Source organism: Oryctolagus cuniculus, chromosome 13, assembly GCF_964237555.1.
Source record: "Oryctolagus cuniculus chromosome 13, mOryCun1.1, whole genome shotgun sequence".
Classification (NCBI taxonomy): domain Eukaryota; kingdom Metazoa; phylum Chordata; class Mammalia; order Lagomorpha; family Leporidae; genus Oryctolagus; species Oryctolagus cuniculus.
This window is the reverse complement of record NC_091444.1, coordinates 99,562,145-99,705,293: the sequence shown is the minus strand read 5'-3', so window position 1 is coordinate 99,705,293 and position 143,149 is coordinate 99,562,145. Positions and strand designations below refer to the sequence as shown.

Here is a 143,149-nt window from a genome sequence, read left to right as displayed (position 1 = left end):
TTCTGAGGTGGCCTTTTCAGCCTCCTAAAACATTCCACCCTCTCTCATGATGTCACACCACCAAGATGTGTGGCTGTCTCAGTTCCACGAGAAGGGACAAACTGGGAAGAATAATGTTTTATCAACTGATGCAAATCAAAGCAAATTTGTAAAAACATCCTTTTTAACAACAGCAACAACAACAAAAACAAAAACCAAAAAAAAGGCGATGTCTTGCTTATAACAAATTGTGGCTCAAAGTCTGACAATGGGAACTCGCAGCCAGCTGTGTGCTGAATCTGAACTCCGGCAAGACCATTCTTCACTCATTTCCTACACTGTGAAGTCCCCTGGCTGTTCCTTGGGGCATCCGTGTCTGCCTCTGTTCCTATCTCGTTAGCCTCAATTAAAGCCACACGTGGGCTACTCTGCGAGATTCTTTGCTTCTAAGTCTTTGAGTCTAGGCTCCTCTTCAGGATGATCCAGACTGTTTACACAAAGCACGATTTTTTTTTTTTTTTGACAGGCAGAGTGGACAGTGAGAGAGAGAGACAGAGAGAAAGGTCTTCCTTTGCCGTTGGTTCACCCTCCAATGGCCGCTGGCGCACCGCGCTGATCTGAAGCCAGGAGCCAGGTGCTTCTCCTGGTCTCCCATGGGGTGCAGGGCCCAAGCACTTGGGCCATCCTCCACTGCACTCCCGGGCCACAGCAGAGAGCTGGCCTGGAAGAGGGGCAACCAGGACAGAATCCGGCGCCCCGACTGGGACTAGAACCCGGGGTGCTGGCGCCGCAGGCGGAGGATTAGCCTAGTGAGCCGCAGCACTGGCCATGATGTTTGTTTTTAATCTCCTCACTCACATGCACTGAGCACAGTGATCTGAGGGTCGCGGGGGGCCTGGGGTGACGGGAGGGTGTTGAACGCAGCACTGGAGTCACAGCTCAGTACTTTTCAGCTTCCTCCTCTTCCCTTTCCATTTTATAGATTAGCGGTGCGCAGTCCGCTGTGAGCGTTAATTTGTTCTGTTCTGCCTTCAGGTGGAACATCTGTCTAAATCCAGCTTTGCGAGTATTTTTAAACTGAGAGATTTTCCATCTGTTTCGGAGTTACAGCAGCCCACACTATCCTCACTTGAGCTCTTAATGATATATGTGTGATGGAAACAAGACGTTTTAATATGGAAGTGTGCAAAGTCTCCCTCCTTCCAGTCTGCTCCGGGCCGCCCCTCCTCCACTGGCTCAGGGATTCTTTTCCTGCCAGTCTAGTTCTTGGTATTTTCCTAACGCACCACGAGGAGACCCAAGATGAGCCACCAGGCTAGGGATGCATGAAGAAAAACGAGAGAGTTTTTTCATTTTCTGGGTCAGCCCTGGGTTCTGTCTTGTGGAGAATCCAGGTGATGAGCAAAGCAGAACTGGAACTATAAAAGGAAGTCCAATTCTAAATTGATATAAAGGAGAAAGAGCTTAAGGTGGGGGCAGGAGGCAGAAGTGAGAAAAGCCAGGCTAGGTGGATGTCGGGAGAATTTGGAGGCATTTGGAGAGGCTCTGGAACAAGTATGGAACTTGAGAAAAGTGTAGAAGACAGGTATTTTTAAGAGCATGGTTGTGGTTGTAGCTGTAACATGTCTTGAAAAATGCTCATGAAATATCAAAAGTCCTTTTAAGATGCTTCTGGCTGCTGAAGTATGCATTTCTTTAAATGAGACTCTATGCTAAAACAGGTTCAAAAGAACAGAGGTGCACACACACACACATCCCAAATACAAATATTTAGATCATACACAAAGTAGCAAGATTGCAAGTTGATTATCTTTTAAGGTTTAAACAAAAGCACTTGCTGGATTATCAGCTATGTCTTTAGAATAAGATTTTCATTTTCATTTGAATAAACTTTTCAAGAATACAGAGTTATTCCTACTGAGATCCCCTGTGGTTTGCATTTTGTCAGATTTCAAAATGTTAGAGTCATACTGTGCTCAAGAGAGCTAACTGATGCCCAGTCCATCTTCCCTTACCCAGCCACACAGCTCAAGACTAACTTTCCAGCCTCCCTTGGAGCTAGCTGGCCACTGGACTATGTGCCATTAGAAAGTGAACAGAGGTGATTGTGCACATTCCCTATCGGAAGACCAGGCTGAATTGTGCACATGGACCCGAGTGACTTTCCACCATTTGTGTGAGAAGAACATCACAAGGCAACAACGCAGGAGGAGCCCTGGTCCCCAGGAGATTTTTGGCCCACTCAGCTGGAGCAAGGACTTCCCCTCCAGACTGTTGGCACACGAGAGAAGTTCAGTTCTGTTCTGTTTGAACCAATGACGCTTGGAAGTTTTTGTTAATGTGATTTAGCCTGCACCATAGCCAGTGCACTTAGAAAATGTTGCTTTCTGTTTGGGGAGTTATTGATCAATGGGTAATATGAGGTTAACTCAAAAACTGAATTAAAATGAGGCCAGCATTGTGGCACTGTGGGTTAAGCTGCCGCTTGCAAAGCTGGCATCCCATATCAGAGTGCCAGTTCAAGTCCCATCTGCTCTGCTTCTGATCCAGCTCCCTGCTAATGCACCTGGGAAAGCAGCAGCTGATGGCCCTTACCTCCCATATGGGAGACCCGAATGGAGTTCTAGGCTCCTGGCTTCAGCCTGGCCAGCTCTGCCTATTGTGGGCCTTTGGGGAGTGAAGCAATGGATGGAAGACCCCCACTCCCGCTCTCTCCCTCCCTCTCTCTTTTTCTCTGAAACACAGCCTTTCAAATAAATAAATCTTTCTTAAAATATTAAATTAAATAATGAGTTTATTTTGATGCTCAAAATTTTTTAAATCCATGCATAGGTTTTTCATAATATGCGTTTTCTATGAACTTGCTGAAGAACCCCCATAATCATGGATTTCAAAATTTTTGTGCACTGAAATAAACGGATTCTTTGAGTTCATTTCCCACAAGGTTTCTGAAGTCCCTGCATATAACTAACCTCTAGTACCCTGTATTGTGCAGGTGTTGCAGCAAAAAACTTCCATCACCGAGGCCCTGCCACCCATGTGGGAGACCTGGATTGAGATCCTAGCTCTTGGCATAAACCTGGCCCAGCCCCATCAGTGTAGGCATTTGGGAATGAGTGTTTGGAAGATATATTTCTGTCTCCTTCTCTATCTGTCCCCCATCCTGTCTTTCAAATCAAATGAAAATAAGTTAAAAAATGCAAGGAATCCAGTGAGCCAGCTGATAATGAGTGGTGAATGTGCTGATGGCTACACATTCTTACTGCATTTATTGCCTTCTTCATAAAAATAGTGGAAGAGTTTTGGTTTCCAAACAGCATATACAGAGTTTGGATGTCATCTCTCCTTTCCTCATAAAAAAGGGGAAAAAAAAAACCTGGAAAACAACAACTCTTCCTAGATCCATCAGAGAGCTGAGTCGTCCCAGGGCAAACCACTGCCTCCCAAATGGGAGAGACAGGCAGGTGGATATGGAACCACACACCAGCGAATACACCCACGAACTGAAGGCTTCCGTGCCACCAATCACAGGGCAGGAAACCTGTATTTGGCAAATTGGCTCAGTGTGAGGTTTGAAAATCAGAAACAGCAAGAAGGGTAGGCAGGCATTTGACCCTGCCTGCGACACCTGCATCCCGTGTCAGAGTGCCTCGGTTCAACTCCCAGCTTTGGATTCCAGTTTCCTGCTAACGTGCACCCAGGGAGGTAGCAGGTGCCCCTGCCATCCACTTGGGAGTCCAGGGTTGAGTTTCAAGCATCTTGCTTCAAATGTGGGCATTTGGGGGAGCAGGCTTGAATAACAGATACGAGATCTCTGTCTCTCTCGCCTCTCAAACAAATAAAATAACCAAACTTGAGTCTGGTGTTGTGGTGCAGCAGGTAAAGCCACATTCTACTCCACTTCTCAGCTGCTCCACTTCCAATCCAGCTCTGTGCTAATGCACCCCAGGAAAGCAGCCAATGACAGTTCAAGTACTGGGGCCCCTGCCCCCCATGCAGGGGACCTGGATGGAGTTCCAGGCTGTTGGTTTTGGCCTGGCCCAGCCACAGCTGTTGCAGCCATTTGGGGAGTAAACCCAAATAAATAAATAAATCTTAAAAAAAACAAACAAACAAACAAACACCAAACTCTAGGAAGGTTTGGTCTTAGGAGGTGGGGAGCCCTGTCAGGAGCTTTACCTCTGGGAGTTCTCCCAAGTTCTCACATAAAAATCAGAGACAAATCTCTTACTCTTTCAGCCGGAGAGAGGAAAGCAAGCCTGCTGAGCCCCCGACCAGAGGAAAGTAGGCCTGCTGAGCCCCGACCAGACGTTGCAGCCATTTGGGGAGTGAACCAATGGATGGAAGACTTTTCTCTCTTTGCCTCTGCCTCTCTGTAACTCTGCCTTTCAAATGAATAATAAATCTTTTTAAAAAAGTTTATTTTGCTGCAAAAATTTTTTTGAAATTGTATATAGGGGCTATATAACTCCCCGACAAGGTCAGCCCTCCGGGGAGAGACACAAGTCTCCCTCCACTGTGGCTCTGCTCCCCATGATGTCAGTTAACCCATGGTCAACCACAGTCTGGAAATATTCTAAAAGGAATGTTCCAGAAATGAACAGTTCACAAGTTCTAAATAAATGGACATTAGAGTATAGGTTTAATAATTTTATGATTACTTATGGCCCTAACGTCCTGTTGTGCCTAATTCATATACTTTATCATAAGTACATACAGAGAGGAAAAAAAGGTAACACGTATAAATCAGTACACCTGTGGCTTCTGGCATCCACTGGGGTTCTTGAAACAGATTCCCCGGAGGTCAAGGAGTACTACATCCTCTGAAAGAGGCTAATCCGGGGGCTAGAGCTGTGGCATAGTGGGTAAAGCTGCAGTCTGCAGTGCCGGCATCCTATACGGGTGCCAGTTCTAGTCCCAGCTGCTCCACTTCCCATCCAGCTCTCTGCTGTGGCCTGGGGAAGCAGTAGAAGATGGCTGAAGTTCTTGGGTCCCTGCACCCATGTGGGAAGACCTGGAGGAAGCTCCTGGCTCCTGGCTTCAGATCAGCACAGCTCTGGTCGTTGCGGCCATCTTGGGAGTGAACCAGCAGATGGAAGACCTCTCTCTGCCTCTCCTCTCTCTTAAAAAAAAATGAAAGAAAGAAAGAAAAAGAAGAGGCTAACCTGGCATCTCAGCAGAACCTCAAGGACCCAAGGCCCGCTCCATTCAGCCTCCATCTCTCACCAGCAGGGGGTGGTGTTGGGGGGAATCTGAGAAGTATTTCTGAAGGTCACAGGTGAAGGTCACAGGTGCAGCAAACTGAGATTGACTGCAAACACTGGCAAGAGCTTCCCCTGCCCACTCCTTATGCCCTCCCCAGGGACTCCAGCGCAACACTGGGAGATGTAACTCAAGGAAGTGAACATCTCACACAACAGTTCAAGAAGCAGTCCCCAGGGAAACCTACCACGTGGCAGGCAGTGTCCCACTCGTTGGAGTTACGCTGGGTAAGGGACACTACACAAAGTAGCAAGAAGGAAATGACGAGGCAAGGTCTGGAAAGCAATGAGGAAGGGGGCTCAGCTGTCGGAGATGAGGCTGTTGGTGGGGGTGGGGGTGGGGGGGCACCGTCTACACTGAGACCTGGATGGATCCCAGGCTCCCACGGCAGAAGCAGAAACCATTTTCAGTCCATCACCATCCATCTCCTGATCTGGGAGATGTGCATAGGCAGGTTGAGCTCCGAGAATCAGTTGGAGCCATCGTCCAGCTCCTTTGTGGATGGGCGGGCCATGGGTTAGCTGTGCCCATGATCATTGGCTGAGGTTTCGCCTTGGAACCTTGTCAATCTTCTTCCCGAGCAGTCCACACCTCAGTTCAGAAGGCGGGTGACTGAGTACTGATGAAATAAAATCTGCTGTGGCTTGTTAACACATCTTCCTATTTGTTTGAACAATATGGCTTTACTCTATGATATAATGTGATATTCTATTTCTGGCTGATTAAATATGGCATCTATAGTAATTTTTCATTTCAGAAAAGTTGGGTTTTTGGTCAACACGCTTCGTCTGTATTTTAACATTGTTTCTATGGAAAAATCAGATTCAAATTATATCACTTTGACCAACAGTGATCACAAAAAGAGAAACTGGATTCTATGGATGAAGGTACTTCCAAAACTGCATAGAAAATTTGAATAAAATATAAGTTTATGGGACCGGTGCTGTGGCATAGCGGGTAAAGCCGCCACCTGCAGTGCCAGCATCCCATATAGGCACCAGTTCAAGTGCCAGGTGCTCCACTTCCAGTCTAGGTCTCTGCTGTGGCCTGGGAAAGCAGTGGAAGATGGCCCAAGTCCTGGGTCCCTGAACCACTGTGAGAGACCTGGAGGAAGCTTCTGGATCCTGGCTTCAGATGGGCCCAGCTCGGGATGTTGCAGCCATTTGGGGAGTGAACCAACAGATGGAAGACTTTTCTCTCTTTGCCTCTGCCTCTCTGTAACTCTGCCTTTCAAATGAATAAATAAATCTTTTTTTAAAAAGTTTATTTTGCTGCAAAAATTTTTTTGAAATTGTATATAGGATGAAGTTTAAAAATTTCATGGAAAACTAATGGATTTCAATTTTTTTTGGGTACCAAAAAATAAAAGGATTAGTTTGTTTCACTTTTTCCATGAGCTTTTGGAAGTAGGCTTGCATAATAATTTAAAGTCTGAAAATAGTTGTTTTCATGCTCTTTTCTGAGCAGCGAGTGTTCTATTTGTAAAACAGAAATCCAGAACAATCCAGTGAGGTGCGATGGGAGATCAGTCCCTGCCCCCCCATCCCCCACCCCCCCCACCCCCCCACCCCGGCGACAGAATGAATTTCCGTCATTCCTGAATTTATGTGGAATCCTATATTCGTTTTTTTTTTTTTTTTTTTTCCACACTGTTTCCAGCATTCCCAAACCGGAAAGGGAGGGTCCGTTAAAGGCTATTGCAATGACTTCCAAGCTGTGCTCCTTCGACACTGGTGTCCGGGGACTGCCTTAGGAGGCAGGCAGAGAGCAGAGAGACCCAGAGAAGCGGAGTCCAGCTCTCTGCTGTGGCCTGGGAAAGCAGTGGAAGATGGCCCAGGACCTTGGGCCCCTGCACCCACGTGGGAGACCCGGAAGAAGCTCCTGGCTCCTGGCTTCGAATTGGTGCAGCTCTGCCCATTGCAGCTGATAGAGGAGTGAACCAGAGGATAGAAAACCTCTCTCTCTCTCTCTCTCTCTCTCTCTCTCTCTCTCTGCAACTCTTTCAAATAAATAAATAAATCTTTAAAAAAAAAAGATAAAAGGTGTGAGGGCACTGATCCCATGATAAAAACTGATCATTTCAGATCCAAGAGTGCTGGATTTGGGCATATTTCTGAGCATATAAAATGCTTGTGCTCTCATGGTTTGACCAAGTTGAGGGAGAATATTGATAACAGAGTGATATGCTGGCTTGTCAGAATCCAGAAAAAAAGACTTTGGGACGGGCGCTGTGGGGCACCAGGTTAAGATGCTACTTGGAAGGCTGGCATCCCATACCTGGGCGCTGGTTCAAGTCCCACCCATCTCCTCCAGTTCGTTCCAGGCTTCCTCTAATGCTGCTGGGAAGGCAGGAGATGATGACCCAAGTGCTGGTCCCTGCCACCTCTGTGAGAGACTGGGATGGAGGTCCTGGCTCCTGGCTTTGACTTGGCCCAGCCCTGGCTGTTGGGGGGCAGGGGAGCATTTAAAAATTGAATGAGTAGATGGGAGCTCTGTCTCTCTGTCTTTCTCGCTTTCTCTATGTCACGCTGACATTAAAATAAATTAGTAAGCCTTAAGAAAGAAGAAAATGAAAGGGACAGCATCGGTACATAGATGTTGAGTCCAGACATGATGTCCTTGTGCCCATCATGGGATGAAGTGTGGGTATCCCAGAGACCAGGTGTGGGTGTCCCTGTGTCAGAGGGCACTGGCTCCCTTCATCCATTCCCTCCTTTCCTGGTCCGCCTTCTTGGAACACAGGGGCTGGCAACCTCAGATGGACATTTCCCAAATTCCCTTGCCACTTGGATTCTGAACGCGATTTAGACTCGACAAATCAGCTGCTCTCCGTGTGAAATCTGGCATTTGAAGTAAGGTAGCGGCCTCATCTTCACAATCCTGCCGTTTGTTTTTTTCTGGCACAGCTCCTCATGGAGACATTTACAGTTTTGTCTTTTTTTCTTTTTTTTTTGGTGCCAACATTAGCAGGTGTTCCAGTGGCCACCCACAAGTTCCGTGGGTGCTGGCCGCTGTCACTGCTCACGTGAGTTCTGGAGCCTGCCTCAGTTGTGGCTACTTAATGGCCGCACGTGCTGGCTGTGGCACAGTGTGGGAGGGGCATTCCGGGGCTGGTTCAGGGAAGAGATGAGAGCTCTCGTGATGGCTGTGCTCTGCAGTCTGCTTTGGAAGTCGCTTCCTAAAAGTTGCATAAAATTCACTTAGGCAGCACTTCCTTTGCACCTACGCTTAAGCTCTTAGCAGTTTTGTCCATCATCTCACATCCTATGAACAATCCCTTCCTGAGTCAACTAGCCAGACAGGATTCTGTTTGCATCCGTTAGGCCCTGACTGATACAAGGCTCAGATGGTGGACAATTAATGAATTTCATCTCGGTAAGATTAAGAAGATAGTAGGGGAACAATTTGGTGATATAAATGATCTCCCTTACGGTCTGTCCCAGGTAAATGTGAAATCTTGCACAGACTTATCTTGCACGTCTTAGCATTTTGTAGAAGTGCTGAGTGTAATAAAGCAAGCTCAATGTGGCTGAAGCTGAGAGAGAAAGAGGAAGAAAATAGCCCCCAAATCAGCAGAGGCTGCAGGCTGGCCCTTTTCTCTCTCTCTCTCTCTCTCTCTCTCTCTGTCTCTGTCTCTCTCTCTCTTTTCCCCACAGCAGGGGTCAGCAAGAACTTGTTATAAAGGCCCAGATGGAAAATATTTTAGACTTTGAGGGCCGTGTGATCTCTTTTGCAATTACTTAGCCTTTCACTTGTAGTATGAAAGCAGCCATAGACACTACATAAATGAAGGTGGTGGCTACGTCCTAATAAAACTTTATTTATGAAAAGAGACAGTGGGTCATGTTGGGCTGGCAGATCGTAGTTTGCTCATCTCCCTTCCATGCTACCACTATGATAGTACCTGTAGTTCAGTAGATGGGCACGTGAGCACCTGGGGAAAAAAATACTACATCTCCCAGCCTTCCTTGCAGCTAGGCCTGGTCATGTGATTCATTGTGACCTATGGAAAGAATGGGAGGAAGCATACTTGTCTAAGTCCTGTTGTCCCTTTCTGTTGGTGGGAATGTGTGGGTAATAGATGAAACTCCAGCCAGCGTATCAGAGGGAAACAGCACCACCAGCCTGCTCCACAGCTAAGAACGTAAGTACACTTCTAGAATATGGCAAAGAAGTCAACCCTTGTTTACACCATTTTAATTTGGAGTTTCCTGTTATAACCACACAATCCCAAAAAATCAATTATAAGTTCAAGAAGCCTAGAAAACGAAAGGACTGCTCAATAAATAATGTTTTCCCAGCCAGTAAAAGAACAGGAATTGACACCTGTGCAGCATGACATCAGGCCACTGGAACTTAGCTCAAAAGACCTAAATGTCAACTTTAGGTACACAATATTGAAGTCTATTTGGTTTACAGTATTTCTCATACCAAATTTCAGAGTTGTTTTTTTTTGTAGAAAGTTATTTGGTAGTTTCATGATATGAAATAGAGAAAAATAAATTGCATGAAAGAGGAGTGAAAATGTCTAAATGTAGTTATAAAAGTTAGATTAAAATTCATCTTTAAAACATTCAACAATTATACACTAAACTGCCACTGTAGGTAGTGTTTGTATTTATAACCATACTGCAGTGATTATGTGACAGAAAATAGATTTCTTTTTTCTTTTTCTTTTTTTTTAATTTACTTTATTTGTTTGAAAGGCAGAGTTACAGAGAGGTAGTGGTGGGGTGGGGGTATCGTCCACCTGCTGGTTCCCTCCCCAGATAGCCGCAACAGCCAGAATTGGGTCAGACCAAAGCCAGGAGCTTCTTGAAGGTCTCCCACATGGGTGGCAAGGGCTCAAACACTTGGGCCACCTTCCACAGCTTTCCCAGGCCATAGCATGGAGCTGGATGGGAAGTGGAGCAGCCGGGACTGAAACCGGCATCCATATGGGATGCCAGCCCTGCAGGCGACGGCTTCACCCGCTATGCCACAGTGCCAGCCCCAGAAAATAGATTTCTTAATGAATTTAGGGTAGTTCTTTCCATTCTTACCCATGTCCCCGACACTCTGTATAATAAGAGTATCTTGTTTGGTGCTCTTTGTTTTTCTAGAATAAGATAAGAAAGGCTGAATTAAGCTTCCGCTGGATTCTTTTCAATCTTGCATTTTCAGGTATGGTGGTTGGACCATCCCCTAGGAGCTTGTGAGAAATGCAGGACCCTGTGCCCACAGCATCTGAGTCTGATGTTAAGAAGGTCCCCAGGTGAGCCCTTGCTCACTGCAGTCAGGGAATATTGCTTTTCAACACTGCACTGACAGCAAGTGGCAAATGTCCTTTAAGTGTTCGTACTTCTTTCCATCTCAAAAAACACGAACCATCTAAATAAAACGCTTCTGTAATCCTAAACCATCCACCCAACCCCAAACCAGCAGAAGGACTAAAATTGAAATATGTGTCTCATAGCATCAACTTCTTTCCCTTTTATGGGTTCAAAACACTGCTTTTTAATAGAAAGCATCTGGGATTTAGGATCATCTCTGGACCCGACGATGTAGAATGAAATTTTCAGTGATAAATCCGAAAAAATAAGTTGTCATCCATGTAGAATTTGTAGATCTCACAGCGTCTGTTTCCTTGAGACAGTTTCACTAAGGATCTGCAAAACAGCTTGTTATTTAATATTATCTTCACTACATATATGTCAATTTCACGACTGCTGTAATTCAAATAATATAAAAAACTTACGTTACAAAGTACAAATTATTTTCTTCCAAAGAAAAACCTCTGCTCACGACCTCACTCAGTCCATATACTCAGTATTGGGAGCAGAGCCACAATGTTACTCCAAGTGTGACCATCTAAACTTTGAAGAAAAGTTGAAAGTACCCAGCATTTTTTTTTTTTTTTACAGAGGATCAGTTTAGTATACATTAAGTAAGGATTTCAACAGTTTGCACCCCCATAGAAACACAAAGTGAAATATATTGTTTGAGTACTCGTTATAGCATTAAATCTCAATGCACAGCACATTAAGGACAGAGATCCTACATGAGGAGTAAGTGCACAGTGACTCCTGTTGTTGACTTTACCAATTGACACTCCTGTCTATGGCATCAGTAGTCTCCCCATGCTCCAGTCATGAGTTTCCAAGGCTATGGAAGCCCTCTGAGTTCTCCGACTCTTATCTTGTTTAGACAAGGTCATAGTCAAAGTGGAGGTTCTCTCCTCCCTTCAGAGAAAGGTACCTCCTTCTTTGATGACCTGTTCTTTCCACTGGGATCTCACTCACAGAGATCTTTTGCCAGAGTGTCTTGGCTTTCCATGCCTGAAATACTCTCATGGGCTTTTCAGCCAGATCCAAATGCCTTTAGGGCTGATTCTGAGGCCAGAGTGCTATTTAGGACATCTGCCATTCTATGAGTCTGCTGAGTATCTCACTTCCCATGTTGGATCACTCTCCCCTTTATTTACTCCATTGGTTAGCGTTAGCAGGTACTAGACTTGTCTATGTGCTCCCTTTGACTCCCAGTCCCTCCACCATGACCAACTGTGAACTGAAATTGATCACCTGGAACAGTGAGATGGCATTGGTACATGCCACCTCGATGGGATTGAATTGGAATCCCCTGGTATGCTTCCAACTCCACCACTTGGGGCAAGTCAGCCTGAGCATGTCCCAAATTATACATCTCTTCCCTCTCCCATTCCCACTCCCATGTTCAACAGGGATCACATTTCAGTTAATTTTCAACACTTAAGAATAACTATCAATTCCCAACTTGACTCTCACTTGGATTAAACATGACAATAGGTCTGTTCTGATTTCATCATCATTAAAAAAAAATCATCTATTATTTTTCACTTTATGTTTCTGTGTGGGAGCAAACTGTTGAAATCCATACTTAATGTATACTAAGCTGATCTTCTGTATATTGAGATAATCGAAAATGAATCTTGATGTGAATGGAAGGGGAGAGGGAGTGGGAAAGGGGAGGGTTGTGGGTGGGAGGGACGGTATCAGGGGGAAGCCGTTGTAATCCATAAGTCGTACTTTGGAAATTTATATTCATTAAATAAAAGTTAAAAAAAAAAAAGAAAGTACTCAGCATTAAAGTCCTAACAGGAAATGGAAAAACAATCTCTAATACTTGCTAAAGAATGATTCCAAGCTATTCACAATTTCTAGCATCAAATAGAAATTAAAAAAGAGTCCTACATAAATTATGAGAATTTTAGGTGACACGTATTAATCGTGAAGTATATCCTTCAAGGGTATTAAAAATATGTGGGGGTGAGCATTTGGCACCCCTTGGGACCCCTGCACCCCATATCTGAACGCCTGGTTCCAGTCTCAGCTCCTCTTTTTTTCTGACCCAGTTTCCTGTTAATGCAGTTCCTAAGAGACAGTGGATGATGGCTTAGGTTCTTGGGTCCCTGCCACCCACACGGGAGACCCAGATATATTTCCAGGCTCCTGGCTTTGTGGGCATTTGAGGAACGAACTAATAGATGGAAGATCTCTCTGGTTCTCCTCTCTCTGCCTTTCGGGTGAAATTTTTTTTGTTGCTTTTTTTTAAGATTTTATTTTTTTATTTGAAAGTCAGAGTTACACAGAGAGAGAAGAGGCAGAGAGAGAGAGAGAGAGAGGTCTTCGTCCGATGGTTCACTCCCCAATTGGCCGCAATGGCTGGAGCTGCGCCGATCTGAAGCCAGGAGCCAGGAGCTTCTTCCGGGTCTTCCACACGGATTCAGGGGCCCAAGGATCTGTGCCATCTTCTACTGCTTTCTCAGGCCATAGCAGAGAGCTGGATTGGAAGTGGAGCAGCCAAAACTTGAACTGACACCCATATGGGATGCTGGAACTTCAGGCCAGGGCGTTAACCCACTGCACTACAGCGCCGGCTCTTTGGGTAAAATTTTTTAAAAAATGTTAAAATATATTGGGTAGAATCCCATCCTGGTAAACAGTGGTCTTGGCTAGATGTGGAAAGATAGATTCTATAACTTCTCAATATCCTTTCAACTTGACATTCAATAAATAGTCTCTGTATAAACAGTACCCATTCTAAACCAAATTTCATAGTGAAAATCAACTCAAGCACATTAAACTTTATTCTGTTCCATTTTGTAAGCTTTGGTTGAAATACAAATATTGGCAACTATATTATTTATCTGGAAATAAAGAAGGTGGTGAGATTCTTGGTCCATTTTATACTGGCAGTTTTAGAGAATTCTGTGCATTCTTGCTGACTTCTTAGAATTCGTACCTCTGTGTGTTTTCAAAGTCATTTCCCTGCCAGCTCGACCTATCAACTCGTATCTGAATTAAAGATCAAATTAAGGGGCTGGATCAAGAACAGGAGATTCATCAGGGATCTGTGCGTGCTGCTTCCTACCTGGCAGTTTCCAGGTGACCCACCGCTCCATCTGGCTGGGACTAAAGGGCATAATGGAACATGTGACTGCCACTGCTGAAATCCAGACAGCTGGTCACTCTACGTTTCCGTGATATGTATTTCTGTGTGTGTGTGTGTGTGTGAGCACAGCTGTGTTCAGACACAACTGTCATTCTGGGCTTAAATTCCTTTTAGGGAACAGAGGAATGATCACACAAATAGGATTTTCCAGTGTATGGGCTATGTAATAAACTATACAAGTAAGCCAGCATTGACCTCTTTATCAACTTACTTTAAATAAAGGAGAAAAATGTGGACATTTAGGGCAGTGGTTAGGCGACTGGTTGGGACAACCCCATCCCATACAGGAGCACCAGGGCTCTAATCCTGATTAGTTCCTAATTCCGGCTTCTTGCAGTTGCACACCCTGGGAGGTAGCAGGTGGTGGCTCAGATACGTGGGCCCCTGTCACTCACATGGGAGACCTGGATCAAGTTCCTGGCTTCTGGTCTCAGCCCATGCCTGCCTTTGCAGGGAAATGAGCCAGTGGGTAGTAGTGCTTTCACACAGTCTCTCTCTCTCTCTCTCTCTCTCTCTCAAGTAAGAATAAAACAAAGTTTTAAAGTTCAGTATCTGAATTTTTAAAGAGAAATTCTGGATGCCCATTGTGGCACAGTGGGTTAAGCTGTTGCTTGTGATGTCAAGTGCTATAGTTGAGTGCCAGGTCAAACACAGCCATCCCACTTCTGATCCTGCTCACTGATGATACGGTTGGGAAGCAGCAGATGATAGCTTAAGTACCTGAGTCCCTGCCACCATGTGGGAAACCTGGGTGGTGGTCCAGGTTCCTGGCCTCACCCTGGCCCAGCCCTGGCCATTGCAGCCATTGGAGAGTAAACCACCAGTGGATGGAAGATCTCTCTCTCTCTCTCTCTCTCTCTCTCTCTCTCTCCTCACTCTGCCTTTTAAATAAATAAATAAATCTTTTTAAAACAATGTTCCCCAAATACAGACAACCTTGTCTTAACGATGGTATAAGTCAACAGTTCTTAAGAAATGACCCTTCTCTTTCATGTGTAGTGAGCCCACTTTTCAGGAGTGAATTCACCTTTAATCACTTGAGGCCGACAGACAGACAGACCCTGCGCACGACGGCTGGAAGGTGTGCTCTGGGCTGTGGTGCACTGAAAGGGATTTTCACCCTTGTGTCAACTCATTTTCATAAACGCTCATAGAGTGGAGCACAGCTTGTTTTCTAAGCAATCCTTCGGTGTAAAGCCACTGATGATGACGTGTTCAACTTCCTCCACCAAAAGTGTCCTGGAGAAGCAGGGGCAGTTGTTACAAAGCCATCACCTCTGTGATTTCTTAGATCGAAGCAATGAGAATCCATGATTAGATAAAGATATCAAAAGGGAGAGCGAGCTGCCCTACACACACACACACACACACACACACACACATATGGCATCATTTTAGGCACTTATTACGTCCAATGGGAAAAATAAACATTCATTCTACCTAACCAGTACAGTTATATCTGTAATATAATTGACTATATAATGCTATGTTATAATATATAATCATATATAATATTATGTCATTATATCTATAATATAACCAAATATATTAGGGTATATAATATATTTATTGTGCATAAATATGCAGTCTTTACGGTATGTAAAATAATTATGTTATACAGTAATATAATATCTTTAATATAGTCAAAAATTCCTACATGATGAGAGAATGCTTTATCTCATAGAAAAATGTCACCTTTGAGGAAAGACTTGACTTGGATTATAGTCATTAGTGATTCCTAATGTGACTGCTGGTCCAGGTGAGAGTTATTAACCGTGTTAAGAGCACCAAGTGTGTGAATAATGGGGAGATAGACATTCATAGGACACCAGCCTCATACCGAAGATTTCTTTCTTTTTTTAAAGATTTATTTGAAAGGGAGAGCTACAGAAAGGCATAGAGAGAAAGAGGGAGAGAGAGATCTTTCATCCATTGGTTCACTCCCCAAATAGCCACAAAGACCAAGGCTGGGCTTTGTTTCATCCAGGACTCCCACATGGGTTCAGGGGCCCAAGCACTTGGGCCATTCTCTGCTGCTTTCCCAGGCACATTAGCAGGGAGCTGGATTGGAAGTGGAGCAGCCGGGACTTGAATTGGCACTCATCTGGGATGCTGGCACCACAGGCATTGGCTTTCCCAGCTATGCCTGAAGTGCTGACCCCCAAAGATTTCTTTCTAGTCACAGGAGGAAAATGTCCGTATGCAATGCAGAGACCAGAGCTTCATTATCCTCATTATGGAAGCAGCAGCTCCGGTATCTCCGTTTGTGACATCCAATAAAGTGCCAATCATCCATCACCTGTGACATACTCCACTAAAATGTCCAATGTGGATGCAGCAAGGGTGTACCTCTAACTCTCGGTATGGAGAAGATGGAGCACACAGAGAAAGACCAGCAGCAGCACCAGAAAGCACGCAGAAAAATTAGAAAGGTGAATTTCCCCCCTTTTAAAAATTTGCTTTTTATTTATTTACTTTTATCTGAAAGGCAGAGATACAGAGAGGCTGTTGGGAAGAGGTCTTTCATCTGCTGATTCCCACCCAGCTGCCCACACAGCTGGGGCAGCACCAAGCCAGAGTCAGGAACCCAGAATTCCATCTGAGTCACTCACTGGCGTGGCTGGATTCCAAGTACTTGAGCTGCTGTTTCCCAGGGTGCACACAGGCAGGAAGCTGGATCAGAAGTGGAGCAGCTGGACTCCTAGTCCACTAAGGGATGCAGCCGTCCCAAGCACTGACTCAGCCACTGGGCCAGGAGGGTGGACCTTGTGTGGAGGCCGCTGCTCCTGTCTCCCCCTCAACTTAGTGAGTAACGGCAAAAAGTGGAGACACATAACAACTCAGTATGTGGGCCTGTGTGTGGCTCTAGTTTGGACAAATTAGCTCTGAAGGGTGTTTTGGGAGAAAATTCAGGATTTTGTATATGGATTGACCCATAAGGTAATACAAAATGTACTGACCGATAAAGATCATTAACTTAGAAAAGCAAGTAACAAAACAACTTGCAAGGTATCATCTAGTTTATATAGATAAAATTTTGATATATCTACATATGCGTATGAGTCATGGTTCCATGATAAATCATTAAAGGAAATCTCCCCATGATGTGTCTTTTTTTTTTTTGACAGGCAGAGTGGACAGTGAGAGAGAGAGACAGAGAGAAAGGTCTTCCTTTGGTTCACCCTCCAATGGCTGCCGCGGCTGGTGCGCGGCGGCTGGCGCACCGCGCTGATCCGATGGCAGGAGCCAGGTACTTATCCTGGTCTCCCATGGGGTGCAGGGCCCAAGGACTTGGGCCATCCTCCACTGCACTCCCAGGCCACAGCAGAGAGCTGGCCTGGAAGAGGGGCAACCGGGACAGAATCCGGCGCTCTGACCAGGACTAGAACCCGGTGTGCTGGCACCGCAAGGTAGAGGATTAGCCTAGTGAGCCGCAGCGCCGGCCCCCATGATATGTCTTCGTGCCACATCACTGCCCCTAGCTAGCTCCAAAGCATCCCTTCTCTGTCCACCTCCATCGATTACACAGGTGAGTTCATCAGCTGCCCAGGGTCTCTCTGTCCACTTTCTGTGTCTCTCCAGACTGTAGCTTTTTTCTTGGGAAACATAGACAGGTCTTTGAAACCGTTGACTCTCAAGAACCTAGCCCATGCCTGGAACACGTCCATATTGAGCCTCCCAGGAGAGCGCAAACTAATATTTATGACCGTCCAAGGAAACATTCCAGCCACTACTACCACATCTCCACGTGACACAGGAAGCAAAGAAACAAACGCTGAAGGAAAAGACACAGAAACACAGACACAGGACGCCTGCAGACTTCGGGGAACCAGCGCCCTGCAGGGTCAGCCGATGGCTTCAGCGAGTTCCATTTCAGGTCTGTCCGCAGGTTGCAGACGACAGAGGGGTGCAGCTTCCACGGGAGGGAGCATTCAACAGTCCAAGCAGAGGCAATTCAGATCAGATTACTGATACAGTACTCCAGAGCCAGACCAGCGCTTCCACTCCTCACCCCCGCCATGGAAGCCACTCTCATGGCTCAAACCCCCTGGGCTCCCGGCTCCTTTGCTTCCTGGCTACAGGAACTCAGGCTGAGCTCCTCTGTGTAGAAGGCTGACCATCCATGCGGGGCATCTGGACACTCCCTGCCCGTCAGCTCTTGTCACAGGAAAGAATCCATTGTCCACCCACCAGCTGAGAGCCCAAAGTCTTCCCAGCCACAGGATGCTCACGAATGACATCTATGATCGTCCCATTCTTACACCAAGGCAGCGGGTGTAGGACACACACCTCCCATCCTCCAAGCTTTGCCCCTTGCTAGACAGTCTCAGAGTCCACACATTTCCTTAATACCCCCTAAGCTTCGCGCTGAAGTCACAAAACCTGGTTCATCTTCCAGAGAATCTGACTCCTTTGGAAATGCATCCTTGGAGCTGGCGCTGTGGCGTAGCAGGTAAAGCCGCCACCTGCAGTGCCGGTTATCCCATATGGGCACCGGTTCGAGTCCCGGCTGCTCCACTTCCAATTCAGCTTTTCTACTATGGCCTGGGAAGCAGTAGAAGATGGCTCAAGTCTTCAGGCCCTTAAACCCAGGGGGATACCCAGAAGGGGCTCCTGGCTCCTGGCTTAGGATCGGCACAGCTCCGGCAGTTGCAGCCAACTGGGGAGTGAACCAGCAGATGGAAGGCCTCTCTCTCTCTCTCTCTCTCTCTCTCTCTCTGCCTCTCCTCTTTCTGTGTAACTCTGCCTTTCAAATATATATATAAATCTTTAAAAAAAAAAAAAAAAGGAAATGCATCCTACAGATCCTACAGTTATGTAATCACACACACAGCATATAAAACATTCATCGTCTGCCCCCTTCAGGGAAACAAGTAACAACACTTGAGGAAGCAGCTGATTCAATGTACTCTTCCCTCTATGACTTTTGTTTCTGAAAGCAACGTGAATCCCCCATTGAGGCTCTTATCGCACCTTAAAAATGTGGAAATGGAATTTTCAGGTCTGTTTTAAAATCTCTCAGAGTCACGGCGAATTATGAAAGTCGGGCCATCAGAGAAGGAGGTACCTTTCTCTGAAGGGAGGAGAGAACTTCCACTTTGACTATGATCCTGTCTAAATAAGATCGAAGTCAGCAAACTCAAAAGGCTTCCATAGCCTTGGCAACTCATGACAAGAGCCTAGGGTGATTACTGACTCATATACAAGAGTGTCAATTTGTTAAGTCAACAACAGGAGTCACTGTGCACTTATTCGCCATGTAGGATCTCTGTCCTTAATGTGTTGTACAATGTGAATCAATGGTATAACTAGTACTCAAGCAGTACTTTACACTGTGTTTCTGTGCTGGTGCAAACTGTTGAAATCTTTACTTAATATATACTAAATTGATTTTCTGTATATAAAGAGAATTGAAAATGAATCTTGATGTGAATGGAATGGGAGAGAGAGCGGGAGATGGGAGGGTTGCAGGTGGGAGGGAAGTTATGGGGGGGGGAAGCCACTGTAATCCATAAACTGTACTTTGGAAATTTATATTTATTAAATAATAGTTTAAAAAATAAACAGTTTTACTTAAAAAAAAGTAAAAAAGAAAACAAAGTGATAACTTCTAAGTTATAAAAATGGATTGCTATCCAGGAAGAATTAAACGCATCATTTCAAGAAACCTGGAGCATAATTTGTGGCTGGGGCTGAAATAAGTAAGTAGTAAGTGCACGAATCTGTGGCTTGTCCTGAAAGATCTCTTTCAAAGATGAAAACATTATGAAGAGATCTTAATTAGTAACAGACGCGAAAATACAAAATTCATTGACAAAAGTACATTCAGAAAAATGATACTAACGATGACCATGTGGAAATAGTTTATATCTTTAGTCTAAAGATAAAACTATTAAAATAACGAGCACAGTACTTTGAAAAGACGTGCACAATAGAAAAAGATGTAAATTGGGGCCAGCGTTGTGGCGCAGCAGGTTAAGCTGCTGCCCGTCATGCCGGCAAACCCAACCAGGGTGCCAGTTCGCGTCCTGGCTGCTCCACTTCCCATCCAGAGCCCAGCTAGTGAGCCTGGGAAAGCAGCAGAAAATGCTCTGAGTGCTTAGGCCCCTGCCACTCACGTGGGAGACCCCGAGGGATTTCCAGACTCCTGACTTCAGCCCTGGTTGTTGTAGCCATTTGGGGAGTGAACTAGAGAATGGAAGACATCTCTGTCTTTCTCTGTAACTCTGCCTTTCAATTAAACAAAATAAATCTTTGAAAAAAAAAAAAAAACATAAAATATGGGAGGGGGAGTTAGAGTTGTTTTTTTTTTTTTAACTATCAGCTTAACTCTTAGTGTGTTACAACTATCAGCCATTTTTACGGTTCTTATGTAAACCTCACAATGAACAAAAAGCAAAACAGTAGAGTGAATATACAAAACAGATGACAGCATTGAAAACAAGCCTCTATATGCTAAGCATGCTCTCAATATTTGTCTCTATTTTTTAATACTAAAAAGTTTTGAATTTCAGAGGCGCAGAGAGAGAGAGAGAGAAAGAAAATGCCTATATTCACTCCCTAAGTGATAACAACAGTCAGAGCTGGGCCAGGCTAAGAACCAGGAACTCAACACAGATCTCCCATATGGGTAGCAGGGACTCAACCACTTGGGCGGTTTCTACTGCCTCCCAGGGTGTGTATTAACAGGAAGTTGGAACAGACAACAGAAGCGGGACTTGAACCTAGGCACTGCATTATGGGGTGTAGGCATCCCAAGCGGTGCCTTAACTACTACCCCAAACGCCTGACCCTGATTATGCATATTTAAGTCATTGCGAGTTTTAAAATATTTTAATTTACCCATTGTTAAATCAAGATTTTTTAAAAATAAGGTGATTCAAGTTTCATTGATCTCACTGAAGATGGCCTTGATAATACAATTAATAATTATTCATTGAAAATATTTTGGTAGGGGCCGGCACCGCGGCTCAATAGGCTAATCCTCTGCCTTGCGGAGTCCCGGTCGGGGCACCGGGACTGGTGCCCCACTTCCAGGCCAGCTCTCTGCTGTGGCCCAGGAGTGCAGTGGAGGATGGCCCAAGTGCTTGGGCCCTGCACCCCTTGGGAGACCAGGAGAAGCACCTGGCTCCTGGCTTCGGATCAGCGCGGTGCACCAGCCGCGGTGCACCAGCCGCAGTGCGCCAGCCGCAGCGGCCAATGGAGGGTGAATCAATGGTAAAGGAAGACCTTTCTCTCTCTGTCTCTCTCTCTCTCACTGTCCACTCTGCCTGTCAAAAAAAATTAATAAAAAATAAATAAATAGAAAAAAAGAAAATATTTTGATAGGAGCAAAAAGAACCATGAATAGGTAAAAAGCTATTTTAGGGGTTGGCGCTGTGGCACAGTGGGTTAAAACCCTGGCCTGAAATGCCAGCATCCCATATGGGTGCCAGTTCGAGTTTCAGTTGCTCCTCTTCCGCTCCAGCTCTCTGCTGTGGCCTGGGAAAGCAGCGGAAGATGGCCCAAGTCCTTGGGCCTCTGCACCTGCATGGGAGACCCAGAAGAAGCTCCTGACTCCTGGCTCCGGATCGGCACAGCTCGGGCCGTTGCAGCCATCTGGGGAGTGAACCAACACATGGAAGACCTCTCTCTGATCACCTCTCTCTGTAATTCTGTCTTTCAAATAAATAAAATAAATCTTTTTTTTTTAAAAAGCTATTTTAAAATATTGTTTATTTCATCTCTGTCTTTTAAAGACTTTCTATTTTAAAAATATTTATTCATTCATTTGACAGGCAGAATGGCAGAGACAGAGAGAGAGAGACGGAGAGAGAGAGAGTGAATCTTCCATTCCTGGATCACTCCCCAAATGCCTACAACAGCCAGGGACAGACCGCGCCACAGCCAAGAGCCCAGAACTCCATCTGGGTCTCCCACTTGAGTGGCAGAAACCCAAAGACTTGGGCCATCATCCGCTGCCTTCCCAGGCACATTAGCCAGGAGCTGGATGGGGAGCAGAGGAGTTGGGTCTTAAGCTGCACACCAATATGGTACGCATGCATCCCACGCAGTGGCTTAAGCAACTGAACCACAAAATCCATCCCAACAACTTTCTACTTGGATTTTTTTAAATAAATTTGTTAAAGATGTGTTTATTTATTTGAAAGAGTTACACAGAGAAAGGAGAGGCAGAGAGAGCGAGGGGTGGCGGTGGGGTCTTGCATTTGCTGATTCATTTCTCAATTAGCCTCAATGGCCGGAGCTGCACCAATCTGAAGCCAGGAACAAGGAGCTTCTTCCAGGTCTCCCAAGTGGGTACAGGGGCCCAAGGACCTGGGCCATCTTCTACTGCTTTCCCAGGCCATAGCAGAGAGCTGGGTCGGAAGTGGAGCATCTGGGTCTTGAACCGGCGCCCATGTGGGATGCCAGCACTTCAAGCCAGGGCATTAACCGGTTGCACCACAGCACCAGTGAAGAGTCTGTATTTCTACCAAGTACCCCTTGCTTGAGGAGGGCATAGCTGGATATCAGAAAGCATGGTGTTGCAGGAAACTGAAGCATTCTGAGGAGGTCAGACAGGCGTGCAAGCAGCGGCCACTCACACACGGCACACACAGTGCCCATAGGCAGCCGTCCCCTTCCTCGTCTTATTGAGCCAAAGAAGTAGCAGCACCAGCCTTCCTGGAGGGGATGACCTCTGACCCTCAGGGAAGACATCCTCATGGCCAGTTTACTAGATTTGTAAAAATGGAAATAAATAAAGAGGGACTGGTGTGTTGTGGTGCAGTGGATTAAGATTCTGCTTGAGATGCCAGCATCCCATATGGGAGTGCAGGTTGGAGTCCCAGCTGCTCCACTTATAACCCAGCTCCCTGCTAATGCACCTGGGAAAGCAGAGGAAGGTGGGCCAAGTGTCTGAGCTGCTGCCACCCACATGGGAGACCCAGATGAAGCTCCTGGCTTCAGAGTGGCTCAGCCCTGGCTGTTGCAGGCACTCGGGGAATGAACCAACAGATGGAAGACCTCTCTCTCTCTCTCTTCCCACCTCCTCTATACCTTTGACTTTTAAATAAATGAGCGAATCTTTAAAAAGGAAAACAGGAAAGAAACCAGCTGTGTACTGATCACCAGCAAATAATCACATTTGCATAAAATATTTTAAATAAATTTTCCATGAGATTTTATTTAGACTTTTTTTTACCTTTTTTATTATTTATTTATTTATTTTTAACTTTTATTTAATGAATATAAATTTCCAAAGTACGGCTTATGGATTACAATGGCTTCCCCCCCATAACGTCCCTCCCACCGCAACCCTCCCCTTTCCCACTCCATCTCCCTTTCCATTCACATGAGGCTTCATTTTCGATTTTCTTTATATACAGAAGATCAGTTTAGCATACATTAAGTAAAGATTTCAACAGTTTGCTCCCACACAGAAACATAAAGTGAAAAATAATAGATGATTTTTTAAATGATGATGAAATCAGATCAGACCTATTGTCATGTTTAATCCCAGTGAGAGTCAAGTTGGGAATTGATAATTTCTTCTTTTTTTTTTATACAGAAGATCAGTTTAGTATACATTAAGTAAAGATTTCAACAGTTTGCACCCCCATAGAAACACAAAGTGAAATATACTGTTTGAGTACTCGTTATAGCATTAAGTCTCAATGTACAGCACATTAAGGACAGAGATCCTACATGAGGAGTAAGTGCACAGTGACTCCTGTTGTTGACTTTACCAATTGACACTCCTGTTTATGGCATCAGTAATCTCCCTATGCTCCAGTCATGAGTTTCCAAGGCTATGGAAGCCCCTTGAGTTCTCCGACTCTTATCTTGTTTAGACAAGGTCATTGTAATTTTTCTTGTCCTAACATCACATATGATTTAAGCATTTTAAAATGAAAATAGTATTTTATCAATAACATATAAAATAAATTTAATTATAATTTCTCTATATTATTCTAAAGTGCCTTCCTGATGAAAACGTATTCAAATTTTGGACACTTTTAATAGAATACCATTTCATTTGTAAGCCTTTAGGAAATGAATTATAAGAGAATATTGACAGAAATAATGCAATCTGATTGCTGCTGAAATGAAGACAAGAAAAATAACTAAATAGAATATGTAACAGACTGTGACTTCTACCCATTTCGTTTTCTTATTCATCTACACACCGGAAGTCCAACAACACAATCCACACTGCCCTGTGCAGTAACAATTAAAATCTGTCTTTGCTGTCTTCCCAACAGAAATCCTACCTGCCCGTGTTGTCTTTGACTTATCAGCCTGATGGTTTATGTGTCTTGGTAGAGGCACAGGAAATACTTTAGCTGGCAGTGCTTTCTTGATTGATAATTTTTAACTATTCAGACATACGATGTGTGGACATTTAGTTGGACTCTCCCCTCGGGCTCCAGAAATGTCCAGTGCAGGTTTGACACCTATGACAAAGGTGAACGAGACCAAACGAAACCAAGCAAGCATCAGGAAGGGCACCGTGAGGCCACGGGCGCTGCCATCATCCACCCCCTGGATCTCTTCATCAAAGCCTCCGGTGCTTCCTCCCTGGAGATAAGCCCTTTCCAGCCAGGCTCGGGGCTGCCCACAGAACGACTCATCAAGGTCGCCAAGGCTGTTCCAAAGCAATTGGTCCTCGCTGCAGGGTAGACAGCACGTTCTCTAGATTGGCAGAACCCACAGGATTGGAGTGTGAGCTCACCTGTGAGATGAACGTGAAACTCAGCCTTTTTACCAAGGTTACCGCCGTGCAAGGTCACCCTGGACCAGGTGGCCCTGCGAGTTCACCAGTGAAGGTGCCAGCTGGGACGCCTACATAACATATTGCAGTGCCTGCCTGGGTTTCATGTCCGGCTCTGGCTCCTTTTATTTTTTAAATTTTATTTATGCATTTGTTGTTTTAGAGACTCTACAGAGATAGAGGGAGAGACAGAGATAGAGGTCCTGTATCTGCTGGCTCACTCCCCCAGATGGTGCAATGGCCAGGGCTGGGCCAGGCTGAAGCCAGGAGCCAGGAGCTTCTTCTGGGTCTCCTAAGTGGGTGGCAGGGGCCTAAGCACTTGGGCCATCCTCGGCTGCCTCCCCAGGCCATTAGCAGGGAGTTGGATTGGAAGTGGGGCAGCTGGCACATGAACTGGTACCCATATGGGATGCCAGTGTCACAGGCGGCAGCTTTACCCACTGCATCACAATGCCAGTCCCTTTATTTTTGTACAATTTATTTTATTTGAAAGGCAGAGTTACAGAGAGAGAGAGAGAGAGAGAGAGAGAATCTTTCATCTTCTGCTTCATTTCCCAAATGGCTCCAATGATCAGGGCTGGGCTGGACCAAAGCCAAAAGCTGGGAACACCATCAGAGTCTCCTCTGGAGTGCAGGGTGCAGTCTACATGGGTGCAGGGGACCGAGCACTTGGGCCATTTGCTGCCGCTTTCCCTGGCACATTAGCAGGGAGCTGGATCAGAAGGAGAACAGCCAAGACTCCAGCCATGGCTCATATGGGATGCCGGCTGCGCCATGACAACAGCCCCTGGCTCTGGCTCCTGACTCCAGCTTCCTGCGAATGCCAACCCCAAGAGGCAGCAGTGATTGGGTTCCTGGCACCCATGTGGAAGACCTGGATTGAGTTCCTGCCTCCCAGCATTAGCCGGCCGGGCAATTGTGGGCATCCGGGGAGAGAACGAACAGATGGAAGATACTGCCAATCCCCACCCTACCTTGCAAATAAATAAATCAATGTTTTTAAAAAGAAAAACAGACTCGGTGATATTGAATTTCCTGCTGTTTAAGAAGAAGTCAACTACGTGCTTAGCTGTGCCTGCAATTATGGAAGTCAAAGATTTTCAGGTCTTTCTAGCCTTCCTATTAAGTCTTCTTTTTAAAAAATGTATAATTTGGGACATGCTCAGGCTGACTTGCCCCAAGTGGTGGAGTTGGAAGCATACCAGGGGATTCCAATTCAATCCCATCGAGGTGGTATGTACCAATGCCATCTCACTGTTCCAGGTGATCAGTTTCAGTTCACAGTTGGTCATGGTGAAGGGACTGGGAGTCAAAGGGAGCACATAGACAAGTCTAGTACCTGCTAACGCTAACTGATGGAGTAAATAAAGGGGAGAGTGATCCAACATGGGAAGTGAGAATCTCAGCAGACTCATAGAATGGCAGATGTCCTAAATAGCACTCTGGCCTCAGAATCAGCCCTAAAGGCATTCGGAGCTGGCTGAAAAGCTCATGAGAGTATTTCAGGCATGGAAAGCCAAGACACTCTGGCAAAACATCTCTGCGAGTGAGATCCCAGTGGAAAGAACAGGCCATCAAAGAAGGAGGTACCTTTCTCTGAAGGGAGGAGAGAACCTCCACTTTGACTATGACCTTGTCTAAACAAGATAAGAATCAGAGAACTCAGAGGGCTTCCATAGCCTTGGAAACTCATGACTGGAGCATAGGGAGATTACTGATGCCATAGACAGGAGTGTCAATTGGTAAAGTCAACAACAGGAGTCACTGTGCACTTACTCCTCATGTAGGATCTCTATCCTTAATGTGCTGTACATTGAGATTTAATGCTATAACGAGTACTCAAACAATATATTTCACTTTGTGTTTCTATGGGGGTGCAAACTGTTGAAATCCTTACTTAATGCATACTAAACTGATCCTCTGTTAAAAAAAAAAAAAAAAAGAAATTATCAATTCCCAACTTGACTCTCACTGGGATTAAACATGACAATAGGTCTGCTCTGATTTCATCATCATTTTAAAAAATCATCTATTATTTTTCACTTTATGTTTCTGTGTGGGAGCAAACTGTTGAAATCCATACTTAATGTATACTAAGCTGATCTTCTGTATATTAAGATAATCGAAAATGAATCTTGATGTGAATGGAAGGGGAGAGGGAGTGGGAAAGGGGAGGGTTGTGGGTGGGAGGGACGGTATGGGGGGAAAGCCATTGTAATCCATAAGTCGTACTTTGGAAATTTATATGCATTAAATAAAAGTTTAAAAAAAAAAAAATTTAAAAAAAAAAAAAAAGAAAAGAAACCCACATTCCATAAAAAAGTGTCTGGGTTTGAGTTTCCAAATTATCTCCCAATCCCAGCTACCTGGTAATACGCACCCTGGGAGGCAGGAGGTGATGGCTCAAGTGGTTGGGTTCCTACCACCCATATGGGACACTTAAATTGAGTTCTCACCTCTTGACTTCTACCTAACCCAGTTTTGATCAGTTTACATTGTATTCATGTGTTGAATATTGCACTGTAGCCTCAAAAATGTTCATATGGATGTTATCTGTTAATCACTAAAAGTATTCATGGAAAATAAAAAAGAGACTCAAGTAATTTGTTCACCACAAAAAAAAAAAAAAAAAAAAAAAAAAAAAAAAAAGTGACAGAGTAAAATAATTCAGCATGCAAGCTCTCCGCCCGCTGTGCCTGGGATGGAATCCCAGCCCATTCTGTGCCCACGTATTCTCTTCTACAAAATGAGCAGTAGAGAGTACTTACTCCAAAATGTGCCGGCAGGAATTACAGCAGTTACACGCTTGGGAGCGTACACAGGTGCAGAGAAAGTTCTTTGTACGTTAAAGAACGTGTTCATTTTAAAAACATCCTTAACTATGTCCCCTTCTAGAAAAACAGTATGTCTTGAGCTGCTACTGTAAGTCCAAGAAGAAACTGTGCTATTTGGGTGTTGCAAATGCTCCCGATTCTAGCCTTCAGGCTATTTCAACCACACACTTAACTGGAGCAACACTTTGTTTTCTGTTTCCTCTCCTCCTAGCCCAATTGCAACAACTAAGCACACTGAGGAAGGTTAAGGACAGTCCAGACAAAAGTGTAGCCAATTACTTAGGCTCACTGTACACCCCCACAGCACCCAGTGCACCTGCTGCCTGGCTTGTGGTTCTGTGATCCAAGTAGCTGGGAAACAACCAGTCTTTCGGCGGGTGTGTGAGCCCCTCTGCTTCCTTGCCACACACAACAAATTCACCCACAACACGGCTCTCCTCCAACCTCGCTCTCCCAGCTGCATTTTCTCAAAGAGAAGCGTAGATGTGGAGGGTGAGGGTGCAAAGCAGGCGCGGACAAGGAAGGTAGGAAAGAAAGACCACAAGCTAACCTCAGTGTGTTTACTGTTACCAGGTTTCTCTCTCTCTCCGTCTCTCTCTCTCTCTTTCAATGGAAGCCCTAAAAGCTCTCTTGAAACCCAGAGGTTTCTGGCAAAAAACTTGAAAAAAAACCTGATGTAAGAGGTAAAAAATACTGTTTTTCAATCAGGCTCAAATTTCTGAAAATGATGCTTTCTTTTTGCATGTTTTCAGGCAGGATGTTGGTAAGATGGTTACAAAATTTTTAGCAGACACATAAAATGGTCATTCTACCTTCTTCGGCTTCCCTCCTGCATTTCCACAGATGATTTATAGATTCACTGGAATCAAGCAATCTTTCTATCAGACACCCTAAAAAGTCTTAGGTGGAGGTTATTTGTTTTCCTGTGCTTTCTTAACAAATCGAGGGTCATGTCTTTTACATCAAATTCGTTGCTGTTCTTGGCACCAGCTTTTGCCTGCAGGTGCCCCATAACTATTTATTGTTTTTATTAAAAAGAAAACAATGAAAAAAAAAAGTTCCAATCTTGTGGGAGTTTTTTTTTTTTTTTGAGGGGGAGGGAAGGAAAGGGAGGGGGTCAGCCAGAATGTAGCTATCCTTGAAAATTAATCACCATTTTCCATGACTACAAAAAAACATAAGCATCAGAACCCAAGTGGGAATACTGTGCCTAAAGGCGAATCAATAAGGAGGGAGGGAGGGAGGGAGGGAGGAGGAAGAGAGCTTACTTAAGACGAAAAGCAAAGAACACAGCACCCAAAGACATGTGGATGTCACTAGACTGAGGTTCTACGTACACGCAGCCCCGCCGCAGGAGGGGAGGGGAGAAAGCCATTCCTTCCCATCTCCTTCCTGTGGTGGAGGGCTCAGGTCATCCAGAAACCACTGTGTTTCAGCTCACCTGTACGAGTGTGCACACCGCTGTTTCGGCTCGCCTGCACAGGTGTGTATTATCTAGGGTGCAGGCCAAGTTCTTTAGATAGAGTGACTTCACTAGGGATGCTTGTGTACCCCTGAGGGGTCAAAATCAGGGGCGGCAAACACAACCCTCCCTCAGGCAAGATCTAGCTCCCTGCTGGGTGTTTCTGGTTTTGAGATGAGCACCCTTTTTACATCTTTCAATGACTAGGGGAAAAAAAATCAAAGGAAGAGTAATGGCTTGTGGCACTGGAAAATTACATAAAACTCAATCTTCAGGGTCCGGTATGGTTTTATTGGCAGCCATCAAGACTCCTGCTTCGGCTCATCCAGTTGGTATCACGCATGCTCGCTTGTGCCCTGCGGCAGCAGAGTGGGATCAACCACCCACAAAGCCGCAAACATTTGCGGTCTGGCCCTTTGACCCTTGCTGTCCCGGTTCCCTCCCTCTGTGGTTCTTACGTCAACTTGGGGTCTCTGGCTGTGAAAGAGAAAACTGCGTTCCCCTCCTAATTCCTACGTTGAAGCCTTAACCCTCCCCCACCCTCCTCCAGCAATGCGACTGACTTCAGAGATAGAGCCTTCACAGAGGTGATTAGAATGAAGTGATTCGTTAGCGTGTATCTCTCGCTGGCCATCACCCAGCCGGAGCATGGAGGGCAAAGGCCCTGAGCTCACAGAGAGGAGGCAGGCGCTGTGCAAGCTGGGAGTCCAGCACGCATCAGAGACCAACTCTGCCAGCCTGTACCCTGATCCTTTCAGGGAGAAAATGCACGTCTGATGTTTATTTAAGCCAGCCAGTCTGTGTCGTTCTGCTGCAAAAGGTGGTGTAGGTGAGTAGACTGCCACCACTATGCTCCGATCCTTGCAAAGAATTAAAAAGGGAAGAAAAACAGACACTACATTCCACACATGGAGCTCCTGGCTTGAGCCCTGGTTCCGCTCCGATCCCAGCTTCCTGCCAATGGAGACCCTGGAGGGCAACAGGTAAAGGTTCAAGTACTCGGATCCCTGCCGTCTGTGTGGGAGACCTACCTGCATTGACTATCTGGCTCTGCAGTCCAGTCTGGACCAGCCCCAGCTGTTGCAGGCACCGAGGGTCGGAGCCAGCTGATGGGATCTCTGTCTCTCTTTCTCTGTCTCACAAAGAAATAAATAATTTAAAAGGATAGTAGAAGCCAATGTCCTTCTTTTTTTGTTTTTTAAGATTATTTATTTGAAAGGCAGAGTTACAGACAGAGAGAGGGAGAAACAGATCTTCCATCTGCAGGCTCACTCCCCAAATGGCTGCAATGGCCACTGAGCTGGGTCGATCTGAAGCCAGGAGTCAGGAGCTTCTTCTGGGTCTCCCACGTGGGTGCAAGGGTCCAGGTTGTAAGCAAAGAGCCAGAAGGGGAGAGGAGTAGCCAGGACACGAACCAGCACCCATATGTGATGTTGGCGCCTCAGGCGGAGGCCTAACCTCTGATGCTACAGCACCAGCCCTACAGTATCCTTCTAAGTGACAGTTGTGTCTGTCACTTCTGTTCCCATTCATTCCTGCAGTGAACTTACTCAGATGTCCCACACCCAGATTAAAAACTAAAGCAGGCTTTGGGGAGAGTCAATAAAATCTTTAAAAGATGGCCTGACATCCACTAGGCTCCACGTATCAAGGCTTCCTTGGGGATAGTCCACAGTTTTCAGTGGACAGCTCTGACATAAAGGCAAACTGACTCGCAAGCCAGGTCAGTCTTTAAATGCACGTTTTAAGGACAGGATGTTCTGCAGGTGCCCCTGGGTGCCCCATTGTGGAGCGTGTCTTCCTGTAAGGCTGGGTCATTGTCGGAGGTTACTAAACATACTTTGGGATCAAGAGGGAAGATGGGGTGTTGGAGTTCCAGGGTACTTCAGATCCCATCTCAAAGCCTATGGAGTACAATGAGATGCTAATCCACCTTGATTCAAGTCTTCTTGCTTATTATTTATACTGGTACTTACAATTTGACAACTTTTTTAAAAAAAGATTTATTGATTATTTATTTGAAAGGCAGAGTTACAAAGACACAGAGGCAGAGAGAGAGAGACAGACAGAGAGAGAGGTCTTCCATCTGCTGGTTCACTGCTCAAATGGCTGCAACAGCCAGAGCTGGGCCAATCCGAAGCCAGGAGCCAGGAGCTTCTTCCAGGTCTCCCACGTGGGTGCAGGGGCCCAAGGACTTGGGTCATCTTCTACTGCTTTCCCAGGCCATAGCAGAGAGCTGAATCAGAAGTGGAGCAGCTAGAACTCGAACTGGCACCCATATGGGATGCTGGCACTGCAGGCAGCAGCTTTACCTGCTATGCCACAGTGCCAGCCCCCACATAGATAACTTAAAAAAAATCTGGTGACAAAAAACTTGCATTTTTTGTCTCCAGTGAATTTGACTCCTGTATAATCCTTGCTAGAGGTTTGTCAGTAGCTGCTTTGTGAGAAAAAAAAAAAAAAACACATTCAATTCCCCTGAAAAAATGGATAAAGACATGTTTAATTCTTTTTTTTTTTTTTTTTTTTTTGACAGGCAGAATGGACAGTGAGAGAGAGAGACAGAGAGAAAGGTCTTCCTTTGCCGTTGGTTCACCCTCCAATGGCCGCTGCAGCCGACACACCACGCTGATCTGATGGCAGGAGCCAGGTGCTTCTCCTGGTCTCCCATGGGGTGCAGGGCCCAAGCACCTGGGCCATCCTCCACTGCACTCCCTGGCCACAGCAGAGAGCTGGCCTGGAAGAGGGGCAACCGGGACAGAATCCGGCGCCCCGACCGGGACTAGAACCTGGGGTGCCGGCGCCGCAGGCGGAGGATTAGCCTATGGAGCTGCGGCACTGGCCGACATGTTTAATTCTTACAAGCCGTGTGCAGGGATTCATCACTTTTCCAATAACCCTATGCTTGTCGCTTCTTTGTTGCACGATGTGTTCCAAAAGCCAGGCGCAGTCACATGGAACCCGCCAGAAGACAGCTGTGGAAAGCTGCTCACCTGCTGTTGGGCTGATAAAGGACAGTGTTAACCCAGACGCTGCTGAATCAGCTGTGTGTGATGGAGCCATCCCCAGGCAACACCACCCGGAGACATGCTGGTATTACAGATAGGAAAACCCTGGAACTCTTTGGAGCACAAGATGGTTTCCAAAAACTGAAGATGAAATGTGCTGGAGGATATTGGCCATTCTGCAACAACTCCCAAAGCCTTGTTAGACCGAGCTCCACATGGACAAGAAGGCACCATATATGTATGATTCAAATCAGTGGGGGAGGCACTCTAACAATTCTAGCAGGAATGATTAGCTTTCATACTGGAAAACAAAAAATTAGCAAATGAGACTCCTACCTCCAAACTTACAAAAATGAATTCCTGATGGATTAGAAAGCCCAGGGGAAATGATTTTTTAAAAGTATTATTAGAAAATGTAGAAAAAGTCTTCCAGACCAAGACACAAAATCCAGCATCCACAAAGGAAATGACCATATGTGTGTCTCTCTTCACAATTAAACCTTCCATGAGACCAACACAAAATCAACAAAAGACAGGTCACCGACCAGACCAGGTAACACAGCTGCATTATTTAAGCACACATATCAGGAGAAAATGGTTTACATATGAGCTTTAGAAATCAGTAAATCTTCTAATGAGAATCTAATCAACAGCGAATCGATTAAGAAATACAAATAGCTTATGAAGAGACAGGTTCTGGAACAATGAGGTATTATTTTACTCATCATCCAGGAAAACCCTATGAAGACTGAACATATGGAATTCTGTGTAGCGTGTGAGGACTGTACATGTCAGTGTGGGTTGCAGGGAAATTTAAAAGTATGCACCAAAACTTAAAAACTCAGTAATTCTACTTCTGTGTAGCTACTTCTAGAGAAACACTTAGCACGCACAGGAAGAACTATATAATAATTTTACAACAATTAAAGCTGAAAAGACAGAACTGTTCATGGGGGAATGATGAAATAGATTGTGGAGTATTATTTAACATAAAGCAGCAGCTAGAGTTCTGTGTGTTAATATGAAATTTCTCTGTGCAATCACAGATCAAAAGGTAAGTCTTAGCTGAAAACGGTGTGTGTATTTACACACACTGCATACAGTGTGGTTTCATTTATTTTAAAAACCCAGAAAATAAAGCCATCATTATCTGTTTGTATTCATGTAAGCGAATGCGTAGGAAAAGGTCCGAGGAGGGACCCCAGGGACAGGGTGGTCATCTCAGTGGCTCCTCTTGGCGGGTGGAGATGTTTAAGAGGGATTCCCACTCATGCCTAGTCATTGACTGGTCAAGAGTGAACTTAGGGAAAAGACTTTCTCTAAGAGAGGGTGCTCTTTATGCACTTTAAATTATAAGCAAAGCAAAAAATGCCTTGCCACCCCCTCTACCAGTTCACCCCCAATGTGTCTGCACCTAGTCACTTGTTACATTATTCCACTTATGGGCTCCTGTGGGGGTGGATGGCTGTGGATACCCAGGAGGGGCTTCCAAGTGTTCCCAGAAAAAAATGGATTCCATAAGTTTATTTTGGTATGCCCCACTCCTACAAGGTGCAATCCATGCATTGTAGGTTTTTTTCTTAATCCTTATTTTTCCTGGCCTTTTTTGAAGACGCCTTGTATATACATATACAAGGCAAACTGGCCACGGGTGAGGCAAACCTTTGTTCATAAACTTACTATTTCACACCAGTCGAGCCAGCAGTCATTGGAAAAGAGAGTTTCAAAACACTCTTTATTTCTCAAACGCTTTGGCCAGTATTTATTCTGCAATGTCAGGGTACCAGGGTGAAAACACCAAAATTCTATAACTGAAGGCGTCTTTGTCTTGTCTTTACTAAGAAGAAAACATCACCTGTATTTGTAACTTTAAGGCCAACACAATGGGTTAATACATCAGCCAGTGCTCTTACCATCTTTTTAGCTTTAGCAACAGCAGTGCATTGCTTTCACATTTAAAAAAAAATACTGTAACAATCATGTAAGACAAGTTTATGGAAAACTGATCTTCAATTGACACTTGAGGAAATTCTTGTCTAAACCAACATCAAATTACCCAGAACTAAGATCAGGGCTGATCTGCCGACTGCTCTGAGTTTTTCTTTTCCTCCTACGTGTGGCCGTCTTCCGCAAACTACTTACACTTTCTTAAATATTCTAACAGTGCCTTCTGCAACTGCATGTTTTATTTCTGGGGGTTGCAATACAGCATTTCGTATACTGAGGATGGAAAATATCCTAAGAAGTTGGGTGAAATCCATTTTTCATAAGGTGAAATCTAACAAAATGATCGATGCATTGGAACTGTGCATTCCAATTCTTTCATGGAGGATGAAACTTACAAAAATAAAGTTTTAGCCGATCACAAAACAATGCTCACTTGTCTATTATAGATGAATTCACATCATTTCATTTTTACCATGGTTCTTTCATTTTAAAATGAATTCTCAAGATTAGACTATAGTCTAAAGAAACTCATATATTAATGTTTTCAGTGACTAAACCAGTGACTTATGAAGGCGACTATTATTCCAATATTGAATTTAAAAATACTGTCACAGAAAGATTTTTGGCTGTCTATTCCATTTCAGACAAAACGGACACATGTAAATCTCACATACCTTCAATCAGTCTTCTCCATGCACGCTTTAAATTGTGTAAATGCAGTTAGACACTGAAATCACAAAATCCATTTGACCTATGTGGCATCTCCTAGAGCAGAGAGTTCAATAAATCAGTAGAAAATTGTGAAATTGCAAGCAACTGCCTGTCGCTTTAGCTGCCCAGCTGAGCAGCAAAGACGTCAGACTGGCTGTGCTACTGCTGAATTCTTTACAATATTTGCTGACCCCCATCACTCACAGAGACCCCAAAAGAGAACGCGACTCTCTTCCCGCCATGGATTACCCGTCAGACCTGCTGCTACTGCTGCGGCTATTAAATTCGGCATTTGCTGAACATCGGAATTGGAAACCGCCCGAGGAGTCCCTGTCTTTTGGGCCCGAAGCTTGTCCTGAAGTCCCCACGCACCTTCCCGGGACAAGAAGAGCGCTCCACACTGGCAAGTTAACCCGACGCAAAAACCCGGCGACAGCGGGCGACGGGATCAGAGGACAGCACCCTGAGGTCCCCCGGTGCGCAGAAATGCACGCCCGCATCCCTTTGGGCTTCGGACGCTGTCCCTGCGGGACTTGCCGTCCGGTACTGGGGTAGCCGGCACACCGGCACGTCGCTCTGCTCTGTGTTTTAACCTCTTCCAGCCCGCATACAAAGGAAGATGCTTCGCTTAGGTGGGCCGCTGCCCCAGCACTGGCCAGTCCACCTTTAGAGAAGAAAAAGACACGTGATGCTCTACTTTTGAAGTTTTGGGAAAATCGACTTTCGCTCTCAAGAAGGAAAAAAAAAAACAAAACAGTAAGGGCTCTTGGGGTAGCAGGGCCAGGGACCGGCGAGCGCGCAGCCGGCTTTGGCGCCATTGAGGGTCTTTCCATGCTGAACCGCCGCCTTCCCTCCTCTGGTGCGTCTGGGACGGTAGTGAAAAACACAGCCTCATGGCCATCCCCTCTCCTTGCTCTCTGTCCCACCTAGGATTTTCCCCGGCTCCAGCCCCTTGGCTGCGCGCAGATCCCTGGCTCCGGGTGTGCCATCTCTTCCATACCTGGGTCACCGCGGGTGGGTCACCTGGGCTCACCTCGCTGCATCCTTGCCTTTCCCCCAACCTCACAAGCCGCCAGCGAGTGCAGCCTCTGCAGCGCTGGCCCCGGGAGGTGGACCTGTGCCTGGCCTTGCCCGAGAGCGAGAGAGGCAGGCTCTCAGTCGCAGCCCGGGGACAGCAGGAGAGGCTCTCGGAGCGCCCCTGCGCTGCGCAAACCCGAGCTCTCCCGAACTTCCCTCCGGCTAAGGACAACTCAGGGCGCGCCCCAGCGGCCTCGCCCGCCTAGGGCGCTCGGGCCAGCTCAAGGCATCGGATCTGCCTCCGCAAGCGCCCAGCTTCCGCAGCTGGAGCCCAGACCTCCTGGCGGCTTCTCCACTGTCTTCCCCAAAGTGCGAAGGGAAAGAAGTTCCCCTTCGGCCGGCGGGTCTGGAGCCACGCCCTGGCCTGGAGAGGTCTCGGCGGGCCGCGGGGCAGCTCCGCTGCGAGGGGTTAACAGTAGCAGCAGCCCCCGCAGCCGGGCGGCGGGCGCGGGCGCTTCCTCTCCCGCGGCCCGGGAACGTGGATACCGCGCCCGCAGGATGTTCGCCGGCTGGGCCGGGCAGTCAGGAAACATGAGAAGGCCTCGGTATTCCTGTTCCCGGGCCGTGCGCGCCCGTCTGGGTAAATAAAGCCGAGACGACGGCGGTGGCGGCGGTGAGCGCGCTGGAGCCGGCGCGGGGAACATGCGGCGGGGATGGGAGTGCGCCTAGCCTCGGGGCGGGAGAGCCAGCCGCCCCGCCGCCGGTTGCCGGCCCCGCAGCCCCAGGTAAGGTGCGGCCCCCGCGTCGCGTGGGCGCCCGGGCGCGCCTCGCCCTCCCCCCCCCCCAACTGTCTCCGAGGTCCGGGGTGGGGACGCGCCCCGGTGGCGGCCGAGGCTGGCCCCGAGGATCTGCCAGGAGCCCTCCTTTGCTTTAATATTGCCTTGGCGGGCTCCGGGCGGGGCAGTGCGCGGGGAGTGAGCTCCCCGGCCACAGTTCGGGAGAGGATCGGGGGTAAGTGGGGAGCGCGCGAGCCGAGAGGCGGCGCTGGGGACCGGGAGCGTGCGTTCACACGCCCCGGGGACCCCAGGCAACAAGACCGTGCTCTCTGGCCTGGGCCTCGGCGCGCGGTGTCTGTGGCTGTGACTTTGCCATGGGTTTTGGACAGCCGACCTCGCTGGGAGGAGTCGCCGTGGCGCGTGGTGGGGACAGGGCTGCGGTGAAAGCGGACGGAGGGGCTGGTGCGACAGGCTGTCCTGTCCGAAGGAAGAGGCGTGCACGCACATCCCTGAGCGCACTGCTTTAAATCCGGGACACAAGGCTCCGAGACACAAGGGGCTGCGAGCGTGGAAATCGGCTCGGATGCGGGTCTCCGGGGCTGTGCGCGCTGCCCGGGCACGTACCTGTGTGCGCGCAGCTCGCGCGGGGTTGGACTTCACCTCCCCCACGCACACTGGCGGGAGCCGTCGAGGGAAAGCCATGCCCCCACCTCTGCGGCCGGAGGGCGGGGCGGGGGGGGGCGTTGGCGAGGCACAGGGGGGCGTGTGTGCGCCCTTGTGCGTACGCATTTGGGGCGGAAGGGGCACGGACAGCGAGGCGGAGGCCGATCAGAGCAAGCGGGTGCTCCCCCGAAGCGCCAAGCGGGCAGATGGGGGTGTGGACGCGGGCTGCTGAGCGCCCCGGGGGAGAGGCTCCGGGTGGCCGCCGCAGCACAGGTGAGCTGAGGGCTCTCTCCGCGTGCGGGGACGGCGCTGTAAGCCCCTCGCCTCTTCTGACCCCTAGACGGCCACCGAGACTCCACGGTAGGGGCGGATGAGGAGGGGCTCCGAGCTGCGGGAGAAGTGAGCCCCCGCCCAAGGCTCTGGGGCCCGGAACCTAAGATCTGCCTGGACCCCTGGAGCGACCTGGCTAGGCTGGGGCGGGGGGATGCTAGGAAAAGTTGGGGGTGGGGGGAGAGAGAGATGAGAATGTCGCGTCTGTCCCTGATGCCACTTGGCTTTCCAGCTCCGGGAGCCTGCTCCTAACTTCCCTGTCCTCTCCTCCCTGCCCCCCCGCCATCCCCATCCCTAGAGACTTTAGCAAAAAGAGGCTGTTATACAGAGACCCCGGGTTATGGCCTGGGCTTCATTAATTGCGACTTGGGGATGCGGTTATTCCTTTTACTCCAAAGCTCCCGTTCCTTTCCCAATGCGCGCCGCCCTGCGCCTGCTCCAGGTGCGGGGAGGCGGGGGAGGGGGGGCTCGCCGGCGCAGACACGGCGGAGTTCGGGGTCCGGGGGGCTGCGCGCGGGCCCTGAGCGCGGTCGGCGAGTAACGAGATGCACCTTCGTGTCCTAGAACCCGAGCCCTGTAGCCGAGCTCCGGGCAGCCCGGCCCCGAGGCGCTGCGGCCGCACCGCGCGCCCCCGCCAGCCCGCACCATGAACACCATCGTCTTCAATAAACTCGGCGGCGCCGTGCTGTTTGAGGAGCGAGGCGCTCCGGAGCGGGAGCGGGGCGGCCGGCCCTACGGAGGCGGCGGCGGAGGCGTCCTGGACAGTCCCCACGACCGCCCCGAGGTGGGCCTCCCCGACGGCCCGCCCCTCAAGGACAACCTTGGCCTGCGACACCGGAGGACCGGGTATGAGCACCATACCGGGGGTCCTGCCGGCCCTGGGCTTGAGGCTGGCGGGCGCGGCGAGCGGCGGCGTGGGTGGGGTCGAGTGGGAGCGCGGGCCAGGGATCCCGGGTTCCCTCGGAAGCCAGGCTCTGCGCCTTTTGCGCTCGCATTTCCCATTGCACGGGGGGTTAGTGTCTCGAATTAGGAGGATCCGGTTCGCCAGGACATTTCGGCAGAGGCGCGATGGAAACTCCACTCCAGGAGCTACCCCCAAGGTGGTCCTCCATTCCCTGGACACCAGGGTGGGTGGGTGGGCTCCCTGCCCCTCTAAGGACCACGGGCGCATTAGGCGCTGCGCCAGCTGCGCAGGAACAGGGCAGGGCCCGAGAGGCCCCGCCGCGGGCCTCGGACGAGGTATTTGGAAGGTCTGCTTCCTGCGGGGCGTGCGGGTGGGGGGGGGGGCACGCAGCTCGGCGGGGCCCTCAGCGAGCCCGGAGGGGGACTCCGGCAGCTTTCGGTTTAGCAGGGAGAGGGACGGGACGGGGTGGGCCAGCTGCCCTGCGGCTGCAGGGGCGTGGAACGCAGCGCCTGCCCTGCCAGGTCCTGGAGACTCCAGGCGCGCCCCCTACGCGCGCACAGGGGCCGCCGTTCAGGTTGCCCGCACCTCAAAGATTGCATCAGCTGCTTGTCCCGCGGCGTTGCCGGTCAGTGAAGGAGGCTCTAGGGTTCGTTCAACGTGACCAATGGTCGGTTGGGACGGAGCCGCTTTTCCAAGCGTGGAGTGAGGGAAGTGGCCCAGGAGGCTGCGGCGCAGGCGCGCGTTGCTCCCCGGGCGGCGGGCGGCGACACCTCCCGGAGCGCCCGGGGAGCGCACGCCGCATCCAGCGCCCGGCTCCTGGTGTCTCCCTGCCCACTTCTCCTTGGAACGTGCTTTCCTTGAGACCTTTGCTACCTTGACGTGGGGGGACACGGCGGCCCGGACGGATAACCATGCGCCCCGACTTGGGAAACGGCCTCGCTCTACATCCAGACTCCCTGGGAAAAGGGTCCCCGTTTTTTGTGCTAATCCAGAGGAGTAGGTGAGAGGCTGGCAGAGAGCTGGGGGGAGGAGGGGGCGGCCTGCCTCCTGTATGCGCCCGCCTTCAGGCTTGGGGCCGTACAAAGCCAGCAGGCTTGGGGGCAGGACCCTACTGCCCCCTGTGCTATTTGAATGACCCGTGGGCTGCCGCACGCGGGACATCACCCTCCTCTTTGAGAGCTAAACCTAGCGAGCGCCCTGCGCTGCCCACTTGGCACCTCCGCGACAAGCAGGCCGCAGAAACCGAGGCCGTGATGTCCCCGCGCAGAAGCGTGGCCTGCATCCCGTGCCTCGTCCCCACCTCGGGGCGCGCGGTGGCGCAGCCCGCCTAGGGAAGCCCGGAGGCTTGGAGGGGCTGGACCCGCCGTCCCCTGCCGGCGCCGCTCACCTGGACCCCCTCTTTCCCTCCCCCACTCCCACCCCCACCCCCCCAGGTCCCGGCAGAATGGCGGGAAGGTGAGACACAAGCGGCAAGCCCTGCAAGACATGGCGCGGCCCCTGAAGCAGTGGCTTTACAAGCACCGCGACAACCCGTACCCCACCAAGACCGAGAAGATTCTCCTGGCCCTCGGTTCTCAGATGACACTGGTGCAGGTAAGGAATGGAGCACCCCCCCGCCACCCCCTCCGAGCCGTCGCCGGGCCCCGGGGGCCGGACAAGCCTGCGCGCGGGGTGCGGTTCGCGCGGGTCCCCACATGGCAGCTCCTCCCTGGGACTAGAATGGGGCGTTCCCGCGCGCGCTCCTGCGGCCGAGACGTCCCCGGCGCAGCGCAGGTGCTTCGGCGGAGTGCTTCCCGCACGGAGTTTTCTGGGTGTCGCGCGTCTGAGGGTGCGGTGCTGGTGTGCGTAGTCCGACGGGATATGCCTTTGAGCCGGGGAAGGGAGCAGTCACTTGCCAAGTTGCGCAGGGGTTTGTAAGACTAGAGCGTTCCCCAAGGCTAAGACACGAATTCCTGGGTCGCACCTCGGAGTTTGTGATGCGGTAAGTCCGGGATGCTGGGGCTGCGGGCCCTGGATCCCGCTTTTAAGAGCCACGCGGCTGCCCTGGCGGCCGGTGTCAGGGCCTGGTAGCGAAGCTTTTAAGCGCAGGATTACTTTGAAAACGACATCGCAGACAGAGGCAGGGACGTGGATGCAAAGGCAAGAAGTGGCTTGTGGGTCCCTCACGCCTCTTTTTTTTTTTTTAATAGACAGGAAGCATCGTGACATTAGCTGGAACCCACAGCACTTTTTCGATGGTCCTTTTTAAAATTGGCATGACTTAGGGAGAGGAGGCAGCTTCAGATGGGCGGGCGTAGGGAACTAGCCCTGCCCTGTGTTTATTCTCTGATGAGCAAGGCTGCTTGCTGCACGTGGGGTTCGCTTTCCCACACATCTTATTGGCTGTTCACCCAAACACGGTGATGTGCAGCACTGGGTACCAACATGGCGGGGAGGAAGTAGCCAAGGCCGGGAGAAGCAGAGGTAGGCCCGGGAAGCTGCGCACTCCAGAGTCGGCGCTGTGTCTGCTGCAAAAATAAGGTGGTGTGAGCTTGGGTATCTACACACACAGCGCGTTGATTCCGAAAGGGAGTCGGGGGAGAATCTGGGTGAGTTGAGATGCTTAATGCGTTGCGGTAACACTACCTGGCTGCTTTTGTGAATGATTTGCTACCATCGTGGTAAATCTACAGCAAGGGGAAACACACACACACACATGCACACACACACACACCCCGAATCTTGATTGAAATTTTCCAAAGTATTTTACATAGCCCTTTAGGAACTGCTCAGAAGTTGGACAAAGAATGAAGACTAACTTGTAGTCAGACTTATCAGAACTCTGAGACGTATTTGTCCCCTGATTCTCAGAATACGGTTGTAGAGAAAAACATGTTTCCGGGGGTTGTATTATTAGTAATTTGCCCCAGCACTGGAGGGGACTATTTAGTGTTCTTGGCATGATATCTGTCTGACATAAAACTGTGAATTTTGCGGTGATTTATAGAAGTAGTTTCTAAATGGATTATTCGAGTCAGGAAAACTTGACTTAGGAAAATACATGTGTATGCTCAGATTTCAGTTTAAACAGGTAGGCTATTTCTTTTGAAATCCATGAATCTTTGTAGCTATTGGAGTATTTCACAGTGGTGTCAGCAATAAAGCAGATTGTTTGAGCTGATTGTATAGCTCCATACTGAATGCGTGCCACTGCAAAAAATATTTATTACATATTTTAGAACATTTTTAGTTAGGAAAAGTCATTAGGAGAGACCTTTAAGTTTTCTTATGCAGCTGTTTTGTTGAGCTGAAGTACAAGTAGTTGCAATTTTAATATAAAACCAAAGTGTCTGTAATGATATTTCAAATGCAAATCATAAATCTTTTTGCATTTAGATCTTGGAAAGACAGTGTTTCTAATTTATATGAAATTTTCATTCAAAACCTCTTTCTTTTTCTTACATTACTCACCAGAAAATAAAAATGCACAAACTATGTGATTTTTAGATTGACTAAACTGTTTATAATAAGTTACAGCTGTCCAAGACACTTGGTAAATTTGTGGAAAATGTAAAAGATAAGTAAATTTTGGTTAAAAAAAAAGGCTTTTGACAAAGTTTTTTCCGAATGTGCATTTTCCATGAAATTTTTGAAGATCTCTCATCTGATGATTTTCAATTTTACCATAAATGAAGTGGAATTATGGAACTTTAAAAAGCTAAGTGAAAAAAATCTAAATAATAAAATTTACAGTGACCCTATACATAACCCAGTTCTTTTAGTTTTTATTTATTTTCATTTATCTGAAAGGCAGAGAGATAGAGACAGATTTTCCACCCACTGATTTACTTCCCAGGTGCCCACAATAGCCAGGCTGGGCCAGGCCAAAGCCAGGAGCCAGGAACTCCATTTGGGTCTCCCACATGGTGGTCAGGAACCCAACTTCTTGAGCCAGCACCTGCTGTCTCCCAGGTTGTGCAGTAACAGGAAACTGGATCAGAAGCAGTGCTGGGACTCGAACCCAGGCACTCTGAAGTGGGATGCGGGAGTCTTAAACACCGTGCCAAAAGTTCACCGCAGGTCCAGTTGTTTTCAGTTAGGCACAGTGAGATGTCTATGTAATAAGAAGACACACACACACACACATAATGTATGTAAATATATGCACAAATTTGTAAACACTACATACAAATATATAAATACAAATAAGTACATACATGGGGATGTGTATAAGTCAGACATAAATTACACATTCAGATTAAATTCTGACTCTGTGGAGTTCTACATAGATTACATAAATACTTTATGCTTTTAGGGAAAAAACATAAAGCTATGATCTGAATACAGCTTTTGATCCCTGCAAATTAGACCCTTATGTAATGAGTCATATTCTCCCGGTGAGTAAATGTTCCCTGTGGAGTCCGGCTCCTTCCTTGGGAAGAGTGACCATGACTCTCTCTCCTTTGTATGCTGTACCACCCAAGCATGGTGCTTTTCATAAGACTGCAATCACCTTAGGACGTTCTGAGGCACCTTTGTGACAACTAAAGACAGTCTTGAAAGTTGAGTTAAGGTAGTCTAGTTTTAAACTCTGTCCCACTGAAGGGAGCTTGCAGAGGGCAGCCCACCATCTTGAATCCATAAGATGTTCTGCAGACAAGCATAGGTGCATTTATGTCTATAGACAAAGATGGAGCGTCTCCCTTGTTTCTATTCAAATGGGTATTTCTTGTTTACTGCAGCATCTCCAGTCTCCTTTTCTTACCTAATTAACAAGCTGTCAGCATAACTTGTGTTCCTTAAGCTCCCAAAACCTTATGCTTTGAGAATTTCTATTGCAGTTGCACTTAAAAACTTAAAAAGTTGCACTTTTTGTTTGGTTTGTGTGCCAGACTTTTCATTCAGAATAATTTCACTTTATTTTTCCACTCTCAATAAGGAAAGGTATAAGGATTGGTCAGCAATCTCTGTTGCAGCCTAGAAATAAAAAGCTGAAATCTTAGTGGAGAAATATTCTGGAAGACCAAATATTCCAATAAATAGATCTGAGGCCATTCATGGCACATACATTTCTTCATCCTTGAAAAATGAAGCGGGAAGAACTATTTATGCAACTTTCATGTATTTCTACTCACTGGGCTTGTTAGCTTCTCATAATTTACTATAGCTGTGTTTGATGCCATTCGCACTATTAATCTGGCATCTTATTTCTTAAGCATTTTTATGACATTAACAGGGAGATGATTGCTTGTCTGTGTGTGTGTGTGTGTGTGTGTGTTCTTTGACTTTGACCCATCAAAATATTCCACTGTCCTTGGTCCCTGTGACTGAGCAGTGTTCAAACATTATAAAAATTTACTGTGTACTCTCAAAATATATACACTTCACTGTGGAACAATGAGTAAATAAGTGATAAGTGACTAGGGTTTTGTATTTTGTAGGAAGTGGAACTTACCGAGTAGTAATAATTGTATCTTAGTACTTCCTCCTCTTAAAACAAAAGTTTCAATTTCCTGTGATGGATCCACTTACCATTTGGTTAAAATTGCTGTGTTGCAAGATGGCACCCCCTCTATTGACATAGCTGTGTTTTTGCTTGGTGTTTAACTTTTCTGCAGACATGTATTGTCGTTGTCTACTACAAGGCTCATACCAACTATGCAGGAGCCAACAAGACCTCAGACTGGTTCTTACACATTATCCCTAGTGTTAACACTACACAGTGTGGAACTGAGGGACCCAGTATCGCCATTTAATAACTCAGAATAAATTTGTTAATTCAGTACATTCGGTGATGGACAGAGGCCAATTAAATTCCTTTGGCTTCCCTGTAATGATTGCTCTGTCAATACACTAAACGTAAACACCTCTGTTAGAGTAGGATGGAAATTGCTATGTTTTCTCTTCCAACTCCTAGCTATTTTGGCTCTCTCAACTTTCACTATAAAATACAGGGTTTTTAAAAGCACCGAGTTTGACATTCAGATATTGTTCCAGAACCTACCCTTGGCCTAGTTCATGTAGAACACAATTTAAAGAGAATACAACGGACAACTTGAAGGAATCTGTAGTATGTAAAATGTAGGAAATTTGAACTGGTATTTTTACTTTCAGTGGAACAGGGAATTTGCCTTAAGTCGTCAGGAAAAATTTGCAAAACAGAATTTATGCCAATTTGTTTGCTTGCTGTTTGCTGCTTGTGGGCCTTACTGCAAATAGGTATTAAACAAGTCAGACTGCATCCAGTGGCCAGCCTGGACTGTGAAGTTCTGGGGGAGTAAATGTATTAGCAGAATGGGCACCAATCAAACTTATGCAATCAGTTGAGAAACAGTTATGTTAGTGGCAAGGCCTTCTGGAAAGTCTCATGTGTAATGATTGTAATATGGTTAGCACTGTGCATGAGTGTATCAAAAAGGAAAAAAAGGGTAAGACCCCCATATGTGAAGAACTAGCCAATCCCCATGACATTTACAAACTCCATGTTGTATGTTGTAATTACAGCATGTTAATTTTTGTAGATTAGAAGTCTGCCAGGGGGCTGGCATTGTGGTGTAGCAAGTAAAGCTCATGCTTGCAAAGCCAGCATCCCATGTGGGAGCCGGTTTGAGTCCTGGCTGCTCCACCTCCAATCCAGCTCCCTGCTAATGGCCTGGGAAAAGCACTGGAAGATGGCCCAAGTGCTTGGGCTGCCGCCACCTAAGTGGGAGACCCAAATGAAGCTCTTGGCTTTGGCCTGGCCCAGCCCTCTCTGTTGTGGCCATCTGGGGAGTGAGCCAATGGATGGAAGATCTCTCTGTAACTCTGACTTTCAAGTAAATAAGTAAATCTAGAAAAGAAAGCAAGCAAGCAAAGCAAAGAATACACATCACAGACGATGGGTGCTTGTTTAAAAAAAAAAAATCTGTGGGGCTAAGACTCAAGAAATGCATTTCAGTCAATGTCCAAAAAAAGCAGCAGCAGCAGCAGCAGCCCCTTGCGTTTTCCTTGTAGAACGAATTTCATCTTAAGACTTGCATTTTACAGTACGTGAGTACTCTGCCAGGTTGTGCTAAGATTTAAGGTTAGTCTGACTTCTGTGCTGCTGATATAACAAACGATTTGGCGTTGGAGTCTAATCAGTGTGAGTGAGGGGGACGTTGAGGCGGCTGTCCTGTGGGTGGGAGAGGAGACAGGAAGGGACAGAAACTAGAGAGAGCAGTGGTGGAGGGCAGAGGGGAGATCCAGAGCCACTACAGGGGAAATTGACTCTGTCCCAGGAGAGCTTGGGCTGCATTCACAGAACTTTGTCTTTAGAGCTGGCAAGGATCATTGAATGCATTTTATAGTAGATGAAGGGATTGAGATAGGGGAAGGCTGCATGGCTTACTGAGTTCGCACAGCATGTCTTTGGCGAATTCAGAACAGGAAACTAGATTCAATCAGAAGGGCGCATCAACATTGGAATTTGATGATGGCTGGTTAAGATCCATTGAAGAGGAAAAAAGAGAATGGGAGACAGGAAATTTAGAAAGAAGAATGTTCTAGAATTCCCAGCTCGGAGTAGTGAAGAGTTGGATGAAAATTTTGGCAGTGAATTGGAGAATGGGAAGGAGGGAGGTTTGAGAAATGGGAGAAAGAAAAGAGGTGCTTCCATGGCAAACGCTCACTGTGGTGTTAACCCACGCATCCCAGTGAATTGTGTCTAATTCTTCACGGCTGGTTCTTCCAGAGCGTACGAGACCAGCGTTACCCCAACGTTACCTGTTCCTAGCACTTAGCGCCATGGCCAGAGTGTATTAGTGTGTTAGTGTATTAGGTGTTAGTGAATAGTGCCAGAAGTTGTCTGTGTATAGAGGATGGGACAGACTGAAGCTGTGAAGTGAGACCTGCCCAGGCAAGATGTTGCACCATTGGACCTGAACTTGGAAAGATGGTTACCAGTGGTTAAGGCACCAAGGAGGTAGTACTGAGTATATTGAATAGATGTGGGAAAATCACCATGTCTTACTCATGGGAACAAGAAGGGGGAAATGTAATTTTGTATTTAGAGTAGAATTCACCACAGTTCCATCCAATAATTAGGGCTTGAGCAATGTGTGAAAATTGCATATTTATAGTAGACTCTTAAAACAAAGAAAGAAGGGAAACGTCCAGGGCAAACATTGCCGCACAAACCATTATAGTAATACAAGGTCATGTTCTGGAAGCAATTGGCAGAAAGACTTCATTCTCCTCCCCTGTTTCATTTTTATGAAAGCAAATATTGCTGTTTCAGGTTGTGTTTTTTTACAAAAAGAAAAACCCACGTAGTGATGAGAGCTTGGTATTTTAGAGGAAACCTCAGGTATCATTTTAGCCTCTGGAAAACAGTGGCACCTTAAAAACGAGATCGGAAATTGCATTTCTTTGTTTTGGAGTGTTCTTTCTTGTCCTTCACCCGTGTGCTTGGGAGACGCTTTACTTTCAGCTTAAAGCAGGGTGTTCGTCTGCATTTTCCCCCTCTGCCTACCTCTCAGAGTCCTCTTCCTTGGGCTCCACTTCCTGCCCATTCTGCCTGCCTGACATAGCCTGGCCTTTCTCCAAGACAGGCTTAGGTTCCTCAAGAAGCGTCCAGTCACGTGTCAGAGTCACCTCTGTTCCCTTTGCATTGCCTGTCATCGTATTCTTTGTTGTGTTGGCTATTGTCTTGCTTAAAAAAATGCATTATTTGAAAGGCAGAATGACACAAAGAGAGAGAGCGAGACAGAAAGAAAGAGAGCCCTTCATGCTGCTGGTTCATTCCCCAAAGACCAGGAACTCCATGGAGTCTCCCATTTGGGTGGCAGGGGCCCAAGCACCTGGACCATCTTCTGCTGCCTTCCCAGGTGCATTAGGAGGGAGCCGGATCAGAAGTGGAGCAGGCGGGACTTTCCCTGGTGCTTATATGGGATGCTGGTGTCAGAAGTGGTGACACCACTTTGGATGGCAAGACCTCCTCCTTTTCCTTATTCCCTGAATCCAGAGAGCGCCAGCCTCTGTGGCGTCCCCTAGGCGTGTTTGCTGAGTGAATGGATGAACAGGAGGGAGTGTGCAGTCCTCTTATTCATCGGGATGCTGGCAGAGCCTTAGTTCCTTCCCCAGTCCCCACTAGATGATCGGGCACGTTCTTCTGTGTTGGTCATCGAAACGCAATACCGTTGTAGGTGTCAAATTGGTTTGCAAACGCAAGACGTCGGCTTAAGAACACTGTTCGGCAGCCGGATCTGAGCTGGGCCTTAAGAATAAAGCTGTACAACAAGTACGTGCAAGGGAACGCCGAGCGGCTCAGCGTGAGCAGCGATGACTCGTGTTCCGAAGGTTGGTTCCTCTTTTCATTGCACTTTCTTTGCTTTGCCTCTGCAATTCCTTCTCTATCTTAGTCGCTATTTTTAAAGGTGAACCCCACAAAGCCGGCGCCGCAGCTCACTAGGCTAATCCTCCGCCTGGCGGCGCCGGCACACCGGGTTCTAGTCCCGGTCGGGGCGCTGGATTCTGTCCCGGTTGCCCCTCTTCCAGGCCAGCTCTCTGCTGTGGCCTGGGAGTGCAGTGGAGGATGGCCCAAGTGCTTGGGCCCTGCACCCCATGGGAGACCAGGAGAAGCACCTGGCTCCTGCCATCGGATCAGCGCAGTGCACCGGCCGCAGCGCGCTGGCTGCGGCGGCCATTGGAGGGTGAACCAACGGCGGGGGAGGACCTTTCTCTCTGTCTCTCTCTCTCACTGTCCACTCTGCCTGTCAAAAAAAATAAAAAATAAAAATAAAAATGGGCCGGCGCCGCAGCTCACTAGGCTAATCCTCCGCCTAGCGGCGCTGGCACACCGGTTTCTAGTCCCGGTCGGGGCGCCGGATTCTGTCCCGGTTGCCCCTCTTCCAGGCCAGCCCTCTGCTGTGGCCAGGGAGTGCAGTGGAGGATGGCCCAGGTGCTTGGGCCCTGCACCCCATGGGAGACCAGGAAAAGCACCTGGCTCCTGGCTCCTGCCATCGGATCAGCGCAGCGCGCCGGCCGCGGCGGCCATTGGAGGGTGAACCAACGGCAAAGGAAGACCTTTCTCTCTGTCTCTCTCTCTCACTGTCCACTCTGCCTGTCAAAAAAAATAAAAATAAAAAATAAATAAAAAAAATAAAAAAGGTGAACCCCACAAGATAAAACAGCGCTGTAACAGCCCCTGTTTTCCTGCTTGAGCTGATGCCATTTTAACAGTACAGGATATTGACTGGTCCCTCTTGTTTATTGATTTATTCTGTATGGGAATAAGGTTTTCTGTGAAATTCATTAACATTAAATGCATTCCTGCTTTGGTTTTTTTTTAAAGATTTATTAATTTATTTGAAAGTCATGGTTATAGAGAAAGAGAGAGAGATTTTCCATCCACTGGTTCACTCCCCAGATGACTGCAGTGGTCAGGGTTGGGCCAGCCCAAAGCCAGGAGCCTAGAGCTCCATTTGAGTCTCCCACATGGGTGGCAGGGGCCCAAGACTCAGGCCATCTTCCACTGTTTTCCCAGGCGCATTAGCAGGAAGCTGGATCGGAAGTGGAGCAGCTGGGACTGGAACCAGTGCCCATATGGGGTGCAGGCGATGGCTTACCTTGCTGCACCCCATGGGAGACCTGAAACTCTTTGGCCTAAAAGTTATTCTTGAATATCAAAGATAATGTTATACACTTTATATGTGGTTCCCGTGTATTTTTACTGGTTAAATAGACCAGTAAGGCAGTTGAGGGGAAAGTGAGTAGGAAGAGGACTACCTGATGATCTTTTTCTCCTTAGATGGGGAAAATCCTCCCAGAGACCACATGAACGAAGGGGTGTATCCCGCTCCAGTTCATCACACTGCGACCAAAAGCGAGAGCTCAGCCGTAAAAGCTGGGGTGAGGCCAGAGTCGGGGGCCAGCGAGGACTACGTGTCACCCCCGAAATACAAGAGCAGCTTGTTGAACCGCTACCTTAACGACTCTTTGAGACACGTTATGGCCACGAACACCACCAGGGTGGGGAAAACAAGGCAGAGGAACCACTCAGGATCTTTTAGCTCCAACGAATTTGAGGAAGAGCTGGTGTCTCCATCGTCATCGTCAGAAGCAGAGGGCAACTTTGTCTACCGTACAGGTGAGTGGGCGCGTCCGGCTGTCCTTACGCGAGACCTCGTTTAAGCCTGAACTAAACCCTCAGCAGAGGGCTAGATGGCGACGCGGTACAAAGACATGAGATGGTGCGTGTCTTGCTCATAAGTCAGCCTCAAGCTTTCGTTCTGGTAGCCGTCATTTGAGGGATTTGGGAGGAGATGTTGGTCGTGCAGGTGCTAAGAAATTTTCAGTTTTAATAATAAGGGTAAGAATTTTCATTGCCAGTGATGCTTTTTACATGAATCATGACGAAGTTTCCTGTCTTGGCCTTTCTGAATAACTTGTGAGGAAGGAACCTGCTGTGTGGTAGCCAGTCGGGCAAATACTTCGAATTCCGTCTTTCCTCTGAACTGCTCTGATTGCTAATAGCGATGGGAAATGAACACAAATTAACCCGAGGGCCAAGCTGTTGTGAAGGGAAAGGGCAGGTCTGGCTTCAGTTCCTTTGGAAATGTCACTCTCATTCCTGGAAAGCACAAGCAAGCTGATCAATAGCTTGGAAATGTTTGCTTGCATTCCCAAAATACTGACTCCATTGTACCTGTCCCCCGCTTTCAGGTGTAGTCAGTCACAGGACGTGTAGTAGAACTTGTCTGTCCTGGAGTTCAGCTTCCAGAGAGAACTGCTCTGAAGGTGTTGCCACAGATTGCCCTGTAAGAAAGGGGGTGCACGTGACCCCCATCTGGTGTAGACAGAATCTGGGCCCGAGAATGCCAACAAGTGAGATTTGGAACGAAGAGCTGGAAGCAATTTCAGAAAAATGTCACAGATAAGGAAACCCAGCCCAGGAACAGGGAGTAGGCACGGTTCTCCTAACCCACTGTGCACCTGAGCCTGCACATGACACACAAGAGTGTCGCTACTGGAGACCGCTGTCCCTGCTGTGGCTCCACCCACCATCACCGTTTACTGCAGTCTGATACCGTAGGTCCTCTGATACACACCACACAAATGTTACAGTGTGCAGTCATTGTAATCCAGAGGACCTTGACCCTGTTAGCAATAGGCTTTATAAAGGCATCTAAACTTGGTCTGTTTAATACACCCCTTGAGACTATCCAGCCAGAAATCTGCTATTCAGGTGTTTACAGATTTGTACGAGGCATATTATCTGTAAGGATTCAGATTAAAACATTTTCTGTTTGCATCTCCAACAAAACAATTCCAAGCACTGGGAACTACAGAAGTAATCTAAGTGATAATTTGGTCTAGGACAAAGCCCAAGTTTATTTAACCAATGATGAAAATGAGGGACCTACATGTTGCCAGCTACCTAATGTGACCAGAGAAGTTGGAGATAATTTGGAGCTTTAAGAATACTTATTTTTCAAGAAAGGAAAATATATCAAGTTGTTCAAAAGTAGATAATTGAAAAATTTAAAAATGACACATAGGAAGGTAAAATGGGAAGCCAGAAATCAATCAAAAGTTGACTCGTTGAAAGCAATAAAATGAACAAGCAAAAATCAGCACAGATTAAAGTTGGAAGTGACAAACGAAACATAGCACCTAGTACAGTTGTTAAATAAAAGGGATTTTCAAAAAATTATGAAAAAGTACTATGCACAATTGTTTGAACATATGCTATACATAAAGAGTTGCTAGGTCATGATGCATTTCAGTATATGGGTTGAATTGGTCTTATCCACAGAAATTAAATTATAAATTCATAAACAAGAACATTTTAAAAGGTCAGTTCTTCAGGAACAATTCCAGTTTTTAGTAAATCCGCTACCCAAAACATGTGGCTTTGTAGTTCCACTGTGAGTTTTTCCCCCAAACTTTGAACAAATAATTAATTCCCATGTTTCATACATTTTTCCTTGAGCATAAGAAAATATGGAGAGTGTCTCAGGTTTTCAAAGTGTAAATGTTGTCCTAATCCCAGACCAAAGGGAGACAGCATGAAAGTCAGAAATATTGTGTAAAATATGGACGCTGGGAATATGGGACGACATGAGAAGTGTTCAGAATGTAGTATTAAGAGAAAAGCAGTTCAGAATTGTGAGACACTGAATATTATATATATATATAATGTTATATATTATAGCAATGCAAGTATGCATCGGGAAAATCAGGAGTCTTGGTAAAAAGGAAATTAATTTTAATTGGTGGGGTAACTGGGGATTGGTAATCTGTTGTTCAGAAATCACTTTTTCTCACATACTGATGGTGCCCGGGAAACAAGGCCCTCTGAAAACGTATGCTGGCCTAGCCGAAGGTGGCAGACTATGAGGTCCGAAGGAATGGCGTGCCTGGACAGTGCTCGCTTTCCAAAGTGAAATATTTTGGCCGTTTCTTCTTATTAAAGTGTTCCAAATGCACTTGGTCCGTATTATGGACTCTTCATTTGCCAAGTTCTATTTTTAACTATAAGCCCATTTTTTTTTTTTTTTAGTTATGCAAGCAGTGAGAAAACAACCTATACATGTATAAACTTCTGGGTTTCATGCATGTGTGTATACTTAAAAAGAATAGACTACATGTTTTGTGCTTTATGGGTGGAGAATTAAGGACTACTGGCCCAAGCCTGATCCTGCAGAGTCTGAGATGAAAATGATCCATGGCTGTCTTCCATAGGACCCAAGTGACAGCGGCTCTGCGCTTGTAGCTGGGTTGCTATGCGTGGATAAACAGTGGAATAGGAGACCGCAAGAAACACTTTCTGAGCGACTGCTGTGGGTTTTTTTTGGCAAAAAGGCATATTCTGAATTCCTTCGATTCCATCTGGTTACATCTTTCTTTCTTCACCTAAATAGAAATTTTCTAAGTCAACTATCAACACCACCCCCCTTCCAACCCAGCCCAATGCTACACCAGCACAAAGATTTTTAATGTTCAGATTCTATTTTTCTTTCTCCAAGAATGTACTTCTTTGTCTTTGCTAAGAAATCGTATCCATTTATCCACCCCATGAAGATATGGAATCAAAAAGCCAAGTGCAAGTTGGTATATGGAGCCTGGGGTGTAATAGATTTTCAATAAGGATTGGTTGAAACATTTTCTGACAGCAATAGTTAGGGTATTATAATTCATCTTATTTATTAAGGTCATTGGTTGTAGTGACAGTTAAGTCACACTCAAGGAAATGCAGTCACTCAGTGTCGCCTCTGTTGAATGACAGGTGAATGACGGTGATTTTGAGTTGCTTGAACTTGAACTCACGTGACAGGTGTGTCTTCCCTCCCGGTGTCAGAATAAGGGCTCTGGCCACAGTGTCTACTTCCGTTCTTTGGGATCAGTTTTAATAATAAAATAATAATAAATAAATAATAAAAACATCATCCACTGCTTTCCCAGGCACATAAGCAGGGAGTTGGATCTGAAGCTGTGCAGCTGGGCCTCAAACCAGCACTCGACAGGATGTTGGTGTCTTAGTCAGCGACTTAACCCACAACGCTACAACACCATTTCCACGGCATTTCTACTTTTCACAGTTCACAAATGCTGGATTGTTCGGGTAGTTGTTACTCTCCGAGGCCCACCGCTCTGTTGGGCTATAATTTATCAGTTGAATCTGCTCCCAAGGGCTTGAGTTGTGCCTGAAATCACGCATCTGGCATAGCCAAACCATCTCAGTAGACAGGACTGTCTTTGGTGTCGCTGTGAATTACCCTGGTGAGCGTCCCCTCTGATGCAGCTGCGTACCCCCAAGGAAAAGGGAGTTTGGGGGGATGACCGCGCCAGCTGCCACTTTAAAGCTTTCTCCTGGGCACAGGATGACCATCCTGGGTACCGGCTCTTGTTTCTCTGTCTTCCTGCCCAACGGTGTGCTTTTCTGGTTTAAGCTGCTATCGGTAATAAAATGCAGGTATGCTCAGGTGTTCAGTAGACCAGCCGTTCAGCTGGGACTTAAAGGCACGCTTAGAGGAAATGTGTGAGCCTGGGAAGAGCGAACTCCAGGCGCTCATCCACTGGGAGTCCCCTGCACCCTGCCAGGCTGCTCATTGTTCCAAAAAGCCTTGAGGCAGATGGGAGAGGCGGCTGTGTGCACATGAGCTGTGGACACGCTGAGTTTCTCTTTAGGCTGTGGTTGATCAGTACGTCTGCTCTGAGCACTTTTCGCGCGTTTTAGTTCTCTCTCTGCACTGTCCCATTCTTTTCCAGGCATGCGGGTGACTGGTGATAGACTCCAGGAGAGAACAGTAAAACCCTGGGTGGCCAGGCCAGCAAGTACCATTCACTGTAAGGATGCTTTCACAGGGTCTCCAGTTTCTTGTCTGTCCCTCACCTTTCAGACTCCATTTGGGAGTGAGAATATTTCACATCAAAGAAATTTCCGGATAGCAGAATTTTTTTTTTTTTTTTTTTGACAGGCAGAGTGGATAATGAGAGAGAGAGACAGAGAGAAAGGTTTTCCTTTGCCGTTGGTTCACCCTCCAATGGCCGCCGCGGCCGGTGTGCTGCGGCCGGCGCACCGCGCTGATCTGAAGCCAGGAGCCAGGTGCTTCTCCTGGTCTCCCATGCGGGTGCAGGGCCCAAGCACTTGGGCCATCCTCCACTGCCTTCCCGGGCCACAGCAGAGAGCTGGCCTGGAAGAGGGGCAATCGAGAAAGAATCCGGCGCCCTGACCGGGACTAGAACCCAGTGTGCTGGCGCCGCTAGGTGGAGGATTAGCCTATTGAGCCGCGGCACCGGCCCGGATAGCAGAAATTTAAGTAGTCATTTGAAAAATGGAAAAGCGTCCTCCTGTCCCTTAATTTATGAGCTGAAGCATAGCTTTTGGGATGTGCCCTGACAACCTTTTTCCTCTGCCCTTGTGCACCTAAAACCTTGTAGGCAACCCCCCCAATCCCAAACATACCCCTAACTCTTCTGAGTAAAGGAGGATGCCTTTCTTAAAGGAAACCCTTCCTCATTCCTTAGTTCAAAACGACAGTCCTTTAAATGCTATTAGTTGAAATTCTGATATTTGGATGTATGTGGGACGCTACGGGAGTGTACAGACTTCGACACTCTTCCGAATGTCATGGATTCTTACTAAACATTTATCCCTGATGGTGACAGCACAGTCCATTTGCCTGGGCGATCCCTGAAATTCGGGCGAATCTGATTTTTGCAAATTACATGTTCCCTGTAGACTCACTTGGCTGGGTTGCGTGAAGTCTCCCCATTGGGAATACCCATCAACAGCTCGCACAGGTTGCTGTTCCTTGGCGCTGTTGGGTCCGCGAGGTGCTGGGGTTTGCAGCCTTTCTGGCAGTGTGGCTGGCAAACCAGTCGGAAGTGGGAGGCAGCTTCGCCTAGCACAGGTTTGTGGGGACCGTGACCAATCCTGAAAGCTTTGGGCTTTTTCGAGGTGTCCCAAGGATAGGTAACAACACTGGTTTCTCGTCTGCCTGGCTGGGGACGAGGTGTCCTCTGAGGTGTAGCTACAGTCTGCCTCTTTTTCGCAGTCTCGTGGTTTTGTGCAAATTTAAACCTACTGGAGGTCCTGAGGCAGTGTGACCTTAATTTTTATAGTCCAGCTAGCTCTCAATACAGTGTCTTTCCCATGTTAGCTCCCTTGGTGTTTCTTAAATGAATGACTTAGTGTTTTGCCGATTCAGTCTGTCTGGTCCTTAAATCATAAGAGACATTTTAATGCACACATGTATGTGTTGATTTCTGTCTGTGAACACAAGAAGAGAAAGAAAAGGGTGCTGAATTAAAAAAAAATTATAAAAGGAAGAGAAAGATAAAATTCACAAAAACAGGAAAAAATCAAACAAAATGAAGCTTGAAACAGTGAGAGCTTTAAGAAATTCAAAATAAACAGTATAAAATGAAACTAAACTGATTTTCAAGTGGAAGAGTAGCTTTCAGGGAGATGCAAGGATAATAAATGGAAAAGCTTGGTAGGAGGGCAGAAGGGTATAGCATTAGGTTCTTAGACTCGTATCTGCAAATTACATGGAATCTTAAAATCTAATTAAAAATTAAAATTAAAACAATAATATCACAATTACATAAGTGATTATATAATAAAAATAATAAATCAAAAAAGAAAAAGAAAGTCCACCAGAGGACAAGAACTATAGTAGATTAAACTAAACATAAAAGCACCCCACAAGAAGCTCTTACAAATTTGGCTTTACTAAGTGATGATGTTTGTTGTTGATGGCTACCTGGTCCATAGCCTTGTAGGTGAAACTTGAGAAACAAACCACATGTGGATCCACCCATGCCACATGCCCAGTCAGGGTTGACCAGAACCCTGAGTCAAAGCTTTGGCCTTTTAAGAATGATTTTTGGATCACATACCCCAGGAGGGGAAGGTCCACACAGACAGCCCTTTTCACTGTCCTCCACGTGTGCGGGGAGAGACCCCGTACCCTCCGTGTATTTTCCTGTTAGCAGCAGGCTCACCAGCGTGAAATCTGGGCTTGGCAGAAGCCTTCTGCTTTGGCAACAGCAATCCATCAGCATTTATCAGCACACTCATCCTGATTGATTTTCTGATGCTCAGTGCCTTTCCCACTTCCTACAGCTGTCAGCCTTGTCCTGGGACGGTGTCACGGAAGGGCTCGCCCATGTCACTGTATTTAAATACTGGATCAGTATTTCCACTAAGACGTTTTATGAGGACCTTGTAAATACCTTGCAGACATGCAAGCTCAAAGCTGGTGTGAAAGGGCCTTTTTAAGATTCTGCTACGTATGAGGAATAGAAGTGCGTAATCTCCGCTGGTGCTAAATTTGGTGAGATTGGTAAACTTCTTACACACGCCCTGACCACATAGGATCCGCCGATGCTGGAGAATGTCAGAAAGTTTGTGAAAATAACAAGATACTCTGTTGAATGCACGTAGAAATTGCTTCTCTTTCTGTTTGTTCAGTGCAGCTCTTTGCCGGTTGTGTCTCCTCACTTTGTTTCTAAAGTGAAACATGTCTTTTTTTTTTTTCTGTGTCAAAATGTGTCTTCCCGTTGGAACGGTATTTGTTCTCAGGATAAGTATGTGTTTCTTTCCAGTCGGGAGTTTGGGTCCTTTGACATTTTAGAGGCTCGTGTTCTTATTTTCTAATACAAGTGACATAATTTATAATTGTGAGCTTTGAGGAAGCAAAATCTGTCTCTAGTGCACTTGTCCGTTTTGCCCCATTGCTTCTACGGAATCTGAATTTTTTTCCTGGGTTTTGTGCTTAAAGGAAGGGTAGCATGTTTAAGTGACAGCTGTATAAGGAAATGTCCCTCCCCTTCCTCTCAGCTTTCTTGCCTAATTTCTGTCAGTTTCATGGTAATAAACAGGTGAATACCCAGGGGTTTAAAAAAATATCCAGCAATCCACTTTTTTTTTTAAATATTTATTTGAAAGACAGAGTTACAGAGAGAGGTAAACAGAGAAAGAAGTCTTTCATCCATCCACTACTTCACTCCCCAGATGGCCACAATGGCCAGACCTGAGCCAATCCCAAGACAGGAGCCAGGAGCTTCTTCTGGGTCTCCCACGTGGGTGCAGGGCCCCAAGGCCTTGGGCCATCTTCTACTGCTTTCCCAGGCCATTAGCAGGGAGCTGAGTCAGAAGTGGAGCAGCCGGGGCTTGAGCCGGCGCCCATATGGGATGCCAGCGCTGCAGGCCGGGGCTTTAGCCTGCTGCACCCCAGTGCTGCTTGTGTATCACTGGGGACCTGGGAGCTGTTCCTACCAAGTGGTCAGAAACAATAGCAAGAGCCGAGTGGACCGTGGTTGGGAGAGAGCGCCGCTTCTCAGCTTTGAGCAACAGCAGCACGCCTCTGCTTCCAGCACTGTCTCCTGCACCGGGAGCTTTCCCCCAGCCTAGCAGGACGCCGCCGTGCGGGATACCTGGTGTGGAGGGAGTGGAATTCGCTGGAGCATTTCCTCAGGCACTGGAGAAGTCAAGCTTGACCTTGAGACTTCACTGTCTCGAGGACAGGTCGGCAGCACTGCGGTGACAACACTCTGGCCGTGGTGCACGCAAGTGCACCTCGCATTCTGCAGAATCGGCAGATGCAGACAGGGCTGACCACACTTGGGAGCGCCTGTAATACAGCGATCTGGACTTCAATTCTGACAGAATGACTGTGTTTCCATTTGGTTCCGTAACACACACCTGCACACGCACACATACACACGATTACTTGAAACAGTTTGCGTGAAAATAGGGGCAGGCATCTGGCAAAGCAGTTAGGACAGCACTTGGGACACCCATTGCCCGCCTCCAAGTGCCTGGGTTTGAGTCCCGGCTCCCCTTCTGATCCCAGCTCCCTGGTCGCGAGCTCTCCGGGAGGCAGCAGATAACAGCTCAAGAAGCTGATCCTTGCTGCCCACGTTTGAGTTCCCAGCTCCTGGCTTTGCTTTGGCCTGGGCTAGCCGTGGCTGTTGTGGGCATCTGGATAGGAGAATTCTGTCTCTCTTGACTTTAAAATAGGTTAAATAAATAAAAAAATGTTAAAGTTCAGGGAAAAATGGAATTCAATGAAAAACTTATTTTGGTGCACATATTTTGAAATACGGGCATAGTTGTTTCATAATGGGCATTTTTAAAGAATATCTTGAAGATCCCTTGTGTGCATAGATTTCAACTTATTTTGTGCCCAAATAAACTTACTTCTTGATCCCCTATTCCATGAACTTTTTGAAGTACGGTGTGTGTGGTATACAGTATATATGCATAAGACAAACATCACCGTTGATCAATTTTCATTTAAATAAAGAGGACAACTTTTTTTGGAGAGGCATCTCTTGGTGATATAAAATTAAAATGGAAAAAGAAAGAGCTCAAATGAAAATGAAACCCTTTAAAACGCTAATAGGCGGGCAGAGGCAGCCATTCGTGGAGTGAGATTTCCAAGAAACGGTTTGCCCTTTGAGCTTTCGCTTCGTTGCCCGTGTCTGAAGAACTGGTTGTCCCTTCAAGGCAGCCAGACTCAGGCCATGGCGCATGGAGCGCTCCGTGCGGCAGAGACGCTTCGAGGAGGAATGCCTTGTTCTGCCAAGACTGTCATTATGACACTCAAACGTACCCTTTCTCTCGGGGCCAGAATTCGGAGGCTGTCGTCCCAGTTTCGACGCTGATTTAGACAGCAGATGCGTTAAAAAGGCAGAGCGGTTTTCGGGATCGTTTGTCACATGGTTTCGGGGCAGGAGGATGGCTAGCTGGCACCAGCGAGAATTCCTTAAATGTCACTGGGTCTTCCATTTCTAAGCGTGAAAGTCCTGGCCAGAAGTTGTGGGATGCCAAGTGCCTGGGCTGTGATGTCGTAGGCTCGCGCGAGGCCGGGTGGTTGCGATACTCAAGCTGCTTGCGGATTCTCGCAGCTTGAGCAACGCACGGTCAAGGTTGCGTGGCAGGCTTGTTTGCTGCCAACTCCTCATGCTGCTCCGGTCGCGTCTCTTCTTGCTGCTACTTCCCTTTTTTCCCTTGCACGGTTTTCCTCTGGGCTGCTAAAACTATCCGGCTCCATCAAGGCGGTTTTTTTTTTTCACAACCTTGTTGGTAGTGCAATTGGTCTTGTTTTAGCTTTTATTGTGTCTCCTGGGTTCCTGGATTGTAGACTTTTCCAGAAATACGGCTCCGATTCAGATTTACTCACTAGCCCAGGAGGCCTCCCGTTTATCTAACCTGTGTGCTTTTCTCTTTTAGAACATTTTTTAAATGTATATATGTATTTTTTTCCTTAAGCTGTGTTTGGAAAAGTATAAACGTAAATCATCTGGAATAGCAGTTCCCGACCATCTTAAAAGATGCTAAAGGACCATTTTCACGGTTACTATGATTGAAGCAGTAAAATTTAGTTTACAGTTACAATAACTTTCCTCTCATTAGGAAAATATAAAAAAAAGCTCAACTTTATGATTGCATGACATATTACCAGTCCCCGAATACCATTCCTCACCCCCAGACCCTAACACACACACAGGCTCTGCAAAACATGAAGCCGAGAGCCAGAGGCGCGGACGACCCTGCTGCGTCTGCATTCTTTGAGCTCACCTTGCCTCTCGGCTTGCATTCCTGCTGGCGAGACCCTGGGGCCGAGGCTTGGGTGAAGCAATGCAGGTTTCATCTGCGTGTTGACTGTAATTACATTCCTGCCGCTTCAGCCCCGCTTGGAAAAATGACTTGGCTGCTCCCCACCCCCTTTTCTCAGCAGTCAGCCCCTCCGTCCGTACCTGGCATAAAATGACTGCTTTGAAGATTAGGAAGTTGTGATGGCGAAAGAGCGGAGAGCAGTGCCTAGAAACCGGGAGCTCCCTCCGCAGCCGCCTAACCCCGCAGTTGGGCAAGGGCCCCTGTGAACCGGGGCCTCGGCTCTGGCGGCTGTAACCCTGGAGGTGTGTCACGGGGATAACCTGTGAGTTTGCTTAACACCGTGGATGCTTGGTGATTACACCAAGGTGCTTAGGAAGCAAAGGAAACCCGCAGTTTCCAGAAAGTCATAGACTCGCATGTATCCCGTTATCTGTGTTAGAAACAGAACAGGGATTCTGAGCCAGCCCCACTGGTGGCAGATAGCGGAGCCTGCCCAGGGAGCCAGTTGACTCGGGAGCCAAGTGAGATTGCGTGTGGTTCAACCTGTCCGTGACACCTTTGTCATTTGTGTTTTTGAGGAGGATCCATACCAAGATTGCAGAAGTATGCCTCTAGATTTTCCCTACGATTTCTTTCAGTTGTATGTTATTATGTTATATACCTCTTTTTGTAAAAAGTCTGATTTTAGGTTTCTTTTTTTTTTTAAGATTTATTTATTTATTTGAAAGGCAGAAAGAAGGAGAGACAGAGATCTTCCATCCACTGGTTCATTCCCCAAATGGCCGCAGTAGCCAAGGCTGGGCCAAGCCAAAGCCAGGAGCCAGGAGCTTCTTCAAGTCTCCCACATGGGTGCAGGGGCCCAGGAACTTGGGCCATCTTCAACTTTCCCAGGTGCATTAGCAGGGAGCTGCACTGGAAGTGGAGTTACCGAGACTAGAACCCATATGGGATGCTGGCACTGTAGGCCTCGGCTTAACCCACCACACAGAGCTGGCCCCTGTACTTCTAATCTTACAATTTATTTTTGTAAGTCGTATGGAGTAAGGGTCTGTGACTTTGGCTTTTACCCAAATAGATAGTCACTTGTGCTAACACAATTTATTGAATATTTTTCTTATTGACTTGAAATGCTACCTTTATTCTATAGTAATTCCTTTTGCATGTACATCTGTTTCTGGACTTCAATGTTTTCCAACAAAAAGGTTTTTTTTTAAAGGTTTATTTATTTATTTTGAAAGAGTTACAGAGAAAGAGGGACAGATTGGGGGAGAGGGATCTTCTATCCACTGGTTCACTCCCCAGATGGTCATAATGGCCAGTACTGAGCCAGGCCAAAGCCAGGAGTCAGGAGCTTCTTCTGGGTCTCCCATGTGGGTGCAGGGGCCAAAGGACTTGGGCCATCTTCTACTTCTACTGCTTTCCCAGGCCACAGCAGAGAGCTGGATCGGAAGATGAGCCAGGACCCGAACCAGTGCCCATATGGGAAGCTGGCACTGTAGGCAGTGGCATTACCCGCTACGCCATAGCGCTGGTCCCCAAGTTTTATTTTTTTAAAAATCCTGTTGGAGGGGCTGGTGTTGGGCATAGTAAGTTAAGCCTCTACCTGTAGTGCCAGATCTCACATGAGCACTGGTTCATGTCCCAGCTGCACCATTTCTGATCCAGCTCCCTGCTAATGGCCTTGGAAAAGCGACAGAAGATGACCCAAGAGTTCTGCCTGCCACCTGCGTGGGAGACCCTGAAGAAGCTCCTGGCTGCTAGTGCAACCCTGGCCTTTGCAGCCATCTGTGGGAGTTCAACCAGTGGAGCATCGATCTCTCTTTGTCTCTCCCTTTTTCTCTGAAACTCTTGGGTTCCAAAATAAACAATCTTTTTAAAAATCCTGTTGGAAATGAATTTGGGATTGCATTGAATTAATATGATAGTTTGGGAATATTTTTGTCTGTGTATCAAGTCTTCTGCCTCAGGAACATAGTACACTTCTCCATATATTCTGGTCATCTTTCATGATATCCACACATTTTATAGCTTGCATAACACTTGCATATTTCTCATTAGGTCATTTTTTGTTGTTATTATTTCTACTGTGGGTGAGTTCTTGTCCAGTCCATACTCTTAACAGTTGGGAGTGATAACATCCGACAGCGGTTGCATTTTGTATAGCTGTCTTCTATCTGGTTAGATTGTCCAAGTGCCCACGTTCATCATCTTCAAAGAGTTTTGGTTTTTGCTCACTGTTTCCGGTCCTTGTCTCCCATGGATGACATCCGCTTGGCCAAGTTCTACAAAACAATGTTGAATCACGGCAGGGAAAGGGGATGTTAGAGGGGATTTTTGTTGTATTTTACCAGAAGGTTTCCTGAAGAATCTTACTTTATCAAGTTCAGGGATTCACTTTCCATTCCTACATTGTTTAGAGTGGGATCTTCCCCAGACACACAGTTAACTGAACAGGTTACCGCGTTTGTAAGATGCTACTTCCACAGGTTTTGAGCTCATCATCTGTTTGTGTAGTTACTTACATAAGTAAATGTCCTAGTGCTTCCCTGTCCTTGGAACTCTTGGGGAAATTTTGTTCCCTCTGTATTTCTGGATTCCACTCACTAACATTTTACTTAGTAATTTTAAGTCCAAACTCTCAGGTGAGGTTTACCTCTCATTTTCTAATACTGCTCCTTGCATAATTTCCGTATTAGCGTTCTGCTGACCTTCTGGAATGATCTAGAAAGTTCTCCATCTTTTTCTGCTGGGCAAGAATTTAAATGAAGTCAGGGTTGGCCCTGCCAGTGTTGTGAATGTTGGAAGGTCAAGATGGCCTCGACCTGGGTTTTTTGGCTCTTTTTCCACTCCTCATTTTTCACCTCTGTCCTCTGTGTTGCAAATGGTTTCATGGACTTCATCTTCTAGATTACTGGTTTGGTCTTCAACCTTTCCTCATCCATTCTGTTAATCGTCGGTTCTAGTTCCTTCCTTCCTTCCTTGGCAGAGTGACAGAGTTCTTCCCGCTGGTGGTTCATTCCCCAAATGCCTGCAGTAGCTGAGGGTGGGCCGGCCAAAGCCAGGATGGAGGAACTCCCTCAGGGTCACCCACGTGAGTGGCGAGGACCAGGCATCACCTGCTGCCTCGCAGGACACATGAGCAGGGAGCTGGATGAGAACACGGAGGAACCAGGACTTAAACCAGTCGCTGTGCTATGGGATGCCTGCTTCCCAAGTGGCGGTTTAACCTGCTGTGCCACAATGCCTGTCTCTCTTCTTTTAAATTTCTATGTATTTATTTTCATTTTTATTTGCAAGGCAGAGGCAGATGGAGATCTTCCATGGTTTACTCCCCACATGCCTGCAACTGTCAAGGCTGGGCCAGGCTGAAGCCAGGAGCCAGGCACTCTTTCCAGGTCTCCCACATACAAATGAGAGGAACCCAAGTGTTGACCCATCACCAGCTGCCTCCCTGGGTATAGGTCAGCAGGAAGCCAGATCGGAAGCAGAGGAGCTGAGACTTAAACCAGGCGCTTTTTTTTTTTTTTAATTTTTTTGACAGGCAGAGTGGACAGTGAGAGAGAGAGAGACAGAGAGAAAGGTCTTCCTTTGCCGTTGGTTCACCCCCCAATGGCTGCTGCGGCTGGCGCACTGCGCTGATCCGAAGCCAGGAGCCAGGTGCTTCTCCTGGTCTCCCATGGGGTGCAGGGCCCAAGGACTTGGGCCATCCTCCACTGCACTCCCTGGCCACAGCAGAGAGCTGGCCTGGAAGAGGGGCAACCGGGACAGAATCCAGCGCCCTGACCGGGACTAGAACCTGGTGTGCCGGCGCCGCAAGGTGGAGGATTAGCCTAGTGAGCCACAGTGCCGGCTTACCAGGCGCTTTAATGTGGGGTGCAGACACCTCAAGCAGCAACTCGAGCCCCAGATACCCACCCCTGCAGTCTTTCAGTCTGTGTGTCTTGTTTTCATCCGATTGCTGCCTTTCCCTGTCTGCCTGGGTAGAGAGCAGAAGTTACCTGGGCCCCTGTTCTGCTCTTGGGTTTTTTTTATAGCTTTGCTAGGACCCCTAAATTTTTTTTGTTAAGATTTATTCGTTTATTTGAAAGTCAGAGTTACACAGAGAGAGGAGAGGCAGAGAGACAGGGAGAGAGAGAGAGAGAGAGAGAGAGGTCTTCCATCTGATGGTTCACTCCCCAGTTGGCCACAACGGCTGGAGTTGTGCCCATCCAAAGCCAGGGGCCCAAGGACTTGGGCCATCTTCCACTGCTTCCCAGGCCATAGCAGAGAGCTGGATCAGAAGTGGAGCAGCCGGGTCTCGAACCAGCGCCCATATGGGATGCCAGCGCTTCAGGCCAGGGTTTAACCCACTGTGCCATAGCACTGGGCCCCAAGGGCCCCTAACTTGTTTAAAGAATGCTTTGTAACCTGCAGACTGAGGGAGGGAGGAAAGGCGTGGCCTGGCTCTTCTTGAACCTGAATTCTCCGGTATTCCCTGGGCCCAGTGAGTCCCTGGCCCTGAGATACTGACTGGCCCAGTTCTCCCGTCCCTGCTGGGGAGAATGGCCCCACGCTGGCCTGGTTTGAGTTGTGGTTCCCTGTTGACATTTCCCTACCAGCTAGATGCCATCTGCATTTCATCTTTCATGAATTTCTCCACTTTTCTGATTTGGCCGTGGTATCCTTTGTTATTTTCAAGGTCGGTGTGTATCTGCTTTTAAATTTATGTGCTGTAATTCTCATGGGATTATGAGGGAGAAATAAACAGAGCTTACTCTGGGCACCACCGTAAAGGGAAACTCTAATCCAGCGGCTTCTAGTAAATGATTTCAGCACAAAAGGTGTTTCTATTGTTTCAGCAAGAGTTTGCAGCTATTCAAAGTTACACATAGATTTCGAGTATCAAGGAATGCTACATACAGGCTCACTGTGTACAGAGTGGAACAGAGAAGATTCTTGCGGGAGTTCCTGACAGCTTATTTTTGTTCTTGACTATGACACCTAGTGATAAGTGAGGCTTTGTAAACTGCAGTGCTTGTTTGAAATAAAAAGCTCAATATAATTTAGTTAAATAAAAATACACCCGCAATTATGATAATACGATACAGCTTTGCTTGGCAGTAGTGCAGGTAATAAATACTACACTCTTGAAATCTAACTGGAACCCACACGGATACTGTTTTACTCAGCAGCTAGGCACGGAAAGGGCCCGCCTGAACTTACTTTTCTTTTTGTCTTTTCCAGTGGAAAACTTACGTTCTTTGTTTGAGTGAGTACTGCTGGGAATTTTTAAGTAAAAACAAGGAGCTAAGAATTCCACTCTTTTTGCCAATCTTTCCTACGAGCAGAATTATCAATTAATAGAGCATTAAATATCATATGTTTCATGTTGTTTTTTTACCCTTTTGTACTTGGGTTGCCTTCATAATTTTTAGCTGGTGCTGCAAATATAGTTGATTAAAGTCGTGCTTTAAAATAAAAAGAAACTGGGAGGGAATGGATTATCACATTTCGTAAAACCTTGAGTTAATAAGTTGCACATTACAATTCGCATCTCTAATTTATTTTGAAAAATGACCAAGTATCTTTGCTTCCCCTTAATGCGTTTCTTCCTTTACCCCTCCCTCACTTCCCTCTCTTGCACAGCACGGTGCGTGTTCTGTGCCCTGGACACTTTTGTTCTTGAATTCTCACCTCGTTTATTACCTGTGACTGAGCTGACCGAGTATTTCAACACGCTTCCAAGAAGGGTGCTTTGAAACGTTGATGGAAAATGAAATAAAAACATACTTTTATTTCGGTGCAAAAAAATTTTTTTTTGAAATTTGTGCATACAAGAAATCTTTAAAAAGTTGACAGGAAATGCATATTATTAAAAGAAAAAAAACCTACTCACAGATTTTTAAAATCTTTGCCACAACATAGACTCATTCTAGAACAAAAATGAATTCCATTTTTCCACACATTTTTGATGTGCTCTGTGTGTTTCTGGGCAGTAGTAGGGTGACCACAGACCATTTTTCTGTGAGTTTTCCTAATACACGTGGATGTCCATCTGTGAACACACAGGAGCTGGGCTGCCTGTATAGTGATGAGTTTGAGGCGGGCCACTGTTCCCAAGACTTTGCCAAGAGCGCAACCTCTGACTCGTGCACCTGGTATTTCTGGGATCGTCTGCTTGCAATGGACTTGCTGTCACTGTATTTGGCAGGCCCCGTCGCACTGGGTGGGTCTTTCCCTGGATTCCATAGCAAATGCTTTGCTACATCCTTGAAAGTACAAGGTCCTGACTTCCTGTCGATGGTCCATCTCATCACTGGGCAGAGCATGGACAACAAGTGTCCAGGCCTGGTTCTTAGCAACATAATTTTTTAAAAAGATTTTATTTATTTATTTGAGAGGTAGAGTTACAGACAGTGAAAGGGAGAGACAGAAAGAAAGGTCTTTCTTCCTTTGGTTCACTCTGCAGATGGCTGCAATGGCCAGAGCTGCGCTGATCCGAACCCAGGAGCCAGGAGCTTCCTCCGGGTCTCCCATATGAGTGGCAGGGGCCCAAGCACGTGGGCCATCTTCTACTGCTTTCCCAGGACATAGAAGAGAGCTGGATCATAAGTGGAACAGCCAGGTTTCGAACCGGTGCCCTTATGGGATGCCGGCGCTGCAGACTGGGACTTTAACCCGCTATGCCACAGCGCTGGCCCCTGTCCATTTTTCATAGGGTTATCTCACTGACTACTTTGGGTTCCTTATCTGTTTTGGATATTAGCGTCTTATCTGATGTATGTATGGCAGTATTTTTCTCCCAGTCTGTTCTCTTCCCTCCTATTTGTTCTGTGTGCTGTGCACAAGCGTTTTATTTGATGCAATCCCATTTGCTTTCATTATTTGTGTTTGGGGGATCACAGCCAAGAAGTCACTGCCGAGATACCGTGATTAGCAGGCACAAGGGGTCCATTCGCTCGGAGTGTCACCCAATAGTCGGCCTCAGGCAGGAGCTGCTCAAAGGGAAGCTTTGTTTCCTCGCGACCAGGCAAGGAGACAGCGACAAGCTGTAGTCCCTAAAGAAACTGCCCCTCCCTGAGAAGCAGTTTGCTAGGCTTTTAGAGCATCATCATACATTAGACGTGCACACCCCTAACTCAGGCCGGCCTCTTGCAGCTTTGTGGTGGTCTGGCCCCCTCTGGGGATAATACTGTAAAATAAGCTTTCCTGGAGCACCCGCTGAAAAATAAGATCCGCGGAGTGAACTGAGGTTCCGAGGCCCTGTTCCTGTACCCACCTCTTGGCTAAGTCCCAAACGCTGGGCTACAGTGTGAAGGAGCCCTCCACGCCAATTTTTATTTATTTATTTGAGAGGTAGAATTACAGACACAGAGAGGGAGGGACAGAGAGGTCTGGTTCACTCCTCAAATGGCCTCAATGGCTGGAACTGAGCTGATCCGAAGCCAGGAGCCAGGAGCCTCTTCCTGGTCTCCCAGGTGGGTGCAGGGGCCCAAGCACTTGGGCCATCTTCTGCTACTTTCCCAGGCCATAAGCAGAGAGCTGGATGGGAAGAGGAGCAGCCAGGACTCCCAAGTGAGGCCCATATGGGATGCTGGTGCTGCAGGTGGAGACTTATCCTACTATGCCACTGCGCTGGCCCCAGATCCTATTATATTTCAATCTTTAATCCCAAAGAGTGTCTTTTCCAGTTGCTTCCTGTACACGGTTTGTTGGAAGAATTAAATGCAGCTCTTGCAAGTAAGAAGGGCAGGGAGATGCCCTTGGTGGCACACCCGTTCCTGGGAACGGCCAGTTTGGATTCAGCAGCAGAAATGCCCAGTTAGTGTGTTTTCCAGTTCATTAATGGTATCAGGTTCAAAACTGATGACGATGGCTACAGACCAAGAATTTTCACGGTTATGTGTTCGTCTTCTGTGTGCTGTGCTTCAAATGACCCACACATTCTGTGGCCTAGGACAGCAGCCATTTAGTATCTCACGGTTCTGTAGGTCGGCAGTCACGTGGGAACGTGGCAGAGTTCTCTGCTCGGGTGTCACCGGGCTGAGATGACATTGGTCAGGCCTTTCAGACGGCACTGGTGAACAGCCCACTTGGAGGTAACCCAGGCCGCCCGCATCTTCCTTTCCTTCTGGTGGCAGGCTTCGTGTCTTGCCTTTTAGCTTCTAGAAGTCGCTGCCATTTCTTTCTCTGGCCCTTGGTGTTTTCAAGCCAGCAGTAGGATGGTGAGTCTTGCTTGTGCTTGGATCTTGCTGACTGTCCCCTCTGCCTGTCACTAGACGTGAGGTCAGTGTTTAAGGGCCCCTGGCCTTATACTGAGTCCACTGCATAATATAGGATAACACACACACACACACACACACAGAGAGAGAGAGAGAGAGAGGTGAGAGAGAGAGAGGCCTTCTATCTGCTGGTTCATTCCTCAGATGGCCACAACAGCCAGCAGTGAGCCAGGCCAAAGCCAGGAGCCAGGAGCTTCATCCAGGCCTCCCATATGGGTAGCAGGGGCCCAAGGACTTGGGCCATCTTCCACTGCTTTCCCAGGTCATTAGCAGGGAGCTGGATTGGAATTCCAGCAGTGCCCATATGGGATGCCAGCATTGTATGTAGCGGCTTTACCCACCATGCCATGATGCTGGCCCAGGGATTGTCAGCCCTTGATCCAGCTGCAGAGATTCTGAACATGATGTAAAAGTGACAGGTGTGACACCAGCATATGAGTCATGTCCAGTCTAGCACACAGTGTGTAGCCAGGGGACTTCAGCCACCTTTCACCCATTCAGCCTCAAATGTGCAGACAATAAGCATGATCATTACTGTAGTGTTTTAATTATACAGTATAGAAAATGCGCTTCTTTAAATCCTTTTGCTATGCATCATCTATACACTAAATAATCAAATCCTATCTAAATAAGTTAGCTGAAACTTATACAGTTATTGACATATGGGTACAGCAAACGTATGCATTCTCTTTTTTCATTCATTCATTGGTTTGAAAGTCAGAGAGACAGGCAGAGAGATCTTCCACCCACTGGTTCACTTCCCCGAATAACCCACAATAGTCAGGGTTAGACCAGACCAAAGCCAGAGCCAGGAACCCACTCCAGGTCACCCATGTGGGTGGCAGGGACCCAAGTACTTGGGCTATTGTCCACTGCCTCCCAAGCAGAGGTACAGACCAGTTTCCCTGTTTGGGGTGCGGGCATCCCAGCGGCAGCTTCGCCAGCATTGTGATGCCTGTCCCCATATGTATTCTCTTTACACATCCAGGAGAGTCTGCTTTCCTTAGAGTTAAATGTACTTGGGCCAGCTCTGTGCCTGTGGGTAAAGCCCCCGCCTGCAGTGCCAGCATCCCATATGGGCACTGCTTTGTGTCCCAGCTGCTCCTCTTCCAATCCAGCTCTCTGCTATGGCCCAAGAAAGCAGTAGAAGATGGCCCACATGCTTGGGCCCCTGCACCCACATGGGGGACCCAGAGGAATCTCCTGGCTCCTGGCTCCTGGCTCCTGGTTTTGGATCAGCTGATCTCTGGTCATTGCAGCCATTTGGGGAAGGAACCAGTGGATGGAAGACCTCTCTACCTCTCTCTGTAATGCTGTCTTTGAAATAAATAAAATAAATCTTAAAAAAAAAGGGTGGGGGGAGAGGGAGAGAGAGTCCATCCATTGGTTCACTCTCCAAATGGCCACAACAGCCCGGACTGGGCCACACTGAAGCCAGGAGCTTCATCTGGGTCTCCCACATGGGTGGCAGGAACCCAAACACTTGGACCATCTTCCATTGCTTTTTCAAGACCATTAGCAGGGAGATGGATCAGAAGTGGAGCAGCCAGGACTTGAACCAGCGCCTGTATAGGACGCTGGCACTGCAGATGGCAATTTTGCTTTACCCCATGCATGACAGCGCTGGCCCCAATAACATAAATGTTAAAAAAAAAAAAAAAGAAGAAGAAGAAGAAAGAAAGAGAGAGAGAGAAGGAAGGAAGGAAGGAAGGAAGGAAGGAAGGAAGGAAGGAAGGAAGGAAAAGAAAGAAAGGAAAGAAAGACAGAAAGACAGAAAGACAGAAAGACAGAAAGACAGAAAGACAGAAAGACAGAAAGACAGAAAGAAAGAAAGAAAGAAAGAAAGAAAGAAAGAAAGAAAGAAAACCTGCAAGGCTGCTCTGGGCCGTCCCAGCCCTTCCTCATTCCAGAAGGCGAGAGTCAGCTACGGAGAGCCCTGGTGTTTCACAGAGACCTCTGGCTTCCGCGCTAGGATCTTGCTCTTGACATTGATCTTCTCCTTCGGAGTCACAGCGTGGGCATTGGAGGTTGCAGGTGACGACTTCAGGGCAGAACTGCCTGGTAGGTGGGACAGGCCAGTGGCCTTCTGGCCTGAGAATCCCAGGGAGGGGACAGGGTAGAGTCGGAGAGAGGGGTTGGTGCAGTGGTTAAGGTACCCGATGTGTGAGATGACCACGCCTGGGTTCGAGTCCCAGCTCCGATTCTGAGTCTAACTTCCTGCTGTTGCACTCCTGGGAGGTAGGAAATGATGGCCCAAGTGCTTGGGGCACTGCCACCCATGTGAGAGAGCTGGATTGAGTTCCCGGCTTTTGACTTCCACTGACCCCACCTTGGCTGTTGTGGGCATGCTATCAAATGGGAATGCCATCTCGCATGTTCTCTCTCTGCAGTCAGATTCCTTCCTGGGACCCAGGCATCAGGGGTGCCCAGGGCAGGAGGGGAGGAGGGGAGGAGAGGGTAGGCATGGCATCTGGGGTCTGTCTTTGCTCACTCCTTATGCTTGTAGATCGCTGTAATAAATCCAGCGAAAATAAAGTCGTTGCTTGGTCTTCAGAACAGATATATTTCCCAAGCGTAAGTTTTCAATTGAGTCTTCTCGAGGAATAGTGTGTACACCTGGAGCTTTATGATAATCCTGCAGTATGAATGCTCAGTGCAACGCCCCTGCTGTGTTTTCCAAAGCTTAGGGTCTGAGATACTGGCTTTGCTCCCCTCCCCTGAAGTTTAAGGTTAACCAACGACGTCATCTGCCTTTTGTTAGGTCTGTCATTGTATGAGCAGGAACGCCTTTGAAAATCCTGCGTCCTGCTCACAGTATTACTGAAATCAGTGGAAAATCAAGCCGGGAGTGTGACTGTTACAGTCTGCAAACCACAGACATGGTTCTTTCTGTGTGAGCGCGTACTCCGGGTTTTTGATCTTCCTGTACTAATGAGGATCATTACTTTCAGAGAAGAATTAACTTTTTAAAAAATGCTCTCACTGGCATTCTCCAAAGAGGCCACTCCCGGAGCACGCCTTTAAAAACAACTTTCACTCTGAATCGACAATTAAAGCCAGCGTTTTCTTTTCATTTTAAGAGCTTGTCCTTGAACTAAAATAACACGGAGCGTTTTTAAAACCCGGCTCTGGGCTGCTGTGCATACATTTTCTTTGAACTATAGAGACTGCAGTTCAAATGTCATAGGACCAGCGAGGCTGGCTGTTTGCTTGGAGTTGATCCTCCCCTTGGGCTCCACTCACGAATGACTTAAGCCCTACGTAGGATCAGATGTCCAGGACCCGAGAGCTGCTCCTGCCATTGCACAGATCTGATGGGCTCACTTCCCGAAGGGAAGGCTGTAGGTTGGAAAAAGTCGCGCAACAGAAGTCACCTAGGAAGTCTAGAACACCGTGAAACTCCCCAGGTTGGATGTGCCATAAAAATATCACTTAAGGAACGGATCATACCGTGACCGCATTGTAAAACTATTTTTACTAAGTTCACGTTGGTCCTTACTGTTCTGCTATCAAATTAGAAAGGCTAGGCCAGACTGACTGTAACAGTGTCTCAGATGGCGTTGCTCCGGGTCCTGTAGAAAATGCATGAACATCTGTTATTGCAGTTGAACCTCATTACCGGTCCGTGAGGTTAAAAATGAGGGCAATTATTCCCGCTTCCACCCAGGGCAGGAGGAAGTGGGGGAGTCACCTGCTGTCACCCCTGCTCCTTGATGGCAGAGTCAGGAAAAAAAGCTCAAGTCTCCCAGCTCCTGGTTCAGGCTCTTTCCACTCGATTTTTACGGTGTTAAAAAAAAAAGGCATTTACAGAATAGAATTTTGTCTTAAATGGTGACTCGTTGGTTCTTTGGAGCAGTACCTGTTTGGTACATGGGCTGCTTTGAAATGGAGTCCTTTCCCAGAAAAATGCAGGTACCCTCCCCTGCTCCAACGTGTGCCCTGCAAGGCAGCTAGATCCAACCCTCCAGGTCCAAATGGGATTGCCTGGAACACTTCGCTCCACACTCTGGGAGGTCTGGAACTTCCAAGAGGGCACGGGGCTCTGCCCCGACTCCCAGGTGTGGTCCCTGCAGGGGCCACTCGCCTTGCCCGTCCACACATGGACTCCGTCCCTGCATCTCGCTGATTCAGACAGGAAGTGGACCCCCATCCCCAAGCCCGAAAGACCCCGCCCCCAAGGCTCACACATGTCGTGGACTTGCTGGACAATTCTGAGGACATAGTGGAGGACCTTACGTCACAGCAGTGAAGTGGCTCCCTCTGCACACTGCTTGCCCTGGTTTTTTTTTTTTTTTTTTTTTTTTTTTTGACAGGCAGAGTGGACAGTGAGAGAGAGAGACAGAGAGAAAGGTCTTCCTTTGCCGTTGGTTCACCCTCCAATGGCCGCCGCGGCCGGCGCACTGCGGCTGGTACACCGCGCTGATCCGATGGCAGGAGCCAGGAGCCAGGTGCTTTTCCTGGTCTCCCATAGGGTGCAGGGCCCAAGCACCTGGGCCATCCTCCACTGCACTCCCTGGCCACAGCAGAGAGCTGGCCTGGAAGAGGGGCAACCGGGACAGAATCCGGCGCCCCAACTGGGACTAGAACCCCGTGTGCCGGCGCCGCTAGGCGGAGGATTAGCCTAGTGAGCCGCGGCGCCGGCCTGCTTGCCCTGGTTCTTAAGTGGTCATCGGCTACCCCACAGGGGACTCTCCAAGCCTGCTGCACCCCGCCCTTTCCCCTCCCACCCTTTCCTGCTCACCTCTTAACCTCCACCCCCACCCCCACCACTGCAGGCTTGGACCATCATCCGCTGAGATGGTGAGCCATCCTAAGGGGCTTCCTTAGAAGGTTCCTGTGAGGGTACATGGCTGTTTATCTTCTCTGCTTACACCTGCTTCTAGTTCTCTTTGAGAATTTCCTAAAACCTAACCATCTTTTGCACCCGCTCCCTTGCTGTCCCTGCTGGGTTTGGAGCCCCACTAGGAGGGCGTGCTGTGGGGTCTGGGCCCTCTGGGTCTGCATGGGGTTCCTGCCTTCCCGGAAGGGGCTTCTCTTTGGAGCAGAGGTGGTGAGTAGGCACAGAGCACTGTCCTGACCACTCTAGAGTTGGGTCCCAGGCAGGACAGCTGATGTGGGGGCCCATGGGGAGCCCATGTTGGTAGTATGGAAGCTTCTAGAGAAAGAACAAGAAAGCCAGTCAGTGCAACAGGAACGGCTTTGATTCCTGCTTCTCACTGTAGCCGCTTCTCATCCCTTCTAGAGAATGGCACATGTGGGGAGAGTGTCGGGTGCAGTGGTTAAGATGGTGCTTGGGGTGCCTGCATCCCATATGAGAGTCTCTGGGGTCAAATCCTAGCTCCACTCCCAAGTCTAGCTTCCTGCCAATGCAAACTCTAGGGAGCAGCAGATGATGCTATAAGTAGTTGGATCCCTGCCACCCACGTGGGAGACATGGATTGTGCTCTGGGTTCCTGGCTTTAGCCTGGGGAATGAACCAACAGACAGGAGAGAGAGCTCTTTGTGTCTGTGTCTGTCTCTCTGCCTTTCAAATAAATTAAAAATAATTAAACAACAGAAAATGGCACGTGCATTTTAAGAAAAAGTGACGGCTGTTGCTGCGGTTCACTAGGCTAATCCTCCGCCTGCGGCGCCGGCACACCGGGTTCTAGTCCCAGCCGGGGCGCCGGATTCTGTCCCGGTTGCCCCCCTTCCAGTCCAGCTCTCTGCTGTGGCCCCAGAGTGCAGTGGAGGATGGCCCAGGTCCTTGGGCCCTGCGCCCGCATGGGAGACCAGGATGAGCACCTGGCTCCTGGCTTCAGATCAGTGCGGTGCGCCGGCTGCAGCACGCCGGCCATAGCGGCCATTTGGGGGTGAACCAACAGCAAAAGGAAGACCTTTCTCTCTGTCTTTCTCTCACTGGCCAACTCTGTCTGTCAAAAAAAAAAGTGGCAAAAATGATATGGGAATAGGAAATGCTGTAAAATAGTCTAAAAAGAGCAGATAGCAATTTTAGGAAAGGAGTCTTTTAAATAATTTATTCAGTTTGGTTCAGATTTTAAAGCATGTTATTGCATGAGAGGTGTTTTTTTTCCTAGGGACATAGCCTGTCTCCATGGGACAGGCTCTGCCACTGTTTCCAGGGTACTCTAGCATCTGTAGTTTGGTTCTGATCTCTGGGCAGTACAAAAAAGATTATTAGCATCCTACCTGAAATGATGTGATAGGATTGGGCTGGAACTGATCACATTCCTGAGGGAATTCTGTTCAGTGCAACATTTTAGGGATAAGCACTGATGTAGTTATAACAGAGATACAGAGTTAGGGACCGACTAGAAATGGGATTACAGCTCCTGGTGGTAGAGGTGTGGAGTTAGGGACCAACCAGAAATGCTACGACAGCCCCTCTCAGCTCCGAAGTTGTGTGGGACATGTTTCCTCTGAAATGTAGTAGTTAACATACAGAAAGAGTATAAAAAAATCAATCTATAGAATGAAATTGACACCTTTGGATTCGGTTGTTGTTTATAGCCCTTGTCTATAACTGGGCTAAACAGTGGTATTTCTGCTTTTCACTTGTTGAACTCTTTATGTAGTGGAGTGTGAATCATTTGATTATAAATGACAAATGACATCAGAACAATTAAAGAAAGAAGGAAAGGAAAGAGAGGGAGGGAAGCATCATTCTATTCTTAGACTTGTATCTATGAACTTCAGTAAGTGCGTTCTCTTTATATTAATAAAACATGTGGGTAATAAAAAGAGTAGAAACCCTAAACTACACAGTGGGTCTGGCCAGGCCTCCCGCACTGTTCAGTCTTTTCTCTGGGCGCTGATACAGTTGAGGGAAGGCCAGAGGGCTGAGTCCAGAATGCAGGAGCAACCCTGAACATCCTTTGTCATGATTGCATTAGTTTCTTCAAAACCTTTTTGCCTTTATATGCAGACTCAGCCAAGTAGGAAGCATCTGATTGAACTTTTCGGGTTATTTGTTTGTTTTAAGATTTACTCATTTATTTGAAAGCCAAAGCAAAATAGACACACACACACACACACACACACACACACTTCTATCCACTGCATCACTCCCCAAATGGCCACAGCAGCTAGGGTTGGGCTAGGCAGAAGCCAGGATCCCAGAACTCCATCTTGGTCTCCCACATGGGTGGCAGGGGTTCAAGGACTTGGACTATCATTCCCGGCCTTCTCAGGTGATTAGCAGGGAGCTGGATTGGAAATGGAGCAGCTGGGACTTGATCCAAGGCTCTGATATGGGATGCCAGTGCCACAGACCAGAGTTTAGCCTGCTGTGCTACAGTATCAACCCCTGACCTCTTGGTTTTATCCACTGAATATGTAAATGTGGGTACTTGAAGCAAGGTATATATAGATTTCTTTCCTGTCTTACTTTTGCATACTCTTGTATGTATGAGGTAAATCTGTCTTGATAAAAGAATTTCGGGGATCTGATTCTGATTTTGAGAGCGCATTGGCCATTGTGTGAGTATGATTACATATTGGGTATAATCTATAATGATAAGTCAGAGCTAGAAGAAGAAGCCAGGAGTAATAGGAAAGAAAATTTGAAGGAGAAAGATCCAGAAAGAACTCACAGTGATGCAGAGAAAAAACATTTAAAGAGTTGATTTGATTGAGAAGGAAAGAGAGCTACAGGAAGCAGGAAATAGGAGAATATAAGAGGGAATGACTCTTTTAAAAATATTTGTTTATTTTCAAGGCAGAGTTACAGAGAGAGAGAGAAAGAGACAAGGACACACACACACCCAGATAGAGAGAGAGACAGTAAGAGAGAGAGAGAGGTCTTCCATCCACTAGTTCACTCCCCAAATGGCTGCAACAGCCAGAGTTGAGCCAGGCCCATGCCAGGAGCCAGGAGCTTGATCCAGGTCTCCCACAAGTGGGCAAGGGCCCAAACACTTGGGCCATCTTCCACTGCTTTCCCAGGCACATTAACAGGGAGCTGGATCAGAAGTGGAAAAGGCGGGACTCGAACTGGCACCTGTATGGGATGCTGGTGTCGCAGGTGGCAGCCACTTACCTGCTATGCCACAGCATCAGGATCGGGTTCCATGTGCTAAAGATCAGAGACTCCTTCAATGCCAGTGAGCCATAATTGACATACTGGGGTCTGAATGGGGTTCCTGAAGGAATCTGGATTGCACATTGAGTAGTTCTGGATGGTGCCCATATTTGCTTATTGAGTTCTGTGGTCCTATGGATGAGCTTCGTCCAGGCTTTTTCTGAGGCTCATGACCAAGGTATGAAGATATCTACGGAGGAGGAGAAGCGTAGTGTTGAGTTGGCAACATCAGGGGCTGTTTCTTTCTTGTGCTAATGTAGTTAGGATAGGGGAGCTGGTAGGAAGGCAATCTGGTCATTGTGACCAGGGAGTCGTGAATCTGGAATAAGAGAACCCTTGAAACCAGGATTAGAAATAGGACGCTGAAAGTCATGGTCACAAATCAAGCCCCATCTCATCCGATGTTGCAGTGGATTCATTTCTGGGAGGAGGAGTGTGGTGGGGGCAAGAGGCACAGAGTCACCACACAGACTCCGGGAGTCAGGTGAAAGTGGGCCAGAGGTGAGCAGCCCACAGACTTGTTTATTTCAGTTGGTACAGCTGCTTATATAGCCAAGGCAGCCAATCCAGTCAAGGAGCGGTCTATGCCCTAACCAATCACAGCCTGTTGCCAGGCAGTTTCCAAAGCCATCCAATCATAGCCTGTTGCCAGTCAGGCTCTGTTGCCAGGCTGTTTCTGAAACCATCCAATCACAGCCTGTTCTAGAAACCTCTTGACTTTACACGAGTGCTGATTTTGCACTGCTGTACTTTTGAAACTTTCTCTGGGCTCACTTGGTCTGTATGAGGTCTAAGGAATGGCCCCCCAGAGTGATTCACATGTCCTAGAGAGATCCCTTAGAACTGTGCTATCCAATACGGCAGCCGTGAAAGGCAGTCGAGCATGTGTAGTGTGAGTAGTCCTGATTGAGGTGTGTTAAAACACAGGGGATAAGAAAAGCATGTAAAATATCTCACTGATAACATTTATGCTGAGTATGTGTTGAAGTTAGACTATCTTGGATATCTGGGATGGAAAATATTGTATTACAGATAATTTAAACTTTTTCTTCCTACTTTAAATGCATGCACTAGAAAATTGTAAGCTACGCTTGTGGCTCACGTTGTAATATTGCTGGACAGCACTACCTTAGAATCAGGACAGTGATAGTGAGGTCAGTTACAGAAGAGCAGCTCCTCCCAGCTCTGAGTATGGAAGAAGATGCATCAAGAGAAGGAGTCAGAGTTGTATCTGGCTGCAAGTTGGCTGGCATCCCGTTACCCCCCAGTACCAAGTGGCACAGATTCCTGGTCTTACAGAAGCTCTGTTACCTTCGTGGTCATTCGTTGCAGATGGCTACCGCCACGTCCCCGTATCAGCTCACTCTTGTTTTGTTACGAGACCTACGGGAAGATGATGGAAGAAGAGAACCAGCTTGGTGCTCTCCTTACATGGTGACTACCATGTAGTATCTGATATCTCATGTAGTATCTGATATGCAAGTATCTTTGGCTTTGTGTGTGTGTGTGTGTGTGTGTGTGTGTATTAAAGGGATCAGAAATGCAGACAAATGAATGGGTCAATAAATTAATGGCGCACAGGAACCCATTGTAGATTTCTGTGGGCTCAGGTTTATGGCTGAGGGCCGGGTTGTGGTCAGTGAGATCAGTCAAGAGAAGACAGGGCCGGCGCCTCGGCTCACTAGGCTAATCCTCTGCCTAGCGGCGCTGGAACACCGAGTTCTAGTCCTGGTTGGGGCACCGGATTCTGTCCTGGTTGCCCCTCTTCCAGGCCAGCTCTCTGCTGTGGCCCGGGAGTGCAGTGGAGGATGGCCCAAGTCCTTGGGCCCCTGCACCCGCATGGGAGACCAGGAGAAGCACCTGACTCCGAGCTTTGGATTGGCGTGGTGCGCCAGCCGCAGCGACCATTGGAGAGTGAATCAACGGTAAAGGAAGACCTTTCTCTCTGTCTCTCTCACTGTCCACTCTGCCTGTCAAAAAAAAATAATAATAATAATAAATAAATAAATAAATAAAAAAGAGAAGACAGCAGAAAGCACGGAAACAGGTCCTTGCTGCAAAGGTTAGGGACCTGCCGTGTGCTCCAGGGATCCCTATCAGTTCGTCACAGCCAGCTTCTCGTCTGGCTGCTCAGTGCACGAGCCTTAATGACCACTAAATATTTCCATACGGGGGAGGGGGAGCTCTTCGTTTTTAAAAACAGTGTCTTAAAATCAATGAAGAGAGGTAAGAGTTTCTGTCTTTAGGTACAGGATGTAGTAGGAAGTTGTTTTTTTTTTTTTAAAAAAAAAAAAAAAAAAAACCATGGCCGGCGCTGCGGCTCAATAGGCTAATCCTCCGCCTTGCGGCGCCGGCATACAGGATTCTGTCCCGATTGCCCCTCTTCCAGGCCAGCTCTGCTGTGGCCAGGGAGTGCAGTGGAGGATGGCCAAAGTGCTTGGGCCCTGTACCCCATGGGAGACCAGGAGAAGCACCTGGCTCCTGGCTTCGGATCAGCGTGGTGCGCTGGCCATAGCGTGCTGGCCGCAGCGACCATTGAGGGGTGAACCAACAGAAAAAGGAAGACCTTTCTCTCTGTCTCTCTCTCTCTCTCACTGTCCACTCTGCCTGAAAAAAAAAAAAAAAAAAACAACTATGAAGGCTTGGAGGAGTGGGCATTGTGGCCCAGCAGGTAAAGCCACCGCTTGAGACACCCACATCCCACATTGGAGTGCCTGGAATCGGGTCCCATCTCTGCTGGTGTGCACGCTGGGAAGCAGTAGGTGATGAAGAAGTGCTTGGGTTCCTGACACCGTGTGGGAGATCCGGATGGAGTTCCTGGTTCCTAACTTTGACCTGGCCCAGCCTCAGCTGTTGTGGGTACTGGGGAGTAGGGGTCGGGTGCACCAGCAGATGGAAGATCTCTGTTTCTGTCTCTCCCCACCCATTGCTCAGTCTTTTAAATACATCAAGTTTAAAAAAAAATCATACAGGCTAGCATCAGCCGCTCTCCCATAAAAGTATGAAGTTGCCTGTGGTTTAAATTGTACATTTCTTATAGCATGATGCAGAGGCCAGTTTAATTTAATCTGCCTGTGTGGGACATGATGCACTTTGCTTTCCAACAGAATGGATGTGTTTACAGGAGGGAAGCTTCTATTTAGACAAGCATGCTTTTTAAAAACAAACTTCCCATGAAAATGCAAGTGGATTAACTAGAGGAACATTGCAGGCGGGGAGGAAGGAAAGTTCTGTGTTGTTCTTTGAAACTCAAAACTTCAGTTTGCTCCGCGGAATTAGCCCATACTCCATGCCATGATGATGACAAGTGATGTGACCAGGAATAGGCTAAGTATACAGTGGCGTGGAAGCAGCCGAGGCAAGCCTGGAAATGGTTGCATTTCCTCTTGTTTGAGAGATAGAGACAGACAGCAAGAGAGACATATTCCATCCTCTGGTTCGCTCCCCCAGGTTTCGGAGCCGGGTCGAAGCCAGGCACCTGGAGTTCCATCTGGGTCTCCCACGTAGGTGGCAGGGACTCAGATACTTGAACCATCCCTTGCTGCCACCCAGGGTGTGCATTACCAGGAAGCTGGAATCAGGATCACAGCGTAGACTTGAACCCAGGCCCTTTGATAAGGGATGTCCCAGGCAGTGACTATACTGGCTATGCTAAGTTGCTTTTACATCTCCTTCCTATATGCCTATGGATTGTTGTGTCTTCAACTTGCCTTGTCATCACCCAGGGCTTCGGGGCAAGGGGCCCGTTTTCTCGGAGAGACCCCATACACCATTACTTTCTTCCTGGCTGACTCTTCTTTAGCCACAGCCGCACACCCTAGGGCTCATGGAAATGTTTCCATTTTAATTTCTCAAAATCTAAATAAAAAGTAACATAACAATAATGAATCATAGTAAATCTGTATTATGTACCTTTACATACTGACGTATAAATGCAATTTTTACGATTTTTTTGAAAGGCAGACAGACACACATACACACAGAGATAGAGAGAGAGAGAGACAGAGAGATAGAGAGAGAGACAGAGAGACAGAGAGGGTCTGGGACAGGCAGAAGCCAGGAGCCAGGAGCTTCTCCCTGGTCTCCCACATGGGTGCAGGAGTCCAAGCACTTGGGCCATCTTCCAATGCTTTCCCAGGTGCATCAGCTTATAGCTAGCCAGATTGGAAGCGGAGCAGCCAGAAATTGAACCAGCACTTGTGTGGGATGCTGGTGCTGCAGGCAGTGGCTTAGTCCCACTATGCCACAGTGCCAGCCCTGACAACTTTTATTTTTATTCTCTACGAATGAGAGGACCCACAGAGGCACAAGAACCTAGAACCCACGAAAGTCATAAGACATCCGAAACCCCACTCCTTGATCCCAGGGACCCCTTCCTTTTTCTTTGCAAAGTGATTACTTTGTCATCCGGCAGCTTAGCACCTGAATTACCCTCACTCCATCAGTTAGTCGATCTGTTAACAGATAAGCGTGGAGAATCCCTTCTGCTATATGTTGGAGGTAATAGTGGTGACTGTGACAGGCAGTAAACAGTGGAAGACAAACGTTGGACAAAGAAATACGCCAGATGCTACAGCACATACAGCAGGTGGCCTGCTTGTAAGCACATGATAGAGACAGGTAACTTTTCATGTATACTTACAGAGATTCTTAATATAGCTAAGAGAAAATATGAGTGTAGTTTGCAATGCAATTAAAATGGACGAAGGACTTGAATGAAGCATTTTCTCCAACAAGACATGAATGGTGAATGAGCAGATGCTAACATTACTCTCTGTTAGAGAAATTCAAATAAAAAACGCAGTAAGATACCATGTCGGACCCATTAAGATGGCCATTACGTTTTTCAGAAATTAACAAGTGTTAGCAATGGTATGGAAAAATCAGAACCCTGTGCTTTTGCTGATGAAATCGTATAATGGAGTGGCTGTGCAAAGAGTGTGGTGGTTCCCCAAAGAGTGACAAATCTCTAGGTGGTACAGTCATTCTACTTCTCCTTATGTACCCTGGGAGGATTGGAAGCAGAGACTCACCTGTACTCATAGTGGTGTTATTCGTGACAACAGCCAAAAGGTGGAAGCAACCCAAATGTCCATCAACAGATGACCAACAAAATGTGGTAGATGCATATATGTGCAATAGAACATCATTCCACCTTAAAAATAAAGGAAATTTGGGGCCAATACTGCGGCATAGATGGTAAAACTTCTGCCTGCAGCTCCCAACATCACATGTGGTGCTGGTTCGAGTCCCAGCTGCTCCACTTCCGATCCAGCTCTCTGCTATGGCCTGGGAAAGCAGTAGAAGATGGCTGAAGGCTGGCGCCGTGGCTCACTAGGCTAATCCTCCACCTGTGGCACCGGCACCCCGGGTTCTAGTCCCGGTCGGGGCACCGGATTCTGTCCTGGTTGCCCCTCTTCCAGTCCAGCTCTCTGCTATGGCCCGGGAGTGCAGTGGAGAATGGCCCAAGTCCTTGGTTCCTGCACCCCATGGGAGACCAGGATGAGCACCTGGCTCCTGGCTTTGGATCAGTGTGATGCACCGGCCGCGGCGGCCATTGGAGGGTGAACCAACGGCAAAAGAAGACCTTTCTCTCTGTCTCTCTCTCTCACTGTCCACTCTGCCTGTCAAAAAATAAAGAGGAAAAAAAAAGAGAGAGAGAGAAAAAAAGATGGCCCAAATCTTTGGGCCCCTGCACCCATGTAGGAGACCCACAAGAAGCTCCTGGCTCCTGGCTTCGGATCAGCACAGTTCAGGCCATTTGGGGAGTGAACCACCAGATGGAAGATCCCTCTCCCTCTCTCTGTCTCTCCCTCTCTGTAACTCTGCCTTTCAAATAAATAAAGAAACCTCTCTTTTTTTTTAAAGGAAATCCTGACACATGCTATAGCATCAATGAATCATGAAGGGATTGTGCTAAGTGAACTAAGCCAGTTAAAAAAAAGAACAGATACTGTATGATTCCACTTAGGTGAGCTGTCTAGAATAGTCGGACTCATAGATTCGAAAAATGTGGGCTGCAGGGCATTGGGGATGGGAAGGAATGAGAAGTTCATGTTTAACAAGGACCTAGTTTCAGCTGGGGAGGATGGAAAAGCTTCTGTGGTGACTGCACATGAATTTTAATGCCATTGAACTGTACACTTGAAAATGGCTACAGTGCGAAGTTTCATGTTATATACATTTTGCCACATATTTTTTTAAAAAGACTTCATAGAAACTACTGTCTGCTACTGAGCTAAAATTAGAGTCATGTATGCCTTTGACTAAGAATGTGGCGACCAGTGTATTTATTTCATGACCAGGAAAAAAAAAAAAAGAATAATGATAGTAACAATTTGTATTCTGTCTGGTTAGGAAATGGAACCAAACCAAACTTTGTTTCACATTGAAAATGCAGCCTGTTTTATACACATGCTTCACTCTGAATCTTTTCACTTAATGGTGTATGTTGGAGATTTTTCCCTAAGAGTACATGGAGAGTCTTCACTTTTTACAAAAGATTTTTTACAAAAAGATTTATTTATTTATTTGAAAGGCAGAGAGAGAGCGAGAGCGAGCAAGTGAGAGAGAGAAACAGAAACAGGAGAGAGATTCTTCCAACCATTGTTTCACTCCTAAATGGCCTGAATGGCTGAGGCTGAGCCAGGCTGAAGCCAGAAGTCAGGAGCTTCATCCAGGTCTCCCACGTGGGTGGCAGAGGTCCAAGCCCTTGGACCATCCTCCACAGCTCTCCCAGGTGCAATAGCAAAGACCTGGATCAGAAGTGGAGCAAGTGAACTTGAACCAGCGCTCATAGGGGATGCCAGCATGCAGGCAATAGCCTATACCACTGTGCCATAACACCAGCCCCTTGTTCTCCTTTTGTGGAGCTGTATAGCATTCAAGCCCACAATTCCGTTTCACTCTTAACAGATTTCACATCAGTTTGCTTCCATACTAACACTCAGGAGGGTGTCTGTTTTCTCACATCCACTAGTGGTACTAAGTGCTTTAAATAAGAAATTATTTTATTCCTCTGATGGGTGAAGGATCAGCATCTCTAAGTATTTGAGCCATCCATCATCCCACTTTTCATATTCTTTTTGCCATGGACTCTTGTTTTATTAATGTGAAAAGCAGTTTGTGGCGGGAGATTAGCCCGCAGTGTTTGTAGCAGATACTTAGTTCCAGTTAGTTATATATACCCTTGTTTATTTAAACCGGGATTCTCCCCGCCCCCTCCCCCACCCCCATGTAGCCTTTCTTAAAGCGTATTTGCACTTAGTAATTTTCTGATGCTGTGACCTGCCTTCGCGCTGGTGGTTACGATGCCAGTTAAGACGCCTGTGTTAGCTGTCCCCTGTTGGAGTGCCTGGGTTTGAGTCCTAGCTGCAGGTCCTGACTCCAGCCTCCTGCTAGTGCAGACCCTGGAGGGCTGCAGTGACGGCATTAGGACCCTGTCACCCCTGTGGGAGATCTGCATTGAGTTCCTGGCTCCTGGCTTCAACCACCGCCCAGACCCAGCCTTTGCTGGCAATTGGGGAGTGAACCAGCATAGGAGAGCTCTTTCTCTAGATAAATATATTTAAAGAACATAAGATGTTTTTAAAATTTTTTTGACTTCTGGATTTTAAATGATAGAGAAAATTCCTCATTTCAAAAACTTCAAAGGGATGTTTTATGTTTTCTCCTAGTATTTCTATGGTCTCAATTTTTATCTTCTTTGTTTGGAATGTGTCAGTTTGAGGTGTGGAAGAGTTATTGTATGATTGAAGCTGCACAACTATTTTTCCATTTAGTTATCCTAACACCATTTACCTATCAGTCTTTCTTCTCCCTCTCTGGTGGGAAACACTGTAGCTGAAACCGAGTCTCTCTTGTCTTTCTGACCTCAGCTGATTTTTTCTATTCATGCTCCATCCACTAGAACACTGCTTTTTTTTTTTTTTAAAGATTTTTATTTATTTATTTATTTTATTTTTTTTTGACAGGCAGAGTGGACAGTGAGAGAGAGACAGAGAGAGAAAGGTCTTCCTTTGCCGTTGGTTCACCCTCCAATGGCCGCCGCTGCAGCCGGCGCACCGCGCTGATCCGATGGCAGGAGCCAGGAGCCAGGTGCTTTTCCTGGTCTCCCATGGGGTGCAGGGCCCAAGCACCTGGGCCATCCTCCACTGCACTCCCGGGCCACAGCAGAGAGCTGGCCTGGAAGAGGGGCAACCGGGACAGAATCCGGCGCCCCGACCGGGACTAGAACCCGGTGTGCCGGCGCCGCAAGGTGGAGGATTAGCCTATTGAGCCACGGCGCCGGCCTAGAACACTGCTTTAATTGCTCAGGCTTTAGACCATGTTTAATAGTGGTTATACTTAACTTTCCTCACTCACTGTTCGTCTTTCATGGCTTTCCTAGCTGTTCTTGCTTTTCTTTTCTTTTTCTTTCTTTCTTTTTTTTTTTTTTTTTTTGGCCATATAAACTTTAGGATCAACTCATCCACACACACAAACTAAAGCACTTTTGTTTTTCTTAATGAGACTGTGTTATGTTTGCAAATTCTAGAAAAATCTGTATTTTTGAGGATGTAGAATGATCTCATCCAACAAATGGGTATGATGTAAGTTCCTATCTTTTTTTGTGGCTTACTAGTCTTCTGTTCTAAATTGTTCTAATTTTAGGCAAATTATTACTGGACTTCCATCTCTTTGTTGTTCTGCTATTATAAGCCAGGCCCTCTGTCCCAGTACATAGCTACAGCTATAGATATACATACAGTAGATATAGATATGAAAGCCTCTGTGTATTAATGGTGTGCTTCTACCATAAGTGTATCATTTCTGTAGTCTTCATTTTGTCTAGTTGTTCAGTCCTGTTGCTTGCAAATGGCTTATTGCTTTGAGTTGTACCTCCAGTCACCTCTGGAGCAGTTCTTCCAGTGTTTTCCCTTGTTATGTAAGATGCTGGCCAAGGGGTTGCAATCAGTGGCTACTCAGAGCGTGGAGATGTGACTTCCAGGGTTTTTTCTCTAGCACTTGCTAACTGAGTATGGGTAGGTGGATCTGTAACTTCTCTGATCGAAGCCCGGGAATAGTACCTGTGAGCATCGCCTGATGGCGATGGTGGAAGTGGCCGGCCGACTGTCTAAACGTGTTCCCCGTGCCTTCTCTGAGAGCCTTCCCCGCGGAACGTTCCCCTGCCACACTCTTTTTGGAATGTCTAAAACTGGATTTCCCTCTGTGGCTCCGAGCCTTTTTGTAATTCCATTCACAACACAGTCTCTACATATATTCCAAGCTTGGAAAGGCAAAGTGTTTTTTGAACGATGAGCAAATTCCTTCGCTGACATTTAACCAAAATATATTCCAAACCTGAAGCTTTTTGGAAGGCTAAGAAAATGTTGGTTACCTCCTTGTAAAAAAGTGAAATAAAAAATGTTTATGTACCCCAGCACTTCCTGGCTGAGTTGGAAGTGAGGGTACCAGGGGGTGGGGGTGGGGAAGGAGGGGTGGAGGGTGTTATTTTGTGGTGTTTCAGTTCTGGGAAAAATGAAACCAGAAAATACAGGAAAATTTTCAAGATTTTTGGTTGAGAGCTTGCTTTTTTTTTTTTTTTTTCCTTTTTCCTCCTCCCGCTTTGGTGAATGTTAAGAAGGTCATGTAAGTTTGAGTCAACAGCAGATCTTCTGCACACTGATTCTGGCCAGGGGTCTGCCACTTGGATTCCGTCTCCCGCTCAATTAGCAGTTTGGGAGGGAGAAGGAGCTGCAGGGTCTGGAGCTTGCTGGTCAATTTCACCTCTCTCCCTGGCAGCCCCCCGCTGTGAAAGGAAGAGGGGGGAAAAACTGCTGCATGGGTAGGATTTTTGCATCCCTCTTTAAAAATGAGCTTCCGAATGAGTTCCCTGTACAGGGTGCAGTGTCTTGGGCCAATTCTGATTAGATTTGGAAATTGCCTTTTTCCTTTGAAAGAAACCACGCAGCGAGCGGTTTGAGTTGTTGTGAGTTTCTACGTCATCTGGCTCTCCCCCACCAGGCCTGTCTGGGGGCCGATGCAGTCACCTATGATGGCGGGTGGGCTGTGTGCCCCTCTGGGTGGTCCTGTGCTCTCTGATCCGCCCTGCCTTCCTTCCAGATGATTTCCTGGGACCCAGCCTGAGGCTGTGAAAGTGTGCTCTCGGCCAGGAACCCCTTTCTTTCCTGCTCTGGCTCTCTATCCGTGGCTTTGGGGCCTTCGAAGAGAATTTCGTACTCTCTCATTTTCCTGGACTTGGTTCCATGACTACTCCTTGAATCTGAGGAATCCGTGCTTTCTGGAATGGGCGCGGATCGGTTTTGCATTAAGGGCTAATGAGGCCTCGGTGTGTTCTCTCCCGTGGAGATCGGTATGAGACAGACACTCCAGTCCCTGGCACATGCTAGAGATTTGCTTACTGACGTTAAAGACACACGCATTTTAAAACACGGTCCTTCTTTTATAAATACGGGGGCACTGCAAAAACTTTGTGGAGAATGGAATTAAGATGGGTGTGGTCCAAAAAAATTTGAAACTTGTAGGGTCTTCCAGAAGTCCTTGGTGAATGCCTATTATGTAGAAACTGTGCATGGATTTGCAAAATCTTTCTACACTTACATTTTAATTCCATTTTCTCCATGAGATTTGTAAGTATCCTAGTATACGCAAAATCTTTCATTATATTTAATAATCATATAAATAAGCGTATATCTAAAATCATCTTGGTGGATTTCAGAGATGAGGAGGAAACAATGAGAGAGTTACCGCAAAGTACAATGCTACATCCCTTTACAGGAAGAATCTTTTGCAGCCCCTGGCTTGCTACACTCTTAAGTGGCAGTTGTCCCCACAGTAGCAGTGTCATCATTTACATCAGCTTCATTTATAGAGTACTTAACAAAGCAAATTTAGTGAACTAGGCTCAAAGCCAAAATAGAAAGCACTCAATGAGTCTGCCTAAAACCAACCGCTTCACAGCACAACCCGAACTTCTAGAAGGTTCTGTGACCCTCGCAGTATTTATGATCACCTTTCCAGATGAAGGGTTTTATCCCTATGTGAATTCAGTAACAAGAAGGGAGTCCAGGAAGACAATGTGTTAGGTTGGGTGGGAGAAATCTCTTGAATAATGGAAATTAACATAAGCACCGTAGGGCGTGCCAGTATGTGTTCCGTTTGTGTTTTTTCTCATTAGACAAATGTCAGATGACACAAACCATCTCCCTGTAGCTCACTACTGTGTTATTAGTTGTTAGCAAAGTTCAGTGAGAACCTGCTGATAGATCTGTTGATTGAACACTGGGGAACACAAGTACTTCCACTTCCAAAGCCGTCTCAGTCTGGAGAAACGTGTGTTCCGTCTTGTTATGTAAATAGAACGGCAAACAGAGCAAACACGAGGGGCCAGAGTCGATTCTTAGGTAATTAGGAACAGACTCCCTGCTGTGGGAATGGTTTACGTTACTGTAAAAGCACAGTTTTGCATTTAGGATAAGGCGCAGTGGTGAAACGCGGAGCCTTTGGTTTCTACCGATAGTGTAAACATTACTCCAACATGTCGTCTCTGGAAATAATTTACTTAATTGTTATTTTTATATGCATGTACTGTTCTGGAGACTAGTTGCAAAAAAAAAAAAATTGATGGAAAGTTATTTTCTTTACGTGACAGTTTGTTTACAGAAGTTCCTGGAAATCTTGATGGTTATTGAAAAGACTGACATGAACGTTGCCTGAGACCGCCTGTCTCAAGGCCACACCGCACCTTTCAAAGCTGCACCATCCTTAGCTGGCAGATCACCCCAAATCCATCCAGGTCACGGCGACACCTCCCTGGGTGGAAGAAAAAAGAAATATTTATGGCTCCAAAAATGTATTGGAAATCATTTCGGTGTTTTAAACTGAGGGCGCACAGAGTTCTTGCAACATGGAGACCAAGTGTCATTCCCGCCAAATGTGTGTGTGATATCGATTTGTTGGCTGTGCGTAATCAGAGGCAGACTTTGTCAAGTTCAGTCTAAGTAAACACAGCTGAACATAGCAACTTGGACTACAAGGTTTTTTTTTTTTTTTTTTTGAGTCTTGCCAACAGCATATGACCTTGGAGGATGCTGCTTTTTTTTTTTTTTTTTTTTTTTTTTACCACAATCTGCTTTCAATGGAAAAAAGAATTCTTTTTATTTCAAATTAACGAGTGATGATTAGGGGCTTGTTAACATTCTAATTTTTAAAGGCAAGACAAATGAAAATGATGCACGCACCCCAACACGAGGCCACCATCCTCAGGGAGCGGCAGGGGTTGGAACAGGCCAGGGAAGCCAACTAAACAGAATTGCTTTCTAAAAAAAAAAAAACTTGGGGGGGGGGGCGGTGTTTTTGTTTTGTGAGCTTATTTTTTCTTAGCGCCACTGCAACTGACTGAGACTATGGTTCCCTAAGCCACTGGGAGGTGAAGTTCACAGATGACATCTGTTCTCAACAGGAGAGGAACCGTGTGTCACCGTTAGCTTCCAGTTTCCCAAAAGAAATTTCACTTCCTTTCAGTTACCTGGTACCTTCGCTGGTGGAGGATGGAGTCCAATATTAAAAACAAAATTTAAGAGCACTCTGTGGCTAACGTTCCTCTGAAATATTTCATGTCAAAATACGGGACTTAAAGTGAGAACGTTGGCTAAAAGATGGATCAACAGAGATTTGCCTTGAAACTTCTCCCTTTTCCGTCTCCCCTGGCTGGCCCTCAGCCCCCAAGGCTTCTCTCTCTGCTTCTTTACTTAAGGAAACTGTTCTCTTTCCCCTTCACCTTTTGGGCTTGTGTTTCCTTCTGAGCACAAGTGCACTATGTACTAAGAGCATGTGACTAATAAAAAGCTTTTCAAATAAGTCATCCTGCAAGACTTCGGTATTTTACATTTTTTTTAACCCTGTGTTGAATAACATTAGCTGAGCATAGGGGAGACTATTTGGGTCCACGTGTTAAGATGTTAGTCTATAGTTAGATGCAGATACAGCTGTTTATCCATAGGCCTCTGCTTCTGAAGTTCCAGCTGCAAAGGAATGCCTTGAGAAGGTTCTCAGTCTGTTGTGAAATAATCCAGTTTTGCAGTGCGTTCTTGGTCAGAGCTGGCTCTTAACAGCATATCAGTACCTGCTCAGTGCGTCCTGCCGCCTCGCCCGTGAAACTCGCCCTTCTTCCTTCATCCCTAACTCAAAAAACACCGTTGCCAGTCACCCAGTCTGTCCCACCGGCTGCTCCCCAGCCCCATGGAGTCATCCAGCGAATGTGTCACCTTCAGACCCCTCAAACGCTTAGCGGACACAAGGTCCATTCAGTCGGCGCGTCACCGCCCCAGCAGCCTCAACTGGGAGCTGCTCAAGAGCAGAGCTTCATAGGTGATCAAGAAAGGCAGAGAAGGCCGGTGCCGCGGCTCACTAGGCTCATCCTCCGCCTTGCGGCGCCGGCACACCGGGTTCTAGTCCCGGTCGGGGCGCCAGATTCTGTCCCGGTCGCCCCTCTTCCAGGCCAGCTCTCTGCTGTGGCCCGGGAGTGCAGTGGAGGATGGCCCAGGTGCTTGGGCCCTGCACCCCATGGGAGACCAGGAGAAGCACCTGGCTCCTGCCATCGGATCAGCGCGGTGCGCTGGCAGTGGCAGCCATTGGAGGGTGAACCAACAGCAAAGGAAGACCTTTCTCTCTGTCTCTCTCTCTCACTGTCCACTCTGCCTGTCAAAAATAAAAAATAAATAAATAAATAAAAAAGAAAGGTAGAGAAACTTCTAGGGCTTTCATAGCAAGGCTTGGAGGAGTATCCAGGATGTAGGGGAGCAGGCGGACGCTTCTTGGTCAACCAGCATCCGTCTCCATCCATTGTACGCTCATGGCTGTGACTTGCAGTGACCTATTGCAGCTTCATTGGTTGACTGGTAGACTGGCTCTCTCTAAAAACAAACTCAGGCATGCAGGGCTGCAGGTTCTCTGCCTCTTTCCTGTGCCTGGTTCTTGCCCAACTCTTACACACCTGTGTTGGAGAGTCCTGCCTTGACACCCCCATAGCTGCTTCCTCCATCTGGACTCTGCACTTAGACCCCTTTGCCACCTGCCATGGTCCCACCTGGGGACCATTGCAGCAACACCAGCAGGGGGAAGGTTAACAAAGAGAGCCAGTGTTGCACAGCTCTTCTCTTCCCTTGGCCTGTGCTTCCTGTCTTGGCTGTATGGAAGCGCTCAGAATGGTCACTTGGCCAGGGCACTGGCACCAATGGAGGAAGCTGATGACTGCTGGAGGCACCTGCCTCGAAGGGCATCTTGCCCGACACTCCTCTCTCTAACAGTCATGAGCTGTTGTCATTAGTTGACTGTGAGCTTCTTCAGGGAGGAGAGCCATTTGCCATTTGCATCTCTAGGGCCTGTCGCGGTGGCTAGTGCATAGCGTGCACTCAGTCAACGCTTGCAGAGTGAACCAGTGAACCTGGGAATACAGGAAGGCAACATACGGGGTAAGTTCTGTTGCACTTGAAATGAGAAGATGGACTTCTAGTACCAGCCCCCACGTTTGCTAACAGACTGACCTTGAAGCTGTCAGTCAGCCTTCCTGAATCTGTTTTCACATTATAAATAACTTTAAGAGCTCAGGAGAAAGGGAGATAAACAGCACGTGCATGACTTGCAAAAGGCTTGGTGTAAATACCATCACTCTCACCATGAATTCCATAAAGGCGACTTGGGCCTCAATTCTACCAAAAAAAAAAAAAAACAAAAAACAAAAAAAAACAAAAAAAACAAAACAAAAAACAGGAGTGAGAAGCAAGATTCTGAGTCCACAGTTTTCCATATGACACACAGAAAAAGACAATTTGGTTTTCTCTCGGATAAGTTCAGATGCGGAGTCATGTGGTTGCACTTTCTCCACCAAAGCATCCAAAGACAACAAGCAAAACACAACTTCTAAGGGAAATCCTGTGTTTGTCCCATTCGGTGAGGCCGTGGGAAGAGCTTCTGTGATTGTCAGTCTGTCTGTAAAACCTCAGGGCTATTTGGGGTAATCTGTATGTTCTTGCACCTGTCAGTCCGAGATTTGAAGGGTGGCAGACACTGGTTTAGGATGCAGTAGTGGTGCGGTGGAAGTCTTTAAGATAGTGTATTCTGTAAGTAGCTTCTTTTTCCTTTGTAAGGAAAGGTGTACCAGATGACCTTCAGAGAGGATTCTTGCAGCCTGAATATCTTTTTTTTTTTTTTTTTTTTTTTTTTTTTTTTTTTTTTTTTTGACAGGCAGAGTGGACAGTGAGAGAGAAAGAAAGAGAGACAGAGAGAAAGGTCTTCCTTTGCTGTTGGTTCACCCTCCAGTGGCTGCCGCGGCCGGCACGCTGCAGCCAGCGTACCACACAGATCCGAAGGCAGGAGCCAGCTGCTTCTCCTGGTCTCCCATGGGGTGCAGGGCCCAAGCACTTGGGCCAACCTCTACTGCACTCCCTGGCCACAGCAGAGAGCTGGCCTGCAAGAGGGGCAACCGGGACAGAATCTGGCGCCCTGACTGGGACTAGAACCCAGTGTGCCGGCACCGCAAGGCGGAGGATTAGCCTAGTGAGCCGCGGCACCGGCCTGAATATCTTTTATTAGAAATTTTTGGGACCAAAAGTGTCTGAGGTTTTGGATTTGGGAACATTTGCATAGACCTAATGAGCTATCTTGGAAACAAAAACCAAATCTGATCACCACATTCATTCATCTTTGTTATGCATAAAGCCTGGGGGAGTTCTATGCAATATTTTAGATAAGGCTGTGCATAAAACAAAGTGTCCTGGTGTAGAATTTTCTACTTATGGCACCAGATCAGTGCTCAAAAGCTTATAGATTTTAGAGCTTTGAGGATGTCAGATTTTCAAATTGAGGATGCATGTCCCATACTGGCAAATCGGAGAAAGAGCTTTTAAAATTTGGGAACTTCCCAGAACATTCTCCCACAAACTGAATCTTGAGGAAGGACTTCCACATTTAACATTTTCTGCAAGCAAGTAAAAGACTCTACCCTACCCGGACGATTGAGTGGGGCCACGGGTAAGCCCTTTGGCCCCACAGCTATCACATGCACCGGTCCCACAGTGAAGAATACTGATGTAGCTCTGGGGCGATCACTCTCGCTCTCATTGAAGATAGTGGGTTACTGCTCCTGTAGCAGCACAGCGAACCAACCCAGTGTCCTTCTCCAAGCCTTGGCAAAACTGACACCTGCACAGTGTGTAGTCTTACTCTTTTGAAAAGTGATGGTCCTGAACATCAGACATGTGACTTGACCTAGCTGGACAACTCAAGTGGCAAGCCGTCCTGAGTTGTTGTGTTCGTTGCTTGTTATCTGTCCCACTCCAAGGTAAGTCTTCCACATGCACCAAACGTTTGCTGCCACAGCGAAACAGCCTTTGCACTTGTGGACTTGACACTGCTGGGACTCCTCGAGTGTGAGTGGGTGCCTGGTGTCTCACGATGATTATTATTATTTTTTTTTTTGACAGGCAGAGTGGACAGTGAGAGAGAGAGAGACAGAGAGAAAGGTCTTCCTTTGCCGTTGGTTCACCCTCCAATGGCCGCCATGGCCGGCGCACCGCGCTGATCAGAAGGCAGGAGTCAGGTGCTTCTCCTGGTCTCCCATGGGGTGCAGGGCCCAAGCACTTGGGCCATCCTCCACTGCACTCCCGGGCCACAGCAGAGAGCTTGCCTGGAAGAGGGGCAACTGGGACAGAATCCGGCACCCCAACCGGGACTAGAACCTGGTGTGCCGGCACCACAGGCAGAGGATTAGCCTATTGAGCCACGGTTCCAGTCACGATGATTATTTTTAATTTTCACATCAGTCCTAATTGTTCACTATTCTTTTTTGAAAAAAAGGTTTATTTATTTCAAAGGCAGAGAGAGAGAGAGAGATCTTCCATCTGCTGGTTCACTCCCCAGTGGCCGCAATGGTTGGAGCTGGGCCAGACTGAAGCCAGGAGCCTGGAACTCCACCCACGTCTCCCATGTGGGTGACTGGGGCCCAACCACTTGGGCCATCTTCTGCTGCTTTCCCAGGCCATTAGCAGAGAGATGGATCAGAAGTGGAGCAGTCTAGGCTCAGACCAGTGCTTTTATGGGATGGTGGCATCGCAGGTGACGGTTTAACCCCCTACATCACAACACCAGCCCCATTCACTATTAAATCTATTTCAACAGATGAGGGAAAAAAGGGATCCAGAAGTTATGTAAGCTGTCCCAAACCATATGCGATTTAGACCTGACTCTGACCCTGGTTCCAAATCCATTCTCTTTTGGGTGTACCTGACTGTCAGAATAATTCGGTGTGGCTACATAAATTACACAGTTCACTCTGGTTAGTGGCAAACAGGAACGTTCAACTCAAAGTAATCCAAAAAAAGGCATGCATGCCACTAGAAATCAGCTTTAGAACTCTGAAAGACTAATTGTTTATTCTCCTTCTCTGTGCCTTAATAACAACTAAAGTTTGCCCGGATTTCCTTTGGAGTAATTAATTGTTCCACTCATCCTAAACTCTGACTCCCCATTCTGAAATAACCTTTTTTTTAAAAAAAAAATTATTTATTTATTTGAGAGGCAGAGCTACAGAGACAGAGAGAGATACAGAGAGAGGTCTTCCATCCTCTGGTTCACTCCCCAAATGGCCGCAACAGCCAGAGCTGGGCCCATCCGAAGCCAGGAGCCAGGAGCTTCTTCTGGGACTCCCAGTGGGTGCAGGGGCCCAAGCACTTGGGCCATCTTCTACTGCTTTCCCAGGCCACAACAGAGAGCTGGATGGGAAGTGGAGCAGCCGGGACTCGAAGCAGCCCCACATGGGATGCTGGCGCTGTGGGCGGAGGCGTAACCTAAGCCACAGTGCCAGCCCCTGACGTGACCTAGGTGCTGCCACAACCTGGTCCACCAGAATCTCTTTCCTTCCTTTCTTTTTTGGTGTGAAGGCAGCGATCTTTTCCCAATCCTGGCCCACATGCTCCTTCCCTAGGCCTGTGGGTCATTTTCATGGTGACTCTGATTAGCCGTGTGAATAACTTATTCAGTGACAGCCTTTCACCTCTGGGCCCCTTCATCCTCGCTCAGCCTTCATGTTTTAAGTCTTCCCTGGAAACTCAACGAAAACACAGAGTCCTTGCTCCTTTTGGTCTGAAAATATTTTGTATCTTGGTGCTTTCCCTGTCTAGCCAGGAGTCTATATGTTAAATGTCTGTCTTACAGGGTGAGTTTTTATAAACACCAAATAAGCTGAAAGCCAATTGGATAATGTATCTAGCTACATAGAGGTTGGAAAATAAGAGAATCCCACCCTCCCACCCCAGCCCCGGAAGGCTTTTGTTAATAACCGCATCTCCTCTCCCATCTCCTCTTCTTGCCTAGGCTCAGGGCTGTGGAACCAAGCAACACCCTGGGCCTGAAACAGTGGCGTCCTTGTTGGTGTGAGGGTTAGGGTGTCACACGTCCAGTTCCCATTGTGGGTGGCCTGGCGTCTCTCTTTGCCTGTGCAGTAGATGCCTTCAAGTGCCTTGGGTTGGGACCCACGTGGGGACCGTGTGTATGACAGGGTAGCACAGCTCTCCTGGCCATTACGCGGGGTCCATCTGACTGGAGAGACTCTGAAACAGTGGAAGCCGACGTGAACCATGGAGCTGGGGTGCGTCTCCAGCTTCGGGGCCCTCCCTGCCCTTGAATCCATTGCTGGCCTATTCCAGCCCTTCTTGCTTCCTCCCGGAGAACGGTGCAAATCTAGCTAGAACCTCCACGCGCTAGCAGGGAGGGGAGGAAGCCACGTGCTTGCAAGAGCCTGGGAGTCCTGCACGGAACTCATGATTTTCCTGGCTGTTACTACCGAAGAAAAAAAAGCCATTTGTTTGTGCTTCTATGACGAAAATATGTGTACTCTGCTTACTCCCGTGCGTGCGAGCCAAGCTGTTTTGTAGAATACGTTGATTCAAGGCTGAACTACTCTCCGGTTCTGCTTGTCATTCACCGTGGCCTTCTGGGTGTCTGTCTGGAGAAAGTTTAGAATTGGGAGATCTAATTTTTAAATCACTTTTGAGTATGCCTATTTTAGAGCGTGTTCCATCATCAAACCCCAAAAGTGTGGCTGGCTGGATGTGGTTTATTCTGGAAATACCTTTTTTTATTCTTTTGCTTGCTTGCTTTTTTTTTTCCACAGCCTTCTGCCTCTCTCTCTCTCTCTTTCTTTCTCTCTCTCCCCCCATTTATTTGAAAATTGGTAAGGCAATTGTATACTCTTAGTCATTATTAAAATGCATTTTTCCTTAAAGTCATCCAAAGATATGACAAAGGGTAGGAAAGAACAGAGCACAGCTTTTGTTCCAAAAAATGTGTTCTGTTCATCATCGCTTTCTCGACATCAATACCTTGTAATGACTAAAGCGAATCTGTCGTTTCTTAAGATATCTTAGTTATTTATAACAGCCCGTGACACCTCTCACACGAACATGCCATTCCTTGGTATTTAAATTTCTATGAAGCCACTGGCTTTTTGTTATAGCAGGTTAAGCCACTGCTTGCAAAGCTGGCATCCCATGTCAGAGCACCAGTTCGAGTCCCAGCTGCTCTGCGTTCAATCCAGCTCCCTGCTAATGCTCCTGGAAAGAAAGCAGATGTTGGCCCTGAGTACTGGGGCCCCTGCACTCACGTGGGGGACCTCAGTAGAGCTCCTGGCCCCTGGCTTTGAGCTGGCCCTGCCCTGGCCATTGCGACTATCTGGGGAGTGAACCAGCGAATAGAAGCACGTTCTCTCTTTCTCCATGCCTCCCTTCTCTGCCACTGTGCCTTTCAAATAAATAACTATTTGCATTTCCACGAAATAGCTTTGCAAGTACTTTTTTCTTTCTAATCATCCCTCTTACCTTGTTGGCATTGAGCTCTGTTTTTGGATTTTTTTTTTCTGCATTCATTGATGCCATCTCTTTCTTTCTTCATAATGCTTTTATTTGTGTTCAAGTACTATATTTGCAAACTTTTGTAATGCCCACAGAAATTCTGAAATTCAGAAATTCTGAATATTTCCATTTCTTAAGGCTGTGGTATGGAGCCTTACAGTTTTAAACTTGCTGCATCTGATTTTTAAAAAAGATTTACTTATCTGAATGGCAGAGAAAGAGAAAGAGAGAGAGTGAGCAAGTGAGCTTCCGTCCACTGTTTCATTCCTCAAATGACTGTGACAGCCAGGTCTGGGCCAGGCAGGAGCCAGGAGTCGGGAACTCCATCTGGGTCTCCCCGTTGGATGGCAGGGGCCCAAGCACTTGGACTGTCTTCTGTTGCTTTCCCAGGTGCAGTAGCAGGGAGCTGGATTGGAAGCCAGGACTCAAACTGGCACTGTAATAAGGGATACCAGTAGCCCCAAGCAGTGGATTAACCTGCTGCACCACAACACCAACTCCTGTGTCTAATTCTTGGCTGTCCACTGAGTGTGATGGTCCCAGCATAGCAGGACCCTTGTGGTCTGGAAGAGGAGTAATCTTAGCCCACTTTTCTGAGGACACCCTTCCAAGAGCCACATCCCAGACTCTGTCCCTGGACCTGTTAGGTGGCTTTGAGGTGGCACCGTGAACAGTTTGGTCCTTGCCTCAGCCCGCCTTGTGCTGCTACAGCAGGATACCACAGACCAGGTGATGTATAAAGAAGAGAAATTTCTGTCTCACCATTCCAAAGGCAGCGGAGTCCCATCTACAGGTGCCCTGGACCCCCATGGCAGAAGACAGAAGGGGCAGGGAGCACAAGAGAGTGAGGGATGGGGCTGGTACTGTGGCTCAGCAGGTTAAAGCCCTGGCCTGAAGTGCCCGCATCCCATATGGATGCCGGTTCGAGACCTGGGTGCTCCCTTTCCCATCCAGCTCTCTGCTATGGCCTGGGAAAGCAGTAGAAGATGGCCCAAGTGCTTGCCCCCCTGTACCTGCCTGGGAGACCCAGAAGAAGCTCCTGGCTCCTAGCTTCGGATCAGCTTAGCTCTGGCCGATGTGGTCATATGGGGAGTGAACCAGCAGATGGAAGATTTCTCTCTCTCTGGCTCCACCTCTTTCTGTAACTCTGTCTTTCAAATAAATAGAATACATCTTTAAAAAAAAGAGAGAGAGAGAGAGAGGGAAGAGGACTTGCTGTCGCCCTGGGAATTCAGGTTCAAAGCCATGAATTTGGATTCCAGGTGCTGTGACATTCCGAGGTTCAAAGGCAAAGCCCCCAGCAGGTCCCGACAGGACCCTCTCTGTGCGCCTCCACGCCTCCACCATTCAGTCCAACACTGCATCCCCGACCCCGTGCTCTGCCACAGTCGGGAGTTTCGGTGGTTTGTGTTGGTGGTCTGTTCTCCTTGCACCCGAGATAGCCTAAGGGGGATGGAAAAGAAAACAGACTAAAATGAACCAAATACTCTGTTTGTACAGCCGATCACTAGGTCAGTGGACAGTAGAACATGCTCTGCTCTTTCCAAGGCAGCCCTGAATAAAATATTCTGCTACAGGCACCAGAAACTTAAGTTCACCTCCATTTATTTATTTATTTTTTACCGAAAGTAAAAACTTGTTTTCCTACCCTAGAAAGAAATACTGTGTTCAGTTGGATAATTAGCTTTTGATGACCTCATGGGGATTGTACCTTGTGACCTTGTTTTCCCAAAGGAAAGATTAAAAAAAAAATTGAACATTTACAAAAATATAAAGCCTTCCATCACAGCAGCAGTAAGCTGGGCCAGCAGGCTCGTTTTCAAAGCAGAAAACATGGATCGTATAACGGTGCATTGTGACCAGAGCTAGTGCAGTTAGAAGGAGGAGAGTTGAGGATTCTGAACTGTTCTGTAGGAGAGTATACTGAAAATCTTGGGTTCTGCTATTCTCAAGTTTATGCGAATAATGACTGTCCCTGAACTATGTGTCATAGCACTGAGTGATAGGTCAAAGCCCAGTAAATTCTAACAAGTTGGCAGAAGTAATACAGATCAAGTGAGGTATTTTTTTCCCTCCAAAAAGCATTTTTAGTGGTATCCTATCCAAGATTAAGCAAAGACAGATAATGAAAAAGTTTTTAAAGTAGAGGCAACCATTTGTCAGTCGTTTCTGAACAATATTTTCTCTTTTAGAAAAACTTCATTTGAGAGAGAGAAAGAGAGAGAGAGAGAGAGAGAGAGAGAGAGAGAGAGAGAGAGATTTTATCCTCTGGGGCTGGGCCAGGCCAGAGTCGGGAGCCAGAACTCAGTCCAGGTCTCCCATGTACCTGGCAGGGGCCCAATTACATGAGCAGAGCTGGGATTTGAATGCAAGCACTCTGGTCATGGAATGCAGGTCTCCCAAGCAGTATCTTCAGCATTTTCTTAGGAAAATGTTTGTCAGTATTTGCACGAATGCAAAATAAAGAATTAGATCTATGAGATGCATTAGATGTACTAGGTGCAAATCAAGAATTAGATGTATTAGAATTGTATATATTTATTTATATATATATATTTATATATATATATATATATTTGGGGGCTGGCGCTGTGGCATAGAAGGTTAACCCTCTGTCTGCAGTGCCAGCACCCCATATGGGCACTGGTTCGAGTCCTGTCAGCTCCGTTTCCCATCCAGCACCCTGCTGATGCACCTGGGAAAGCAGCAGAAGATGGCCCAAGTGTTTGGATCCCAGCACCCATGTGGGAGACCTGGAAGAAGCTCCTGGCTCCTAGCTTCGTCCTGGCTCAGCTCTAGCCATTGTGGCCATTTGGGGAGTGAACCAGCGGATGGAAGTTATCTCTTTCTCTTCTATTCTCACTGTATCTCTGCCTTTCAAATAGATAAATATTAAAAAAAAAAAAAAGACTGCCATGTGACCCCGTTGCAGTACTGGGAACGTAGTAGTGAATTTTTTCATGCCTTGTGCTGGTGCAAGAGGAGACCCCAGAATTCCCGCTTTGCTTCTTTATTACAAGCTCGGCTCCGGTACCCAGGACAGTTTTCTCCCATGGGTGTCTCTTTACCACCTGCATCAGAACACCCAAGCAGCTTGCTCCCGTGTGGGTTGCTCCATTGTGTCTGGAACCTAAATAATCACAGCTTCCAAGGAGGATCCTGCAGCCTGCACTTTTGAGAGGCTCCCCCCAAGAAACTGAACCCTTTATTTCCTATAGATCCTGAAGATCTGGGCCAGAGACCTCAGGGATGACAACTACAGAGAGAGACAGAGACAGAGAGATCTTCCATCTGCTGGTTCACTCCTCAAATGGCTGCAATGGCCAGGACTAGGTCAAGCCCAAGCCAGGAACCTGAAACTCCATCAGGGTCTCCCATGTGGATGGCAGGGCCCCAAGCACTTGGACCATCTTCTGCTTTCCCAGGCACATTAGCAGGAAGCTGGATGGGAAGTGGAGCAGCCAGAACTCAAACCGGCATCCACGTGAGGTGCCAGCATTACAGGTGGTGGCTTACCTGGCGACACCACTACAAGAGCCATCATGTTCTAAATTCAGATGAAAAGGCAGGAATCGGGTCTGTATGCCATTGGAATCTAATAAACGCATGTGTAATAAGTAAATAGCAAAGAAACGTGATCAAATGCTGTCCTGTCACCCACCTGTGGCTTCTCGGCTGGAACCTGTTCTTGGAGGCAGAAACTCTACCTCCGGGAGCAGGGGCACGGGCCTAATTTCAGCCAGGGGACTGGCTTTTCTTCCTCTGGGCGCCTTGCGTCTGCTTGTTTTGGGAGTACATTCCCGAATGTAGAGTGCATCTTTCTAGCAGTATTTCTGGTGGGGAGCAGTTACTTCACGTGCTTTGTTCGGAAGGCATCAGGAGAGACCCTGCAGATCAGGTTATCTTGGGACCTGCAGATCCAGCCTTCTTTGCACGGGCAGGGTGCCCCCTGGCCTCTGTGTGCGTTTTCTCCTAACCCCTCCTCCCCTCTGCAGGAATCCTTCAAGTTCACCCTCCTCCCCTGTTACACTCGTGGTACTGCCACTGAATTCAAAATTACAGAACCCCTGAAGATGGAACGCTGCTATGCCAAACAGTGTGGATTTCTTTGCGTTTGAAGATGTGTTTGTTCATTTGAAAGGCAGAGTTACAGAGAGACAGGGAGAGACACAGAGAGATTCTGACCCCTGGCTTAATTGGCTACAATGGCAGGGGCTCCCGCCAGGCCAAAGCTAGGAGCCAGGAGCTTCATCTTGGGTCTTCCATGTGGGTGGCAGAGGCCCAAGCACTTGGGCCATCTTCTGCTGCTTTCCTAGGTGCATCAGCAGGGAGCTGGATTGGAAATGGAGCAGGCAGGGACTCCAACGGTGCTCATATGAATGCAGGTGTCACAGGCAACAACTGTGCCACAATGCCACTGCCCCCAAGTACAGATTCAAGGTTCCAGTTTATTAAGAACACTGGAGGGACTTGTGCTGTGGTGGCGTAGAGAGTAAAGCCGCCGCCTGCAGTGCCGGCATCCCATATGGGGACTGGTTCGGGTCCCAGCTGCTCCACTTCCGAGCCAGCTCTCTGCTATGGCCTGGGAAAGCAGTAGAAGATGGCCCAAGTGCTTGGGACCCTGTACCCACGTGGGGGACCCGGAGGAGGCTCCTGGCTCCTGGCTTTGGATCAGCACAGCTCTGGCCATTGCAGCCATCTGGGGAGTAAACCAGCAGATGGAAGACCTCTCTCTCTCTGTCTGCCTCTCTCTGCCTCTGCCCCTCTGTGACTCTGTCTTTTAAATAAATAAATAAATCTTAAACAAACAGAAAAAAACCCACTGGAGTGTATCTGAAATGTGGACGATGCGGCAATGATGTTCATTGTATGTGTAATGTGGGGAGCAATCCGGACTAGACTAAGTTACTCGAATTAGGACTTATTCTATGCATCTGCTCTCCCACAATATGGCGCTGGGAGAGAAGTAAACAGCTTCCGCACAGCTGCCTCCAGTTCAACTAATAAACTGTAGGACTTGCTCCTGATTGGAGGAGAGCAGCGTACTCGGCGTGTGGGCAGCCGAGTTGGGATTGGCGGAGGAGGACTATAAAGGAGGAGAGAGACGGCATGCATCGGGAACATCTATGGGGAACATCTAAGGGAACCCGTGCAGCCCCCGAGAAAGCCGGCCGGCGGTGTGCCGCTCCCCTGCGGAAGTGGGGAATGTGGCCAGGGGGAACTGCCCTTCCACGGAGGTGGAAGGGATAGTAGCCAACCCGGGAAGAACCAGCAGCAAACCCGGGGAGGGCCGAGCAGACAGAAAGAACAGCGCAGGGTCCTGTGTCGTTCCTCCACGAAGAGGGGGAGCGACATGTAAAATGCATAAATCAAGACTTGCAGTGAACTGTGAGTAGAGAAACAGCCAAGAGCTTGTGGAGGCCCTCTCTTTCTATCATGTCATTTCGGGTGTTAATGCATCCAGACAGGTTTCACACCAAGAGCCCCTCCTAGTCTGCAGGGTCACTGATGGTAATTCAAGGCATCTGAAAAGTGTGGCGATAGCGTGAGCCAATGCAAAGATACACTGCAGTTCATGTATCAAAGGGAAAGTACTTTTTGATGGTCGTTCAGAGATACTGAGGAGTCTGAAACTACATGGATGGAGCCAGACTTCCCAGCCAACTCCTTGATGATTATAAATGCACAGTTTTTTTCCATTTGAAAGGCCTTTCTGCTGAGCGGAGTCCTATCAGTACTCTACAGCCTAACGCCCGTCGGCTGCATATTTATTAAACAAGTCAGCTTGGAGAAAGGCAGTGTAGCAGCTGTAGAATAGATCCCGGGAGGACCGGCCTTCATGCTGTTGGAGAGCTTGGAGGGTGAGCATCGATTGCAGGGGGGTGAGGACAAGATTAAGGTTTCGCTAAAAAGCAGACTTTATAAATGCATACAGGCTTTAGAACCCGTGGACCAACCTGCGTTTAAAAAGGATTGCTTTGACCTCTCTCTCGGTCTCCCAGATGAAATGAAAATGAAGAAATACAAATGTCTAAAAATCCCAGACCTTGGGAGGCATCAGACAATGTCCAGTCATTGGGCCCCTGCCACCCATGTGGGAGACCTGCATGGAGTACTGGGCTCCTGGCTTCAGCCTGGCCCAGCTTGGGCTATTGCAGGCACGGAGGCAGTGAACCAGTGGAGGAGAGATTCCTCTCTCTCTCTCTCTCTCTCTCTCTCTCTCTCATCTGTCAGCCTTTCAAATAAAATGAAAATAAATAAATAAGAGGAAGGAGTTGTTCTTTTTTCCAAAGATTGATTTATTTATTTGAAAGAGCTACAGAAAGGGAGAGAGACAGAGCTATCTTTTACCCACTGGTTCACTCCCCAGATGGTCACAAACCAGGTACTTCATCCGGGTCTCCCACGTGCGTAGCAGGGGCCCAAGCATTTGAACCATCTTCCACTGCTTTTCCCGGGCCATAAGCAGGGAGCTGGATCAGAAGTGCAGCAGCCTGAACACAAACTGAGCCCCGTAGGGGAAGCCAGTGTCACAGGCATTGGTTTTTCCTGCTGTGATACAATGTAGGCCTCTGAGGAAGTTGCTTTTTTGTCTTTTTGTAGATTGACTTTTTTTTAAAGAAAGATTTTTACTTTATTTATTTGAAATGCAGAGTTAAGGGGGGGGGGGAGAGAAAGAATCTTCCATCCTCTGGTTCACTTCTCAATCAGCCACTACAGCTAGGGCTGGGTCAGCCGAAGCCAGGAGCCAAGAGCTCCATCCGGGTCTCCCACGTGGATGCAGGGGTCCGAGCACTTGGGCCGTCCTCCGCTGTTTTCCCAGGCCATTAGCAGAGAGCTGGATGAGAAGTGGAGCAGCCGGGACTCTAACCGGCGCCCATATGGGATGCCAGTGTCGCAGGCACTGGCTATATACCACATCGCCGGCACCTGAGGGAGTTGCTTTTAAGGTGACTACTCCTTGCTACACACAGGCACTCACAACAGTTACCTGTGCATAGCTAGGACGTCATTTTCTGAGCTGTTGTCTGGACATGGCGTTCATGGAAGAGACGTCTCCAGTATTCCCCTTGAGAAAACGCAGTAACAAAATCCAGGAGACCCTTGGGGCGGGCGGACAGTCCTTCCCGCTGCTCCAGAACTCTCTCTCAGCAGGTGGCGGCACTGTAACCAGAGGATCACCAGAAACGCAGTTTTGCTTTTGAAGGTGATAGATTCAGCACACTTCATCCATTCATCGGAGCCGATGAGCTTTGCCCAGAGTTAAAATATTTGGTCTCTACCTCTTGGTTGTCATGTTATAGCTCTGACCCCTGAACAATGCTAACTTCTCTGGTGACTGCATTCCAGCCCATTTTCTACATGTAGAAGCATAGTGAGAGAGGAGGCTAATTGTTTTCTGTTTTTTCTGTTCTTAGACAAGGACTTCTGTGAGGCCAAATTAGTGAAAGGATATAATTAAAAGATAAATTTATTTTTTTCAAAAAATTTTGGATCCATGTGTAGTTTTCTTCTAATAGGCATTTCCTTGAACTTATCGGTCTTATTTATGTATTTGTGTGTTCTGGTTCACTCCCCAAGTGATTGCAATAGCGAAGGGCTGGGCCAGGCTGAAGCCAGGAGCCAGGAAGTCTACCTGGCTCTCCCATGTGGGTGGCACAGACTCAAGTACTTGAGCCATCACCTGTTGCCCCACAGGGTGTGCGTCAGCAGGAAGCTACAGTCAGAAGCAGAATCAGGACGCAAACCCAGGCCTTCCAAGAAGCGTCTTAACCACTGCACCAAACACCCGGCCCTGTGCACTTACAAGTGCCCTCGTAAAGTCTTGGTTATGTGTGCCCGGGCTGTCAGGGAAGTGTGTATGAGACACTGAGATGTGTGGTCCTGATTACTGGCCCAGGAATCTGCTGCTCTTATCCCCTTGTTTGCACACGTCCCAGCGCACAGAAGTGCAGCAAGGGCCAATGCCTGGGGCACGCACATAGTAGGTGGGAGAGCAGGTGTCCAGTTCTTGCACTGTGCTGCCTCTGTGACTCCCTGCAGACCACCGAGGTAGTCAGGCAAGGAGCCAGGAGCAGCCATGAGAGTACTGAGTGTTTCCAGACCCCCCGGCTGGTCACCCGCCACTGCTGTCTTCTCCATAGAGTGTGACTGCATTTTGATCTTCAAAGAGAGATTTCAGATGGAAAACTTCAGGCTAAGGGGACGGTGGAGCCTTGGAGATCACAGAGGAGCAATCATGGCAAAGAGGGCCCAGCAGAATTAATTTGGCATCCAGAATATTTCATTTGCTTCCAGAAAAAGGTTGGAAGTGAATTGAAACAGTATCACTGGGTGGTATTCTGTTTGTTCTGAGAAGTTACTTTTAACTTGCAAATCCCACTTCCTGCACCTCTGGCCCACCAGCCCCAGACAGAGGAGAGCAGAGTAGCTATGTCTTCTACCAGAACCCAGACACAGCAGGGGATCCATCAGGAGTCACCAGCCTGAAGCCCCTGTGCTCTGCATCGGAAGGAAAAGCTAACTCAGGCTCCCTATAGGATAAGAGCCCAGTAGCACTGTTACAGGGAACTTTAAAGAGTTCATGGAAAACAGAATTATAATTTTGGTTAATTTTGATGCAAATATATTATTTTTAAAAATTCCTGCATGCAAGTGGTCTCCAAAACATTCGCAGAAAATATGTACTCAGAAAAAAAAATTATGTATGGTTTCAAAAATTTTTTGCACTAAATTAACCTATCTTTTCTTTCCAATTCTCCATGGGTTTTTTTTTTTTAAGTGCCCATCGACAGATCTACAAGTGGCATTGGTTAGGTGTTGTTCTGTTGTTGTCATTCGTGGAAATACGACCCGCTTTGGAAGCTCTGAGTTGCTGGCACATGCCCTTCCTGACCAGGGAGTTGGTCACTCACGGTGCAAAGCAGAGGCCTGCAGCGTCCAGCTATTATTTTTGCAGGACCTCGTGGACACGAAGCACTGACAGGCAGCTACAGGTTGGGCTTCTCTGGATCTAGGACAGGTGGGCAGCACCAGCCATCGTGGAGTGGTTGGGAGCCCACCCGAGACGTTGCAGGAAGCAGGAGTTAGTCCTTGGCCAGATGGGGAAACCATGGCTGCAGGAAACACCAGCTTTGTTTTTTCTTCCAGCTCTGAAATAACTTTGCAAACCCCAGGATAAGTAATTTCGCTGGTATTTCGCAAAAGAGAAAGCAATTAGATCCGTCCATGAAGACAACGTGGGTTGCATCTTATAGCTCTCACTATTTACAAAGCTTCCCAGGTGCACATTTGGCATAGCGGTTAAGACGCTGCTTGGGACGCCTGCAGTCCCATTTCTGAGTGCACGGGTTCAAGTCCCATCTCCGCTCCTGAGTCTCGCTTCCTGCTGATGCACACCAGATAGAGTCCCCAGCTGGGTTAATTGCAATTCTCGTCTTGCCTTGGGAGAATTCAGAGCAGACACAGACAAGGTACCAGAAGGAGGACAGGACTTAAAGAGAGCACACATTCAGACTGGGACGCCGCAGCCTTAACTAGTGTTAGGGTCATCCCCTTATCTGTCACGGGTGGTGCCTGATGGAATCTACAGATGAGGCTGATTTGGGGGCGGAGCTTCCATGCAATGGTGAACTCTTGGAAGGTGCTGTGGCCTCAGTGCATGATGGGGAGGTACTAGCCCGTAGCCATGTTGGGTCAGCATGGAAGGGGGTGGAGTTTTAGCAGTACAGGGCTTCAGCACGGAGACTGCTAACAAACTCTGAGCTCCTTTGCCCGCCCCAGCTCCCTGTCTCGGCGATGGCGCAAGTACTTGGGCCCCTGCCTCCCATGTAGGAGGCCTGGATGGAGTCCTGGCTTCTGGCTTTGGCCTGGCCTGGCCCCAGAAGTTGCAGGCACTCGGGGAGTCAACCAGCCGATGGAAGATTTCTGTCTATCTCTCTTTTTCAAATAAATAAAATACTTTTTGAGAAAACGTCCCAAGCCCTCCTGTGTCTAGTGTCACAGCACCCAGACCTGTAACTCTTGTACCCTGCACAGTGCCCCGCACCGAGCTCACCTTGCAGCCCCGGCTGTCAAGTGCGACTCACTTTGGTGGGCGGCTGTCAGCACAGGAGTGTCACAGAGCATTGAGCACCTACCACTTAGGATGATTTCTCTTAGACATACCAAAGGGGGGGGGTCACACACATTTCCTCGAGGGCCCGTGTGGCAACGGCTCCCTAGGACTGCTTCCTAGCTCCCTGCTACGGCCATCAAGAGCAAATATTGGGAGATCACAGTTGCTAAGTAAGTGGCCATGCTAAATCAAAGTGTGAGTGTGAGGGAGAGTGCAAGAGCTCGCTTCTTAGGGGCCCTGTTCTGCAATTTGGACAGGTTCCTTCGTATTATGGATTAAATCAGGTTCAGCAAAATGGTTTTTTTTTTTTTTTTTTTTTTTTTTTTTTTTTTTTTGCTTTCTATTTATTTTTATCCCTGGGTTTGAAAATTCTTCCAAAGGGGCTGGTGTTGTGATGCAGCGGGTTAAGCCACCCCTTGCAGTGCCAGCATCCCATGTGGGCACAGGTTCAAGTCCCAGCTCCCTGCTAATGCATCTGAAAAAGCAACAGAAGACAGCCCAAGTGCTTGGGCCCCTGCACTTACGCAGGAGACCCGGATGAAGCTCCTGGCTCCTGGCTTCAGCCTAACCCAGCCTCAGGAATTGCTGCCATTTGGAGAGTGAATCAGTGGTTGGAAGATCTCTCTCTTTCTGTTTCTCCCACTCTCTCTGAAACTCTGCCTTTCAAACAAATAAAATAAATTTTAAAAAATAAATAAAATTCACCAAAAAGTACACAGAGAGAGAGAGATTAATAGACTTTTTTAACAGTTATCATTGAGGCCAGTGCTGTGGTGTAGTAGGCTAAGCCTCCACCTGCAGCACTGGTTCAAGTCCCAGCAACTCCACTTCTGATCCAGCTCCCTGCTAATGTGCCTGGGAAAGCAGTTGGAAGATGGCCCAAGTGCTTGGCACCGCCTGCACCCACGTGGGAGACCGGAAGAAGCTCCTGGCTCCTGGCTTTGGATCGGCATAGCTCCAGCCTTTTCAGCCATATGGGGAGTGAATCAACAGATGAAAGACCTTTCTCTCTGTCTCTCCATCTCTCTGTCTTTAACTCTACCTCTCAAATAAATAAATAAATATTTAGAAAGGAAGACAGTTACCATTGCACAGGCTTCCAAAGTGAATCGTGAACCAGGCTTTGGCATAGTCATTGCGTGGCTCTGTCAGCACAGAACTTTTAAGTACGGAATGCAGTGGTTAAAAGCAGCACCTTTGGACCAGGCATGGTGGTGCAGTGAGTTAAGCTGCTGCTTGGAACGCCAGCATCCCATACCCGACTCCCTGGGTTCAAGCCTTTGCTACTCCACTTCCAACCCAGCTCCCTGCTGATGCATATCCCGGGAGGCAGCAGGTGCTGGCTAAGTCCTTGAGTCCTTACCACTTCACATAGGAGACCAGCTGGAGTTCTAGGCTCCTGGCTTTGGCCTGGCACAGCCCTGGCTCTTGTGGCCATTAGGGGAGTGAGCCAAAGGTGGAGGATCTCTCTCTTTCTTTCTTTTTACGATTTATTTATTTGAAAGGCATGGTGACACAGGGAGAGAGGGAGAGACACAGAGACGTCTTCCATCCCCTGGTTCACTCCCCAAATAGCCACAAGGACCAGAATCCAGGAGCTTCACCTTAGGCCCCCATGTAGGTGGCAGGGTCCCAAGCTCTTGGAACATTGTTTCTCCCAGTCACATTAGCAGGGAGCTGGATTAGAAATGGAACAGCCAGGACGTGAACCAGTGTCCATCTAGGATGCCGGCATTGCAAGCAGAGGTTTAACCCACTGCACTGCAGTACCCGCCCCGTCTTTCAAACAAGTAAAAATAAATAAACATTGGAAAAAAACAAAACAGCCTTTGGCTGCAAGCTGACCTGGCGCTGAGTCTTATAGGCCCTTCCCCTGCGTGCCTTGTGACTTCCTGGGCCTAAGTGACAGTGTCACTGGTAGACATCTGTGAGCTGGCTGACAGAGTCACTGTGTGCATTTAACCAGATAACATGTGCAGACTTCTTGGCATAGCGCCTGGCACAAGAATAAGCATTCAGTAAATGTTAGCAATTGCTATTTTTAAAGGCAGTCCCTCCAGAACACTTACCTTCCTCAATAGGCAGGTTTAAATTGGATGGAGCTGGGTTTTGAATTCTTTGAAGCTGTTTCTATCTCATAGACAAAACCCATGTCACACCAGGGAAGGCCACACCATAGATGATTATCTTACTTATCGTCAGAGGATATGACCGGTGATGAAATTCAGTGAAAAAGTCTGTTATACGTGTGCAGAGGAAACACCATTCAAAACATTAACGTTTATTTATTTGAAAGATGGGGCGAGAGAGAGAGAAAGAGAGAGAACCAAAGCATCTATCCACTGGTTCACTCCCCAAATGACAACAGCAGCCAGGGTGGAGCCAGGGCCAAAGCCAGGAAGCTAGAATTCCAACTGGGTCTCCCATGTGAGTGGCAAGGGCCCAAGGACTTGAGCCATGATTTGTTGCTTTCCAAGCACATTAGCAGGAAGCTGGATCTGAAGTGGAGACTCCAGCCAGGTGGGACTCCAGCCAGGCACTCCTGTATGGGTCGCAGGCATCCCAAGCCGCTGCTTAACCAGCTGCACCATAACACGCACCCTAAAGAAGCTGCATTTGAAAAATATGTGCAATGCTTGTTCCAAAGGCCCTAAATCCAAGGATAATCTCAGTTATCCCTAAATTCCTTTCGCTTTCTATTACACACTTTTCTGTTCATTTTCTAAAGAAAAACAGACGCTCTGTTGAAAAGGGAAGAAACGTGAGGTCACACTGGAACCAGTCTAGGGGGGTGGGGGAGGGGAAACAAAGCCAGGCCTCCTCTGTTGGGGCCGGCTAAGCAGGTGTGTCTATGATTGCTCATGTTCGTGGGAAACACTTCCTAGGAGAAAATAAGGCATGGATTTCAGTTTGTTTTCTTTTGCACCAAAATAAATTTCTCTTTGCATTTCATTTCCCACAAACTTTTCCAAGTCCCCTCTTGGGGAAGGCGAGAGTGACAGTGGCAATGGCCTGGTTCTGTAGTGAGGTTTTGTGCCGCCCCACTCAGCGGAGTCCCGTTCTTTGTCTCGGCCGTCTCACGTGTGTGAATGACTCTAGGCACTGGCCTCGCCCTCTGAGATCTGAAGCCCACTGTGCTCTGACTGTGCACGCCGGCCGTCACCTGGAAGCCACCCGCGGAGCAGTGTCCAGGCATCTGGGGTCCTGGCCTACCTTGATCACTGTCACAGCTCACAGGTTTTTCATTTCTTTGCACGGGCAGTAGGCCAGTCTGGTGGCTGGGATGAATACCGTCAGCCTCCGCGTCTCCGTGGTTTGCACAGTATCTCCACGCATCCTCCAGTCTGCTTAGAATCACCTCTGCCTGACTGATCACGCCTCAGACCATGCAAATGTCATGTGTATGGTTGCCGGGCTGAACTGTTTAGAGAAGAGTGACAAGAAAAAGTCTGCATGTTCAGTGCATATGAAATGTGCTTTTCTTGGCCAGCGCCACGGCTCAATAGACTAATCCTCCACCTGCGCGCCAGCACACTGGGTTCTAGTCCTGGTCGGGACACCAGATTCTGTCCCGGTTGCTCCTCTTCCAGTCCAGCTCTCTGCTGTGGCCCGGGAAGGCAGTGGAGGATGGCCCAAGTGCTTGGGCCCTGCACCTGCATGGGAGACCAGGAGGAAGCACCTGGCTCCTGGCTTCAGAACAGTGTGGTGCACCAGCCGCAGCAGCCATTGCGGGGTGAACCAACGGAAGGAAGACCTTTCTCTCTGTCTCTCTCACTGTCCACTCTGCCTGTCAAAAAAAAAAAAATAATAATAAATAAATAAATGTTTTTTTTCTTTAAAGATGTATTTGAAAGGCAGTGTTACATCCGCTGGTTCACCCCTCAGATGGTTAGTTGTTAGGGCCAGGCCAGGCCGAAGCCGGGAGCCTGGAATTCCATCCGGGTCTCCCATGTGGGTACAAGAGCCCAAGCCCTTGGGCCGTCTGCTGCTGCTTTCTCAGGCACCTTAGCAAGGAGCTGGATTGGAAGTGGAGCAGCCAGGACTTGAACCGGTGCCCATATGGGCTGCTGGCATCACAGGTGGTGGCTTAACCCGGGGCCCCTGTTTTTCCCCTAATGTCTCCAGTCTGCAGGTGGTTGAATCAGAGCAGTGAATGCAGAGGCAGACTGTACCTTTCATTTTCTTCCTGGGGCTGTGGTGCCTTAGGGACCTCCACCCCTTGTCCTCTTTCTATTTTAATTTAAAAAAATATACACAACATGATTTTCCAATTATCGTTTAAAAAAAATTACTCCTACTCTTAATCTTACTTAACTGCGTTTACATTTCAGTGATGCGAGTAGTTTTTAGGGGATGGCTTAAAACATTCCTAATTTTTTGGGTTTATTGATTAAATTTGAAAAGAAAAAAGCTCTCAGAGAATGGAATTTGGCCCTATTTTGGTCTCTCTTTAGGCCACAGATATTATATATCAGATTTTGTGTGCTCCTGAATTGCATTTATCGAAATTGGAAGGACATTTCATCCACACAGCTCTGGGCTGCTCTGTTTGCAAGTTGCAACAGAACTGGGTTTTTAGTATAATTGTTTCTCCACTTAACTTTATAAGAAAACACATGTCCAAACTGAGGGTAGCCCCATTTTCAGTTTCAACATGGTTTGGGTTTTTACAGAGTCCAAGATTTCCCTAACTCTGCACTTCTTTTTTTTTGGGGGGGGGGTGGATCTTAAAACACACTCTGTTGGCTGGTTCAGTGCTTTGTTCCTGCCAACCAGTTGCTTTTTATGGTAATTGCCAGAGGACCTGGTTTTTGGAAGCTTAGAATCTAAAAACGTATGGCAGTCCAGCCAAGCTACTTTGCAGCCACGTAGGGGGCAGTCGGGCCGAGCCCTGTGCGTGCTGTGAACTGCACCCAGGAGCCAGCGCCGGCTGCCCGGTGCCCTCTTGTGCACAGCATTCGGAATCCTTCTGCTGTCACATTGTGGTGCCACTGGGTGCCGCATCTGGAGGGGACCAGGCTCCAGACCTCCTGTTGGCCATGAGTAGCCAGAGGCATGAGCCCTGTGACCGCTGGGTGATGGGCAATGATAAACACACCTGCTCCTTAAATACCATACCAAGCGTGGCCTGCAAAGAAACAGCACAGGCAAAGCAGGTTAATAGCCAGTGAGTTGTTACTTTGAAGGAAAAACAGCTCAGGAAGAAGGCATGACCACATTCTATGCAACCATTTCATAAAATGAGTATATTATCAGTTTTTTCTGAGTTCTCTGCAAATGGTATCAATTCTCTAAAATAACTGGGACATTTTCCTAGATATCCTTTGAGCATCACAGGAAAACAGCGCCCCAAACTAGCAGATCTTTGGAGCGCTCGCTTTCCTACAAATAGCACACACACACACACGTTTCACCGTAAAAGGGCTCCTGTGTGCTGTCTGCCTGTTGCTGCTGCCTCTGGGAAGTGACAGCACGGCAGGAGGTGACTCTCGGATGGGTGATATCCTGGAGTGACACCAGCAGCCCACCAGCATGTGTCTGCTAGCAGACAGACACACAGACCCCCTGCCATCCAGAAAATATGGAATTGGAGTCAGCTCTTTCTTGTGGGTCTGAAGTCTCTGACATGGAGTTTTGTTACTTGCCCCTTCAGCAATGACTATTCATAAGGGAGCAAAATGTTGCTTCGGGTTACTTTTTTGGGAAGCTTTTCCTCCTGTTCCTGGCAAGGAACCTAACTTGTATCTAAGGACAAGGGAGGCGCCTATCCTCTGGCAATAAGGAATGACCCCGCCCGATACATTGTTACAATTCACAAACCTGATGAATACCCACCCAACCCGGAGTTGGGCTTTTACACTTCAAAGGTATTTTCCTGGGCACCAGAGTGGGGATCACCTCCACCCAGAGAGCAAGCAGAACCTTTAATTTCACAGTTGGCTGCAGTCAACGGGTTTCTCTCCCCGTGGAACAAGTTCAAGGAGTCAACCACAGACACAGCCAGCCCCATCCAGGCCTTGCTGGGGCTGCAAGGCATGCAAGGTCACTTCTCGCGTGCACTTGACAAGCCCTCCTGCCGGGTGAATGCACACGGGGGCTGCAGGCAGGTGCTGCTGGCATTTCTGTGTCCCTGGAGCTGGTTGCACGCACTGCATGTTCGAGGGGCTCCCTTCAGTGCAGTCACCCCTCTGAGGCTGAGTGTCAGTTTATATGTTGTTTTTTTTTTTTTCTACATTGTGTTACGTGATTTCCTTAATGTCATTTAATGTGTATGAAACTTGGCTGGGGCTGGCACTGTGGCATAGCGGGTAAAGCTGCCGTCTGCAGTGCTGGCATCCCATATGGGCGCCGGGTTGAGTCCCGGCTGCTCCAGTTCCCATCCAGCTCTCTGCTGTGGCCTGGGAAAGCAAGTCCTTGGGCCCCTGCACCCACAAGGGAAGACCCGGAGGAAGCTCCTGGCGCCTGCTTCGGATCGGCACAGCTCCAACCATTGCGGCCAACTGGGGAGTGAACCAGTGGATGGAAGACCTCTCTCTCTGTCTCTCTCTACCTCTCCTTCTCTCTCTGTGTAACTCTTTCAAATAAATACATAAATCTTAAAAAAAAAAAAAAAAGAAAGAAAGAAAGAAACTTGGCTCTCTTTTTGCCAAGCCTTTCCATGGGGCAACTATCTCCATAACCTATTGCTTCACTTTGGCAATGGAATTGTTGCAATTTGCAGGCAACTTTTTTTTTCTCTCTCTCTTTCTTTGTAAAGTGTCCAATGATGCTGGCTTTGCTTCCCAACTTGTTCTCTGTCCTGGTAGCACCTTGTCCCTGTCATTCCTGGGTGTAAAGACTGATCTAGATGACAGTACTCAACAAGGAATGACTTAGCTAGCCACGGTCAAGGCCATGGATACTAAATAAGTTAAAACGCAGAAGTACTTAGCACACAGCCGGGCATAGAGGAAGTGCTTTGTAAGGACTGTCAGAGTTCTGGGAACAAAATGTTATTGCCTTGTCCTCCGATGGAGTACTTTTTATATTTCCATAATTACCAGAAGCAGCGGAGGTAACCTCACACGCCCACGCTAGTCCGGAAGGGGCCAGAGTGGGCACCAGTAAACACTGATACAAACACTCACTGGTTCTCCGTGTTTTTCCTAAAGTTCCCTGGGTCCCTCGAAGAAAAGATTGTGGAAGGAGCTCGCAGTGCCTGGTTATTGTCTCACAGTCTACACTGCAAGCCTCCACCCAGGATAGCTTAGCAGGCTTTCCTGTCCTCGTCTACATGGCCCTGTAATGATTTTCTCTGTAATGACTGTCTCTTCCCTGGGAGACAGGCCCCTGGTTGCATTGTATGAGGGGGTCTTCTGAAAGATCCTGGTAGGATGGCGCCGTGGCTCACTAGGCTAATCCTCTGCCTTGCGGCGCCGGCACACCAGGTTCTAGTCCTGGTCGGGGCACCAGTTTCTGTCCCGGTTGCCCCTCTTCCAGGCCAGCTCTCTGCTGTGGCCCGGGAGTGCAGTGGAGGATGGCCCAAGTGCTTGGGCCCTGCACCCCATGGGAGACCATCGGATCAGCACGGTGCGCCAGCTGCAGCGCGCCGGCTGCAGCGCGCCGGCGGCGGCCATTGGAGGTTGAACCAACGGCAAAAGGAAGACCTTTCTCTCTGTTTCTCTCTCTCACTGTCCACTCTGCCTGTCCAAAAAAAAAAAAAAAATAAGGGGGGGGGTGTATCTCAAAGATCCTGGAAGCCTGGAATTAGAAGAAAAGTTTATTCTGGTGCAAAAAAATACACACACACACAAAGTCCTGCATAGATTCCACCTCCACCCCCACCCCCGAGCTTTTTAAAGATCCCGCGCGTGCACAGATTTGACTGGAACCTTCTTGAGTGCCCTGGGCCTGTGATCACACTGACATTGCTCTCCTCCTGGCTTAATCGTTCTGTGACTCTTGGAGCCCGGCTCAGAAGGTGCTGTCTGTGCTGTCTGTGCGCAGCGGTAGAAAAGCCTACCTTGGGAGAGATTGGGTTGGGAGAGCAAAAGGAAGGCGGAAGGATTTTTCCAGAGGGCATGACTGGAGACGTGGTATTTTCTGTGTTTCCCCGGGGGAGGCACAGTGCCTCCTTCACTCCTCGCCAAAGGTCACTGCTGTGTGGATGGCCACGGTGATGATGGCAGGGACCTAACCCTTGGCTGGCTTTGGAGTCTGCCAGCCCTACCCCTTCTTGGATTACACGGGTAGTCCCTCTCACCCTTACACATCTTTCTTTCCAGTGTGTCCCTAGCTGCTTTTCCCACCAAATTCTCTAGGACAAAAGAGCTACCCAAAGGAATCGAACACAGATCAAGATCTTGCTTCCAGGGCTGGCTGGAGTTCAGCCAGTGGTGAAGACTCCTCTTGGGATCCTGCATCCCACGTTGGGGTGCCTGGTTCAAGTCCTGGCTTGGCTCTGGATTCCAGCTTTCTGCTAATAGTGTGCACCCTAGGGGCCGACACTGTGGCGTAGTGGATAAAGTCACTGCCTGCAGTGCTGGCATCCCATATGGGCGCCAGTTTGAGTCCCGGCTGCTCCTCTTCCCATCCAGCTCTCTGCTATGGCCTGGCTCAGCCCCAGTTGTTGGCAGGCATTTGGGGAGTGACCAGCAGATGGGAGATCTCTCTCTCTCTCTCTCTCTCTCTCTCTCTTTCTGCATTTCAAGGAAATCTTTGGAAATATAGAGTTGTTTTTTTTTTAAGTTGTAAAAGAAAAAAAGAGAACCTGTTTTCATCTTCCTCTTTATGTGGCATTGGGAGAGGTTTGTCTTCAGGGTGTAGAAGGAGTTGGTAATGCGTCTTCCACTGCACCTGTTGCAGCAGTGAGTTGCAGGCGGGGCTGGGGTAGGGGAAAGCAGTGGGGAGCTGGGGAGCCGTCTGCAGGCTCTCTCCTACCCCAGGAAAACCTGCATTGCTGGCAGACAGGGCCACCTGCTCACCTGCTAACTGACCCAGTGGGGCGGTTTGCCGGTGCTTTCTCTGAAATGAAGGGATGGTCCCATGGCATCTGGAGCCAGAGCCACCCCGAGATGTTGTAGAAATGCAGTTGCTTTGGAGTAGAGAAACTGGAGTCCCAGACCCCAGGGAGCTTCGCCGTCTGCCCAGAACCACGCAGCAGGTGAGTGGTCCAACAAGGCCAGAGCCCGGCATCTTTTCCCTGTACTGTTCACCTCTTGTTTACAACGGCGGGATTTCTCATAGCAAACGAACCTCAGGTTTTTGACTGTCTGTGAAAGCTACACGCCATTCTCTGTTGTCCACTCTTGTTTTCCTCCTGCTTCTTAGCAGAAAAAAAAAAAAATCCGTCAATATAAAATGCCTTCTCTTTGTAAAAAAAAAAAAAAAGTAGTTATCCACCGTTTGTCCTAACGTGCATTTATTCCTGGTTATTAATACTGCAACTATTGAGATGAAAACCAAGAAAAGGAAAAACAAAAAAGTAATTGAATATTTGCTTCTCTTCACAGACACTCCAGAAAATGGATCCAACAAGGGTGACGGGTGAGAAAAATTGTTTTCCTTTGCCATTTGTGCTTTGCAAGGATGACATTCTTAGTGCCAGCCGCAGGGAATCTGATGGTTTTCTCTCCGTTCTGCTTAAATCCAGCGCAGCTAACAGAACGCGGCCGAACAAGGACGACACGTATTGGAAGGAGATCAATGCAGCCATGGCTCTCACAAACCTGGCCCAAGGGAAGGACACTCTGCAAGGGACCGCCAGCTGCATCATCCAGAAGTCATCCCATATAGCGGAAGTCAAGACGGTCCGGGTCCCCCTGGTGCCGCAATTCTAAGGGCTTGTCACTCTCAGATCCTGTCCCTGCCTTCTCTGCCGTCCTCGTCCTTAAGAGCCGAAGCTGGGGTGCAAATGACTCTCTTGCAAACCTCTTCCTCTTTTTAATTACCCTAAGTATATCATTTAGTTGCTTCTATAAAAGACATATAAATTATAAAAAAAAACTCATTTTAATCGAAAGTATTAACTTATTTTATGTTACTCAAACTATGCATAAAACGCCTGTCTTACCATTACAGTAAGTGCCTTATTTCCCGAAAGTCAGCACCAACGTGGGCAGAGTGGGACGGCTGTGTCTCACAGGCCAACCCCAGATGGTTGTGAGGCTGCGTGCATCAAGCCGAGACGGACCTAACTCTTCCAGGACTGGAACCAGAGTTGCTAGAAGCCCTGCAAGCATATTCAGTAGTGCACACGTTGGAACTTGGAAATCAGTGCAGCCCAGATGAACTGCTCTTTCCAGACGATGTCGACACTGCGTCTTTCAGAGTGACAGTGAGAATTTTATGCACACGTCCTTAGCCTGCAGATCTGACCTATCGCAAACCTCCACAATGCAGGGGCGCTGCGAGCAGCATAATGTGTGCATTTAAAAGTTGATTCCTTCACATGAATTTAAAACTGCAGTGACTACGTGGTGACCAGCAACCCTGTTTTTAAGCACAATGTCCAGTAGAATTGATTTGGATTTTCACTCTCTCAAGTTTGGCTGAAGTTCAAAAAAAAAAAAACCTCAAAAGTTTTCATTAGAAAAAGAGTGTACTTTTAAAACTTGTAATCTTGTTTGCATTAAGAGTTCAGTATTTTTTTTTCTGTGAAGAGAAAACTTTTTCATATGGAATGACTAAAAACTTTTTTTGTTTGGTTCATTTCAAATTATAATTGCTGGTGGACGATTTGTATTGCAATGAGAACAAGACAATGAAAGAAATGTATCTCTATGTGAATAGCACATATACATGCATAAAATTTATTTTTAAATTTAAAACATATGGAAAGCAAAACGTGGAGCAGTCTCTGAGTTTTGCCAACGAGGATATTTAAGCAAAAATTAAGTGAAATCATGCATCCAGAGAAAGAGAGTTTTGTTTCTAAGTTAGACTACCATTCAGTGAGAATAATCAATCTCAGAAGAAGAAGAATATTCTGATCAGCTTGGGAAGACTTGAAACTTGAATAAGCAGTGGAAATGCCAACTGTACCAGAGTGCGTGTGCTACAGAAACATAAAAAGGATTGGGCTTTTTATGGTGAGATTTTTTTTCTGGGTATGTCATCTATTTTTAAATTTTTTTTTAAACTGGAAAGCATTTTTGTTGAGTGTGAATAAGAACTGGTAGTGCAGCCCTGTGGTAGCATTTTTCTTTACTTTGCAAAATGTTTTTAAAACCAAAGGTTGCTCCAGTTGATGTATGGACAGCATCAGTCTTGATATAAACTCTAGGTCACTTTTTCATGTATCATAGCCTTTGGGGGCTTGGGTTTATTTAGTGTAATGAAGATAATTTGATATAAAATATTTTGTATATATATATTTTTACTTTGTTTTCTAAATCGCTGTTTGCAGTGACAGTAAATGCAAAGCAAGATATGTAAGTTATGACTGTATGAACAGATGAAGTATGCGTTTTTGGTTTAGATCCTTAACTAGTTCGAAGTTCATGGTTAAAAAAAAAAACACTTGGGAATCTTTACAAAACAATTTTTGCAAAAATGTGAGTACGTCAATGAAAACTAAGGACAAATACTTCACTCTTTTTCATACTATTGTAAGTTATTCCGGTATGAATTATTATAATAAAAGTGTTTTTGTTTTAACATTTTTCCGTTAGATGAGTGACTGCTGGTTGTATTTTGTTTGAATTAGTCATGATTCATTTTTGTCATCTTTTTTTTGGAAAAAAAAAGCAAAAAATGTGTTTTGTGTTATGAACTATAAATGACAAGCCAGTATAGGACCACAATTCAAATGATTTTTGTTTTTAAATACCAAAGCATGTCGTCTGGCGTATAAACACATCAAGATTTTATAATTAGCACATCCTTGGCAATAGTTGCCATTGCAATTACTTTTAATTTATTTTTTCTTTTGCTGCTTTAAACATTTTCTGGAAATTAAAGTTCTTTCAAAGACTCTCGCACGATGCTGAGTCAGCAGCTGAGGCTCTAACTGGTTATTTATGTTGTAGAGAAAGAGAGTGACCTCTCTCCTTTGTTTTGCCAGATGTAATCATTTTAATAAAATTAAGATGTGCCAGGAGTTCTTGACAGATTTAAAATAAAAGCTAATTTCTAGACCTCAACGATCCTCTGGGTTTTGTTTTCCTTTGGGAGGCGAGCAGGTGGAGAAAGCCGTAGGACACAGGGGTGCATTATGTGCCGGGATTCTGCTTGGTGGGTGAGGGGTGTGATGCGGGGGCCCTGGGTCTCTACTGGGTTTTGAATTTCATCACCGCAGACCACCAACCACCTTGGAGAGCCGACGAAAAGAGAGTGTGATGTGACTATTAAAATACACAGCTTTCAAATGAGCACATTCACTAAATACCTTTCAGTAGCTAATACAATTAGCATCCTCACCAGAGCACTCGGTACTGGAGAGAAATCCTTGGCGGTGAACTAGACAGTCCACCTAGTGGAGCCTGCTAGAAACTTGAGATAACAATTGGATTTATAAAGCATCTACCATAGTGCCCTGGCAAATAAGAGGTGTTTAGTAATGGGTTGGTATTATCACATAATTATAACTCCTATAGATAGGAGTTATATACAAGAAAGTAAAAATATAAATGGAATGAGTCATTTATGTTAATCTTTTTTGAGAAGATTTATTTAGTTGGAAGACAGAGTGCAGAGAAGGTGAGAGAGAGAGAAAGATATTCCATCCGTTGGTTCACTCACCTACTAGCCACAACAACCAGATTTGGGCCAGGCCAAAGCCAGGAGCCATGAACTCCATATGGGTCTCCCACGTGGGTGGCAGGGACTCAAATACTTGAGCCATCAACTGGTGGTTTCCCAGGCACGTTACTAGGGAGCTGGCTTGGAAGCAGAGTAGCTGGGACTTGAACCAGGCACTCTGATAAAGGATGCAGGTGTCCTAAGTGATGGCTTAACCCACTGTACCACAATGTCCACCCCAGCCATGAGTCACTTAATGGAGAGCTCTGGAAGGCAAAGGTGTCAGACTTGAAAGGCTGCCATGAAATTCGTTAGAAGGAACTTCGAGATGACCATTTTCGTAACATCACTTTGAACTTCCTGGAGGAAGCATAAAGCAGAGCAAATGTTAGGAAGGACAGACAGACTGATAGAAAACACAGCATGAGGCCGGCGCTGTGGCTTAGCAGTAAAGCTACTGCCTGTAGCGCCAGCATCCCATATGGGCGCCGGTTCAAGTCCCGGCTGTTCCACTTCCGATCCAGCTCTCTGTTGTGGCCTTGGAAAGCAATAGAAGATGGTCCAAGTCCTTGGGCCCCTGCACCCGCATGGGAGACCCAGAGGAGGCCTCTGGCTCCTGGCTTTGGATCGGTGCATCTCCGGCCATTGCAGCCAATTGAGGAGTGAACCAACGAATGGAAGACCTCTCTCTCTCTCTCTCTCTCTCTCTCTCTCTCTCTGCCTCTCCTCTCTCTGTGTAACTCTTTCAGATAAATAAATAAATCTTTAAAAAAAGAAAAGACATTGCGTGCCGTAACTTCCTTCTTTAGGATAAACAATTTCTTTTCCCTCTAGTTGTCCTGCTTGGGGCTGTAGATGCCTATGAAGAATCTCCAACTTCTGGCTTCCGCCTGCTCCAAGTAGCAGGGTTTAACAAACAGTGGCAACAGCCGTGGTCTGCTTTTGAACTCGTCCAGCTCCATGTCATCTCATGTCGTGCAAATAAACGCAGCGCCTAAGAGCAAGCGGACCAGACCCTTCTGGCTGGGCGGTGGAGATGGGCTGTGTGGGAGGCAGTGTGGAGTGTAGCTAAGGACTTATCCTGACACCTCCGCCACTTTCCTCTTTAGAGACTTTGGGGGAAAAAAAAACAAGTCATCTCTGCCCAGTGTTTGCATCAATAAAATTAGATCCATGAAATGGACTTTCTCCAAAGGTCTGTCTCGAGTTTGCAGTGAGATGTAAAAATGCTTTGCACGTAGCACGGCACTGAGCCGGTGGCAAGGACGATGAATGTTCCACACACACCCGCCCCAGACGGCTCGCAGCCCACACCTTTTGGCACTCTGAGTTGGGGTTTCCGTGAAAGCACACGGACCCTTCAATTGTCCAGTGTTGTCATAGCACTTGTCCTGGTCTCCCCGATTTAGGACCTTCAGAACACCAACAGTTTCTTGTCCTGTATTTCCTTGCAACAAATATGATCAGAACTAGATGTTTGATTGTCACACCCCCTGGACAGAATTTCAAATACACCTCTTGGAACTTCTGAGACCCATTTTGCAGATGAACTGAAAATGTGGTTTGGGGGATGTGTGCATTAGTCATACTGAACTTTTTATAAGATTTACTTATTTATTTGAAAAGCAGAATTAGATTGAGCTATCTGCTGCTTCTCTCCCCAGATGACCACAGTGACCCTGGCTGGGCTATGTAGAAGCCAAGAGCCTGGACTGGAACTCCATCCAGTTCTCTCATGGGGGCGACAGGGACCCAAGCACTTAGGCCATTTTCTGTTGCTTTCCCAGTGTCATTAGCAGGGAGCTGGATCCAAAGTGGAGCAGCCAGGACTCGAACCCGTGCTCATATGAGATGCTGGTGTTGTGAGTGGTAGGTTAACCTGCTGTGTTACAACACTGGCCCCAGTAAACTTTTCTTTAAAAATTTTTAAAAATCAATCAAAAAGTTATTTTTATTTATTTGAAAGGCAGAGTTAGAGAGAAAGAGAGAACCAGTCTTCCATTCACTGATTCACTCTCCAAATGGCCGCAATGACCAGGCCTGGGCCAAGCTGAAGCCAGGAGCCAGGAGCTTCATCCAGGTCTCCCACATGGGTGCAGGGGCCCAAGCACTTGGGCCATCTTCCGCTGCCTTCCCAGGCCATAGCAGAGAGCTGGATCCAAAGTGGAGCAGCCGAGACTTGAACGAGCATCCATATGGGATGCCAGTGTTGCAGGTGGCAGCTATAGCTGCTACTTCACAATGCTGGCCTCAAAAACTTTTTACTTTTAAGGTGAGAAAAACAGATTTCTGAGTTTGGAAAAACAAGCTGCTATGTATTTACATCTAACACAAATGGTTCTATAGAAATCCACCCCAAGTAAAGATGGCCTCAATAAATGTTCAAAAACAAATTTCAGCCCAAAATCAGTTTCTGGAAATAAGTCTAATCTGGCTGGAATGCTTGTTATGTAAGCAAAATCATAAAATATAGTTAGCATTTTAAAGAATTATAAGTATCACTTATGTTAGTTGCAGAAAAATTTAAACAGTGTAGAAGGGCACAAGGTAAAAACAATAAAATAAACAAACAACCACATTCCTTGTCTCTCCACACTCTCAGTCTCAAATCTCAGAGAGAATTATATGCCGGCGCCGTGGCTCACTAGGCTAATCCTCTGCCTTGCGGCGCCGGCACACCAGGTTCTAGTCCCGGTCGGGGTGCCAGATTCTGTCCTGGTTGCCCCTCTTCTAGGCCAGCTCTCTGCTGTGGCCCGGGAAGGCAGTGGAGGATGGCCCAAGTGCTTGGGCCCTGCACCCCATGGGAGACCAGGAAAAGCACCTGGCTCCTGCCTTCGGATCAGTGTGATGCGCCAGCCGCAGCGCGCCAGCCGCAGCGGCCATTGGAGGGTGAACCAACGGCAAAGGAAGACCTTTCTCTCTGTCTCTCTCTCTCACTGTCCACTCTGCCTGTCAAAAAAAAAAAAAAAGAGAGAGAATTGTGTTCAGCAATGTCTCACATGCTTCCAGGAGCTTGAAATTGCGTGATTTTCCATCTTGCACTAATTATTATATCCATTCCCCTCTGCGGTTTTCCCCCATCCATCACATGTATATCAATATATGTAGATTTCATTATTTTAAATGAATACATACGATTTTATTTAGGGATCTACTGCAATTTATCTAGCAAATACTCCATTGATGGACACTTGGGCTATTTTCAATTTTTAGTTATAAACTAGGGGCTCTCAAAGTGCTATTTCACAGCAAGATAAGGAACTTGCACCACAATGTAAATCAATGCGGTACTCTATTTTTATTTTATTTTATTTATTTATTTGAGTGGTAGAGTTACAGACCGTGAGAGGGAGTGATAGAGAGAAAGGTCTCCCATCTGCTGGTTCACTCCCCAAATGGCCATAACGGCCGGAGCTGAGATGAGCCAGTATGAAGCCAGGAACTAGGAGCGTCTTCCAGGTCTCCCACGTGGGTACAGAGACCCAGGCACTTGGGCCATCTTTTACTGTTTTCTCAGACCACAGCAGAGAGCTGGATCAGAAGAGGAGCAGCGGGGACTAGAACCGGTGCCCATATGGGCTGCCGGCGCTGCAGGCAGTGGATTAACCTGCTGGGCCACAGCACCGGCCCAAATGTGGTGCTCCTTATTAAGGAAGTCTTTGTGAAAGAAAAAGGTTGGACTCCCAGTTGATTTGCACTGAGCTGATTTTCCCTGCTGGGGACACTTGATCCAGTGCACCGGCTCGTGTGCAGGCATCTTCCGCCACGTCCATCGATAGGGACCAGACATCTAGAAATGGATTTAATGGGTCGGTGATAGATACATCAGATTTTTGATGGATGTCACCAAATTTACATTTTTAAATTGCACCAACTGATAACTTCCAACAACAGGGCATGTCTGTTTCTCCTCTAACTGGTGAGAACATTGAGTATTCTTAATTTAAGCGTCTCAATATTTGACGATGTAATGGGTAATAATTTTATCTTATTGTTTGAATTTGCTCTTCCTTAAGATGAATGACAGGGCTGGTGCCGTGGCTCACTAGGCTAATCCTCCGCCTTGTGGCGCCGGCACACTGGGTTCTAGTCCCGGCCGGGCGCCGGATTCTGTCCCGGTTGCCCCTGTTCCAGGCCAGCTCTCTGCTGTGGCCCGGGAGTGCAGTGGAGGATGGCCCAAGTGCTTGGTCCCTGCACCCCATGGGAGACCAGGAGAAGCACCTGGCTCCTGCCATCGGATCAGCGCGGTGCGCCAGCCGCAGCAGGCCAGCCACGCCCGGCCATTGGAGAGTGAACCAATGACAAAGGAAGACCTTTCTCTCTGTCTCTCACTGTCCACTCTGCCTGTCAAAAAATAAAAAATAAAAATAAAAAAAGATGAATGACAGTGCAAAAGGCTACCAGGGTTTCCTTTAAGTGAACAGCTTGTCTTTTTCTTTTTTGACTTCTTGTTGTCCATTTGTAGTTGATTTGTAATTGAAGAATTCAGTGCCTCGTCTTTAATAAATGTTGCAGAAAGTCTCCCTGCCTGTTCCTGATTCTCCTATCCTCACTTGTAGCTTTGTTGGAACCAGAAGCTTCCACTACCTGTGTTGGGCCACGGTGGAAGCAGCATTACTGTAATGGTGTAGGGCACAAACCCCGAGCCCCACGGCTGAGCGCACTTCCCTCTGCCTGGGGCACTGTCTGCACCTCCGTTTTCTCACCTGTAAAACAGAGGTCATGATCATGTCTATTAGCCAGTGTTGTTGGGAGAATTAAATTAGTTTTCATATATAAAGCGCTAACAATTGTACCCCATACATGGGCACAGCCAAGGTGGTAAAAAAAAATTGCCCATGTTTTCTGCTGTTAGTTTGAAGATTTATTTATTTACTTTTTTAAATAAACTTGACTCTGAGGCTGGTGCTGTTCGTATCCTGGCTTCTCTGCTTCCAATCCTGCTCCCTGCTAATGTGCCTGGGAAAAGCAGCAGCAGATGGCCCAAGTATTTGAGTCCCTGCACTCACCTGGGAGACCTGGATGCAACTCCTGGCTCCTGGCATTGGCCTGGCCCAGTGCTGGCTGTGTGGCCATCTGGCAAGGGAACTAGTGGAGGGAAGATCTGTCTCTCTCTGTCTCTCCCTTCCTTTCCATAACTGGTTCAAAATAAATAAATAAATCTTTTTTAATAAATGAAATAAACATCTTTTAATTTCATGTATACATGAATTTTTAAAAATATTTATTTATTTTTAAAGGTTTATGTATTTGAAAGGCAGAGTTACAGGTTGAGAGAGAGAGAGAGAGAAAGAGATTTTCTATCCACTAATTCACTCCCCCAATGGCTGGGATTGGGCCAAGCCGAAGCCAGGAGCTTCTTCCAGGTCTCCCAAGTGGGTGCAGGGGCCCAAGGACTTGGGCTGTCTTCCGCTGCTTTCCCAGGCCATAGCAGAGAGCTGGATTGGAAGTGGAGTTGCCGGGTTTTGAACTGGTGCCCATATGGGATGCCGGCGTCAGAAGCAGCCGGTCCCCCCACACACACACACAGGCAGAGTTAGACAGTGAGAGAGAGACAGAGAGAAAGATCTTCCTTCCATTGGTTCACCCCCCAAATGGCCGCTATGGCCGGTGTGCTGCGCTGATCCGAAGCCAGGAGCCAGGTGCTACTCCTGGTCTCCCATGCAGGTGCAGGGCCCAAGGACCTGGGCCAAAATCCACTGCACTCCCGGGCCACAGCAGAGAGCTGGACTAGAAGAGGACCAATTGGGATAGAATCTGGTGCCCCAACTGGGATTAGAACCCGGGGTGCCTGTGCCGCAGGCGGAGGATTAGCCAAGTGAGCCGCGGCGCCGATCATAAGAGGCAGCAGCTTTACCCACTATTCCACAAAGTCAGCCTCAATTTGTTTGTTTATTTATTTGAGAGACAGAGTGACAGAGATCTTCCATCTGCTGGTTCACTCCCTAAGTGCCCTCAGTAGCCAGGACTGGGCCAGACTGAAACCAGGAGCTTGGAACCCCATTCAGGTCTCCCACTTGAGTGGCAGGAGCCCCAGTGTTTGAGCCATCCTCTGCTGCTTTCCCAAGAACATTAGCAGCAAACAGATTGGAAGCGAAGCAGCTGGCCCCCAAACCAGCACTCTGATGTGGAAGGCCAGCGTTGCAAGCGGCGGCTTAACTCGCTGTACCACAACACCAGCCCCTGTGGCTTATTGTTGTATGCTTAAATCTTGCGTCCATTGTAAATGTATTTTGGCTTAAAAAGTACCTTAGATACAATGTCTGGCTCCCCACCACAATATTCCACCCCACCCCACTGCCCACAGAAGAAGGCGTACCTGGCTGTCTCTAAACTGTCTACCCCATAAACCGCTAGTCTAAATATTTGCATCTAAACTCTTCATTCAAACTCTTACTCTGTAGTAGGGAGTCTAAAGGCCTTCGTTGGTATTCCTCAGAATTTTCCTGGCTCTTTCTCATCTGAACTTTAAAAGACATACACAATACACGATGTTGGCCATCCCTACTCACCCCACAACCAGGCTGCGATTTGCAGATGGCATGAATATATAGATTCGTTTACACTTTGCAAGCCTGAGTTTTATTATCCAATTTTCTTTCTCCACTGGAAGCTCACAAGAATTTTTGTTTCTTTCATGGTTCCTATTCATTTGATACTTTGCTGTCCATTTGTGTGTTGCATTTGTCTTTATACTTTTTCCATTTTTCCTATTCATTATCATCTGTTTGCAGGCAAGCTACTGGTTTTTTTTTAATGATTAATGAGACAGGTTGCGTTTTTTTCCATCCTGTCTTGTGCAGATTCTATGCTTGTGACATTTCATTGTTTTTATTTTTTAAAGATTTTTTATTTATTTGAAAGGCAGAGTTGGAGAGAGAGAGAGAGAGAGAGAGAGACATCATCCATCCGTTGGTTCACTCCCCAAATGGCCTGGGTTGATCCAAAGGCAGGAGCCTGTAGCTTCTTCCAGGTCTCCCACATGGGTTCAGGGGCCCAAGGATTTGGGCCATCTTCTACTGCTTTCCCAGGCTACAGCAGAGAGCTGGATTGAAAGTGGAGCAGCTGGGACTCAAACTGGTGCCCATATGGGATGCTGGCATTGCAGGCGACAGTTTACCAGCTACGCCACAGCGCCAGTCCTTCTGCTAATTTTTAATATTACTTTTGCTAACAAATCATCCAGTTAGGATCCTTTTTAGATTGGTTTTCCAGAGATTTCCTGGTATATAACCATATATTTCCTGGTAATGAGAATTTATTGATCCCTAATATTAATATCAATTCTCTTCTTTCTTTCTTTTTTATTTTTAAAGATTTATTTATTTGTTTGAAAGGCAGAGTTACAGAGAAGCAGAGGCTAAGAGAGAGACAAAGGTATTCTATCCGCTGTTTCACTCCCCAAATGCCACAACAGTTGAAGCTGAGCCGATCTGAAGCCAGGAGCCAGGAGCTTCTTCCAGGTCTCACACTCAGGTGCAGGGACCCAAGGACTTGGGCCATCTTCTACTGCTTTCCCAGGCCATAGCAGAGAGCTGGATCAGAAGAGGAGCAGCTGGGACTAGAACTGGTGCTCATATGGGACACAGGTACTGCAGGTGGTGGCTTTACCCACTATGCCACAGCACTGACCCCAATTCTCTTATCTCTTTCTTTTATGCTGTGGTATTGAATAATATTTCCATAATAATTTTTAATGACAGATATGATAGTGGGCCCTCTTGTGTATCCCCTTACATTAATGGGACCACTTATAATGTTTATTTGTTTGATAATGGATGTCATTTAAGAGCCAATCTTTTTCATCTTTTAGAATTATACTCTTTCTGAGTTTACAAAGATTTTATTATGAATAGATACTGACTTTTTCTAAGCATTATAATTAAATCATAACAGAAGAATTCACAAACCATAGTGCACAATTCAAGAAATCTTTACAGAGAGAGTAGAACTGCATAACCAATACCCAGGCCAAGATTAAGAATGTAATAAGGGGCTGCACTGTGGCGTAGTAGACTAAGCCTTATGTGTGGTACCAGCATCCCATATGGGTGCAGGTTTGAGTTCTGGTTTCTCCACTTCCGATTCAGCTCTCTACTGTGGTCTGGGAAAGCAGTGGAAAATGGCCCAAGTGCTGATGACACAGGCAGAGGATTAACCTACTGTGCCACGGTGCAGCCCCCCAAGGAAATCTTCTAAAAAAACACAAGTATTCAGGAGCACCCTCAAAAGACAATTGTTTCTGAATGCTTCTGCCTATTTTTGAAATTTAAGTAAGCAGAGGGCTGGTCTCCCAGCTGCTCCACTTCCTATCCAGCTCCCTGCTAATGTGCACTGGGAAAATAGAAAAAGATGGCCCAAGTGCTTGGGCCCCTGCCACCCACGTGAGAGACCAGGATGGAGCTCGTGGCTTCTGGCTTTGTCCAGGCCCAGCTCCAGCCATTGTGGCCTTCTGAGGAGTGAACAGTGAATGGAAGTGCTCTCTTTCTGTCATTTCAGCCTTTCAAATAAATATCTTTATAAAAAAATAAGTAAACAGGATTACCAGAGTTCTATTCATATTTTTATCTTCTTTTCTTCAACATTATGTTTGTAAGATTCATCCATCTTATTGTATATAGTAGCCATTGTTTTGCTATTGCTATTATTGCATCCTTTTGTGAATATACCACAAATTATTTATACTTTCCCCTGCTGCTTTTCTTTTGGGAAATATGATGAACGCCTCTATAAACGTTCCTATATATTTCTTTTGCTAAATTCCCATAATAATTTTCTGCTAGGTAGGAGTTGGCTTTTAGAGTCGTGTTCGTTTTACTGCATGTTATCAGTTTTCCATTATAATAACACTGGTGTACTTTTCCACAAGCAAGGGTATGAAAGTTCTGTTTTATCTACAAATGTGCAGGTTTTTGATATTTTCAGCTTTTCATGTCTTAGCCATCAACGGTAGATTTTCAGAGGTACCTTCTGGTTTGAATTTGTGTTTTTAATATTAAAACTAATATTCATCAAATATCCCAATATTATTTAATACAAACATTTAGTATTTCATTTGTGGCTTTCAAATGTATTTATGAACATGAGACAGAAACAGAAAAGAGAGCTACTGTCTGTTGGTTCACTCCTCAAATGCCTGCAATGGCGGGGGCTGAAGCCAGAAGCTAGAAGCTCAATCCGGGTCTCCCACGTGGGTAACAGGAACCTACTTATCTGAGTCATTGCCTACTGCCTTGCAAAGTCTGCATTAGCAGGAAGCTGAGTCAGGAGCTGGAGCTGTGAATCAAATGCAGGCTCTACAGTAGGGGGGGGCACCTTCACTGCGAGTCCAAATACCCACCTGTAACAGCTGTCATTCTGTCATGTACTGTTTGGATATTGTGGCAGTGCCTGTTCAAGTTTTTTGCTCACTTTTGTACTGAGTTGTCCGTTCTTTTCTAATGGATTTTAAAGTGTTCTTTAATATGTTCTAGATTTGACTTCTTTATCAAATGTATGATATAGAGATGGAGATAGATAGATAGATAGATAGATATGTATGTGACGGTAATTCAAACAGTTTGTGGAAAATGGAGTAAAAAGATTAATAACCAGAATATACAAAGAGATCAAGAAACTTCACAACAACAAAACAAACAACCCAGTTAAGAGATGGGCCAGGGATTTAAACAGACATTTTTCAAAAGAGGAAATCCAAATGGCCAACAGGCACATGAAAAAATGTTCAGGATCACTAGCCATTAGGGAAATGTAAATCAAAACCACAATGAGGTTCCACTTCACCCTAGTTAGAATGGCTCACATACAGAAATCAACTAACAACGAATGCTGGCGAGGATGTGGGGAAAAAGGCACCCCTAATCCACTGTTGGTGGGAATGCAAACTCGTACAGCCACTATAGAGACAGTATGGAGATACTCAGAAATCTGAATATAGACCCACCATATGACCCAGCCATCCCACTCCTTGGAATTCACCCAAGGGAAATGAAATCAATAAATAAAAGAGCTGTCTGTACCTTCACGTTTATTGCAGCTCAATTCACAATAGCTAAGACTTGGAATCAATCTAAATGCCCATCAAATGAAGAATGAATAAAGAAATTATGGGATATGTACACTACGGACTACTATACAGCAGTAAAAAATGAAATCATGTAATTTGCAACAAAATGGATGAATCTGGAAAACATTATACCTAGTGAAAGATGCAAGCCAATAAATAAAATAAATAAGATAAATAATAAATAAAATAAAGGGACAAATACCACATGTTCTCCCTGACCTGTGATTAGTAACAGAGCACCTAGAAGGAAACCTGTAAAAGTGAAATTGACACTATGAGAAGCAATGACTTGAACAGCACTTGTCCTGACTGTCGAGGGAAAGTTTGTTTTTATTATTTTTATTTTTTTTCTACTTAATACCATTAGTTGAACTGCTCCAGCACCCCTAAGAACTCTGATGCCAGCCTTCTATTCTTTATTCCGCCCTCACCCTTTATCTGTCAGGTTTTTGTTCTTCCTGAAAGCTCTCCTACAATTCTTTAGTCACATGGACTGGCCAGTAACTTGTCTGTGCTACGTCTCAGGAGGAGTCTGTATCCTGGACCTGCAGATTGAAATGTGTTTCTGGAGCAAGTTTGTTCACATAAATTATTCCCTCGTTTGCTTTTTTCTGTTCTCTCTCTCTCTCAACATTATTAATGTGCCTTATTTGCTGATTCCACTCTCGCTTGTTCTGTGCCTGTACTTGCCAGGCACTTAGCTGGGTGTTGGGCCTTCAGCAATGCAGTTAGTAGAATTCTAGTGACACCATCCATCTCCATCTCTCAGACGTACCCTTTGGCAATCTCAAGTTTTCTTTGGGCTGTTTTCCCATCACCGGGGTTTTGTGTTTGTTTAATTCTCTTCCGTGCCCTTCCTGTCCTCACCAAGCCTCCCTTCTGATTCATGGCCCTCCCTGCTTATTACATTTATCCCCTCTGAACTCGCTTTTCAAGATCTAGTTCCTCTCCAACATTGTTTGATGATATTGTCTGATATTCCATCTTAGAAAGCTACATTCCCTGCAGGTTCCTCATTGCTTCTCGCCTGTTAACATTTGCTTTCTCCTTTCCAAGGATCACGTTCAAGTTCTGCTTATTGTCCTTTGTCCTAACTTGCTACAGTTTGCTCAAGAATAGTGCGTGGCAGGGAGGGAGGCATTTGGTGCAGTGGTTAAGATGCGTCTTGGGATGCTGAGGTCCCATATCAGAATGCCTGCATTTGATTCCTGACTCCATTCTTGATTCCAGCTCTCTGGGAGGCAGCAGATGATGGCACAAGTGGTTGGGCCCCTGCTACCCTTAAGGGAGACCCAGACTGAGTTCCAGGCTCCTGGCTTCAGCCTGGTCCAGCCTCAGCTTGGAGACTGAACCAGCAGATGGGAGATGTCTGTCTGCCTCCATCTCTCCGCCTCCCAAGCAAGTTAGTTGCTATAAAGGAATCGTGGAGGGAACCAGAGGGGCACGGTGTCCCTGGCAGCTCCAGTGCAGGTGTGTGTTCCAGAACAAGCCCAGGCAGGCACGAATTTTTCACCAGATCTGCTCTGTGACCGGGGGAGGCCAGACCCCTCCGCTCCCGGGCTGGGCGCAGCTCCCAGGCAGGAATCCAGGGGGTGCGCAGTGAATTACAGTGGATTTCAGAGTCCTTCTGGCTCACGTGATCCAAGTCAACGACCACAAAACAGATTACTGTTTTCTCTCCTTTTTTCAAGCCCATCTGACTTCTAGTGCATTTCTCAGTAGGAAAAAAAAAAAAATCAGCCTTTGAGTCCCGCTTCTCTGACTACCAGATTCTGAAGCTAAACTCCCGGTGGGCTTTCCCCTTTTCTGCGGTCAGCTCGTGACTCAAGTCCTTGTCTTCCTTAGTCAGGGAGCATTAATTGGATGATTCAGGGTCCTGTTTCGCTGACTCCCAGAGCAATTTATATCTTCGTGAGCCATAGAGGAGCATACGTCAGCTCTTATATTATCCCTTGAGTTGATCAGCATCTCACTGCCGGGGAGAGAGAGTTTTCATATGCTGCACTTGATTCCAAGCCGAGTTTCATTAACGACAGAGCTCCGCCCTCTGTTTTCCTTGTCTCTCGTGTTAGTGGGAGTCTCCAGCAGTCGAGTTAGTACAACTCCGCACCTCCGTCGTCCATCAGAAGTCTCTGGGGAAATTACATTCTTATTAGTTTTCTTGACTATGGTCTTAAAAATTCTTGTTCTCATAGCTCATTTTTTTTTTAACCTTCACGTGTGTACCTTTGCTGGATCTGCACGGCTCTCTAACAATGTTGCTATTTCTTGTTTTGCCTGACAAGATCATGTTACCTAGGAATGAGGTCCTTGTTCCAATAGGCTCCGTCTTGACTTTCCTGGTGTGTCACGAGACCCCCTGGGGTCGGTAATGAATGGAGTAGCTAAGAAGAAGGGATGGCCCCTATTTCCTGTTCACCTTCTCACAGGCCGTGAGCTTAAATGTGCACTATAAAATCTCTTCAACCAACAAGCCCAACCATTTATCACTATAGTCTTAACTACCTCTGCTTTTTGGATATCTTAACTCCCCAAAGGACTGTCAATTTAACCATAACTACCTAACAACTGCCAAGCCTCACTTTATGAGCTGCTGTTAAGAGTTTAGCTATTTAAGGCTGATTTTTTTAAAAAAAAATTTTATTGGCACTTCATGGCATTTGCTTGATTTACAGTGCTGTAAATAACCACAAATTAGGAAAATTTCTTTTCCTTTAAGGTATGGGCAGACATTAAAATGGACTCGGGGCCATCTCTCCCCATACAGCTCACTTCCTTCCATTCCGTTCTTCCAAGTTTGCTTAAGCCCAAGCTCAGGTGTGGTCAGTTCTTCAGGGGCTGGGGCCTTGTTGGAAAGAAAAATCGGATCCCTTAAGGGAGTAATGTTTTGCACCCCAGCCTGAGATGTGAAGAGTCGGAGATAAAGATTTCAGAAGCCAGCATTGTGGCGTAGCAGGTAAAGCCACTGCCTGCAATGCCGGCATCCCATATCGGCATCAGTTGGTGTCCCAGCTGATCCACTTCCAGTCCAGCTCCCTGCTAATGGCCTGGGAAAAGCAGCAAAAGATGGCCCAAGTGTTTGGCCCCCACTACCCATATGGGAGACCCGGATGACGTTCTCTGGGCCAGCTCTGGCTGTTGCAGCCATCTGGGGAGTGCACCAGTGCATGGTTCTCCATCTTTCTTCGTAACTCTGACTCTCAAATAAATTTTACAGAAACAAAATATCAAATAAATTTTAAAATGTTAAAAAAAACCTTCAGTTACTTCCATGGTTTTGTGTGTCTGTCTCATCAGGTATCCTTGGTTTGTGCAAAAGTGACCCAAGAAGGAAAAACCTAGTTAATAAAAGAAATGCCACACAGACCTTTCAGCATAGCAGTTAAGATGTCACTTAAAACAGCTGCAGACGGGCCGGTGCCGTGGCTCACTTGGTTAATCCTCCGCCTGCGGCGCTGGCATCACATATGGGCGCCAGGTTCTAGTCCTGGTTGCTCCTCTTCCAGTCCAGCTCTCTGCTGTGGCCCAGGAAGGCAATGGAGAATGGCCCAAGTGCTTGGGCCCTGCACCCGCATCGGAGACCAGGAGGAAGCACCTGGCTCCTGGCTTCGGATGGGCGCAACATCAGCCATGGTGGCCAACTGGGGAGTGAACCAATGGAAGGAAGACCTTTCTCTTTGTCTCTCTCTCTCACTAACTCTGCCTTGTCAAAAAGAAACAAAAAACAAAAACAAAAAAACAGCTGCAGGGGTCGGCGCTACTGTGGCATAGTTCGTAAAGCTGCCGCCTGCAGTGCCAGCATCCCATATGGGCACTGGTTCGAGTCCTGGCTGCTCCACTTCCAGTCCAGCTCTCTTCTAACGGCCTGGGAAAGCAGTAGAAGATGGCCCAAGTCCTTGGGGTCCTTGTACCTGCATGGATAGACCCAGGGGAGGCTCCTGGCTTCAGATGGGTGCAGCACTGGCCGTTGCAACCAACTGGGAAGTGAACCAGAAGATGGAAGACCTCTCTGTCTCTCTCTGTCTCTCTGCCTCTCCTCTTTCTCTGTGTAACTCTGACTTTCAAATAATAAATAAATCTCAAAAAAAAAAAAAAAAAGACATCTGCAATCCCTATCAGAAATGCCTGGGTTCAAGTCCCAGTTCTGCTCCTGATTCCAAATTCCTAGTAATATGCACTCTGGAAGGCAACAGGAGACGGATGACTCAAGTGGTTGGGATCCTGTCACCCACGTGGGAGGCCTGGGTTGAGTTTCCAAGTCGCCACTTTGGCCTGGCCCAGTTCCAGCTGTTACAGGGATTTGAAAAATTAACTCGCGGATGGGAGCACCACCATCTCTCTTTCTCTCGGGTCTCTCTGCCTTTCAAATAAATACATAAAAATCTAAAAACAGAAATGTCTAATATTATTCAGGTGAAAAAGACAGCACAGCATATCCTGGGCTGGACAGTCCCCCGTGTGAACACTCAATGGCAGTGGCAGGTGGCATCGGCGACGTGGACAGAGACCAAGCGAACATCAAAAACCTCGAGGGAATTGCTGGGTGCTTCAAGAAATTAGTCACAAGAGGCAAGTTCAATTTAGTGAATTTGCTTTCAAGAAATTGGTGGCAGCTGAGCCACCCCTCATTCTAACTGGGTGTCAGGGGTTCCTCCAGATTTCTCAGGAAGTGGCATTTGTCAGGCCGATGCAGCTGTCACTCACGTGTGGCATTGTACGTGGTCAGGACATGTCAGTCCAGGTTCTATGGAAGAGAATGCAATTGGATTTATCTGCTTGGCTGGGTGTGCAGCGCCACAGGAGCAGGTGACGTAGGCAAGCAACCAAGTGGCAGTGAGAGCTAGGTGGGGGACAGCCACAGCCGGGCAGCGGCAGAGAGAGGGACTGGCTACTAGCAGTAGCCAGCTCCTCCTTTGAGGCCGGACATCTGCTCCTGAAAACCGAGCCATAGTGTATCATGCACCCCAAAGCCAGATGTGTCGGAAGGTTTTTGTTTATCCATAGTCTAGAATTTTCCATGCTTTTGCCATCAACCACTGGAGAAAACGCCTCCACTCTGAGCTGGCTTACAAAGGCTTTCCAGAGAGATCTACATCGCATCCCGGAGGCCAGGCTCCCGATCGACTTAGCCTTGGGCAGAGCCGGCTGCTTCCTGCAGGTGCAGCAATGCTCACGTCTCGGGGCCACATTTCCCACTCTTTCCCTCCATTGTTGTCCCCAGAAATAGTCTACACAGGCACATGGTGTCTCCAATGGTGCTCACTCCTCTGCTTTATTTTCTTACTCCCCTTAAACCTTTACCTCACCCTCCTGCCTGCCTTATTTTGTTCTTCCTCTCTTTTTTAGGAAAAAAGATTCATTGATTTGTTTAGGCGAAAGGCAGAGTGACAGAGATGGAGAAAGAGAGAGCGAGACCTTTGATCATTGGCTTATTCTCCAAATGACTGCAACAGCCAGGGCTTGGCCAGACCAAAGCCAGGAGCCAGGGACTCCATCAGGGTCTCCCACAAGGGCGGCAGGAACTCAAGCGCTTGGGCCATTACTTGCTGCCTTCCCAGGTGCATTAGCAGGAAGTTGGATTGGGAGCAGAGGTGAGAATCAATCCCAGGTGCTCTGATAAGCGGTGGGTTAACCCAGTGCACCTGCTCCTTCTGTTGTTTTTTTTTTTTTTCTCTTTATAAGCTCCTTGGGAATTTGTCTTTCTGTTGAAAGTCAGAGCCCTGGGGCCGGTGCCGCGGCTCACTAGGCTAATCCTCCGCCTTGCGGTGCCGGCATACCGAGTTCTAGTCCCGGTCGGGGCGCCGGATTCTGTCCCGGTTGCCCCTCTTCCAGGCCAGCTCTCTGCTGTGGCCTGGCAGTGCAGTGGAGGATGGCCCATGTGCTTGGGCCCTGCACCCCATGGGAGACCAGGAAAAGCACCTGGCTCCTGGCTCCTGCCATCGGATCAGCGCAGTGCGCCAGCCGCGGCGGCCATTGGAGGGTGAACCAACGGCAAAGGAAGACCTTTCTCTCTGTCTCTCTCTCTCTCACTGTCCACTCTGCCTGTCAAAAAAAAAAAAAAAAAAAGTCAGAGCCCTGGTACTGAAAAATAAAGAAAAATCACACACACACAAAGCAAATCCTATAGAGCATAGGTGTGAAAACTTTATGGAAATGCTTCTTTACCCTATTTGGGAATCTTGCAGAATGCAAACTGACAGCGTGAGATGGAGACCCGAGCTGAGTCCCAGTCATTTCTGAATCCTTGGCGCTGACTTCCCTGCTTCTCTTTCTCTCTTTCTTTCTTTCTTTCTTTCTCTCTCTCTCTCTTTTTCTTTCTTTCTTTCTTTCAGATTTATTCATTTATTTGAAAGTCAGAGTTACACAGAGAGAGAGAGAGGTCTTCCATGCACTGGTTCACTCCCCAATTGGCTGCAATGGCTGGAGCTGTGCCAGTCTGAAGCCAGGAGCCAGGAGCTTCTTCCAGGTCTCCCATGTAGGTGCAGGGGCCCAAGGACTTGGGCCATCTTCCACTGCTTTCCCAGGCCATAGCAGAGAGCTGGATCGGAAGTGGAACAGCCGGGTCTTGAACTGGCGCCCATATGGGATGCTGGCGCCACAGACGGGGGCTTTACCTGCTACACCATAGCACCAGCACCCCCTGCTTCTTTTCTTCACTCGTACATGATTCTAGAAAGCTCACAATGCACTCGACCTTTCTAGTTCTCACTTCCGGCTTCCGGTTGGGTGTTTAGATGGACTGTATCATTGCCTCGCTCTACAGTCTCCCTGTGTGTGTGCCGTGCCTTCTGTCTTCAAATACTCATAGACGTGTGATATTGTGCAGGAAAGAGATACTATCTTAAATATCCTCAAACGGAACCATAAATTTCATTTTTCCTGCACATCACCAAGTACTGGGTTTTCACCCTCAGCAACCACAGAGGAGAAAAAAAAATGGCCTTTCAACAATTGTCATATAAGGTAAGGAGGACTGAGTTCCAGGTAAAGTGTAAATGGAATTTAAGAGGAGGCAGAATCACCCATGCTTAGAAAGACTCCTTAGTTCAGATTCTTTTGGGTGCAAGTTAAAAAAATTATATTAAGAGAAAAAGAGAGACCTGAGATCAGAAATATACCCAGAGAACTCACAGGCAAGAGAACACCACAGGGCACTTGATGCAGACACCAGCAAACTAAAGAAATCCCTTCCCCCTACAGCAACTGGAAACCACAGTTGTCCATCCGCTCCTCATTCACGCTTGCTTTTTCCTTCAAGTTTCCTGTCTGATGGCTCTGGAATCTTTATCGCACAATCTCAGCCACAGCTGAAAATAACTGGCCCTTGCCAGGTTGAATTCCAAGTTGTCACGGGAGAGCATTTGATAGACGTGATGTGGTGACCGTTCCGACAGAAGGGCTGGCGAGGGCCCAGCAAAGACAGCTACTAAAGGGCTCAGGGAGACCTCGGGAGGGGCAGGGTTCCTGAGCCCCCAGGCGAGTGCCTTTGCCCTCAAGATGGGGGCATCTGTGTGCAGGATGCTCCCCCATCCCCTGAGGACCCCTGCTAGCCCCAGAACCTGTGTGTGCTAGAAGCAGCTTCCCAGTGGCCTGCAGGAACCCAGTATATTAAATTGACAGAAGTTTGGGGAGCCAGTTATGAAACACATCTGATATTAAAATTAACCTATAAGCCGGCGCTGGGGCGTAGCAGGCATAGCCACCACCTGCGGCGCTGGCATCTCATATGTTCGAGACCCTGCCATTCCATTTCTGATCCAGTTCCCTGCTAATGAGCCTGGGAAAGCACTGGAAGATGGCCCAAGTCCTTGGGCTCCTGCACCCACATGGGAGAACCAGGAAGAAGCTCCTGGCTCCTGGCTTCAGACTGGCCCAGCTCCAGGTGTTGTGGCCATCTGGGGAGTGAACCAGCAGATGGAAGACCTCTCTCTCTCTCTCTCTCTCTCTGCCTTTCAAATACATAAATCTTTTTAAAAAAGTAACCTATATACATTCGCAATTTAAAATTGTTAAAAATGAAGGTAATATTCAAAACTCATTACTTCTGAATTATTTTATTATGCTACTATTAGCTATGTTCTCAAGTCTCTTTTATTTTAGCTGTCTATTTATTCATTTAAAAGGCGAAGTGACATAAAGAGAGAGAGAGAGAGAGAGCAAGCTATCTTCTGTCCACTGGTTCATTCCCCAGATGGCCACAACAGCTGGGGCTGGGCCAGACTGAAGCCAGGAACTTCTCCAGGGTCTCCCATGTAGATGGTAGAAACTCGAGTACATGAGCCATCACCTGCTGCCTCCCAGGAAAACAAGCAGTGAGCTGGATCAGAAGTGGAGCAGCCAGCACTTAAACTGATACTGCTCTGGGATATAGGCTCCCAAATGGTGGCTTAATCCTCCGAGCTACAACGCCTTCCCCTTGAGTTTCTCTTTGTCTGTTGCATCTGTATGGCGAAAAGACTGAATGGCGGCTTGGTGGTACATTGATGGGGGGAGGGGGGTGCAACTTCATGTTCAGCTGCATCCCATTGGTAACTTGAAATTGGCCAGGTGGTGGTATTTAGACCATGGAAGCTGACAGATGCTAGGAGTTAGACCTTGCTTTTATTTTATTTGCTTATTATTTTTTTTATTGTCTGCATCAGGGATCAAGAATCTATGACCCAAATGCAGCCTGCTACTTATTTTTGTAGCATCTACAAGCTAAGACTCATTTTTTATGCTTCTTTAATGGTGTGTGTGTGAGGAGTGGGTGGAGAGACATGTGAAAGTTACGTGAAATTCAAATTTTAGCAACTATAAATAGAATTCTATTGGAACACGGATATGTTTACATGTTGTTGATTGCTAATATGTGATGTAATCACACGATTAAGCAGTGGCAACAGAGACCACAGAGACTGCAAAGTAAAAATATTTACTGTGTGACTCTTTACAAAAATAATTTTTCTGATCTGGTCTAGATTTAAGAAAATGAGAAGAATGTTCGGCATCCTTAGTATAAAAATTCAAAGGGCATTGTGTCTTTTAGCGTTACATTATGAATAGTACAGAAAATTGAGGAAATATTCTTTGAGAATTCAAAAAGTGTTATCCAAGGACAGGCACATGGCATAGCGGTTAAGGCCTAAATTGAGATCTGGCATCCAGGAGGCTGGCGTTGTGACGTCACAGGTAAAGTCGCTACTTGCAATGCCTACCTCTCATATGGGAGTCCCAGCTGCTCCACTTCTGATCCAGCTCTCTGCTAATGTCCCTGGGAAAGCAGCAGAAGGTGGTCCAAATACTTGGGCCCCTGCCACCCGTGTGGGAGACCCGGATGGAGCTGGTGGCTCCTGGTTTCAGGCTGGCCCAGCCCCAGCTGTTGGAGCCATTTGGGAGTGAACCAGCGGATGGAACATTTTCTCTCTCTCTCTCTCTCTCTGTGTCATTTTGCCTTTCAAATAAATAAACCTCTAAAAAAAAAAAAAGATGCTGGCATCTGGCATTCACATTGGAGTGCCTGCATGCAGTTCTCACAGGAAAGACATCAGGCTGGGGGCAGAGCAGGTATGGAGTGCTGGGACTCTCTCCAACCAGGCCACAGTGACACTGGTGGAATCTCCCTGATGCAAAACTGGTTGGGAAACTCTGCAGCCTGTTTAAAGGCTTGTCCTGGAAATCGTGATTGATTTTGGTCCTTTTCCCCAGGGAGCGCCCCGCCCCCAACCCCATGCCAATGTTTCTGAAGCAACTTGTAGGGGCTAGTGTAGACTGATGGCTACTTCTGGCTATGAAGGTGTAGACAGAGGTTGTCACCGCTGCAGGTGCCGTCCGCCAGCCGCCACGGCTTCCAGGGAAGATAAAGAAACACAGCCTGCTTCCCTGCCTTAGTTTCTGCTTTTTTCACTCCTTGAAACAGTTACCTATTTAAGGTAGAGGACACTCCACAGCGACTGTGCGTGTGGAGGAATTTAGACGGTCCTGTGCATGCCCAGGGAAAGAAACAGCCATGAGAAGATATGAGAGGACCTCTAAGTTCACACCTCAGGCCGATCCCACCAGAGATTCCCATAACAATTAAAAAACAAAGCGAAAGCAGAAAAGCACCCAACTCCAGGGAAGATATTGAATCTGATTACCGGAGTTTCACATTATATTCAAATGCGCAGTTTTAAACAACAACCAAAAAAATTATGAGGCATACCAAAGTCCGGTTTTGTCAAAGGAAAAAAATAAATCAACCGAAAGTGTCTGGACAAAGACATGGAAACAACTGCCTTAGAATTTCTCAAAAGAGGGGGTCAGCATTGTAGCAGGTTAAGACACCACTTGGGACAGTGATGCCCCATATCAGAACGCCAGTTCAGGTCCTGGCTTCTCTGCTTCTGATGTACCTGGGGAGGCAGCCCCAGAGTCCTCCGTCGTCATGGAAACAACTCGATTTACTTTCATTTCTTCGACATTAAACCCAACAGCAAAAACCATGTGGTGGGGCCAGCACCATGGCGCAGTAGGTTCATCCTCCACCTGCTGTGCTGGCATCTCATATGGGCACCAGTTCTAGTCCCGGTTGTTCCTCTTCCAGTCCAGCTCTCTGCTATGGCCTGGGAAAGCAGAGGAAGATGGCCCAAGTGCTTGGGCCCCTGCACCCACATGGGATACCAAGAAGAAGCTCCTGGCTCCTGGCTTTGGATCAGCTTGGCTCCAGTCGTCGCGGCCATTTGGGGAGTGAACCAGTGGAAGGAAGACCTTTGTCTCTCCCTCTCACTGTCTGTAACTCTACCTCTTAAATAAATAAATTCTTAAAAAGGAAAAAAAAAAAAGAACTATGTGGTATTATGGTAATGATATGGAGAGAACAGTACTCCGTACCGCCCCAGGCGTGTTTCTCTTCCAGGTCCAAAGTGAGCATTACTTCCAGTAGCTTTGAGAACTTCAGACAAAACCAGATTGGGGAGCCAGTGTTGTGGCATAGTGGTTAGAGCGGCTGCCTGTGATGCCAGCATCCCATATGAGCACCGATTCAAGTTCCAGCTGCTTTACTTCCAACCCAACTCCCTGCCAATGTGTCTGGGAAAGCAGCAGAAGACGGCCCAAGTGCTTGGGCACCTGCCACCCACGTGGGAGATGAGGATGGAGTCCCTGGCTCCTGGCTCGGGCCTGGCTCAGCCCTAGCTGTTGGGGAGATTTGGGGAGTGAATCAGAGAATGAAAGATCTATCTGTTATCTACCATCTATCTATATATCCATCTCTCTTCTTCTTTTGTTCTCCCTCTCTCTCTGTTGTTCTGCCTGTCAAATAAATAACCACATCTCAAAAAAAAAAAAAAGAAAGAAAGAAAAGAAAAAACTCCAAAGAGCTAAAATAAGACACTGACAAAATCAAGAAAATTATGTGTGAACAAAATGTAAATATCAGTAAAAAGACAGAAAACATTTTTAAAACACACACAAAAAGAATTGTGGAGTTGAAAATGACAATACCTGAAATTGTGAAAATCACTAGAGAGGCTCAAACGCAGATTTCAGCAGGGAGAACAAAGAATTAGTAAACTTAAAGATAGAAATTTGAGAAATTTGGAGGAAGCTGGAAAACATCATGCTGAGTGAAATAAGCCAGTCCAAAAAGGACAAATATCACATGTTCTCCCTGATCGATGGCAACTAAACGAGCACCTAAAATGATACCCATTGAAGTGAAATGGTCACTGAGAGACAATGACATGAGCAGCCCTTGTCTAGACTGTTGAGGAACAACTTACTATTTTATTCCTTTAGTATTTTTGTTGTTGTTGTTGTTGTTGCTCTGTTTGTTCTACACAGTCTGTAATCAATGCACAACCATTCTTAGGTGTTTAAAATTAACAGAAAAGTGATCTCTGTTAAACATAGGAGTGGGAATAAGAGAGGGAGGAGATATATAGGTCGGCACATGCTCACTCGGACTTACCTCCAATGGTGGAACTGGAAATGTGCCAGGGGATTTCAACTCAGTCTTACCAAGGAGGCAGGTACCAATGGCAGCACACTTGGTAAAGTGATAAGTATACACAACCAATCAAAAAGATAGGGTAAGTGTCGAAGAGATTACACAAATAAGACCAGTGTAAGCAAATAATGAAGGAGAGAATTAAAAGGGAGAGAATGATCCTGCGGGGGAAGCAGGACACACAGCAGACTCATAGAATGGCAAATGCCCAAAACAGCACTCCTGCCTCAGAATCAACCCTTGGGACATTCGGATCTGGCTAAAAGGTCCATGAGAGTCTCACAGGCATGGAAAGCCATGACACAGTGGCAAAAAAAAACAATCTAAATGAAAGATCCTGGTGAACAAGACCCCAGCAGAAGGAAAAGGCCACCAAGGAGAGAGGCGCCTTTCTCTGAAGAGAGGAAGGAACCTCCACTGGGATACGGCCTTGACTAAACAAGTTCAGAGTCGGTGAACTCAAGGGGCTTCCATAGCCTAGACAGCTCATAGCAAGAGTCTCGGGAGAGTGCCAATTGTTAAATCAACAAAGGGAGTTAAATCAACAGGCTCCCCACGTAGGATCTCTGTTCTTAATGTGTTTAACTATGAAACTTAAAAACAACACTACTAGTCGAACAATACCCTATACCTGGTTCGGTTGTGTGAGTGCAGCCTGTTGAAATCCCTGCTTAAAATATACTAAGTTGATCCTCAGTATATGAAGGTAATTGAAAATGAAATGTGATGAAGGGCGGGATGGGAGAGGGAGTGGGAGAGGGAAGGGCCACGGGAGGGAGGGAGGGAGGTTGGGGTGGGGAGCCACAACAATACAAAAGTTGCATTTTATGTTCTAATTAAAACTATTGGTTGAACTCTGTAATTAATACACAATTACTCTTAGGTGTTTAATTAATGCTATAACTAGTACTCAAATAGTATTTTACACTTTGTGTTTCAGTGTGGGTGCAAAATGTGGAAATCTTTACTTAATATATGCGAAATTGATCTTCTGTATATAAAGATAATTGAAAATTAATCTTGATGTGAAGGGAAGGGGAGAGGGAGTGGGAGAGAGGAGCGTTGTGGGTGGGAGGGAAGTTATGGGGGGGGGAAGCTATTATAATCCATAAGCTGTAATTTGGAAATTTATGTTCATTAAATAAAAAAAAAGAGAGAAAAAAGAAAATCACTAGAGAGGCTCAAACGCAGATTTCAGCAGGGAGAACAAAGAATTAGTAAACTTAAAGATAGAAATTTGAGGAGCCGGCGCCGTGGTGCAGTAGGTTAATCCTCTGCCTGCAGTGCCAGCATCCCATATGGGTGCCAGTTCAAGTCCCGGCTGCTCCACTTCTGATCCAGCTCTCTGCTATGGCCTGGGAAAGCAGTACAAGATGGCCCAAGTCCTTGGGCTCCTGCACCTGCGTGGAAAGACCTGGAAGAAGCTCCTGGCTCCTGGCTTCAGATTGGCACAGCTCTGGCCGTTGCAGCCAACTGGGGAGTGAACCAGTGCATGGAAGACCTCTCTCTCTGTCTCTCTCTGCCTCTCCTTCTCTCTCTTTGTAACTCTTTCAAATAAACAAATAAATCTTTTTTAAAAAAAGAAACAATGGCCAAACACTTCCACATGTTATGAGAGATACGAGTCTGCACCAAGAAGCTCCAGAAATTCCAGATGTGGTAACTCGAAAAGAACCACACTGACTGGCCGGCGCCGCGGCTCACTAGGCTAATCCTCTGCCTTGCGGCGCTGGCACACCGGGTTCTAGTCCCGGTTGGGGCGCCGGATTCTGTCCCGGTTGCCCCTCTTCCAGGCCAGCTCTCTGCTGTGGCCAGGGAGTGCAGTGGAGGATGGCCCAGGTGCTTGGGCCCTGCACCCCATGGGAGACCAGGAAAAGAACCTGGCTCCTGGCTCCTGCCATCGGATCAGCGCGGTGCGCCGGCCACAGCACGCTGGCCGCGGCGGCCATTGGAGGGTGAACCAACGGCAAAGGAAGACCTTTCTCTCTGTCTCTCTCTCTCACTGTCCACTCTGCCTGTTAAAAAAAAAAAAATCACATTGTCAAAAGACAAAACACGCTGTTGAATGCAGGAGGAGAAAAGCGAATCAGATACAAGGAATTTTCAAAGATTATCAGCAGCTCTCTCATCAGAAACCTTGAATCTTTCCAAATGCCAAACGGTACTCCACTTCCAACCCAGCGTCCTGCCCGTGCACTCCCTGGAGATAGCAGATGATGGTCCTGGTGCTTGGTTGGGTTCTTGCTACTCACACAGGAGGAGGTCCAGGCTCCTGGCTTCAGCTTGGCCCAGCCCAGCCTGGGATGTTTGAGGAGTGAACCAGCGTGGAAGAATAGACTCTTTCTCTCTCTCTCCCTCTCTCTCCCTCCCTCTCCCTCCCTTCTTCTCTCTCTGTGACTTTCATGCAAATAAATGTATTTTTTCAAAACTGATTCAACTATATGCTTAGTACAAGATACTCCTTTTAGATCCAAACCACAAATGGTTGAACGTGAAAGAATGAAGAAAGATATCCCTTGCCATTAGTAACCAAGTAGAGCTGAGATATGAAATATGATCAAATAAACTTGACTTTAAAAAGAGAGAGAACGCGGGTTCTTGAATTTGAAGGATGGTGGGGGTGGGGGATCTGGTAGCTGTCTTGAAAGAAATAAGCATTTTCAGACTCGGATTTTCTCCGGACTGCACCAGCCAGGGCTGGGCCAGGCTGAAGCCAGGTGCCAGGAGCTCCACCTGGGTTGTCAGGTGGGTGGCAGGGGCCCAAGTGCATAAGCCTCACCTGCTGACCCCCACGGGTGTGCATGGGCAGGAAGCTGGATTGAAAGGCGAGGCAGCACTTGAG

The 143,149-nt window shown here is 47.2% G+C and overlaps 1 protein-coding gene and 1 long non-coding RNA gene across 4 annotated transcripts; one reads left to right on the top strand and one right to left on the bottom strand.

Annotated features, from left to right (window-relative positions):
- Window positions 1-34,377: 34,377 nt before the first annotated feature.
- LOC138845039 (uncharacterized) lies at window positions 34,378-35,808 on the bottom strand. Its single transcript, XR_011381715.1, has 3 exons — window positions 35,459-35,808; window positions 34,798-35,089; window positions 34,378-34,479 (listed from the first exon to the last, which is right to left on the bottom strand). It is a non-coding gene; the product is annotated as an uncharacterized lncRNA (long non-coding RNA).
- Window positions 35,809-36,091: 283 nt separating this feature from the next.
- MKX (mohawk homeobox) lies at window positions 36,092-117,675 on the top strand. Of its 3 annotated transcripts, none has more exons than XM_008268035.4 (7): window positions 36,092-36,227; window positions 37,776-38,057; window positions 39,549-39,708; window positions 47,259-47,412; window positions 48,863-49,201; window positions 115,045-115,078; window positions 115,185-117,675. In XM_008268035.4, exons 2-7 carry the CDS (start codon window positions 37,858-37,860, stop codon window positions 115,369-115,371), a joined length of 1,074 nt encoding a protein of 357 aa, XP_008266257.1. In that variant the 5' UTR covers window positions 36,092-36,227; window positions 37,776-37,857; the 3' UTR covers window positions 115,372-117,675. The 3 variants fall into 3 exon arrangements, with proteins under 3 accessions (XP_008266257.1, XP_051677553.1, XP_051677554.2); XM_051821593.2 differs by lacking the exon at window positions 36,092-36,227 and adding an exon at window positions 37,015-37,154; XM_051821594.2 differs by lacking the exons at window positions 36,092-36,227; window positions 37,776-38,057 and adding an exon at window positions 38,896-39,115.
- Window positions 117,676-143,149: the final 25,474 nt, after the last annotated feature.

Coding starts and splice junctions, on each gene's coding strand:
- MKX (XM_008268035.4), top strand. CDS start 37,858: ATGAACACCATCGTCTTCAATAAACTCGGCGGCGCCGTGCTGTTTGAG. Junction 39,709..47,258: donor CTCAGATGACACTGGTGCAG/GTAAGGAATGGA, acceptor ATACCGTTGTAG/GTGTCAAATTGGTTTGCAAA. Junction 47,413..48,862: donor CGATGACTCGTGTTCCGAAG/GTTGGTTCCTCT, acceptor TTTTCTCCTTAG/ATGGGGAAAATCCTCCCAGA.